Consider the following 141,532-nt stretch of genomic DNA (forward strand, 5'->3'; position numbering starts at 1 on the left):
ACTGTCTTCAGTGTGTTCAGTGTCTTCACTGTCTTCAGTGTGTTCACTGTCTTCAGTGTCTTCACTGTCTTCAGTGTCTTCAGTGTGTTCACTGTCTTCACTGTCTTCACTGTCTTCAGTGTGTTCAGCGTCTTCACTGTCTTCACTGTCTTCAGTGTCTTCAGCGTCTTCAGCGTCTTCACTGTCTTCAGTGTGTTCAGTGTCTTCACTGTCTTCAGTGTCTTCAGTGTGTTCACTGTCTTCAGCGTCTTCACTGTCTTCAGTGTCTTCAGTGTGTTCAGCGTCTTCACTGTCTTCACTGTCTTCAGTGTCTTCACTGTCTTCAGTGTCTTCAGTGTGTTCAGCGTCTTCACTGTCTTCACTGTCTTCAGTGTCTTCAGCGTCTTCACTGTCTTCAGTGTCTTCAGTGTCTTCACTGTCTTCAGTGTCTTCAGTGTGTTCACTGTCTTCAGCGTCTTCACTGTCTTCAGTGTCTTCAGTGTGTTCAGCGTCTTCACTGTCTTCACTGTCTTCAGTGTCTTCAGTGTCTTCAGTGTGTTCAGTGTCCTCACTGTCTTCACTGTCTTCGCTATCTTCAGTGTCTTCAGTGTGTTCAGTGTCGGGATCCAAGTGAAACTTAGAAGAAGAAATCTGAGGCACTCGAGGGTAAAATTTTAAAAAGTCTTTATTGATGCTCGGCTCGTCTAATAAAAACATGCCGGCACGTTTTACAGCCTGAAAGGACTTCGTCAGGGCAACTTTACCAAGTTCCAACAAAGGCTTTTTTAAATTTTTTATTTATTTTTTTACTTTCTTTTTATTTAAATTTTTAAACAATAATGAACAAAAATACGGCGGGGCATCTCCAGTCTGTGTGTTCCTCTCTCAGTCCGTTTAGTTGTTGGTGTCATGTTCTTTGTAGGCGCTCCATTTCTTCCAGTTCCTCTCAAATATGTGTCTCTTGAGTCTCAAGTCATGGTTCATCTGTTCCACTGAATAGATCTCCCTGACGATCTGGAACCATTGTTCCACGCCCGGCGCCTCCACTCTGGGCCACTTCCTAGTGATAGCCTTGTCTAGCCAAGTTTATTGCACTATAAACTTGATAGTAATCAGGTTTACCGAGGTACATGACAACACAGCTGTTTGGTGTGTCGTAGACCAATATGTTGTTAACAGTTGTATTTACAATATTCCAAAACGGTCTTGTTTTAGAACAGCACCAAAAAACATGTGAAGGACGTCCCTCTTGATCACCACAGAGTCTCCAGCATGGTTGTTGGGTTTTTAATTGTCTACTCTTAATTTGGGGTGTTATAAAGAATCGAGTGAGATTCTTCCAAGCAAACTCCCCCCATGTTGGTGAGCTGGTGGTAGAACATTGAGTCAAACACATTTTGTCCCAATCGTCATCTGAAATGTCAAATCTTTAGCTCTGATTCCCGTTTATTTTTAAGGTCAAGTGTTGAGCTTTCTCTATTCTCTTCAAATGCTTCATAAAAAGCTGAGATACCTCCAGATTTGGCTTTTTTAATTTTTACCTTCTTGAGTGCCTCAGATTGTTTTTCTTATAAGTTTCTCACATGATCGTCTGCATGAACCCAAACCTCTCATCCTGGAAACCCTGGAAACCCTGGAAACCCAAACACCACCGAGACTGATTTACTGAGAGAACCGAAGATGATAGATAGATAGATAGATAGATAGATAGATAGATAGATAGATAGATAGATAGCACTTTTTAGCACTAGTTGGTTTAAAATCTACATAAAATGACAGTTGAGATGGGAAATGGAAAAAGTGATAAAAATGCTGATTATGATTGCAGTGAGTGAGTTCAGGAGGTGTTCAACAGTCTTATTGCAGCGGGACGAAGGACTTCCTGAATCTCTGTTCTACAGCGCAGTGACAGGAGGCGACCACTAGGGCTGCTTCTGTCTGTAGCAGGGGACGGCAACCTTCAACACTCAAAGAGACATTTGGACCCATTTCCCACTGAACACAACACACTTCTGAAATCTCATCCGTGGACGAGTCGTCCGCTGATGGTGCTGTCTGTGGACGAGTCGTCCTACAATCGTGAGCATCAGCATGAAGCATCGTTCCTCCACACGTCTGCTGACTCGTAGTGACGATCGTCACTCTCAACAAGTCCACAATACTGATATTATCTCATCGGCCCTAAACCCTCCTGTTACTGTTGACATACGCCGCTTTGCACACACTGGTTGTTCTGTTGACTGGGTTTATTGAAACGTCGTTGCTCCACAGCACCGCGGTCTTCTGACGATGTTCAGACGCTCCTCTCTGTAACAGGAGATGGACGCTGCAGTCCGGATTGAAAAGGGTTTTCACTGTGTCCCAGACAAAGGAAGCGCACAGCTTCGGATGACCGCGGAGCTGCAGAGCCGCTATTCCACGTTCTTCGCGCCACTATTGTTGCGTAATGACGTTCCATCCCTGCGTCCCTCATAACCCCGCCTACATTTTACTGCACTCTCTGTAGTGGGACCGCACAACACAGTTGGGTCTGGATGCGCTTTGCCTTACCGTACCGTACCGTCCGGCCCACGGCGCTCAGGGATGAACTGCAGTGGGACCGAGGCTCAAGGACCCCTGGTCTATAGAGAGTCTGTATCGTCCAGTCGAGCTCTGAGTTCGTTCAGTTTGTTCTCCACCACAGTTCTCAGAGGGTCCAGTCCCCTACCGAGGACTGAGCCCACTCATCAGCCGATCATCAGCAGAGTGCAGTGGCCACCACAGTGTGGTAGAACATGGCCATCATCTCCACACACACATTAAAGAACCTCAGAGTCCAGGAAGAACAAATGCTCCGGCCCTTCCTGTAGAGGGCGTCTGTGTTCAGGGACTAGTCCAGTTTGTCATCAATAGAGACGCCACGGAATTCGTAGGTGTGCACCATGGCAATGTCCCTTCCCTGTCCACCATCTCCTTAGTTTTGGTTCTATTCAGGTGGAGACACTCAGAGCTCCAGTCCTGGAAGGTTCCTGTACTCCTGCTCGTGATACAAGCCACTACGGCCGTATCATCAGAGTATTTCTGCACGTGGCAGGACTCCATGTTGTTTTATAAGTCTGCTGTGTAGAGCATGAACAGAAAAGGTCCTAGACCAGTCTGTTGTGGAGCTCCAGTGCTGCTCCTGGATCCACCTAGGAGACCATCCAGGAGTCCATCCAGGAGTCCATCCAGACCTCCAGGAGGAAGAGGAGGAAGAGGAGGAGCTGGCTAAGCCAGTGTTACAGAAGCATCAGTCTTGTTGAAATCCCCTGATATTGCAGTAAAGCACGAGGGCGCTTCACCTCCTGCAGCGTCTCTGGTTCCTCACCTCCTGTAGAGTCTCTGGTTCTTCCCTGTAGAGTCTGGTTCCACCTCCTCGTCTTTACCTTCCAGCTCTGCAGCCCCTGAACCGCTTCCCACAGCTCAGTCGGGATCGGATATCATACTTCATTACCCATCTTTGATCGGGTGTCATATTCCATTATCGGTACTTGATCGAGTATCGTACTCCATTATCGGTACTTGATCGAGTATCGTACTCCATTATCGGTACTTGATCGAGTATCGTACTCCATTATCGGTACTTGATCGAGTATCGTACTCCATTATCGGTACTTGATTGAGTGTCGTATTCCATTATCCGTCTTTTTCAGAGTCAGAAGATCACTCCTTGAGCTTCTTTACCCTAAACTGTGTCCATAGGGGAAAATATTAATGATAATGATTCCAAACACTTGGTAACAAAACAAAACAAAACAAAACAAAACAAGCAGGGCTCAGCTGCTCGGACTTGCGGCCACTGTCGTGTGAATAATGATGATGACGATGTTAATGATGATGATGGTAATGATGAAGATGATGATGAAGGTGGTCTCTCTCCTGCAGTCATCCTCACAGTAAAACGGCCACTGACCGGTCAAACTTGTGGATCTCCAGTTCGGCGAAACCAGATGGCATGGAGGTGTGACATCACAGTGACATCACATGGATCGTCCAATCATCTCCCTGTTATCTGTCTCGTGAGCTCCCATGTTGCATCATGTTCGACTGACACCTGAGATCCAGCCGCTGTGCCGCCACCATGCCGCCTGTCCTCTGATTGGCTCCTGAACGCTGCTGGTTACACACTGATACGACTCAGAGAGCTGCTGTTAGCTTTAGCATTAGCATGGAGCAATAGCTCTGTTGCTATCTCACTAAAATGTTTACTGGAGGAGGAGCCTCGTTAATCTGAACTAACATCAGATAATAGAGCATCTTCCTCTTCTAACATCAGATTGTAGAGCATCTTCCTCTTCTAACATCAGGTTGTAGAGCATCTTCCTCCTCTGACATCCAGATTATAGAGCATCTTCCTCCTCTGGCATGAGATTATAGAGCATCTTCTAACATCCAGATTATGGAGCATCTTCCTCCTCCGACTTCAGATTATAGAGCATCTCCCTCTGCTAACATCAGATTATAGAGCATTTTCCTTCTCTAAAATCAGATTATACAGCATCTTTCTCTTCTAACATCCATGTTATAGAGCATTTTCCTCCTCTAACATCAGATTATAGAGCATCTTCCTCAGTGCTAACAGCTAATGCTAATTACTAACAATGGGCAATTGTGAGTTACTAGTTAAGTTATTTGAAGTAACGAGTCAAGATTGACGAATCAGCTAACAGCAGCTCTCCAATAATCCAGCTTCATCAAGGACACACACACACACACACACACACACACACACACACACACACACACACACACACACACACACACACACACACACACACACACACACACACACACACACACACACACACACACACACACACAGTCACAGTCCTCTGTCACCACACAGTGGCATTGTGGCTGCATATTCATCAGAGAACAGTGTGACTGGTAATCTCTAATTGTTTACCTGTAAGTGATAACTTGTACCTGGTAATGTCTAAATGGTGACCTGTACCAGGTAGCCTGTAACTGGTAATTACTAACTTGTAACTGGTAACTTGTGAGTTATAAATGAATGAGAAGATGATGGATGACAATAAAGTGTCTGAAGAGAGTGTTCCAGTGTCAGGTCTGTGAGTCAGTCAGTCAGTCAGTCAGCCAGCCAGTCAGTCAGTCAGTCAGTCAGTCAGTCAGTCAGTCAGTCAGTCAGTCAGTCAGTCAGTCAGTCAGTCAGTCAGCCAGCCAGCCAGCCAGCCAGCCAGCCAGCCAGCCAGCCAGCCAGCCAGTCAGTCAGTCAGTCAGTCAGTCAGTCAGTCAGTCAGTCAGTCAGTCAGTCAGTCAGTCAGTCAGTCAGTCAGTCAGTCAGCCAGCCAGCCAGCCAGCCAGCCAGTCAAACTTCCTCCTCCCTCATGTGTTCAGATCCAGATCGTTCAGTTCACCTGCAGACATCGTTGCCACGTTGTCACCTGGATTCTTGCGATGTCACATGGAAAATTGTGACGTCACCTGGAACATTGTCACCTGGATTGTGATGTCATATGGAACACTGTCACCTGGACATTGTCACCTGAAATGGTGTCACCTGGAATGTTGTCACCTGGGCTGTAGTGATGTCACATAGAAAATTTGTGCCGTCACCTGGAACGTTGTCACCTGGAATGTCTTTTATCGAGTCAGCTGGATCTATTTTCTTGGTGTCCTGGTCCGATCAGACCTCAGTTAAAGAGAGAAACGGAACCAGATAGTAAAATGTCCCAGTCGTCTCCTCGGTGAGTCACTTCCTGTTCACTAAACAGCTACATAGCTTAATAGTGACTCCCTTCCTCCACCAGGCCAATTCAAGCCAACACCAATAATACATTTTGTATTATATTATGAACCATTAACCAACATACAACACGGTCTCATTTGTTTTTTAGAATGTGTAAATATTATAGTGTAACTTCAAATTAACTCTACTGAATCTCAGTACATTTGTAGCCTCACATTTATAATTATTATTTAGTTTTTAATGTGTATTTTCCTCTCCTGAAATGTGTTTTTTTTTAATGTGACTGAACTCTGAGGACGAAGATGGTGGGCGAGTTCAAAAGTCCGTCAGCCTGAAGGGGGCAGCAACGCGATGCGCCGTTCTTTACTCTCCCGTCAAACGAAGAAGAGACTCGACTTCCGGGTTTTCCAGCAAAACAAACTTGAAATAAAGAATTACGGTCGCATTTTATTTCCCGCTTTTTGTTTAAGAAACGCATGACAGGAAACGACCCGATTCTCGTTTTTCGATTTTCAATTTCCAAACGAAAAAAGGTGGACGAACCGTCTCCCGTTTTTTGTCTCCCAATATCAAATCGGAAAACAAAAATTGGATTGTTTTCCATTTTCCATTTTCCGTTTTCCGTTTTCCGACATGAAAAGGAAAATCAAACGGCCGGACCCAGACCATTTATTGTATTTATTCATTTTTAGCTCCATTTATTATCGTGACTCCTCATGTTGTTATGCTCTACCTGGAAACCTGCTCCACCTGGAAACCAAAACATGCTCCACCTGGTCACAGACGTTCCTCTGATGCTGACGGAGGTGGAGGTGGTACTGCTTATCAAGGTCCCTCCTGATACTCAATGTGAAGAGCCGTGACCTTCAGACGTGACCTTCAGACGTGACCTCAGCTTTTCTGTCCCTGAGTTGGTTTGAAAAATCAACTGTCCTTCACGTCTACGAGACAGCTGAGGGACAAAGGTCACAATCACTCGGGTACAGTCCTCTTCCCCAGGGTCAGATGGTACAGTCCAGTCCCTCCCTGGGTCAGATGGTAGGATCCGGCCTACTACCAGAGACAATGGGCGGAGCTGAATGGAAGCAGACAGTTAAAGAAGAAAGTCCTGCTGTTTTAGAGGTTAACTCTTTTCATCCTGCCGTGTGGCTGGATGTTACAGGACTGGACGGAATGGGATAGGATGGGGATGGACTGTATGGGACTGGACTGGACTGGACTGGACGTTACGACGGGACGGGCCTGGACTGTACAGTGGTGGACTGGACTGGGCGAGGCTGGACGTTACAGGACTGGACGTTATGGGATGGGGCTGGACTGACTGGGGCTGGACTGGATGGGGCAGGGCTGGACAGGACGGGACTGGTCGAGACGGGGCTGGACGGGACAGGGCTGGACGTGGCGTGGCGTGACGTGACGTGACGTGACGTGACGTGACGTGACGTGACGTGACGTGACGTGACGTGACGTGACGTGACGTGACGTGACCGGACGGGGCTGGATGGGACGGGGCTGGATGGGACGGGGCTGGATGGGATGGTCTCTGGTCCATCACATCGTCACACAGACGAGCTGCAGCTTCGTCCCACCAAGTGCTGACGAGTTAAAAGGCTTCAGCCGTGGTGAGCTGCACCAGGTCAGACACTGACACTTTACAACTTTCAACATGAGACAACCATCTGGGAAGAGTGACACTCACATAGGGGACCCCCTCACCCAGCTCAGATGGTTTACCCTAACCCCCCAGCTCAGACAGTACACCCCCATCACCCTGCTCAGATGGTTTACCCCAACCCCCCAGCTCAGACAGTACACCCCCATCACCCAGCTCAGATGGTTTACCCCAACCCCCCAGCTCAGACAGTACACCTCCGTCACCCAGCTCAGATGGTTTACCCCAACCCCCCAGCTCAGACAGTACACCCCCATCACCCAGCTCAGATGGTTTACCCCAACCCCCCAGCTCAGACAGTACACCTCCGTCACCCAGCTCACATGGTTTACCCTAACCCCCCCAGGTCAGACAGTACACCCCCCTCTCCCAGCTCAGATGGTTTACCCCAACCCCCCCAATCTGCCCCATTGTTGAGCTGAATGAATGGGAGGCGGAGGAGGTTCACTGGAGTTCTACACACTTTACATTCCTGCAGCCTCTTGATGCTGCTGCAGCTTCACTGTTACTGCTAAGTACTGCTGGGTTCTGCTAGTTATTGCTGGGTACTGCTAGTTACTGTTAGTTACTGCTGGGTACTGCTAGTTATTGCTGGGTGCTGCTAGTTACTGTTAGTTACTGCTGGGTACTGCTAGTTATTGCTGGGTGCTGCTAGTTACTGGTAGTTACTGCTGGGTTCTGCTAGTTATTGCTGGGTACTGCTAGTTACTGTTAGTTACTGCTGGGTACTGCTAGTTATTGCTGGGTGCTGCTAGTTACTGGTAGTTACTGCTGGATACTGCTAGTTATTGCTGGGTGCTGCTAGTTACTGTTAGTTACTGCTGGGTACTGCTAGTTATTGCTGGGTGCTGCTAGTTACTGGTAGTTACTGTGGGTTACTGCTAGTTATTGCTGGGTGCTGCTAGTTACTGCGGGGTACTGCTAGTTACTGCTAGTTTTTGCTGGGTGCTGCTAGTTACTGGTAGTTACTGTGGAGTATTGCTAGTTATTGCTGGGTACTGCTAGTTATTGCTGGGTGCTGCTTGTTACTGCTGGGTACTGCTAGTTACTCTCAGGTGAGCAGGAAGCAGTCCATTGTGCAGGTGTACAGTGTGTGTGCAGACATGAAGCTGCTGTGGTTGGTGCTGCTGATGGAGGTGGTGACGGAGGTGGTGACGGAGCGAGCTGCAGCTCAGCAGAAAGGTGAGAACTTCATATCTTCACTCCGTCGTTTCAACAAGTGTTACTGTCGGGGAGAATTAAAGTCAGTGCATTCCTGTGTGTGTGTGTGTGTGTGTGTGTGTGTGTGTGTGTGTGTGTGTGTGTTTTGTCACGGTGATGCCACCTCCCTCCTGCAGCTGATCACACTTTGCATTTTGTTAATTGCTGTTTGTGTCTTTGATGTTTGTGTTGTTGACCTTTGACCTCTGAGTGAACGTCTGTTTCTCTCAAGTCTGTTAAACAATGAAAAGTCTCAGTAAGATGCAGCTGAGTCAACGGAGTGTGTGTGTGTGTGTGTGTGTGTGTGTGTGTGTATGTGTGTGTGTGTGTGTGTGTGTGTGTGTGTGTGTGTGTGTGTAAATGAGGAGTACTGTTAAAGAGACACCGTTTCCATGACAATGGTGCTCAGGGAGGGCTTTTCCACCAAACAGAACCAGGTTCTACTTCAGTTCTTAAATGAGCAGCTCCAGAGAACCGGTTGTGTTTCCATCGTCAGGGAGCCACGTCATTGCGTCACTCCAAAACGTGGTACGTCACTCCAGACACAGCCTCAAGCACTTCTGTTGGAAACCTCCGAGGCAGCAATGTGCCCAAAGTCATGAAGAACACAAAGAAGAAACATAGTGTTATCTGTGTGTGTGTGTGTGTGTGTGTGTGTGTGTGTGTGTGTGTGTGTGTGTGTGTGTGTGTGTGTGTGTGTGTGTGTGTGTGTGTGTGTGTGTGTGTGTGGCCCCTTTAACAGTGGTTTGCTGTGCTGCTCATTTGATCAGTGTGCGTGAGAGAGCAAGGTGTGTATGCAGAGCGGGTCTATCAAAAAGCTCTTCCTGTAGTTCAGGTGTTTCCCTCTCGGTGTAGTTCAGGTATCTTCCTCTCGGTGTAGTTCAGGAGTGTTCCTCTTGGTTTAGTTCAGATGTCATCCTCTCGTTGTAGTTCAGGTGTTTTCCTTTCAGGGTAGTTCAGGTGTTTTCCTCTCGGTGTGTTGCAGGTGTCTTCTTCTCCTCTCGGTGTAGTTCAGGTGTCTTCCTCTTGGTGGAGTTCAGGTGTCTTCCTCTCAGTGTATTACAGGTGTCTTCCTCTTGGTGTAGTTCAGGTGTCTTCCTCTCAGTGTATTACAGGTGTCTTCCACTCGGTGTAGTTCAGGTGTCTTCCTCTCGGTGTGTTGCAGGTCTCTTCCCTGCCATCCTGAACCTGGCCAGTAACGCAGTGATCAGCAGTAACGCCTCCTGTGGCGACCCGGAGCCTGAGATTTACTGCAAACTGGTTGAACACGTCCCTGGAAGAAGAATCAAGAACCCACACTGTCCCCGCTGTGACGCCAACTCTGTCCTGCCCAAAGGTACCACATCACAACTACAACCACGGCAGACCGTCAGTCTGTGAAGGTCTGGTTGCAGGTCCGGTCGAGATCTGAATTGAATGTTGGCTGCTCCATATGCAGTGACGTAGTGACGCTTCACAGTGACACAGTGACGCTTCACGGTGAAACAGTGACACTTCACAGTGACACAGTGACACTTCACAGTGAAACAGTATAGTGGCACTTCACGTGACACAATGACGTTTCATGGTGACACAGTGATGCTTCACGGTGATGTAGTGACGCTTTATGGTGACACAGTGACGCTTCACAGTGACGTAGTGAGGCTTTACGGTGACACACTGACTTCACAGTGACGTAGTGATGCTTCACAATATCAGTGATGCTTCACAGTGACATAACAATGATGTAGTGACGCTTCACGATGACACAGTGACGCTTCGCAGTCACGTAGTGATGCTTCACAGTGACACAGTGACACTTCATGGTGACACAGTGATGCTTCACTGGGACGTAGTGATGCTTTACGATGACGCTTTAGGGTGACACAGTGATGCTTTATGGTGACACGATGATGCTTTATGGGGACTTAGTGAGGCTTTACGGTGACGCTTCACTGTGACACAGTGATGCTTCATGGTGACACAGTGATGCTTTACGGTGATGAAGTGATGCTTTACGGTGACTTAGTGAGGCTTTACGATGACGCTTCACTGTGACACAGTGATGCTTCATGGTGACACAGTGATGCATCATGGTGACATGGTGACACGGTGATGTAGTGAAGCTTTACTGTGACACAGTGATGCTTTATGTTGACATGGTGAAGCTTTACAGTGACTAAGTGAGTCTTTACGGTGCCGTAGTGAGGCTTTACGGTGACACAGTGACGCTTCGCGGTCACATAGAGATGTTTCACGGTGACACAGTGACACTTCACGGGGACGTAGTGAGTCTTTACGGTGCCATAGTGAGGCTTTACAGTGACGAAATGATGCTTTACAGTGACTTAGTGAGGCTTTACGATGACGCTTCACGGTGACACGGTGACACAGTGACGCTTCACGGTGACAGTGACACTTCACGGTGACACAGTGACGCTTTACGGTGACGTAGTAATGCTTCACGGTGACACAGTGACGTTTCATGTTGACAGTGAAGCTTCACACTGATGCTTTACGGTGACACAGTGATGCTTTATGGTGATGTCGTAATGCTTTACAGTGACATAGTGAGGCTTCACGGTGACGTAGTGAGGCTTTACAGTGACGTAGTGAAGCTTTACGGTGACACTTTATGGTGACATAGTGACGCTTTACGATGACACAGTGATGCTTTACGGTGATGTAGTAATGCTTTACCATGACATAGTGACGCTTTAAGGTGATGTAGTGAGGCTTTACCACGACATAGTGAGTCTTTACAGTGACATAGTGAAGCTGTATGGTGACACTTTATGGTGACATAGTGACGCTTTACGATGACACAGGGATGCTTTACGGTGACGTAGTGATGCTTTACAGTGACGTACTGAGGCTTTATGGTGACGTAGTGAGGGTTGGGGTTAGAGTTACTCGTTTCTCCAGTGAATGATCAAACTAACCCAGGCCAACCCGTTTCACCTCCTCAGGTCTGTAGTAACTGGGTCGTAGTCATACGCAGTAGTTGCAGTAATGATATTCTTCACAGTAACGTTACGTCTCTGTGCAGAACGACATCCGATAACGAACGCCATCGACGGAACAAACCAGTGGTGGCAGAGCCCGAGCATCAAGAACGGCCGTCAGTTTCACTGGATCACCGTCACACTGGATCTCAAACAGGTAACTTCTCCACTGCAGGCCTCTAAAGGTGAGCTAGTACAGATGGGATAGTACAGGTGAGATCAGTACAGGTGACCTAGTACAGGTGAGATGGTATAGGTGACACAGTACAGGTTAACTAATTGATAATTTCTCTTCAGATTTTTCAGGTTGCCTATATAATCATCAAAGCAGCCAACTCTCCCAGACCAGGTGAGATGATCCATGTTTACCTGTTTACCTGTGACTCACATCTTCACCTGTCAATGAGATGTCTACTTGTCAGTGAGACATTCACCTCTCAGTGAGACATCTACCTGTATATAACCTGGTCCTTCTGTCTCGTAGGAAACTGGATCCTGGAGCGCTCTGTGGATGGTGTGACCTTTGACCCCTGGCAGTTTTACGCAATCAGTGACTCGGAGTGTTTAACCCGTTACAACATCCCGCCGAGACGTGGACCGCCGACCTACCGGAGAGACACTGAGGTCATCTGTACATCCTACTACTCTAGACTGAACCCCCTGGAGCACGGAGAGGTGAGACAGCTGTCTGTCTGCCTGCCTATAGAAAGCAGGAGTCCAGGTGGTGAGACAGGTGAAGACGAGGGTCGGTCTGATCAGAACCGACAGGATCTTGTTGCTTCTGATGTGAAACATGAATCAGTGAATTTTGACCTCTGACCTCTGTAAGATGTCATTCAGGACTGTTGATGTTCTCTCGTGTTGGTTCTCTCTCAGATCCACACCTCCCTGATCAATGGCCGACCCGGAGCAGACGACCTGACCTCTGACCTCCTGAACTTCACATCAGCCCGTTACATCAGACTGAGGCTTCAGCGAATCAGAACGCTCAACGCCGACCTGATGACCCTCAGCACTCGAGACCCGCGAGACATCGACCCCATCGTGACCCGGCGGGTGAGACAGTTGCAGTGGGACAAGATGCATTGAGACAGGCTGCAGTGAGACAAGTTGCAGTGACACAGTTTGCAGTGAGACAGCCTACAGCAAGACAGCTGTAGTAAGACAGGTTGCAGTAATTTTACTGTGAGACAGTTTGCAGTGAGACAGTTTGCAGTGAGACAGTTTGCAGTGAGACAGGTTGCAATGAGGCAGGCTGATGATGTTTGTCCTGGTGTCTCCCAGTATTATTACTCCATCAAAGACATCTCAGTGGGCGGGATGTGTATCTGCTATGGCCACGCCCAGAGCTGCCCGCTGGACCCCGTTACCAAGGTAACCACACACACACACACACACACACACACACACACACACACACACACACACACACACACACACACACACACACACACACAATGACTACTGTTACCACGGTAACCATACACACCAACACTATGGTTACATGACCCCGCCCACCTTCTGGTTAATTTGTGTGTGTGTGTGTGTGTGTGTGTGTGTGTGTGTGTGTGTGTGTGTGTGTGTGTGTGTGTGTGTGTGTGTGTTATAGAAATTGCAATGTGTCTGTGAACACAACACCTGTGGGGAGAGCTGCAATGAGTGTTGCCCTGGTTACCACCAGCTGCCATGGCAACCAGGAACAGTCTCCCAGGGAAACACCTGTGAAAGTAAGACAAGGCCAGACCAGATAAAAACACCTGTCTGTCTGTCTGTCTCACTGGTCTGTCCCACCTGTCTGTCTGTGTCATCTAACTGTCTGTCTTACTGTCTGTCTCTCACCTGTCTGCCTGTCTCACTGTCTATCTCTCACCTGAGTGTGTTTGTCTCACTTGTCTGTCTCTCACCTGTCTGTCACCCAACTCTCTGTCTCACTCTGTCTCACCTGTCTATCCCTCAGGGTGTAACTGTCACAACAAAGCGTTGGATTGTTTCTACAATCACACTGTCTCTGAACTCTCGTTGAGTTTAAACTCTCGTGGCGTCCGGCGAGGGGGTGGAGTCTGTATCGACTGTCAGCAGAACACAGCAGGAATCAACTGTGAGACCTGCCGGGACGGGTACTACAGGCCGACTGAGGTACTGCACAGAATACTACAGATCAGCTGAGAACCGGCAACACCACACACAGTACATGATGTTTGGTGTGTGTGTGTGTGTGTGTGTGTGTGTGTGTGTGAGCAGGTATCTCCACTCTCAGACTCTCCGTGTGTCGACTGTCACTGTGACTCCAGAGGATCAAAGTCTTCAGTTTGTTCAAGAGACGAGTCACAGCCTGGTGAGTGATGAGGATGAAGATGATGATGAAGATAATAATGATGATGATTAAGATGATTGCCTCTAAACCTGTGTGTGTGTGTGTGTGTGTGTGTGTGTGTGTGTGTGTGTGTGTGTGTGTGTGTGTGTGTGTGTGTGTGTGTGTGTGTGTGTGTGTGTGTGTGTGTGTGTGCAGGACAGTGTGTGTGTCTCCAGGGTTTTGCAGGGCGACGTTGTGATCGTTGTGCGTTCGGATTCCAGAACTTTCCTCAGTGTGTTCGATGTGACTGCAACCTGGCAGGAAGCACCAACATAGACCCCTGCCAGCCCTGTACCTGCAAGGTGAGTCTGTACCTGCAAGATGAGTCTGTACCTGCAAGGTGAGTCTGTAACTGCCAGGTGGGTCTGTACCTGCAAGGCGAGTCTCTACCTGCAAGGTGAGTCTGTACCTGCCAGCCCTATACCTGCCAGGTGGGTCTGTACCTGCAAGGTGAGTCTCTACCTGCAGGGTGGGTCTGTACCTGATAAGTGAATCTGTACCTGCAAGGTGAGTCTGTACCTGCAGGGTGAGCCCTGTGACAGCATGTTGGTGGTTGGCACGTAGATCTTGACCTCTCCTGACCTCTCCAGACCTGTCTGACCTCTCCTCTTCAGGACAATGTGATGGGAGCTCACTGTGACCTGTGTAAACCAGGTTTCTACAACCTGCAGCACAACAACCCGCAAGGCTGCACCGACTGTTTCTGCTTTGGTGTTTCTGATGTCTGTGAGAGCTCCACCTGCTGCACACGACAGGTAACACACACCTGGTGCACACGACAGGTAACACACACCTGGTGCACACGACAGGTAACACACACCTGCTGCACACGACAGGTAACACACACCTGGTGCACACGACAGGTAACACACACTTGCTGCACACGACAGGTAACACACACCTGGTGCACACGACAGGTAACACACACCTGGTGCACACGACAGGTAACACACACTTGCTGCACACGACAGGTAACACACACCTGTCCTCAGGTGACAGATGATTTCTAAAAATGTGTACTTGTGTTTCTGTTCTGTGTTGCTCTCAGGTGAGTCATGCAGACGCTTGGCTCCGTCCCCCTCAATCCATCCACGACCACTTTGTTGTCCATGGCAACCACCTCCCCGAGCCCGGCAACATGTCTTCTGGGCACATGTTACAATGGGCGGCGCCTAAGGGTTTCCTTGGCAACAAGGTCAGAGCTCACTTCCTGTCTGTCTGTCTGTCTGTCTGTCGGTCTGCCTGTCTGTCTGTCTGCATGCCTGTCTGTCCGTGTACCTGTCTCACTCTCGGTTTCTCTCTCCAGCTGGTGTCTTACGGAGGTTTCCTGAACTTCTCAGTGTTGTACGACGTCCTGGCAGACAATGAGGACCAGTCATTTCCTGTCCACTGTGACGTTATTGTCGAGGTAAAGTCTCCTGGTTTGGGCCTGACGTTTGTCAACGTTACGTTTGTCACCGTGGCATCCATGACTTTTGTCAACAGGACGTTTGTCATCCGTGACGTTTGTCATCCGTGACGTTTGTCAACGTGGCGTCCGTGACGTTTGTCAGCGTGACGTTTGTCAACGTGGCGTCCGTGACGTTTGTCAGCGTGACGTTTGTTAGAGTGGTGTCTGTGATGTTTGTCAACGTGACGTTTGTCAATGTTGGAACTAAAGGAAGCTGAACTTCATCTCCTCGTTTCCAGGGTTACGGTCAGACTCTTCGTCTGGCGCCAGCTCTCCTCCTCTTCCTCACTCCGCTGGCTGAGCAGTTGGTTTCTGTCCAGCTGCTTCCTGAACAATTCGTGATCAGTGGAACAGGAAGTCCTGTAACTCGTGACGACCTGCTATTGGTTCTTGCTGGTGTGATGTCATTGAGGGTTAGAGTTCATGCCAACGCCTCAGCAGATGGTCCAGTACGGTGAGTAAAGTAATCAGATTACATTTACAACCTGACGTCTTGTCTTCTACCTTGTCATATCGTGGTCATCAAGTCACTTTCTGATCGTTAATCGGAGCTTGTTCAGCATTAGCTTCACCTGTCCTGACCGTCCTCACCTGTTCTGGTTATTCTAACCTGTCCTCACCTGTCCTGATCATCCTAACCTGTCCTCACCAGTCCTGATCATCCTAACCTGTCCTCACTTGTCCTCACCTGTCCTGACCATCCTATCCTGTCCTGACCAAACCCGCTTTTCACTGCACTAGCTTAGCTTAGCTTAGCTTAGCTTAGCATTAGCAATGTCCTATCGGCCCTCCGACCTGCTCAGCTGACATTGTGCATCGGGTGTCTGATGTTATGAATCGGGTGTCTGATGTTGTGAATCGGGTTTCTATCAAGGAATTCTGATCTTCTCTGACTGTGTCAAACCACGAGCGCATCAGCTGTACGTTCACAATATTAGTGGAAATCGGCTCTGGTTCACCTGGTCCTGGTTCCTGTGGTTCAAACGGGTTCCTCTGGTCCTCACTCTGTCTGTTCCTTCAGGCTCAGCTCGGTGTCTCTGGACGTGGCGGACTCAGACCTGGACTCCACGTCCTCGTCTCCTCTGGTTGACGTGGAAACCTGCGAGTGTCCGTGGGGCTACAGCGGCACTTCCTGTGAGGTCAGCGGCACTTCCTGTACTTCAACAAGTTACTCTGAGTAATCCTGTTTGTGATGGAGCCTAACACCCTTTGTGTGTGTGTGTGTGTGTGTGTGTGTGTGTGTGTGTGTGTGTGTGTGTGTGTGTGTGTGTGTGTGTCAGACATGTATCCCAGGGTTCTACAGAGTAGGTGGAGTCCTGTTTGGAGGAAACTGTCTTCCGTGTGACTGTAATGGACATTCGACACAATGTGACGTCAACGGAGTCTGTTTGGTGAGTTCAGCCTGTCTCCCTGACCTGTCTCTCTCTCTGACCTGTCTGTCTCTGTCTAACCTGTACCTCTCTCAGGATTGTCTCCACAACACCTCTGGATCACACTGTGAGCATTGTCTTCCTGGTTTCTATGGCGACGCTGGCAAGGGGACGGCTGTGGACTGTCAGATGTGTGCATGTCCTCTGACGGATCCATCCAACAGGTGAGACAGACAGACAGAAAGAAGGTTTGAGGGCAGCAGTGACCTCAGGTTTGTCTCTCAGGTTCAGTCCCACCTGCCTGCTGGATGCCACGGGACGCCTGTCATGTGACCAGTGTCAGGACGGGTACACCGGGAACACCTGTGAGAGGTGAGGACCCTGTGTGTGTGTGTGTGTGGTGGTGGTGGTGGGGGGGGGGGGGGGGTGCAGATTGTAACGCTCTGTACTCTGGGCCTTCACCAGGTGTGCCAGTGGTTTCTATGGAAACCCACAGGTAGTGGGCGGGGCTTGTGTCCGCTGTGAGTGTAACAGAAACGTGAACGTCGAGGATCCAGAACACTGTGACACCGTCACTGGCGACTGTCTGCGTTGCCGGGGAAACACAACCGGGCGACACTGTGAGCTCTGTCAGCCTGGTTACTATGGCGACGCCGTGACCGCCAAGAACTGTCAGGGTGAGACACACACACACACACACACACACACACACACACACACACACACACACACACACACACACACACACACACACACAGATGTGTGTAGCAGCAGGAATGTTGAGCTTCAAAATCCAGATTAAGATTATAACCCCTCACATGATGATTGTGTGTGTGTGTGAGTTGTGAATTTTTTCTCTCTACAAACACAACACTCACATTCACAGAAGTAAAAGCCTCTCCTACACGTCTCAGATTAAAACACTCACATGTTTGACCTTTGACCTTGTTGCAGTTTATTTGGTGAAAAACATTTTGCTCCTAAATCAAACAAGTTGTGAATTAAATGTTCAATGAAGGTCAAATCATTTCTGGGTGGAGGGTGGAGGAGGCTTGGTAGAGGGTGGATGTTATCCCTTCCTGTCTGTCCTCAGAGTGCAGCTGTGATGTCAGTGGCGCCCTCTCCAGTCAGTGTGATGGAACTACAGGTCAGTGTATCTGCAGAGACCATGTGACCGGACGCACCTGTGACCGCTGTCAGGTGAGTCCACATCCAGGTGGAGCAGTGACCTCCACCAACTTCTGACCTCCACCTTGACGACATCCACCTCTGACATCTCTGATCTCCCCCCCTCCACCAGACGGGTTTCTTCGGGATGTCCAGTGGGCGGGGCTGTCTCCCCTGCGGCTGCAGCCAATCAGGATCAGTATCTGGGTCATGTGATGAAACAGGGCGGTGTCAGTGTGTTGAGGGTGTGGCTGGAGACAAGTGCACCCACTGTAGCCATGGTTACTATGGTTTCCATGACAACGGCTGCACAGGTAAACACCGAAAACACCTTGAACATGTGACACAGTGTGTGAGAGCATTGAAGACATTCAGCCAGAGCTATGTCAGTAGAATCGATAAGATATTATATTTAGAATCATAGAGATTCTATTGGGAAAACTATCGAGGTACATCGGTAAAATAAAAAGGTTTCGAGATTTAGAGGTTGAGTCATAGATATATTTTAGGTAGATTCATAGATGCATTGGTAGAATCATAGTTATAGGTCGAATCACAGATATAAGTAGAATCATAGATATATGTACAATCAGAGCTCTACCTGCAATACCTCTGTGATTCTACCTGATTCATGGGGTGCATCCTAATAGTTCCTCCTATCTCCTAATAGTTCCTCCTATCTCCTAATAGTTCCTCCTATCTCCTGATAGTTCCTCCTATCTCCTAATAGTTCCTCCTATCTCCTAATAGTTCCTCCTATCTCCTAATAGTTCCTCCTATTTCCTAATAGTTCCTCCTATCTCCTAATAGTTCCTCCTATCTCCTAATAGTTCCTCCTATCTCCTAATAGTTCCTCCTATCTCCTAATAGTTCCTCCTATCTCCTAATAGTTCCTCCTATCTCCTAATAGTTCCTCCTATTTCCTAATAGTTCCTCCTATCTCCTAATAGTTCCTCCTATCTCCTAATAGTTCCTCCTATCTCCTAATAGTTCCTCCTATCTCCTAATATCCCCTCCTATCCACTTCTCCTTCACCCTGGAAGTGGCGGCCATAATAAGGAGCGTTGGAATTCTCAATAAGCTAAGGAAAGGAGGCTCGTTGCTTCCTTTAGAACCTCCTTTAGCTTAGGAACCACTGATGCTTCCTTTAGAACCTCCTTTAGCCTAGGAAGCACTGATGCATCCTTTACCAAAGGAGAACAGCTCATGTTCCCCCACAATTCCTTGCGGCGACAACATTTAAAGGAACCCTCTCATCAGAGCGTTCAGGGAAACTCAGGATGACTGAAAAGGAGCAGATCATGTAAGTTACCAAAGTAATAATCTGCCTTGAACAACTTGAAATCATCTAGAACCCAGATCCCAACTAGGAATGTTCTGGATGTTGTAGAACCAACACAGTAAAGTCCAGTTTTTGTGCAGCCTATTCTCACTCTGATTGGTTCTTTCTTCACCTGGCAGCCGTTTACCTTTGGTTCCTCTTTTCCTTTGATTTACATTCAAACCTTGAGATATTTGACTTTATATCAGAGGTTAGAGCCTCAAAGGAAAGTGAGAGAAATCACTTTTTTATACGACTTTTTCACTCATTTGGAGTTTTTTTCACCACGACTGACGTCACTAACCTTCACCGCCATCGGATTATTATTACGCCACCTAATGGAAGTGTGGTCTGATTGTCACAACAATGTGATCTCCTTTCCTTAACTCCTTTAGGGAAGCCTCCTAACAACTTTCCTTAACTCCTTTAGGAAGCCTCCTAACAACTTTCCTTAACTCCTTTAGGAAGCCTCCTAACACCTTTCACTAACTCCTTTAGGAAGCGTCCTAACACCTTTCCTTAACTCCTTTAGGAAGCCTCCTAACACCTTTCCTTAACTCCTTTAGGAAGCCTCCTAACACCTTTCCTTAACTCCTTTAGGAAGCCTCCTAACACCTTTCCTTAACTCCTTTAGGAAGCGTCCTAACTCCTTTCCTTAACTCCTTTAGGAAGCCTCCTAACACCTTTCCTTAACTCCTTTAGGAAGCCTCCTAACAACTTTCCTTAACTCCTTTAGGAAGCCTCCTAACACCTTTCCTTAACTCCTTTAGGAAGCCTCCTAACACCTTTCACTAACTCCTTTAGGAAGCCTCCTAACACCTTTCCTTAACCCTGTGACGTCATCTGCCGGTTTCAGGAAAAGTGGTTAGGAAAGGAGATAGGAGGGACTAATAGGATGCACCCATTGACTCTGGCTTCACTCTCCTCCCAGAATGCACCTGTGCTCACACTGGTGGTTACTGTGACCCTGAGAGCGGAGGATGTGTCTGCCCCGCCCACACTGAAGGAGATACCTGCGACATGTGTGAGCCGGGTTACTGGGGTCATGACCCCATGGCTGGCTGCAAGGTACACACACACACACACACACACACACACACACACACACACACACACACACACACACACACTGACCTGTCTCACCTCTCTCCAGCTATGTGGCTGCATTGCCACAGGAAGCTCCGCCCCTCAGTGTGATCTGACCAATGGGCAGTGCCAGTGCATGACAGGCTTCAGTGGAAGGTCATGTGACCAGTGTGCCCTTGGTTACTATGGTTACCCACAATGCACAGAGTGCGGCTGTGATGTGGCGGGAACAGACGAGACGTTCTGCAACGTGACCCAGGGAGTGTGTGACTGTCGACACACCGGAGAGTGTGTGTGCAAGGTGAAGTAGTAGGTGAAGGACGACTGCACCGTCAGCTGCTACATCATGTTCCTGTGGATCTTAACGTGTGTGTGTGTGTGTGTGTGTGTGTAGGTGGGCGTGTCCGGCCGACGCTGTGAGGAGTGTGCTGCTGGGCTCTTCGGTCTGTCGGTGGAGAATCCGGGTGGATGTTCTCGGTGTTTCTGTTCAGGTGTGAGCAGCAACTGTGAGGAGCAGGGAGGCCTGACCCCACTTCCTGTGAGTTCAACCACACCTCCCATTAGTTCAACCCCACTTCCTGTGAGTTCAACCACACTTCCCATTAGTTCAACCCCACTTCCTGTGAGTTCAACCACACTTCCCATTAGTTCAACCACACTTCCCATTAGTTCAACCCCACTTCCTGTGAGTTCAGCCCCACTTCCTGTGAGTTCAGCCCCACTTCCCATTATTTCAACCACACTTCCTGTGAGTTAGCTGTGGGTGCTGCTTTATTATAATAGTGTGAGATTAAAAGAAACAAAAAAGTACATGTTGTGAGTAATTGCATATTATATTAATATTGGTAGACTTTTACTAATTTTCCTCCAAAAATAAAAGGAAAGAATGAGAGAGAGAAAGAAAGAGAGATGAGTGGATGTCACTACACCATCCTGAATAAGTTCAGATATACTTTTATTGTCCCTGTGGGGATTTTTTTAATCAGCCTGTACTGCAGTACATGTATTGGGTGTAATCTAAGGGTGTATTTGTGAAAAAAGCTGCAGTGAATCCATTTGGAAATTGACACAGAGGAACCCGGGGTCATGTAGAACAAGAATGTGGTGCAGTTTACTGAAAACAATGATATTTTTTAGGGAGTTTAAAAAAATCTGCCTTGACAGCAATATTTCAATTAGGTGAGATTTTAGTGTGTGATTGTGAAAAAATGCTGCAGTGAATCGACTTGAAAACTGATAAAGAGGAACCTGGAAAATACACAAACACTGAGGGTTTAATCTCTGTTGATAAAGTATTTACTGATTGTGATTCTGAGGAGAGATTTTCCTCTGAGGACGATTGGTCGGCCCCGGAGGGCAGAGTTACGTGATGCACCTGAACGCATCACCCATGGATTGTCGGCATGAATCTCGTTTACCAGTAAAAATCTATAAATCAGCCTCATTGTTTAAGTCGCTGGGTTCAAAGTGTGTGAAAAAAGTAGCGGCTGACAGTCCGGACATTACGAAAAGTTCCGGTACGCGGCGTATGGTAGAAAAAAGTCCCAGTACGCTGAGGGGTAGAATTTAAAAGTGCTGGTACTGTGTACCGGTGCATACCGGCCCACTTAAAGCACTTACATCGGGTGACGTCACGAATGACGGAAGCCCCTATGGTCCAAAAGTGCCGCTTCATAACACAGAAAAGGCGAATTTATTAACGGGAGAGTGAAAGTTATGTCACAAAACCATGCTGATACGTATCTTTGTGCATTTTTCGGTGGGTATAAGGAAATTCTGGACCTTTTCTAGTGGGTATACGGCGTATACCTGCATATCACGTACACTGCACTACTGGATGTTAGCGGGTGGAGGTTAGATGGTGGATGTTAGAGGTTGGACGGTAGAGGGTGGAGGGCAGAGGGTGGAGATTAGAGGGTAGAGGGTGGAGGTTAGAGGGTGGAAGTTAATAAAAACCAGAGTGAGTTGTGTTGACTGTTCCAGGAGGGCCTGGACCCTGCAGCTCGGCTCTCCCTGGTCCATCAGTCCGATCTGCAGTCTACAGTGTCTGCAGTCTACCAGCAGGGCGGCGACACAGTGCTGGACGCACCACAGCTTCGCTCCAACCAGCTGACGGGTCCTTTGTACTGGAAGCTGCCGGAGCAGTTCCAGGGACGCAAGGTACCACAGAGTGTGTGTGTTTATTGTGTGTGTGTGTGTGTGTGTGTGTGTGTGTTCACTATGTGTGTTTCTTTGACTGTGCAGTTGTTGTCGTATGGCGGGCTGCTGTCGTACGTTGTAACTTTCTACGCTGAGGACGGTTCCGGGCCGTCCAATCAGGAGCCTCAGGTGCTGCTCAGGGGCGGTACTTTGAGAAAACTCCTCATCTACACCGACGTGACTCCCCCCGCTAACGGCGTGACGACTCAGCACAACATCCGCCTGACAGAGGTAACACCACGTCGCCATGACGATGACAACACTTCCAACGGTCTTAACAACGGTGTGTGTGTGTGTGTGTGTGTGCAGTACCAGTGGAGGTACTTTAACTCCGTTCTAGAATCATCGGTGAGTCGAGACGATTTCATGTTCGTCCTCAGTGACGTCCAATACGTGATGATCAAAGCTTCGTACGGCAGCAGACTGATGCAGAGCAGGTGAGTTACAGACCGGCTGTTACAGACCGTTACAGACCATTAATTCAATTAAATTCAATTAAACTTTCTTTATATAGCACCAAATACAACACAGCCATTTCTACGTGCTTTTAACAGAGAAAGGAGAAAAACTCAACAAATCTACATGAGCAAGCAGGTTTGTTTGCAACTGTAGAAAGGAAGAACTCCCTCTAACAGGAAGAAACTTTTGTAGAAACCAGAGTCAGGGGTGGATGCTTTCTGCTGACCGGTTGGGGTGAGGGGATAGAGAAGAGGAAAAGATAGAATAGACAGAAAGATAGATTGAAGAGGAGATACAAACCTTGGAAACCCACCCTGGTTCGGGTAGGGGAGGTCGAGAGAGAGGTGGGGGGGTTTGACGCAGCCCTAACTGTAGCTTTAGTAAATAGAAAAGTCTTGAGTCTCGCCTTTAAAGTAGAGCCTGTTTCAGCCTCCCGAACTGAAACTGGGATCTGGTTCCACATAAGAGGAGCCTGAAAGCTGAGAGCTCTGCCTCCCGTTCTACTTTTAGAAAACCTAGGAACCTCCAGTCAGCCAGCACTCTGAGAACGAAGTGTTCTTCTGGGGACATATGGGAGTAACAGTTCCTTAAGATACGATCCTGGTTGTTCAGAGCTTTCTAAGTTAAAAGAAGGATTTTAAATTCTATTCTAAATTGAACAGGGAGCCAATGAAGAGAGGTTAGTATCGGAGTGACGTGATCTCTGATGCTGGTTCTTGTCAGGACTCTCGCTGCCGCATTTTGAATCAATTGAAGACTTTTTAAGCAGTTATTTGGACACCCTGATAATAGGGAGGAGTTACAATAATCTACTCTCGAAGTAACAAATTATGGATTCGTTTTTGAGCATCACTCTGATTCAGCATGTTTCTAATTTTGGAAATATTACGGAGGTGAAAAAAGGAAGTCTTGCAGATTTGTTTAATGTGGGAGTTGAAGGATAAATCCTGTTCAAAAGTAACTCCCAGGTTCCTCACAGTGGTACTGGAGGACAAAGTAATACCATCTAGTGTTACTCGATCTTTAGATAGTTTCTCTCTGAGATGTTTTGGGCCAGATGTAATAACTACGGCTCATCCAACCTTTATGTCTTCAAGACAAGCTTCCAGTTTAGAACGTTGGTTACTATCGTCTGGTTTCAGACATAAATAGATTTGTGTGTCATCTGCATAACAATAGAAGTTCATGGAGTGTTTTTTAATTATATTCCCTACAGCAAGCATGTATAAAGTGAAAAGTGTAGGACCTAAGACAGAACCCTGTGGAACTCCATGTTTAACTTCAGTCTGAACTGAAGAGTTATCGTGAACATGAACGAAGTGGAACCTCTCTGAGAAATATGATCGGAACCAATTTAGTGCTGTACCTTTAAGCCCGATGATGAGTTCTAGTCTCTGTAATAGGATGTTATGATCAATAGTACCAATGTTCTGATCAATAGCATCAAATGCAGCACTGAGATCTAACAGGACCAGAACAGAGACCAGTCCTTTGTCTGAGGCTACGAGAAGATCATTAGCAACTTTGACCAGAGTCTCTGTACTATGATGAATCTAAAACCCGACTGGAAAGACTCAAATAGGTCATTTTTGCTTAAATGGTCGCATAACTGACTTGCAACCACTTTGTCTAGGATTTTATAAATAAAAGGAAGGTTGGATATTGGCCTGTAACTTGCTAAGACACCTGGGTCAAGGTTAGGTTTTTTAAGAAGAGGTTTAACAACAGCAACCTTAAAGGCTTGTGGTACATAACCTGTTATTAAAGATATCTTGATCTGATCTGATATTGATGTACTAATCACAGGGACAATATCTTTAAACAGTTTAGTGTTGATTGGATCTAGTAGGCAAGGTTTTGGTTTAGATGAAGCCACCATTGAGGAGAACTCAAGGACTTCTACAGGATGGAAGCTGGATAACTGGAAATCCAGCTCCACTAACAAGTCTGAAGATGTAGTTGATCGATCTGCGACTGCACTGGGCAGTGAGTCTTTAATTTGATCCCTAATAGTTAGAATTTTGTCATTAAAGAAGTTTACGAAGTCATTACTGCTCAAAGTTGAAGGGATATGAGGTTCTACAGAGCTGTGACATTTTGTCAGCCTGGCTATAGTACCGAAGAGAAATCTAGGATTGTTCTTGTTTTCTTCTGTTAAGGAGGAATAGGAGGTATTTCGGGTTTTACGAAGGGATTTTTTGTAGATTAACAAACTATCTCTCTAAGCTGTTCGAAATACTTCTAACTGAGTTAAGTACCATTTCTTCTCTAATTTTCGTGCTGATTTCTTTAAAGTTCGCAAATTATCATTGTACCATGGAGCTGTCCTCCACTGAGTTGTTGCTTTTATCTTCAAGGGAGCAATGGAATTAAGTGTGGAACAAAGTAAGGCTGCTGTTCCATCTACAACCAAGTCAGCCCGAGTAGGCCCAATGGTGTGACAGCTGTTTACTGCTGGATCCATGGATGGAACTGAAGTCAGTATTGATGAGAGTACTTCCCTGAATTTGGCTACAGCATTGTCGGATAGATATCTCTTATATTCCCATATTTTTTTCCGGGGCTATAAATCCAGTTAATGTAAATTCAAATGATATCAGGAAGTGATCTGACAACAGAGGGTTGTGAGGAAGAACCATTAATTGATCAATGTCAATTCCATAAGTGAGGACAAGATGAAGCATGTGATTAAGATAATGAGTGGGTTCATTCACCTTCTGTGAAAATCCAATTGTGTCCAGTAATGAGCTAAATGCAATGTTAAGGCTCATTGTCAACATCTACATGAATGTTAAAGTCTCCCACTATAATGACTTTATCTGAGCTCAGTACTAAAGTAGAGAGAAAGTCTGAAAGTGAGTATGGTCCAGGAGGACGGTACAGTACAACAAGTAGAACTGGCTGCTGTGTTTTCTGGTCAGAGTCATGAGATTCAGAGTGAGACTTTCAAAGGATTTCTGGTTAGTTTTCGGTCTGGGATCAATAAGAAGACTAGAGTTCTAGATAGATGTTCCTCCTCCTCCTCCTCCTATGATGGTTAACATGAGTTTTGGGAGTTGCTTCCTTTAGGCTGAGATATTCATCTTTTTAACCAGGTTTCAGTGAGAGTAAATAAATGAACTATTATCAAATCACTTACAAGTAAAGATTTTGACGATAAAGAATGAATATTTATCAGTCCACATCTGATTGTTGTGGGATTTTTTTTACCTATGGAGGTAATTTAGATTTTTATAAAATTCCTATGATTTACTCCTCTCCTGTGGGATTCATCTTGTCTTAGATAAAATGGTGGTGGAACAGACAGTCTCCACATTAAAGACCGCTACGGACCATTACAGATTCTTACAGACTGTAAGAGATTGTTACAGACTGTTACAGACCATTACAGATTCTTACAGACTGTAAGAGATTGTTACAGACTGTTACAGACCATTACAGATTGTGACAGACCGTTATTGACTGTTACAGACAGACATTACAGATTGGTACAGACCGTTACAGACTGTAAGAGATTGTTACAGACTATTACAGACCATTATAGACAGACTGTTAGACTGTTACAGACCATTACAGACATTACAGATTGTTACAGATTGTTAAAGATCATGACAGATTGTTCGACCGTTACAGACATTACAGATTGTTACAAACCGTTACAGACTGTCACAAACCATTACAGCTTGTTACAGACCATTACAGATTGTTACAGATTGTTAAAGATCATGACAGATTGTTCGACCATTACAGACCGTTACAGACTTTACAGATTGTTACAGACCATTGCAGACTGTTACAGACAGACTGTTAGAGATTGTTACAGACCGTTACAGACTGTTACAGACAGACTGTTAGAGGTTGTTACAGATCGTTACAGGTCGTTACAGACCGTTACAGATTGTTACCGACAGACTGTTACAGACATTTACAGACTGGCTTGTCCTTCAGGATCTCCAACATCACCATGGAGACGGCAGCTGAGGTGGCTCAGGAGTCGGAGGTCAGAGGGGGCGGAGCCACACTGATTGAATCTTGTGTCTGTCCACCGGGGTACAGCGGACTGTCCTGTGAGGTAACGTCAAACCGTGGTTACCATGGCAACCTGTTTAACGTCACATTATGGTTACCACGGCAACCTGTTCAACCATCAAGTTGAACTTGACAAATTAATCAAATCAACCAATACACTCATCAGTCTCTCTCTCCCTCTCTCTCTCCATCTATCTTTCTCTCTCTCGCTCCAGGACTGTGCAGCTGGTTATTTCCGTCAGCCTCTGTCTGAGTTGTCGTCTCGCTCTCAGAAGTCCATGTTTGTTCATCCGTGTGTCCGATGTCGCTGCAACAACCACAGTGAGAGCTGTGACACCCAGAGTGGAGACTGTCAGGTGAGAGCTTTGACGTTAAGAGTGGAGACTGTCAGGTGAGAGCTGTGTTAACCAGAGTGGAGACTGTCAGGTGAGAGCTGTGTTAACCAGAGTGGAGATTGTCAAGTGAGAGCTGTGTTGCGCAGAGTGAAGTCTGTCAGGTGAGAGCTGTGTTAACCAGAGTGGAGACTGTCAGGTGAGAGCTGTGTCTCTCAGAGTGAAGTCTGTCAGGTGAGAGCTGTCATCCCCAGAGTGGAGACCGTTAGGGGAGAACTGTGCTACCCAGAGTAAAGACTGTCAGGTGAGACCTGTCACACCCAGAGTGGAGACTGTCAGGTGAGAGCTATAACGTCCAGAGTGGAGACTGTCAGGTGAGCGCTATGTTGCCCAGAGTGGAGATTGTCAGGTGAGAGCTGTGTTAACTAGAGTGGAGATTGTCAAGTGAGAACTGTGTTTCCCAGAGTAAAGACTGTCAGGTGAGACCTGTCATGCCCAGAGTTGAGACTGTCAGACGGGTCCATGGGTTGACAGATCAAGAGGTCTACACACTCTGAATTGGGGTTTTGTCAGCAAACTTTACGTCAGATTGTATTATTGTTATATTTTCTTTCAAAGGACTGTCGACATCACACTGGTGGGCGGAGCTGTGAGCTCTGTTCTCCAGGTTACCATGGAAACGTTAATGGCTCCATCAGTGATTGTTCACCATGTGCCTGCCCCCTACAGGACAACAGGTATCATTGCACCCCCTGTTCTCATGGCCCTGTGACGTTTACAGTCACCTGATGTGTGTGTGTGTGTGTGTGTGTGTGTGTGTGTGTGTGTGTGTGTGTGTGTGTGTGTGTGTGTGTGTGTGTGTGTGTGTGTGTGTGTGTAGTTTCAGTCCCACCTGTGTGTCTGACGGGACTGCCGGTGATTTCCGCTGCACTTCCTGTCAGACCGGCTACGAGGGTCGATACTGTGAGAGGTGAGTCGTTCTGGAGCGTTCAGAGTCTGTTACAACTCGTCCTTAAAACAAGTTGTGATTGAAATGAGTCGGAGTTACAGCAAGTCGCCGTTACAACGGGTCGACGTTACAACGAATCAACGTAACAAGTCGACGTTACAATGAGCTGGAGTTACAACGAGCCGGGGTTACAGCGAGTCAGCGTTACAATGACCCGGGGTTACGACGAGTCCACGTTACTATGAGTCGACGTTACAATGAGCCAGGGTTACGATGAGTCAGGGTTACAATGGGTCGACGTTACAACGAATCGACGTAACAAGTCGACGTTACAATGAGCTGGAGTTACAACAAGCCGGGGTTACAGCGAGTCAGCGTTACAGCGAGTCAGCGTTACAGTGAGTCAGCGTTACAGTGAGTCAGCGTTACAACGAGTCGGCGTTGCAAGTTGCCGAGGTTACAACGAGTCGACGTTTCAACAAGCCGGGGTTACAACGAGTCAACGTTACAATGAGTTGGGGTTACAACGAGCCGGCATTACAACGAGCCGGCATTACAACGAGCCGGGGTTACAATGAGCAATTGTTACAACAAGTCAGCATTACAACTAGCCAGGGTTACAACAAGTCAGCGCTACGAGTCGGTGTTAAAACTTGCCAGGGTTACGAGTTGACGTTACAACGAGTTGACGTTACAACGAGTTGACGTTACAACGAGTTGACGTTACAACAAGCCGGAGTTACAACTTTCAGTTTCTCTCCTCTCTTGTGCTGTAGGTGTGCAGTTGGTTACTATGGAAACCCCTCGGTTGTGGGCGGGACCTGTGCACCTTGTGACTGCAGTGGGTGGGGCTCCCTTCACTCGCTTTGTGACCACCTGACTGGACAATGTGAGTGTCGAGCAGGGGTCAAAGGTCAATCATGTGACCAGTGTGAACATCGACATGCAAAGCAGGGAGCCAAGTGTGTGTGTGAGTACAGCACAACAAACAAACAAATACACACACACACACACACACACACACACACACACACACACACACACACACACACACACGATGTGTGATGTGTTGGTTTCTCCCCCAGCGTGTGATGCCCGCTGCTCCGGCGTCCTGCTGGACGACCTGGACCGACTCCACGATGTCCTGCGCTCCGTCAACATCAGTGCCATTTCCTCTGCGCCGTTCTGGCAGCTGCTGCAGCTGGAGAACCAGAGTAGTGACCTGCAGGTGCAGACCCCCGTTAGGTTCAGTGTTTGTGGTTCAGTATGTGTGTGTGTGTGTGTGTGTGTGTGTGTGTTTGTGTGTGTGTGTGTGTCTGGTTCAGTGTTTGTGGTTCAGTGTGTGTGATGTTCCCATACAGGCGTTGTTCTCCAACTCGTGGGCGGAGCTTCTTCCCGGACTGGAAGACGATTTGGATCAAGTGAAGTCCGACCTTAATGATCTGCTGACGCAGGTGGGGTTCTGTTGGTCTGGTTCTGTTGGTGTCACATTACAGGCTGTTCAGTCTGATTGGCCAGCTCACTGACTGACTGTTCTCTGCTCTGATTGGCCAGCTCACTCACCTGACAGGTGACCTGGAGGTCGTCAGCTTGTCGACCAGCAGCAGCTTCAGCAGGACGACGCTTCTTCTGGAGAAGATCAGGACGCTTCAGGAGACTGTGGAAAGTAAGAAGGACATTACAGGGATGTTACAGGGACAGACATTACAGAGACATAGAGGACAGAGACATTACAGGGATAGAGACGTTACAGAGATGTTAGAGGGACCTTACAGGGACAGTGAAGTTACAGAGACATTGCAGGGACAGAGATGTTAGAGGGACGTTACAGGGACAGTGAAGTTACAGAGACGTTATAGGGACGTTACAGGGACAGAGACCTTAGAGGGACATTAGAGGGACCTTACAAGGACAGAGAGGTTACAGAGATGTTAGAGGGACCTTACAGGGACAGTGAAGTTACAGAGATGTTACAGAGACATTACAGAGACGTTGCAGGGACAGAGATGTTAGAGGGACGTTACAGGGATGGGAAAGTGACAGAGACGTTACAACACTGAACCAAGCCTAACAACGGCCTCCTGTGATTGGTCAGAGCTGCAGAGGGAGGCGGAGCAGCTGGACCCTGACTCGGCCAAGGAGCTGGATTCAGCCAATCAAACGCGTCTGATGAAGGAAGCACAGCTTCTAGTGGAGGACATCAGATCTGTCAACCAAACAGCAGCAGAAAAAGCAGCCAATCAGGAGCTGAGGTGACTTTAGCAAGAGTGAATGAATGAATGAATGAATGAATGAAACACTAACTGCTCTCTCTCTCCAGCTTCTCAGAGTCTCTTGTTCGCTCGCTCCAGTTGGACTTCTTGTCCAAAAGTCTTCATGACGGACTCGGTCCACTTCGTACCAGTTTGACTGTCGCCATGGAAACGCTGCAACTCGCACACACACACCTCAGAGAGGCTTCACACAGAAACACAGAAACGCACACTCTGCTGGAGACCTCACACACACTGCTGCAGCAACACCAGGTACACACACACACACACACACACACACACACACACACACACACACACACACACACACACACACACACACACACACACACACACACACACACACACACACACACACAGAAGAGGACGGAGGATCTCGGTTGACGTGTGAAAAGTTTAGAAACGTCTTTTCTGGCAGAACATGAATTCTTCTTGATTCATTAAGTTTTGGTTAAAAACGTCCCACATGACACCGACCAGCAGGGGGCAGCATGCAGGACCAGGCTGTTGATGGTCTCTGTCTCTGTCAGTCTGTCCTGCAGAACCAGGCTGCAGGCCATCGTTCTGCTGAGAGAAACATTGAGGAAAGTCGTTCGTCTCTTGGATCTGCAGTCGTTCTCACCGAGGATCTGATCAGCAGCAGCTCAGTGAGTCGCTGCAATACTGCACCTGTCCAGCAGGGGAGGTGTTGTGTTCTCTCACCTGTCCAACAGGGGAGGTGTTGTAACAGTTGTGTTCTCTCTCCTGTCCAGCAGGTGGAGGTGTTGTCCAGTCAGCTGGAGCAGTGGCGCCCCCTGCTGAGGAAACAAGTCGACAATCTGGTGGTTGGACTGAAGATGACAGACGCTCTGGAGAATGTTTATCGAGCAGAAAGCCACGCCCACCTGCTGCAGAGCCACACCCACCACGTGCAAAGGTGTGTGTGCGTGTGCGTGCGTGCGTGCGTGTGCGTGTGCGTGTGTCATTAACACACTGTTCTTGCAGCTCTGTGTCCTCGGTGAGGAATGTGTCAGGAAACGCCGTCCGATTGGCTGAGACAAGAAATGACATCACAGAGGGAGTTGACTCCGCCCACCAGGCTGCTTCCACTGCGTTCCAGTCTGCAGCCGCCACGGTGGCCATGGTGAGACCTGGTCCTGGACCTAGTCCTAGTCCTGGTCTTGGTCCTCTCCTAGACCTGGACCTGGAACTGACCAGGGCCTCATTTATAAAACATTCCTAGGATTCCTACTAAAGATATACACGCACCCAAAAGCAGAAAATGGCGTGTGCCCAAAAAAATTTGGATCAATAAAACCGTGCGTATGTACATCTCCACCAGTTTCCTTTTATAGATCCAGTCCACCTGGAAGGTTCAGTTCAGACCCCGCCCTCAACACGCCCACTTTTTACCATAAATGGTCAAGGCAAAGTGCCTCGTCAATATTATTGTTGATCGCTGGGATTTGATGCTAAATCTTGACAGAAAAGACGAAGAAAATTTATTTTACGGAGAGAGAACTAGTGATGGAGGAGGTGGAGGTCAGGAGAGGATATTATTTGGTCACGGTAGTGGAATCAGCATCACGTTGTCACTGCTGGAAATACTGTGAGAGTCTCAGAGAGATCAGTGACTGCAGAGGTGGAGGAGAAGAGTCTGATCTGAAGGGGGAGGCCAGTGGAGAGTGACATCATGGAGGTCAGAAGAGAGGAGAGTGACATCATGGAGGTCAGAAGAGAGGAGAGTGACATCACGGAGGTCAGAAGAGAGGAGAGTGACATCACGGAGGTCAGTGGAGAGTGACATCATGGAGGTCAGAAGAGAGGAGAGTGACATCACGGAGGTCAGAGGAGAGTGACATCATGGAGGTCAGAAGAGAGTGACATCATGGAGGTCAGAAGAGAGGAGCGTGACATCACGGAGGTCAGAAGAGAGGAGAGTGACATCACGGAGGTCAGTGGAGAGTGACATCATGGAGGTCAGAAGAGAGGAGAGTGACATCACGGAGGTCAGAGGAGAGTGACATCATGGAGGTCAGAAGAGAGTGACATCATGGAGGTCAGAAGAGAGGAGAGTGACATCATGGAGGTCAGAAGAGAGTGACATCATGGAGGTCAGAAGAGAGTGACATCATGGAGGTCAGAAGAGAGGAGAGTGACATCGTGGGGGTAAGAGGAGAGTGACATCACACACTGCTGGACCCCAAAACAGCCTCATGGTTGTGACGCCAGCGTGTGTCAGAGTGTCGGAGAGGAAGGAGACATTTTGTTGGAGACAGAAGAACGATAAAGTTTTATCTGTTTATTAAAGTTATAAATTAAATGTTTGAAGTTGGACGGTGAAAAGGCTCAGTGGACTTTGTGTTTTATCCTCAGTCACTCCAGAGGTGGAGGAGGAGGGTGGAGGAGGTCGTCTGTCTGCAGCAGTGTCCTTTATCAGGATTTACAGCCATAACGTAGAAATATACTAACCTGTATCACATATCAGGTTTGTAAGATAAGAAGCAATATAAACTCTATAATCTCTTTATTTTACTTGTACCTCTTTGGTAAATCATCTCAGTTGCAGTTAGTTTTTGCATGAGACTTTCCCAGAGACTCACTTTAGTTGTACCGTGTTCATACAGTTTAGTATATTTGTACCTTGTAGCTGTAAATCCTCATAAAAACAAGTGGAACAGAACCGACGTCCCCAGAGACGGAGACAGACAGTCAGTGAGCGCTCCAGACACTGCAGCTTTACTCACGACTGTGAGTAAACACACTATTTATGTGTTTACTCTGACATTAGACGGATTGTTACTCACTTTGTCACAACTGATAATCAGTCAGTTCTTTCCGCTCTGGATCATTTGAAGATGAAACTATGACATATGAAGATAGAACTGCTGATTCAGTATTAATGTTCCACTACAGAAACATCTAGAACTCTGCAGCTTGGCTGTTTATGATTATGTGGATCTGTAAGTCTGATATTTGAAGATATTAAATGTATGAGATGAATCTGGCTTCAATTCTCCACCTCACAATCAGCGCTGCAGGTTCCCCGTCTCCAAAATGTGTTGCTCAAGGTTCAAAGTTCTCCCCCAAGTTTATTTTTATAGATCACAAACTTTGTGTGGCGTACGCATCTTTCAGGACCTGTTTTGTGCCTAAGCAAGTTTTATGAATGAGGCTCCTGGACCCTAACCCATCCCACCACTGTCTGTACACCTGAACACACTCGTGTGTGTGTGTGTGTGTGTGTGTGTGTGTGTGTGTGTGTGTGTGTGTGTGTGTGTGTGTGTGTGTGTGTGTGTGTGTGTGTGTGTTTCAGACCAGCCAATCAGGGAAGCCGATGTCAGATTCATGTGAAGCCAAAAGAAACATCAGTGTGAAGGTTTCCGAAGAGAGTCGAGAAATCAGAGAAACATCTGAAGGTTAGAAGACATGAAACATTGAGATGAATCCAGAAATCTCTCAGATTATGACATGGATGAAATGTTCATGTGTTCATCTGTGTTTACCCTCCAGAGCTTCAGAGAAACGTCTCCATGGTAACCAGTAGACTGCGACTGGTAAGACAAGACGTCGCCAACGTCACCGTCCTCCTCAACCAGCCAATCAGGGAGCTGCAGCTCCTCTCCAACGGTATTACCTGTTCATGTGTCCATCCCTGTGCTTCATGTGTTCACCCTTTGGTCCATGTCATCACCCTTTGGTCCATGTGTTCACCCTTTGGTCCATGTGTTCACCCTGTGCTTCATATGTTCACCCTGTGCTTCATGTGTTCACCCTTTGGTCCATGTGTTCACCCTGTGCTCCAGCTTCATGTGTTCACCCTGTGCTTCATATGTTCACCCTGTGCTTCATGTGTTCACCCTGTGCTTCATGTGTTCACCCTTTGGTCCATGTGTTCACCCTGTGCTTCATGTGTTCACCCTTTGGTCCATGTGTTCACCCTGTGCTCCAGCTTCATGTGTTCACCCTGTGCTTCATATGTTCACCCTGTGCTTCATGTGTTCACCCTGTGCTTCATGTGTTCACTCTTTGGTCCATGTGTTCACCCTGTGCTTCATGTGTTCACCCTTTGGTCCATGTGTTCACCCTGTGCTCCAGCTTCATGTGTTCACCCTGTGCTTCATGTGTTCACCCTGTGCTTCATATGTTCACCCTGTGCTTCATGTGTTCACCCTGTGCTTCATGTGTTCACCCTGTGGTCCATGTGTTCACCCTGTGCTTCATGTGTTCACCCTTTGGTCCATGTGTTCACCCTGTGCTCCAGCTTCATGTGTTCACCCTGTGCTTCATATGTTCACCCTGTGCTTCATGTGTTCACCCTTTGGTCCATGTGTTCACCCTGTGCTCCAGCTTCATGTGTTCACCCTGTGCTTCATATGTTCACCCTGTGCTTCATGTGTTCACCCTTTGGTCCATGTGTTCACCCTGTGCTCCAGCTTCATGTGTTCACCCTGTGCTTCATATGTTCACCCTGTGCTTCATGTGTTCACCCTGTGCTTCATGTGTTCACTCTTTGGTCCATGTGTTCACCCTGTGCTTCATATGTTCATCCTGTGCTTCATGTGTTCACCCTGTGCTTCATATGTTCACCCTGTGCTTCATGTGTTCACCCTGTGCTTCATATGTTCACCCTGTGCTTCATGTGTTCACCCTGTGCTTCATGTGTTCACTCTTTGGTCCATGTGTTCACCCTGTGCTTCATGTGTTCACCCTGTGCTTCATGTGTTCACCCTGTGCTTCATATGTTCACCCTGTGCTTCATGTGTTCACCCTGTGGTCCATGTGTTCACCCTCCAGGTGCATCGCAGCTGCAGCAGGCTCAGCAGCAGGCTGCAGTAGCAGGCTCCGGCCTGCGAGCGGCGCTGCAGCGGCTGCAGGGCGTCAGGGAGCGACTGCAGGAGTCCCGGACGGCGCTGGACAATGCCCAGCTGACCAACACGCTCATGAGCCAGACGCAGGCTGCAGGTTGGATTCCTCCACCAGACACTACCGGCAGCTGCCGAGCACCTCTCACCCTCTCACTCTCCCCTCTCAGCCAATGAGGCGCAGCGCAGGCTGGAGGAGGCGGAGCTTCGCACACAGCGCCTGATGGACAGGAGCAAACCACTGAGCATGCTGGGAGATCGGCTGGGGAGGAACCTGTCTGACATCAGAGACCTGATCAACCAGGCCCGGAGACAGGCGGCCTCGGTACACACACATTAACACACTTTAATACACACATTAACACACATTAACACACTTTAATACACACATTAACACACATTAACACACTTTAATACACACATTAACACACATTAACACACACAATAACACACTTTAATACACACATTAACACACATTAACACACACAATAACACACTTTAACACACACATTAACACACATTAACACACACAATAACACACACACATTAACACACACACATTAACACACTTTAACACACACATTAACACACACACACATTAACACACACAAACACACTTTAACACATTAACACACTTTAACACACACATTAACACACACACACATTAACACACACAAACACACTTTAACACATTAACACACATTAACACACACACATTAACACACTTTAACACACACATTAACACACATTAACACACATTAACACACACACATTAACACACATTAACACACACTAACACACATTAACACACACACATTAACACACATTAACACACATTAACACACACAAAGGATCATTTCTGTTGTTCAAGCTTCCTTTTATGTCAAAGATTGTAGAGAAGGTTGTCCACTCACAGCTCAAGGACGACCTAGAGGAGCACAATATTTGAGAAGTTTTCCAGTCTGGATTTAAACCACTGCACAGCACAGAGTCAGCATTGCTCAGGGTTTTTAACGATGGTGGTGGTCATGTGGTTCTGGTTCTGGTTCTGGTTCTGCTGGACGTGACTGCTGCATTCCACACAGTGGACCATGTGGCTCCTGTGAAGCCCCTCTGTTCCACTTGGGTCCCCTGATGGTTTTAAAGCTGGGTTTTAGAATGGACAGTGATTTTAAACTGGACTCAGATGAGGACAGTGGTTCTGTCCAGCTTCTTCCGCCTCAGAAGGTACCGGTGAAGACCATTCTGCCACAGCAGCACTTTGAGACAGTAGTCCAGCTTTTATTCCGTCCCAGCTGGATTACTGTAACGCTCTTTATGTTGGAGTCAGCCAGTCGTCCCTCGCTCGTCTCCAGTTAGTCCAGAACGCTGCAGCCCGGAGCAGGTAAGACGGAGCACAGAACTCCATCCTGGCGTCTCTCCACTGGCTGCCTGGTCATTTTAGAATTAATTTGAAGATTCTTTTATTCGTTTTTAAATCTCTGAATGGTCTGGCCCCGCCCTCCCTCTCTGAGCTGCTCCACCCCTCCACCCCTGCTCCGTGCCTCCGGTCAGCTGATCAGCTGCTTCTGGAGGTACCGAGGTCCAGACCAAAGCTCAGAGGGGGCGGAGCTTGTTCTGTTGTGGAATGAGCTCCACTGCCCGTCAGACAATCCCCTCACTGTCCACTTTTAAAACTAATCTTAAGACCCAATTTCAGTCTCTGGCTTTTAACCATGTTTGAGACTCTGTGGCTGCTTTTATTGTTGTTTTACTGTTTTTACTGATTTTACTCTTCTATTGTAATTTTATTTGGTCTATTATGTGAAGCACTTTGGCTTCAGCCACAACTGTTTTAAAGTGTTCTATAAATAAAGCTGACTTGACCTGACATTAACACACACACACACTCACTGTTGTTTTCAGATCAAGGTTGCCGTGGCAGCAGACAGGAAGTGTGTGCGGACGTACAAACCAGACGTCCATTCCAGTAACTTCAACCAGCTGAGTCTGACTGTGAAGACCAGGACCAGGGACCAGCTACTGTTCTACCTGGGCAGCAGCTCCACGGTCAGCGCACGCACGCACGCACGCACGCACGCACGCACGCACGCACGCACGCACGCACGCACGCACGCACGCACGCACGCACAGAGTTTTTAGTGTGTCTTTGTCGCTCTGTGTTTCAGGAGGACTTCCTGGCTGTAGAGGTGCATGATGGGAAAGTGTCTCTGCGCTGGGATTTGGGTTCCGGTGGAACCAAGCTGGACTTGAACGGCATCGACATCACCAACAACCGGTGGACCCGAATCAACGCCACACGGTGCAAACACACATCTGCACACCCGGTATACCCGGCACACCTGCTACACCCGGTACACCTGCTACACCCGGTACACCTTCTACACCCGGCACACCTTCTACACCCAGCAAACCTGCTACACCTGCTACACCCGGTACACCTTCTACACCCGGCACACCTGCTACACCCGGTACACCTTCTACACCCAGCAAACCTGCTACACCTGCTACACCCGGTACACCTGCCACACCCGGTACACCCGGTACACCTGATACACCCTGTAAACCCGGTACACCTGGACCACAGCAGCTGTGGTCCAGACGTGGTCCAGCTGTTTGACAGTCACACGATCGACCCTCCAGGTTTGGCGCCAGCGGTTCTCTGTCGGTCCACCAGCTGGACTCGGACTCGACGCCACTTCCTGCAGTGACGGCAAGATCTCCCGGATCGTCTCGGGTTCTGGATGTCGACGCAAACACCGTTCTTCACATTGGAGGGCTGCCGGCCGGCACACAGGTAACTGACCAGGTGAATGATCATGTGACTGACTAGGTAACTGGCCATGTGACTGACCAGATGACTGACGAGGTAACTGACTAGGTGACTGAGCAGGTGAATGACCATGTAACTGACCATGTCACTGACCAGGTGACTGACCAGGTGACTGAACAGGTGGCTGATCATGTGACTGACCAGGTGACTGACATACCGAGCGTCTATGACGGTGACACAACTAGTGTCTGTGACGGAGACACATTAACACACTGTGGCAGGTGAATGACCATGTGACTGACCATGTGACTGAACAGGTGACACACTGAGTGTCTGTGACGGTGACACACTGATACACAGAGTGTCTGTGACGGTGACACACCTAGTGTCTGTGACGGTGACACGCTGACATACAAAGTACTGTATCTGTGACGGTGACACACCTCGTGTCTGTGACGGTGACGCACAGACACGCCGAGTGTCTGTGACAGTGACACACTGACACACCGAGTGTCTGTAACGGTGACACACCTAGTGTCTGTGATGGTGACACACCGACAAACCTAATGTCTGTGACGGTGGTACACTGACAAACCAAGTGTCTGTGACGGTGACACACCCAGTGTCTGTGACGGTGACACGGTCACACTCTCCCCTCAGGCAATGTTCAGTATGTTACCGTGGTGATTTACCAGGTCACCACAAAGACTAAGTGGTCCAGATGGTCACAGGTTCTGGTCCCACCTAGGGTCCTGCTCACAGGTCTGTCCCCCCAGGGTCCTGGTCTACAGTCGTCCCCCTTCCTGGGCTGTCTTGGTGAGGCGACGCTGAACCAGAAGAACGTCGGACTCTGGAACTACGAGCAGCAGGATGGAGACTGTGGTGCCTGTTTCAGCAGGTAAGACCTCCGCCTGTCTCTCCACCTGTCTTTCCGCCTGTCTCACCACTTGTCTCACCACCTGTCTCCACCTGTCTTCCTGTCAGCCCCCAGGCGGAGGAGACGTCATTCCACTTCGATGGTTCTGGCTTCTCATTGGTCCACAAGTCTCTTCGCTCCACGTCAACGTCAGTCGTCTTTCTGTTCAAGACTCGTTCTCCTGCAGGGCTGTTGTTGTTCCTGTCGTCCAACAACACCGTGAGTAACACTGACACACACTGTTTCTGTGGTCCAACACTGAGAGACAGACACAGAAACACGAACACTGAGATACACGCGTGCCCACGCACGCACGCACGCCCACGCACGCCCACACACGCCCACACACGCCCACACACACACACACACACACACACACACACACACACACACACACACACACACACACACACACACACACACACACACACACACACACACACACACACACACACACACACACACACACACACACACACACACACACACACGTCCTCACTTCCTGTGTTCCACAGAGGGACTTCCTGTCCATAGAGCTGGTGAAGGGGCGTGTCCGGCTGACCTTTGACCTCGGCTCTGGTGCTCTGGTCTTGACCTCCAGGAAGTTTTACAACACCGGACGTTGGTTCAAGGTCACACTGCAAAGGAACAAACGCAAAGGTCCCACTGCTAATGCTAATCCAGCTGCTAATGCTACAGTAATCTTGCTAATGCTAATCTTGTTCCCAATGCTACAATATTACTGCTAATGCTACAATAATAATACTGATGCTACAGTAACCCTGGACATTGATGTGCTCCAGGTTACCTGTCCATCATGGCAGCTGACCAATCATCAGAGAAGGAGGTTTTGGAGGCGGAGTCTCCTGGAACGGCGTCGGACCTGAACCGCTCAGACTTGGACCCGATCTACATCGGAGGACTTCCTGCTTCTCGACCAATCAGGTGAGAGTGTTGTGAGTGAGACACCGTGATGTCCTGGCGCGTCTGCTCACCTGCTGCTCTGTGGTTGCTAGGCGACAGCTGGCGTCCCGGTCGTACATCGGCTGTATCAAGAATGTGGAGATCGCTCGCTCCAACTTTGACCTGTTGAGAGACGCGTACGGAGTCCGGAAGGGCTGCGTGCTGCAGGTACAGAAACCTTACCTAAACTTTACCAAACATTACTAACCTCTACCAAACTCTACCAAACATTACTAACATCTACCAAACTTTACCTAAACTCTACCAAACATTACTAACATCTACCAAACTTTACCAAACATTACTAACCTCTACCAAACTCTACCAAACATTACTAACCTCTACCAAACTCTACCAAACATTACTAACCTCTACCAAACTCTACCAAACATTACTAACCTCTACCAAACTTTACCTAAACTCTACCAAACATTACTAACCTCTACCTAACTTTACCTAAACTCTACCAAACATTACTAACCTCTACCAAACTCTACCAAACATTACTAACATCTACCAAACTTTATCAAACATTACTAACCTCTACCAAACATTACTGACCTCTACCAAACATTACTGACCTCTACCAAACTTTATCAAACATTACTAACCTCTACCAAACATTACTGACCTCTACCAAACATTACTGACCTCTACCAAACTTTATCAAACATTACTAACCTCTATCAAACTCTACCAAACATTACTAACATCTACCAAACTTTATCAAACATTACTAACCTCTACCAAACATTATTAACCTCTACCAAATTCTACCCAAACTCTACCAAACATTACTGACCTCTACCAAACTTCAACAAAACTTTACTACCAAAACTTTATCTGACTTTACCAAAAATTTTCTTCTTGTCCTCAATCAAACAATCAGGAGACAGAGACACTGACACACCCAGACATCAAGGCGTCATGTCTCATTGTGTCCTCAGGCGGTGGAGTCTCACTGTCGTTGTGTCCTCAGGCAGTGGAGAGTCTCACTGTGTCGTTGTGTCCTCAGGACGTGGAGTCTCACTATGTCGTTTTGTTCTCAGGCAGTGGAGTCTTACTGTGTCGTTGTGTCCTCAGGTGGTAGACAGTCTCACTGTGTTGTTGTGTCTTCAGGCGGTGGAGAGTCTTACTGTCTCCTTGTGTCCTCAGGCCGTGGAGAGTGTGTCCATGCTGACTGCAGGATTCCTTCAGATCGTCGCTCAGTCGTTCTCTCAGGAAGCTCAGATACTTTTCACCTTTTCTTCCAACAACCAATCAGGAGTCCTGCTGGCTGCGCTCAGTGAAACCCGAGCTCACAGACAGGTGAGGTCACATGACACATCTGAACTCACCTGAACTCACCTGAACTCACCTGTGTGTGTGTGTGTGTGTGTGTGTGTGTGTGTGTGTGTGTGTGTGTGTGTGTGTGTGTGTGTGTGTGTGTGTGTGTGTGTGTGTGTGTGTGTGTGTGCGTGTGCGTGTGCGTGTGCGCGTACAGCATTTCTTGTCTGTTCACCTGCTGTCAGGTGCCCTGGGGGTGGAGCTTGGTGAGGTGGGCGGAGCCTCTCGCAGTGTGACCGTGATGAAACCTGACGGAGGTTCATTCAGTGACGGAGTCCATCACTCTGTGATCCTGACTGTCAACAGGAAGTATGTCTCACCACTTGTTACCCTGTCTTACCTCTCCCCCTGTCTCACCTATCCCTCTGTCTCACCACCTGTTCTCTGTCTCACCTGTCTGTCTCTCAGGTCCCTGTCTGTGCAGGTGGATGAACAGCAGGAAAAATCTGTCTCTCTGTTTCCGGGCGGATTTTCTCGTCTGTCTCCAGCCTCTTTCTTCATTGGTGGACTGCCGACTGGAGCCGGCTTGCATCTTCCTATCAGATTGCAGGATTTATCTGCAACATTCAGAGGCTGTATCCAACACGTTGTGATTGGAGGAGAGTAAGTCACACACAGTGTTGTGCCTTAACGAGTTCAGTGAACGCTCGTTCGTGAACTCGTTCATATTTTGGGCGAACGTGAACAGAACGTTCTGTATTTCTGCCTGATGAACGTCACTGTGAGCGGCGCTCATTCTGGTGTTTGTGAGCGGCGCTCACAGTTCAGCGTTGTTTAAGAGGGTTGCCAGATTTCCATAGAGCCCTCCAGTTGAACACCCGATAAAGCTCACCGTAAACGGGCCTTAACATGTAGGAGGAAAACAGCCAATCTGGCAACCACAGAGTCGCACCGCCGCAAACGTCATTAAAATGTGAAGCATCGCGGCAAAAACAAATAGAAGACAGCAGCTCTACCTCAGACTCTGCCTCCACGATTAATACTTCATCTTCGTACGATTACCGTACTTACCGCTACTCTTTCTTTTCTACGTGCTTTGAACCCTGCGGCAGACGAACTCGGCTTTTTAAGGGTTAACGAGCTTCATGTCGCTGATACTGGGTGATGCGTTCAGGTGCATCACGTAACTCCGACATTTCAAATTTGGTGGGTGCAGCTCATATTCAATAGTCCAGAAATCACGGTACTTCAAGTGTAGGGGTGGGAAGCTGCAGCTGCTACTAGTGTGGACTGAATGGGTGGCAACAATGGAAAAATACCAGTATTCTGAGGGTAATAGCTCGCAGCAACATATTGAAAAAAAAAAGAACTATGAACTAGTTCATTATTGTAACTGTGAATTTAGAACTATGAACTGAACTAGTTCACTTTAAAATTTGTAAACTGAACTTTGAACTAGTTCATGTAGAAACTGAACTGGTCTCACACACACAAACACACACACACACACACACACACACACACACACACACACACACACACACACACACACACACACACACACACACACACACACACACACACACACACACACACACACACACACTTGTTTGATGACCTGTTTTGATTGGCAGACTGGTGGACCTATCAGGAGCCATGATGTATGAGGGGGTGGAGTTAGACAGCTGTCTATTGGAGGAGAGGACAGTGGGCGTGGTCTTACCTGATGATCAGGATATTGATCCGACACCGGACCCCTCCCACCTGCCTGTGGCTCCGCCCACACACCTGAGTGCCCTGACACCTGGAGCGCTGACGGTAATCCCTCTGCTTGAGAGTAATCCCAGGAGTTACAGGTACTCTGTTGCTGATAATTCATGTGTGTTGATGTAGTGTGCGTCAGGAATCAAACCGGAGTTCCTTCAGTCAGCCGCTCACTTCGGTTCATCGAGACACAGTCACATGACCTTCATCATTGACCCCAGCGCCGTTCGCAAGAGGTGACCGTCCACGCCCTGTCTCTGTTTCTGTCTGTCTTCGTTTCTGTCTGTCTCTGTTTCTGTCTTTCTCTGTCTGTCTGTGTCTGTGGCTATCTCTGTATCTGTCTGTCTCTGTGTCTATCTGTCTCTGTTTCTGTCTGTCTCTGTCTTTCTCTGTCTGTGGCTATCTCTGTATCTGTCTGTCTCTGTGTCTATCTTTCTCTGTGTCTGTCTGTCTCTGTGTCTGTCTGTCTCTGTGTCTGTCTGTCTCTGTTTCTGTCTGTCTCTGTTTCTGTCTGTCTCTGTCTGTCTGTGTCTGTGGCTATCTCTGTATCTGTCTGTCTCTGTGTCTATCTGTCTCTGTGTCTGTCTGTCTCTGTCTGTCTGTTTCTGTCTGTTAATCGGCGTGTCTCTGTGTTGTCTGACTGGTTGCCGTTGCCTGACTGGTTGCCATTGCCCAAAGTGTCTCTGAGTTGCCTTGCTGATTGTCGTTTCCCAGCGTGTCTCTGAGTTGTCTTTACTGGTGGCCGTTGCCCAGGGTGTCTCTGTGTTAACTGACTGGTTGCCGTTGTCTAGCGTGTCTCTGAGTTGCTTGACTGGTTTCCGTTGCCCAGTGTGTCTCTCAGGTTGTCAGTGCGGAGCCGGGCGGAGGCCGGGTTGCTGGCGCTGCTGACGGACTCGCAGCAGACGGACTTCCTGGCGGTGGTGCTGCGGGGGGGGCGGGTCGTGATGTCAGCTGACCTTGGCAAAGGCTCCGCCTCTGTCTCCTCTGCGGTCCTGGTGAACGACGGACGCTGGCACACAGTAGGTGGAGTGACGAGCCATGTGGCGCTCTCGGGGGCGGAGACTCAACCTATGTGTCTCCCAGGTGACCGCTGTGCTGAGCCGCCGCGCCGCCACGATCACGGTCGACAGTCTGAGTCCCGACGTCGTCTCAGTCCGAGGAAACCAGCTGGACGTGGACGGACGACTTTACCTGGGGGGCACTGCCGCCGCCGCCGGCCGGAGGGTCAACGTATAACACACACTCGCACATGCACATTCACATGCACACTGTCTCACACACACACACACACACACACACACACACACACACACACACACACACACACACACACACACACACACACACACACACACACACACTTGCTCACTCTATGATGTAGACAGAATGATGTGTCTGCCTGACTGTTTTCACCTGTCTGTCTACCTGTCTCTCTCCCTCTCTACCTGTCTGTCTCTTTACCTGTCTGTCTGCCTGTCTACCTGTCTCTCTCTCTCTACCTGTCTGTCTGCCAGGTCAGCACCAGCCTCGCTGGCTGCATTCGTTCCGTCAGTCTGAACGGTGCCGTGTTGGATCTGTCGGCTCCGGCTTCAAGGCATGATGTCACTTCCTGTTTCAACACGGACCAGACAGGAAGTTACTTTGATGGTAGTGGCTTCGTTGAGCTCAGTGAGTGATCATGTGATGTCACCAACAAACCGTGTGACCTGCGTTTAGAAACCACTTCCTGTCGTCAAACTGCAGGAATGAGACCTGAAGTCTGGACCTGAACCGGTTCCTCTGTCCTTTCCTGTCCTCCGTCCTTCCCTTTACCCTGTCCTTTCCTTTTCTCTGTCCTTTCCTGTCCTCCGTCCTTCCCTTTCCTCTGCCCTTTCCTTTCTTCTGTCTTTACTTTTCCTCTGTCCTTTCCTTTCCTCTGTTCTTACTTTTCCTCTGTCCTTTCCTTTCCTCTGTCCTTACTTTTCCTCTGTCCTTTCCTTTCCTTTGTCTTTTCCTATCTTCTTTCCTATTGTCCATCTCTTCATTTCATCTGTCCTTTCCTGTCCTCTCTCCTTCCCTTTCCTGTATTTCCCTTTCTTTTCCTCTGTCCTTCCCTTTTCTCTGTTCATCCTTTTCCTCTGTCCTTATCTTTTCTTCTTTTCCTTCCTTTCCTCTGTCCTTTCCTTTTCGCCGTCCTTTTCCTTCATTTGTTGTTTTTGTTGTTGTGATATTACATCATTTAAATCTGTGTGTGTGTGTGTGTGTGTGTGTGTGTGTGTGTGTGTGTAGTGCATCATGGGTACAAGGTGGGCTCAGACCTCACAGTGTCTCTGGAGTTCCGAACCAGCCAATCAGAAGCCGTGTTAGTGGGGATCAGCAGTGCAAAAGTGGATGCGATTGGTCTGGAGGTGATAGACGGACAGGTGAGTGACTCGTCACTGGAGACTCTGGACTCGTCACGTCAGACTCATCACCGGAGACTCGTCACTGGAGACTCTAGATTCGTCATGGGAGACTACAGGAGATTCTAGACTCATGAAGGGAGATTCTCGACTTGTCACCGGGTACTCTAGACTCGTCACGGGAGACTCTAGATTCGTCATGAGGGTCTCATCACGGGAGACTCTAGACTCGTCACCGGGGACTCTAGGCGCGTCAAGGGAGCCTCTAGCCTTATCACGGGGAATTCGTCAAGGGAGACTCGAGACTCGTCAAGGGAGAGTCATCACGGGAGACCCGCCACAGGAGATTCTAGACTCGTCAAAGGAAACTCTAGACTCGTCACAGAGGACTCTAGACTCATCACCAGGGACTTTAGACTCACTGGAGACTCGTCATCACTGGTGACCCGTCAAGGGAGAGTCTAGACTCGTCATGAGCGACTCTAGACTCATCACAGGAGATTCTAGACTCGACCCGTCACAGGAGACTCGAGACTCATCATTGGAGACTCGTCAAGGGAGACTCGACCCGTCACAGAGGACTCTAGACTCATCACTGGAGACTCGTCAAGGGAGACTCTAGACTCGTCACAGGACACTCATCAGGGCTTCTAAGGCTCCGACTGTTTCCAGACTGAAGTTTTTGTCTTCTTCGCCACCAGGTGATCTTTAACGTCAACAACGGCGCTGGGCGAGTATCGGTGCGTTCCACTGGTCACCTGCTGTGTGATGGACGCTGGCACCACCTGCTGGCCAGAAAAACTAAACACACCCTGAGTCTGACGGTGGATGGGCGGAGCTTCTCCACCCAGAACCCCTACCCACAATCCACCTCTGCTGAGACTAACAACCCTGTTTATGTGGGAGGCTTTCCTGGTGAGATCTGTCTTTCTCTCTACCTGTCTGTCTCTGTCGCTCTCTCGGGGGGAGTCAAACTGACCTGTCTCTCTCTCGCTCCCTGTCTCTTTCTCAGGGGGAGTCAAACAGAACTGTCTGTCTGTCAGCTCAAAGTTCCGAGGATGTTTGAAGAACCTGGAGTTCTTCAAGTCTCACCTGCGTGAGGTGTTGGATCTTAGCTCCGCCCACTTCTTGTCAGGGGTCATGCTCCTCTCCTGTCCTGCTGCCTGATTAGTTATTCAGTGTTTAACCTGTTGACTGACTCTGATTGGCTCTGATAATCCAGGTTAATAAAGATTGAGAGACACAGACAGGCTGCTGGTGTTTCATTGATCTGATTGGTCCACGTTGTCGTTCTGCTCTTCACCTAAAATCAGCAACATGTCGACAAATTAATCCTTTCATTTGTTCCTTGTTATTGTGAGTGAGAACATGAGAGAACCACACGTCACTTTGTCACCTTTGATTTTATTGTTGAGAAAAAACAAACATTCAGTGTTTTCAAAACAGAAAAAGGAAAATCTCCAGCAGGAGGCGTGGCCTATATTCAAGCTGACTATGGGGCTTGGCCTATATGCAGGCTGACTGAAGGAGGTGTGGTCTATATGCAAGCTGACTGGAGGGGGCACGTTCTTCCTGAACCTGACACCAGGGGGCGGAGTTTTCCTGGAACAAGACAGGAAATGGTTTTCTAATTTTACAAACACTGATTAGGTTCAAACATAAATACTAAATACTCGTTGGAAGTTACTCATTTGGGGTTTCCATGGCAAGATGAGAGAATGGCACATTACTGTTGCATTGTGGGTAATATAGTGTTTACAGTGTCAGCGTCATGCTATGAGGCCGTCATGGAGGTCCAGAGGGTCCAGATGGGGGTCCAGGTCCTTGTGGGGCCACAGGGTCCAGATGTGACATCACAGAGTCAGCAGCCAATCAGAAGTCTACCGGGACCTCTGCCAAGTGTGCGTGTCCGTGAGTGTGTGTGTGTCCGTGTGTGTGTGTGTGAGTGTGTGTGTGTGTGTGTGTGAGTGAGAGTCGACTCGATGTTGCTGCAGACAGTTTCAGTTGGTTCTTCAGTCTGGCTCTGGATCAGTCCTGAAAGTAACAGAGCCAGAAAGAACAGACTGTAAAACCACCAGGGGGAGCCACGACCAGCAGTAACAGACTGTAACCACCAGGGGGAGCCACGACCAGCAGTAACAGACTGTAACCACCAGGGGGAGCCACGACCAGCAGTAACAGACTGTAACCACCAGGGGGAGCCATGGCCAGCAGTAACAGGCTGTAACCACCAGGGGGAGCCATGACCAGCAGGAACAGACTGTAACCACCAGGGGGAGCCATGGCCAGCAGTAACAGACTGTAACCACAGCCCGTCTGACCTGTCAAATGGCTGTAATGGCTGCTGGATGATCTGGGGCGGGACTAGGACCTGGACAGTCCGGAGTGGCACCAGGATATGGTACCATTTGACAGGACAGTTGCCCCACTAGCGTAGCACCATGTTAGCAGAGCTCAGCAGAGCAGCAGCATCACAGAATGGACAATGGATGGATGATGAGTGGAGGATGGATGGAGGGTGGGTGGAGGGTGGATGGATGATGGGTGGAGGATGAATGGATGGAAGTTGGATAGAGGATGGGTGGAGGGTGGCTGGAGGATGGATGGAGGGTGGATGGAGGGTAATCAACAGATCTGAGGATGTGGACATCCTTGATCCAACCTTAATGGTTGCTGCCACACCCCAATCAACCAATCAGCAGCCAGCAAGAGGCTGAACATAAGGGGCGGGCTTGTTACCTGCGATGTCATCTATTAATCATGTTATCAGAAGAAACTTAAATTTCTTTCTGGACGATGTTTCTGCTGCTGCTGGATTTCACCCAGTGCCACGGCCCGGGTCTCCAGAGAGACCGGACCAGGCCTGACCAGGTCTGACAAGGTCTGGACTAGGTCTGGACTAGGTCTGGGCTCATGTGATCAGTGTGTTTGATGTCAGGTGATGTTACCTGGTCGTGGTCGATCTCGGTGTCTCCTGAAATCACGATTCTCTTCTCGATCCTGGTCTCTGAGACTCCGCCCTTCACCGTCTGACAAAGAGAAGTGTCTCCAGATTCTGATCCATCATAGTGGTTGACTGACAAGCTATTAGCAGCTAATAGGTGCTGCCACCTACAGGCTGCTCTCAAGTTCAGGTTGTTTCCACAACATTTAAAGTCAAAGCGTTTGAGCATTTTTGCTTCGGAAAAGTTTTCAGTGACTTTGAACATCGTTGTTGTCTCCTTTGTGGTGCTGCTGTTACCATGGTGATGTGGGTGCTGTTACCTTGGTGACATGGGTGGTGCTGCTGGTGGTGGAGGTCTCTGTGGTGGAGCTCTGGAAACTCAGCAGCAGACCTGCAGGACGATCCGACTCCACCCGACTCTGAAACAAAAACATTTCATCACCAACATCATGAGTGACATCACAACCAATCACAGCCAATCACAGCTAATAAATAAAAAATAAATAAATACACGGTATTATATTTATATTAACATATTCATATAATATATAACATTAATATATATAGAATATAATGTAATAATATGTAATTAAATATAAATTATTTACAAAAATATACCTAAAATACAAAGTCATCACCTGAACCTGAACCTGACCCCAACAAACCTGAAAATGAGCCTAACAGACTTGAACCCCAACTGGGTCAGTCTGACTGTCGGTTGGACGGACCGTCTGACGGTCAGGTGGTCGGTCGGTCGATTGGCCGGTCGGATGGTGTGTCTGATGGACGGACGGTTGGTCGGACTGACAGTCGGTCGGTCAGACTGACAGTCGGTCGGTCACACGGTCAGTGGGTCTGTCACACGCTCGGACGGTCGGTCAGTCGGACGGACAATCAGTTAATCGTTGAATAGTCGGACGGTGGGACAGTCAGACAGTCGGTTGGCCGGTCTGTCACATGGTCGGTCAGTCGGTCGGTCTGACGGTCGGTCGTTCTGACAGACGGTAGGTTGGTCGGTCGGACGGACTGTCTGTCGGTTGGTCGGTCAAACGATCGGACAATCAGTCGATCGTCGGATGGTCGGACAGTGGGACAGTCAGACAGTCAGTCGGTTGGCCGGTGTGTCACATGGTCAATTGGTCGGTCTGATGGTCTGTCAGTCAGACGGTCGGTCAGACAGTCGATCTGACCCCAACAAACCTAAACCTGACTACAACAGACCTGAACCTGAACCTGACTCCAACAGACCTGAACCTGAACCTGAACCTGACTCCAACAGACCTGAACTAACCTGAACATGACCCCTGACCCCAGTTCTAACCAGAGACACATGAGAACCCGATCCTGAGGGTGTAGCAGGGGCAGAGGTCACAGGGTGTAACAGGGGTAGAGGTCACAGGGTGGATCAGGGGCAGAGGTCACTGGGTGTTGCAGGGGCAGAGGTCACAGAGTGGAACAGGGGCAGAGGTCACAGAGTGGAACAGGGGCAGAGGTCACAGGGTGTCGCAAGGGCAGAGATCACTGGGTGTAGCATGGGCAGAGGTCACAGGTTGTAACAGGCCTGTGTGGCCAGACGGGGTTACCTCGGGCAGAGGTTTGCCTCCAGCATCGTCTCCCTGCTCACATGGTGGCCTCTGATTGGCTGGATTCGTGGATGAGGGGTGGGGCACAGTGTGACCAGGAGAGTCATCTTCAGACCTCCACCCGCTTCCGTCCTCCGCTGAGTCGTCAGACACTTCGTCGTCATGACAACGCTCCAGCAGCTCGGCGCTAGAGGGGCTGTTAGCTCGTTCACTGGCATTGATGCTAGCATTAGCTTTGATGCTATCCTGGGTGGCACTGTTCGCTTGTCTGACAGCTAGCATCACAGCTTCCTCTACTACTGACGGTGCTAGCATGCTGATAGCATCTTCTACTACTGATGGTGCTCCCATGCTGATAGCATCCTCTACTACTGATGGTGCTAGCATGCTGATAGCATCCTCTACCGCTGACTGTGCTAGAACGCTGATAGCATCTTCGCTAGTATCGCTAGCAATGCTGGAATCATCACCGCTAGCTCGGCTGCTTCGCTCCTCATCGCTGAAATCATCACAGCCTCCGTCACCTGGTGGAGTCTCAGCCTCTTTAGCATTGTTAGCAACCACATTGGGCCATTTCTCAGTCATGTCGCACCCTGGTGAAGCGGGTGGAGGTGTGATGTCGCCCCATTGTGGAGCAGGTTGAGGTGGACCCACGAGCCCTCCGGTAGCTACCTTGGACGGAGCCTCCATTGGCTGGTTCTGATCCAGAGCCTCCGTCAGCAGGAGCGCCTCCACCTTATCTGAAGTCTGAAACACAACGAGGACGTGAAGATGATGACTTCAGTTTCAACTGTTTATGTTTTTACTGACAAACAAACAAACAAACAAACAAACAAACAAACAAACAAACAAGCAAACAAAAATCAGTGTGTTTCATGGCTTCAGTCCTCACGGTGTCTCTGGTTTCCCCCTTAGGCTCCGCCCACACGAGCCAAAACGATTTTCTCACACGAGGCTTCCGGGCCTGTAGTACATATGCCAGCTCTTTAGGGGCGCTGTGACTCAGCAAATCAGGGGTGGGGTTATAACATCAAAACACTGCCTCGTGTGGATGATCGGCCAAAAACGGCTCGTTTACACGAAGCGGCGTTCTGGTGTGGGCGGCCCCTCAGTCTCACTCACCTGAGACCTGCAGGCCACAGGCCCCGCCCCCCAGAAAATCCTGACACCTCAGTTTGAGATCTTGGAGAATCACTGATCATCATAGGTGTCTTTTTTTTTGCATTTCAGAGACCATCGTCAGCCTTCCTGAATGTCAAAGGTCACACTGTATCACTGCAGACAGACAGGCACACAGGCAGACAGGCAGACAGACAGGTAGGTAGGCAGACAGACAGACAGGCAGGTAGACAGACAAGTAGACAGACAGGTACCTTCAGCAGGTGGGGTCCTCTGAATGTCTCTTGTTCTCTGGCCGACCTCAGAAGAGCCGTCAGCTCAGGAGACATTTCATCCAATGTGGGTTTAGGCTGCAACAAAACACAAAGGTCAAAGGTCAAAGGTCAAAGGTCAAGACACAAACAAACACACAGTTGAATCAAACTGCCCCAATTACCACAGTAATGCAAACAGCAGGTGTAGTTAACAGGCAGACTCCACCTGTCAGAGGTAACTCTACCTGTCAGAGGTAACCACCTGTCAGAGGTACATAACTCCACCTGTCGGAGGTAACTCCACCTGTCGGAGGTACATAACTCCACCTGTCAGAGGTAATTTACCTCCTGTCAGAGGAGATCATGTGAGCTGAGCACCTGTCTCACCTCGTCGAGCTCCAGCGGTTCGATCATCGGCGAATCATCATGTCGTCGCAGAGGCGACGCGGCTAAACGTTTCTCCCACTCTGTCAGCCGCCGTCCTCCTCCTCCGTCCCCTCCTCCGTCGCCTCCGTCACCTCCCTCTAAGAAGGAGTGGCGCAGAGCGCTGATGAAGCTCCGAGGGTTCTGCACCTCCTCTGGACTCCCCAGTGTCTCCTGGACAGGCAGGAGAGAGGAAGTGTGAGACAAGAGGTGTGAGTCAGGGGACAGGAGGTGTGAGACACGAGGCAGGAGGTGTGAGACATGAGACAGGACGTGTGAGACAGAAATTAGAAGTAGGCTTACCTGAGTTTTCAAATCATCATCCTGATCAGACTGCGAGAGAGAAAGAGTGAGAGAGTGAGAGAGAGAGAGAGAGAGAGAGACATTACCTGTCTGTTGGTGTTTCCAGACTAAAACATCCTGTCTTACCTCCGTGTTCGTGAACTCGCCGTCCAACGCTGTGTCAGTCAGCTCAGTCTGCACAAACAGGATAGAGAGGTGAGACAAGTGAGAGAGGTGAGACAGACCATACAGGTGAGCAGGACGACTGGTACTTAGGGGTTAGCACCACCTGGTGTCACCAGAAAGGCAAAGTATTAAAAGTATTAAAGTTATTAATTCTTCTGGTCTGTGAATAAAACTTTCTCCTGATTCTCAAATAATTAGCGTGACCAGTTGATTCAGGTGATAGAGGTGAGACAGGTGGAAGAGGTGAGACAGGTGATAGAGGTGAGACAGGTGGTAGAGGTGAGACAGGTGATAGAGGTGAGACAGGTGAAAGAGGTGATTCAGGTGATAGAGGTGAGACAGGTGGAAGAGGTGAGACAGGTGATAGAGGTGAGACAGGTGGTAGAGGTGAGACAGGTGGAAGAGGTGAGACAGGTGGTAGAGGTGAGACAGGTAGTCATTACTTTGGTGTCATGTCTTTGTGGAGTTGGAGGACTCTGCTCGGTTCTGGCCTCCTCCTCCTCTTCCTCCTCCTCCTCCTCCCCTTCCACCTCCTTCTGCTGGACCTCCTCCTCCACCTCCTTTTGCTGGACCTCCTCCTCCTCCTCCTCCACCCGCAGCACCTCCTCCACCCGCAACACCTCCTCTACTGTTGGAGACCAGACAGGAAGTTACTGCTGAGTCACACAAGTTAAAGCTGTCAGGTTGGTTCTGGTTCTTACGTGGGTCCGGTTCCATCCGTCTGTGAGGCGTTACCATGGCGACGGCTCTGGATGCTCCATACAGCCCAGACCCCATATCTGTAGAAAGACCACAACCATCAGAACCATCACAACCATCAGAACCATCAGGACCAGCAAGACCATCAGAACCATCAGAACCATCAGGACCATCAGGGCCATCAGGACCATCAGGTACAGCAGGACCATCAGAACCATCAGAACTATCAGGACCAGCAGGACCAGCAGACCATGGCGGCTGATGGTTGGGGATGGAGCAGGAGGAAGAGCATGGCGGCTGATGGCTGGGGATGGAGCAGGAGGAAGAGCGAGGACAAGTGGCAAGATCCCACCAACTGTGTCCTGAATGTCCTGAATGGTAGCATTGAGCGAGGCCGGATGTTTAGACTTGTCCGCGGCTACCTCCATGAAGCTGGACAACGTGGCGTAGTTCTTGTCCAGTTCTCAGGAGAGCCGTCATATGTCATCTTAAAGGTCAGTGATCGTCTTATTAGCCTTTTGGGGTAAGATATAATCCCCAGAAGGCACAGGTTTGTTGGCTGGTGCCACAGTAGGTTGACAGAGTTCAGGCTACAGGGGAGCAACTCCAGATGTTTCTGTTAGCGTTAGCAAAACTAATACGTTAGCTCCAGCTTGCTTAAGACAACAACTCTCAAAACTTCAGGGTTCAGATATCTGAGATATCTTTTTCGGAGGAATCCATCAGGTGGAAAGCCTGAATATTGTGGCGTGGCAGAGGCAGCGTGGCGTGGCAGAGTCTGGCAGAGCGTGGCATGGCAGAGTCTGGCAGAGCGAGCGTTACAAAGCATGGCAGAGCCAGTGTGGCATGGCATGGTGTGGCATGGCAGAGCGAGTGTGCCGTAGTGTGGCAGAGCATGGCAGAGCGAGTGTGGCGTAGTGTGGCAGAGCATGGCAGAGTGAGTGTGGCGTGGCTTGGCAGAGCGAGTATGGCGTGGTGTGGCGTGGCAGAACGAGTGTGGCGTGGCGTGGCAGAGCGAGTATGGCGTGGCGTGGCAGAGCATGGCAGAGCGAGTGTGGCGTGGCGTGGCATGGTGTGGCGTGGCGTGGCAGAGCGAGTATGGCGTGGTGTGGCGTGGCGTGGCAGAACGAGTGTGGCGTGGCATGGCGTGGCGTGACGTGGCAGAGCGAGTGTGGTGTGGCGTGGCGTGGCGTGGCAGAGCGAGTGTGGTGTGGCGTTGCGTGGCGTGGCAGAAGTGGAAGTAACGAGAGGATCAGACCTGGACTTGGTGGACCTGGACGTAAAAGGAGCACTAGTCCAGGATCCTGGAGCAAGCTGTCTGTGAAAGACAAGAACGGCTTGAATAATCTCATCACACTGATCCAAAACGATTGGACCTCCTCAGTCTGGACGAACACGGAGCTGAGAAAGCAAAACGGCCCAGCAGCCATCCAGACCACGTCCTGTCTGAGGAATTGTCCCTCAGGCCTTCAGGCAGACGTTACTATGTGCCCCAAAGAAAAACCAGGTACTCAACAGGTACTCGAAGTCCTTCATTCCCTCTGCCATGAAGCTTTTAAACACAGACTACACCCATTTCAAATTGTTTTAATTTCAATTACCATAAATATCTTGAATGATATTACTCTTGTTTTATTTATTGGTTTTTATTACTGTTCCTACCATTTCACTGTCTTGTGCTGTCTTGCTAAATACTTCTGGTTTTATCGATGTCTTATGTTCTGATGTCTTATGTCCCTACGTCACCTGCTACTTCCTGACAGATTGAAAGAGTCATGACCACATGCATGCATGTGAATGTACAACTGGGAAGTACAAATGAACTGCCCCTTGTGGGATAAATAAAGGTGTCTGAATCTGAATCTGAATCTGAATCTGAATCTGAATTAAAAAGAGGACAGAAAACTGACTGGGCGTTCAGCAGGAACAATTCCAGCAATTGAAGACCACAGGAGCAGCAGCGAACTCTGCAGCTGCTGATGAAGTAATGATCCGACGACGAGATGTGGAACAGGAAGCTGGATAACAGGTGGAGGAGAAGAACCTTCAAAATAATAGTGAAATGATCTGAGATGGACTCTCAGATATTTCACAAAGTGACCGAGCAAGGCCATGAGACATAATGAGGTCTAGTGTGGCCCAGCATTGTGTGTTGGTCTGTCCACAGAGTTCAACCCAAACATGACAGAAGACATTCAGTGACCAGGAGATCAGACGGACATCAGGATGTGGAAATCCCCACAGTTTTTCATATTTAGAGGCCACCTCTGCTATGAACTCACTGAACTCCTGAATAAAGTTCTTGTTCTATTTAGGAGGACAATTGACCACTGCACATCAGGTAGGAGGAGCCAATTCCACTGCACATCAGGTAGGAGGAGCCAATTCCACTGCACATCAGGTAGGAGGAGCCAATCCCACTGTGACCAGCTGAATTTGAAAAGAGGAATCTGTTTAAATGTAAAATTGTCCTTGAAGACAGTTGATGATGCCGCCGTGCTGCCGCCATGAAGCCGCCATGAAACCGCCATGAAGCCACCGTGGTGCCGCCGTGCTGCCGCCATAAAGCCGCCGTGGTGCCGCCGTGCTGCCGCCATGAAGCCGCCATGAAACCGCCATGAAGCCACCGTGGTGCCGCCGTGCTGCCGCCATAAAGCCGCCGTGGTGCCGCCGTGGTGCCGCCGTGCTGCCGCCATGAAGCCGCCATGAAGTCGCCGTGCTGCCGTGGAGCATCAGGCTGGAGGAGCACCGAGGACCGCCAGGTAGACTCTGTCTGACAGGTGCACCGCTTCTTTTACCCGCTTTCTGTGATGTCGTTCGCAGGGGAGGGGACAGGTAGACACCGCAGGTAGTGGATCAGACTCCAGGAACGATGTGAGCGTCTCTGTTTGTCCACTATAGCCACAGATTGCAGGCTTGATCAGTGAGTCGCCAACATCCAGTAGGATCTGGTGATCAGACATCAGAATCTGGTGGTCAGACATCAGGAGGATCTAGTGATCACACATCAGGATCTGGCGATCAGACATCAGGAGGATCTAGTGATCAGACATCAGGATCTGGTGATCAGACATCAGGATCTGGTGATCAAACATCCCGTAGCACAAACTGAAAGTAACAAAAGCAGCAGTAAGATACGGAGCAGAGGGAGATGACCAGTCAGGCACAGCGGCCATCTTGGACCTTGTTACTTTGACGTAACAGGGAAGTAGAGCCAATCGCAACGCATCATTCCTGAACTGGATGAATGACAGCCAATCAGAGAGCAGCTTCCAGAAGCTACGAACCCATTAGAACAAGAATGAAAGAATGAGTCTGGATCACCAAACTGGTACAACTGTACCTGAACCACAAGAACTGGACCTGAACCACAAGAACTGGACCTGGACCACCAGAACTGGAACTGAACCACAAGAACTGGACCAGGACCACAAGAAATTGACCTGGACCTAAACAAGAACAGTGAGAACTCCCAAACTGTAGAGCCCAGGACAAGAACTTGGACTGGGACCAAGAAGACAAGGACCCGAAGCAAGACCAGGACTGGGACCAGAACCAGGACCAATAGGACCAGCAGTACCAGATGGGCCAAGACCTGGACCAGGACCGGGAACAGCAGGACCAGTACCTCCGTCCAGGCTGCGGCTTAGCAGGTTCCTCTTGCTGATGCATCTTGGGAAATGTGGTGCTGGTCTGGAGATCTGGGCGCTGGCCCGGCGGCTCTGGATCTGAGTCCGACCGCTGTACCGGAACTTTGACCCCAAATTCAGGAACTTCCTGGGAGGGTCCTCTGGAGACCTCAGCCTGAGAGACAGACAGGTGAGAGAGACAGACAGGCGGAAGAGACAAACAGATGAGAGAGACAGACAAGTGAGAGACAGACAGGTGGGAGAGACAGGTGAAAGAGAGACAGACAGGTGGAAGAGAAAGACAGGTGACAGAGACTGGTGAGAGAGACAGGTGTGAGAGACACAGGTGTGAGACAGACAGATTGGAGACAGACAGGTGAAAGAGAGACAGGTGGGAGAGACAGGTGAGAGAGACAGATGAGAGACAGACAGGTGAGGGAGACACAGGTGGGAGACAGACAGGTGAGAACAAACACAGAGACTGACCTGAAGAAGCAGTGATGCTCCACACAAACCTTCCACAGCCTCTTTGCAGCTCGATGGTTCAACAGCTTGAAACCGATGGTCGACTCAAACTGTTCAAACTGGAGAGACAGACAGGTAGAGAGAGAGACAGGTAGAGAGACAGACAGGTAGAGAGACAGACAGGTAGAGAGAGAGACCGGTCAGGGTGGGCACGCTGCTATATTCAGTTGGCCTGATGGGGGCACCGTATCCTGTACATTATGTGCTGTAATGAATTGACTGAAAGAGAATGGCTGAGTGTGTGTGTGTGTGTGCGTGCGTGTGTGTGTGTGTGTGTGTGTGTGTGTGTGTGTGTGTGCGTGCGTGTGTGTGTGTGTGTGTGTGCGTGCGTGCGTGCGTGCGTGTGTTCTCACCTCTCCTGGACGGACTTTGATGTAGAAATTGTTTCTTTTGTAGGAAAGTTTCAGGATTTTTGGCCACGAGAATCGATTGATCCTCAGTCTGTCTCTGTAGACCAACAATCCACTGCTGCACACGCCCAGCATGATGGCCACGCCCTCCGAGTCCTGCACACACACACACACATGCCCAGCATGATGGCCACGCCCTCCGAGTCCTGCACACACACACACACATGCCCAGCATGATGGCCACGCCCTCCGAGTCCTGCACACACACACACACATGCCCAGCATGATGGCCACGCCCTCCGAGTCCTGCACACACACACACACACACACACACACACACACACACACACACACACACACACACACACACACGCACGCCCAGCATGATGGCCACGCCCTCCGAGTCCTGCACACACACACACACACACACACACACACACACACACACACACACACACACACACACACACACACACACACACACACACACACACACATACACACGCCCAGAATGATGGCCACGCCCTCCGAGTCCTGCACACACACACACACACACGCACACGCCCAGCATGATGGCCACGCCCTCCGAGTCCTGCACACACACACACACACACACACACACACACACACACACACACACACACACACACACACACACACACACACACACACACACACACACACACACACACACGCCCAGCATGATGGCCACGCCCTCCGAGTCCTGCACACACACACACACACACGCACACGCCCAGCATGATGGCCACGCCCTCCGAGTCCTGCACACACACACACACACACACACACACACACACACACACACACACACACACACACACACACACACACACACACACACACACGCCCAGCATGATGGCCACGCCCTCCGAGTCCTGCACACACACACACACACACACACACACACACACACACACACACACACACACACACACACACACACACACACACACACACACACACACACACACACACACACACACACGCCCAGCATGATGGCCACGCCCTCCGAGTCCTGCACACACACACACACACACACACACACACACACACACACACACACACACACACACACACACACACACACACACACACACACACACACACACACACACACACACACACACACACACACAGGAGGAGCTGATGGAAGGTGAAGCTAATGGAGTTACCTTGGCATGATGGAGGTCGACACCATACATTGAAAGTTTCTTCACGTTTTCCAAGAAGTTGAACTCTGCTTCAGCTGGAGTCATTCCTCTGCACACACACACACACACACACACACACACACACACACACACACACACACACACACACACACACACACACACACACACACACACACACACACACACACACACACACACACACACACTTGAAGATGAACTGTTGGAACACAGTTTCAATAAAGTTGACATTGAATGTTTTACTCACCTGTAGCTTCTGTGCAGCTCCAGGATTTTTGCCTCCATTTCTTGACTTTGATTTGGAGCAAAGTTCACTTGACTGATGTAACCTGGAGGACATTCATCTGAGAGACAGACAGGTAGAGACAGACAGGTGAGAAGGACACAGGTAGAGACAGAGAGGTGAGAGGGAGACAGATGAGAGAGAGTCAGGTTGAGACAGACAGGTAGAGACAGATAGGTGAGAGGGAGTGTTACCTGGGTCATAATCTCCGAGTTCTGATTGGACGGTGTACGAGCCCAGAACTGTTTGAGTCGCAAACGAACAAGGAAGTCGTCCGGAGACGATGTCCTGTCTGAGCTGGAGACACAGGAAGTACCTGCAGACAGACAGGAAGTGAGACAGCTGGAGACACAGGAAGTACCTGCAGACAGACAGGAAGTGAGACAGGACCTACCTGCTGATGTCCTCCGTCAGCTGGGCGGGGTCCGGAGGATAAAACTTGACGTTGAAGGAGAAGTTCCAGGGAACGCCTGAAAACCCAGGAGGACGTCAGCACCTGAACGCATCATCACCACAACTGACCAATCAAACGATGGCTCACCTCGGACCTGCTTCTTCATCTCCTTCACCGGATCCAACCAGTTCTACAGACAGACAGGTGAGAGAAAGAGACAGACAGACAGACAGGCAGGTGAGAGACAGAGACAGGCAGAGAAACCGACAGACAGGTGAGAGACAGACAGGTACATGTGAGAGACAGACAGATAGAGAGACAGGCAGGTGAGAGACAGACCGAAAGACAGACAGAGAGACAGGTACCTTGTTGTTGTCTGCGTCTCTGAAGCTCAGGGAGAAGTAGTCTCTCTCCAGCAGGTTCAGATGTTCACACACTTTGTCAAACAGCTGAAGACCTCGAGCTCGTTTCTGTTAGGAGACGTGAATAATCCAGATGATGAATACAGACAATAATCCCCCACAGTCTCTACTACCCCGCACTGTCTCTTCTGCCCCCCACTGTCTCTACTGCCCCCTCACTGTCTCTACTACCCCCACTATCTCCACAACCCCCCACTGTATCCACAACCCCCCACTGTATCCACTACCCACCACTGTATCCACAACCCCCCACTATCTCCACAACCCCCCACTGTATCCACAACCCCCCACTGTATCCACAACCCCCCACTATCTCCACTACCCACCACTGTATCCACAACCCCCCACTATCTCCACAACCCCCCACTGTATCCACAACCCCCCACAGTATCCACTACCCACCACTGTATCCACAACCCCCCACTATCTCCACAACCCCCCACTGTATCCACTACCCACCACTGTATCCACAACCCCCCACTATCTCCACAACCCACCACTGTATCCACTACCCACCACTGTCTCCACTACCCCACTGTATCTATTGCACCCCACTGTGTCTACTACCTTGCCATTGTCTCCACTACCCCTCCAGTCTCTACTGCCCCTCCACTGTCTGTACTGCCCCCCACAGTCTCTACTACCCTCCAAAGTCTCAACTATCCCCCCACTGTCTCGAGTATCCCCACACTGTCTCCATACCCCCCCACTGTCTCCACTACCCCCCCCACTGTCTCTATTGCACCCCACTATATCTAGTGCCCCCCTCACAGTCTCTCCTGCCTCCCCAACTGTCTCTACTGGCCCCCATTGTGTCTACTACCCCCCCCACAGCCTCTACTATCCCCGCACTGTCTATACTACCCCCCCACTGTCTCTACTACCCCCCACTATCTCTACTGCCCCCCTCACATTCTCTCCTTCCCCCCACTGACCTCCAGGGTGCAGCAGAACTGCGACCCGTCCAGCAGGTTGACCTTGACCTGCATGGTCCTGAAGGCCAGCGGGTGTCTGGCCGGGGAGCATGCAAGGCGACTGATGGACGACAGGTGACTGTTGGAGTCCTCAGCCAATGAGCTGCGTGGCTGGCTGCAGGAGGACCCGCCCCGTCCGCCCTCCCCACCCTGAGGACAAACAGGTAGTGAGGTGGTGGTGCAATCACTGACCATGGGAAAGTCTCTCCGCCTTACCTGCTTCGGCGTGGAATGGGAGGCGGCTTCAGGGAGAAACTCCGCCTCTGTGGGCGTGGCCTCAGCAGCCTCTGTCGTCATGGTGATGATCCTGCCACACAGGTGAAACACGTGAGAACAACGTCCTGCAGGTCAACCGTTACTACGGTAACCATGATGGTGAAGAAGACAAGAATGGTGAAGAGGAAGATGAGGATGAAGAGGAAGATGAAGAGAATGAAGAGGAGGATAAAGAGGATGAAGGGTAAGATGAAGAGGAAGAGGATGAAGTGGAAGATAAAGAGGGAGATGATGAAGAGGAAGATGAAGAGGACAAAGAGGATGAAGGGTAAGATGAAGAGGAAGAGGATGAAGAGGAGGATAAAGAGGATGAAGGGTAAGATGAAGAGGATGAAGATGAAGAGGAGGATGAAGGGGATGAAGTGGAAGATAAAGAGGGAGATGATGAAGAGGAAGATCAAGAGGACAAAGAGAATGAAGGGGAAGATGAAGAGGAAGATGAAGAGGATGAAGATGAAGAGGAGGATGAAGGGGAAGAGGAAGAGGATTAAGAGGATGAAGTGGAAGATAAAGAGGGAGATGATGAAGAGGAAGATGAAGAGGACAAAGAGGATGAAGGGGAAGATGAAGAGGAAGAGGATGAAGATGAAGAGGATGAAGAGGAGGATGAAGGGGAAGAGGAAGAGGATGAAGAGGAAGATGAAGGATATTGATGTAATAAACATTGTAACTAATAGTTATTTCAAATGAACCCACTGTATGTTTAACTGTTGTAACAATAATCTGTAATATAGTAACTAATGTGGCAGTAACTTCTGTAAAATAATCTGCTGGAACCGAACCATCAACCACCGGACCTGAGATATAATTCTACAGTAACTGTAACTAATGTAACTGTACTGTAACTGTGTATCGCCCCTCAGTGTGTCGTCAGAGCTCCTTCACTGTTTGTGCTGCAGTAAGTTACTGACACACACACACACACACACACACACACACACACACACACACACACACACACACACACACACACACACACACACACACACACACACACACTGTAATGAAGCAGAACTATTGTCTTTCTGAACAGAATTCTCCTCCTGCTACACCCCCCACCCCCCACCCCGGTGCTCCTCCTCCTCCTGCTGCACCCCCCCCCCCCGCCGCAGATCCTTCTCCTCCTGATGGAACACCCCACCCCTCACTCCTACCCGCTCCCCGCTGCTCCTCCTCTTCCAGCTGCACCTCTGTAAATAGGACATCTTTACCTCCTCCTCCTTCTCTTCCTCCTCCTGCTGCTGCACCTCCTCCTCCTCCTCCTCTTCCTCCTCTTCCTCCTCCTGCTGCTGCAACTCCTCCTATCAGTTTCTCCTCCCGGTGCTGCACCTCCTGTCCTCGTGCAGGACGTTCGCCCTTTCACCGCGCTGACGAAAGCTCTTTCTAACAATGACGTACCTGTGACGTCATGACGCACGGTCCGTAGACGCTGCGTTTGATTCAGTTGATTCAAATATATTCAACCTCCGTATTGATTAATCCGATCTGGTGTGTGTGTGTGTGTGTGTGTGTGTGTGTGTGTGTGTGTGTGTGTGTGTGTGTGTGTGTGTGTGTGTGTGTGTGTGTGATACTCACCATGATCCAGGTCAGCAGAGAAAAAAGAAAAAAGCAGATCGATAAATAGAAAACCATGTTTTATTTATTTACTAACAAAGAGGAAATTATCCTGATGAAGATGTTGAAGATGATGATGGTGGGGCAGCATGTCGGAAGCCACTGCAGGAGGGCCTGTTACTGCAGAAGGGTCTGCTACTGCAGCTTGGAGTTTCTGTGGAGGTTTTCCACTGCGTTCTTGTCATCATGTGACTCTTTATTGACCTTAGTGATCAATGACCTGGATGAATGCTGACCTGTTTCCTCCGATTCTGGCCTGTTTCCTCCGGTTCTGGCCTGTTTCCTCCGATTCTGGCCTGTTTTCTCTGGTTCTGGCCTGTTTCCTCCGGTTCTGGCCTGTTTCCTCCGGTTCTGGCCTGTTTTCTCTGGTTCTGGCCTGTTTCCTCCGGTTCCGACCTGTTTCCTCTGGTTCTGAACTTTTTCCTCTGGTTCTGGCCTGTTGCCTCCGGTTCTGGCCTGTTTTCTCTTGTTCTGACCTGTTTACTCCAGTTCTGGCCTGTTTCCTCTGGTTTCGGCCTGTTTCCTCCGGTTCTGGCCTGTTGCCTCCAGTTCTGGCCTGTTTTCTCTAGTTCTGACCTGTTTCCTCCGGTTCTGGCCTGTTTCTTCTGGTTCCGACCTGTTTCCTCTGGTTCTGGCCTGTTTCTTCTGGTTCTGACCTGTTTCCTCAGGTTCTGGTCTGTTTCCTCCGGTTCTGGCCTGTTTCCTCTGGTTCTGGCCTGTTTCCCCTGGTTCTGGCCTGTTGCCTCCGGTTCTGGCCTGTTTTCTCTAGTTCTGACCTGTTTTCTCTTGTTCTGACCTGTTTCCTCCGGTTCTGGCCTGTTTCTTCTGGTTCCAACCTGTTTCCTCCGGTTCTGGCCTGTTTCCTCTGGTTCTGACCTGTTTCCTCTGGTTTCGGCCTGTTTCCTCTTGTTCCAACCTGTTTTCTCTGGATTTGGCCTGTTTCCTCTGGTTGGGGCCTGTTTCCTCTGGTTGTGCTGCTGATGGAGAGAAGACGAAGGTCTTACCTGGACGTTCAGTGGGACGACGAAGCTCCTCGGTGGCTGTTTGTGTCAGTCGGCTCATCCGCCTGCTGTCCTGATGGATTATTGGTTTTCACTCAAACATCAGGCTCCACCCACATGGATTACAGATTAACCCCTCCCCCACCCATCCAGCTGTCACTCATCAACTGCTGCAGCTGCAGGATTGACCGTCCAGGAGGATTGTGGGAAATGTAGTCATCAGCTGCTGCAGCTGGACTGCCGCCTCCACCCAGGACTGCCTCCCCATGCTGATCCCCCTCCACCTAGGACCTCTCCCCTCCACCCAAGACTGCCCCCCCTCCCCATGGTGAGCCCCCTGGGAAATTGTCGTGATTATTAATTAGATTGCAGTAACTGCTTAGGAGGAAATTACATTTATTTTGAAGGGACAGTGTTCAGGCAGGACCAATTCAATTCAACTTTATTTATAAAGCAGCAAACAGAACACAGTCATTTCTAGGAGCTTTTAACAGAGAAACTCAACAATCAAATCCACATGAGCAGCAGAGCGACTGGGGAGAAAAACCTCCCTCTAACTGGAAGAAACCTGCAGAACCAGACTCAGAGGAGAGAAACCTGCAGAACCAGACTCAGAGGAGAGAAACCTGCAGAACCAGAATCAGAGGAGGGGAAACCTGTAGAACCAGACTCAGAGGAGAAACCTGCAGAACCAGACTCAGAGGAGGAGAAACCTGTAGAACCAGACTCAGAGGAGAAACCTGCAGAACCAGAATCAGAGGAAAAACCTGCAGAACCAGACTCAGAGGAGAAACCTGTAGAACCAGACTCAGATGAGAACCTGCAGAACCAGAGTGAGAGGAGGAAGAATCAAAGGGGGGCAAAAAGACAGGTTGGGGTAGAGAGAGAGAGGTGTGTGTGTGTGGGGGGGGGGGGGGGGGGGGGGGGGGGGGGGGTCTTGAAACGGCCCTAACTGTAAGCTTTAGTAAATAGAAAAGTCTTGAGTCTGACCTTAAAAGTAGAGATTGTTCAGCTTCCCTAACTGAAACTAGAAGCTGGTTCCACATGAGAAAGCTAAACGCTCCACCTCCATTCTACTTTTAGAAAACCTAGGAACCTCCAGGGGGCAGCACTGAGAGCCAAGTGTTCTGTAAAAAACCTCGGAACCTCCAGGGGGCAGCAACGGGGCTTTAGAGAAATCTTCTTTTGTCTCATAAAGAATCATGTCTGATTCTGCAGTCAGTTTCCATGACGACCAGTTTTACTGTTGGAACCTCTGAGTTTCCATGACGACCAGTTTCACTGTTGAAACCTCTGAGTTTCCATGACGACCAGAGTCACTGTTAGAACCTCCCGTCTACTGTGCAGGAAGCAGGAGGACATTTCTCAGAACACATCAGCCTCTAGGAGGCGCTGTCTGACTTCATCGAGACAAACTCCTGGACGGTCAATCGAAGGTTGGACTGTGACTTTGTCTCTTCCACCACTCACTCTCACACTCCATCAACACCCACTCTCACCCCGCACTCCCCCCACTGTTACACTCCATCAACACCCACTCTCACACTGCATCAACCCCCACTCTCACACTCCATCCCCCGCTTTCACCCTTCACCCTTCACCCGCACACTCAATCACCCCGCACTCTCACACTTATCCCCCCCCACTCTCACACCTCCCTCCCCCACTCTCACACTCCACCCCCCCACTCTTACACTCCAACCCCCACTCTCACACTTCACCTCCCCTCACACTCACACTCCACCCCGCACTCTCACACTTATCCCCCCCCCACTCTCACACCTCCCTCCCCCACTCTCACACTCCAACCCCCACTCTCACACTTCACCTCCCCTCACACTCACACTCCACCCCGCACTCTCACACTTATCCCCCCCCCACTCTCACACCTCCCTCCCCCACTCTCACACTCCATCCCCCACTCTCACATTCCATCACCCCTCACTCTCACCCACCACCACCACCACCCTACTTTCACACTCCATTAACCCCCCCATCTCCCCTCCACCCACCCTCACAGTTTTTACACTAATTTTTAACTTTTTCCTCTTCATCTGTTCCAAGAACTCTGATTGTAGCCCTGAACGTTTCTTTGTTTTATGGCAAATGAAACTGATTCTGATTTCTAAACATCAGAGGAACATCAGAGGAACAGCATAGGAACATTAGAGGAACATCAGAGGAACATTAGAGGAACAGCAGAGGAACATTAGAGGAACATCAGAGGAACATTAGAAGAACATCAGAGGAACAGTAGAGGAACGGCATAGGAACATTAGAAGAACATCAGAGGAACATTAGAGGAACAGCATAGGAACATTAGAGGAACAGCAGAGGAACATCACAGGAACATTAGAAGAACATCAGAGGAACAGTAGAGGAACGGCATAGGAACATTAGAGGGACACCAGAGGAACATTAGAGGAACATTAGAAGAACATCAGAGGAACAGTAGAGGAACGGCATAGGAACATTAGAGGGACACCAGAGGAACATTAGAGGGACACCAGAGGAACATTAGAAGAACATCAGAAGAACATTAGAGGAACAGCAGAGGAACATTAGAAGAACATCAGAGGAACAGAAGAGGAACAGCAGAGGAACAGCAGAGGAACATCTCAGAGTTGTTTGGCTTTGTGTCATTCCAGAGTCTCCTGCTGACCTGCTGGCCTCCCTCGTCTTCTTTCAACCCACATAGCTTCTCCTCTGCTCATCCTCTGCTCTTCCTGTGCTCCTCTGACACTCCTCAGGAGAAAAGCTCTTCTGCTCCTCCTCTGCTCCTCAGGAGAAAAGCTCCTCTGTGAAGCGTCCAGCCGATGTTCTGATGTCACTGCTCGGTGATCCTTGTCCTCGGCCTGCATCAGCTGTGAGATTGGTAGTTGGCAAGCTCCGCCTCCTGAGGGGCGGGGCCAGTGAGGAGGAGGACAGGAGGTGCGAGAAGGAGGAGAGCGAGGGGTGGGAGGGGCTGAGGGTGGACCAGGAGAGGAGCAACATGGCGTCACTGCAGAGAGCTCCTCGGGGGAGAGTGGAGGACCTCAGAAGAAGAGGAAGACATTCCTCCTTCTCCTCCTCCCTTCCTCCCCCATCGACGCCTTGCTCCTCCCCCAGTCTGACACTAGAGGTCACTGTGGAGCCACGGCCGGTCCCAGCCCGAGCCGAGCAGCTACGGCGAGCAGCCGGCGGGCGTGGCTGGCACAGTGGTAAGGTGAAGGAGGTCCAAGCGGCAGAGCTCAACGTCGGGATGGTGGCGGGAGGAGTGTCGGGCTGCTGCTCCTGCTCCACACTGAACACTTCGTCCCCTCCTCCGCCGCCCGGCGGACGCCGCCACAGCGACGCCGAGTACGGCCGCGGCTTTGCTTCCAGGCTCCGGGACTGGACGTAGTTCACCAGGCCATTGAGGGGATTGGTTGCTGTGTGGTGGGCGGAGCCTGAGCCGGCACGGTGGGTGGAGCCGTGGAGGTCGATGACGGTGGAGTAAATGTCCCGCAGGCTGATGACCTTGGTCTTCCGGTCACGGTTCTCGTGAAGGACGGCGTTGGCACAGATGAAGAGGAAGATCCCAACGCCCATGACGAGAGGCCCCAACACCTTCAGCCAATCAGAGCTCAGATACCTGCAGACAAAATTTGTGACTGCAACATCATGAAATAACTGAACGGAAACCAAGGTCTGAAGGACCAGTAGAACCTCCTGAAGAACCAGCAGAACCTCCAGAGGAACCAGTAGGACTTCCTGAAGGACCAGTAGAACCTCCTGAAGGACCAGCAGAACCTCCAGAGGAACCAGTAGGACCTCCTGAAAGACCAGCAGAACCTCCTGAAGGACCAGCAGAACTTCCTGAACGGGCAGTAGAGCCTCCAAAAGAACCAGTCAGACCTCCTGAAGGACCGGCAGAACCTCCTTCAGACGGGCCAGTAGAACCTCCAGAGGAACCAGTAGAACCTCCTGGAGGACCAGTAGAACCTCCAGAGGCATCAGCAGAACCTCCAGAGGAACCAGTAGAACCTCCTGAGGAACCAGTAGAACCTCCTGAGGAACCAGTAGAACCCAAGTGAACAGATGTCTTTACCTGTCCAGAAAGTTTTCCAGGAAGCTTCGTGAAGGAGCTTGCATTGTCTCATTGATACTGTTGGTTTGGTTAAAATCATCATCTCCTCCTCTTCCTCCTCCTCTTTCTTTTCCTCCTCCTCTCAGGTCCTCCTCCACCTCGGCTTCCTGGAAAGATTCAGAGGAACAAAAAAATAGTCAGAACCTGAAAGACTCAAAAGCTGCGGTCCCACCGCAGTACGTGCTGGAGCGGGCCAGTACGGTACAGTACTGTATAGTGCTGTATGTACTATAGTGGTGGTCTGGTGGTCTAGTGGGCTGGTGGGCTGGTGGTCTTGTGGGGGTCTGATGGGGGTCTAGCGGTCTCGGGGTTTAGTGGTCTGGTTGAGGTCTTGTGGTCTGGTGGGGTCTGGGGGTCTAGTGGTCTGATGGGGGTCTGGTGGTCTGGTGGGGGTCTGGGGGTCTAGTGGTCTGGGGGTCTATTGGTCCTGTGGGGGTCTGGGTATCTGGTGGGGGTCTAGTGGTCTGGTGGGGATCTGGTGGTCTAGTGGTCTGGTTGGGGTCTATTGGTCTGGTTGGGGTCTAGTGGGCGGAGCCTACCGCTGCAGGTGCAGTCTCTGGGACGGTAGGATCAGGTGCAGTCTCTGGGCCGGTGGGATCAGGTGCAGTCTCTGGGCCGGTAGGTTCCACCCACGCCGTGGCCTGAGTCGTGGTTTTGATGGACTGGTTTTGAGGACTATCGCCCTCCTGTGACGGGATATTGAAGAACAGTCCATGACGAGGCCAGTAGCCCAGAGACGCCATGACTCCGCCCACCAGCAGAACCAGGATGCCAAGCCCCGCCCCCAGACCCGACAGCGAGCAGAGCTTTAGTTCCGCCTTTACCACCACCATCTCGCTCCGCCTGCAAGGCGGAGTCACAGGACAATGTGACTTCACTGTGACATCACTTAGACAGACACCTGGTGACATCACTGAGACAGACAGCTTGTGACATTACTGGTGACATCACTGAGACAGACACCTGGTGACATCACTGAGACAGACAGCTTGTGACATTACTGGTGACATCACTGAGACAAACACCTGAGTGTGTGTGTGTGTGTGTGTGTGTGTGTGTGTGTGTGTGTGTGTGTGTGTGTGTGTGTGTGTGTGTACCTCCTCCTCCTCCTCTGTGTGTGTGTGTGTACCTCCTCCTCCTCCTCTTCCTCCTCTTCCTCTCTCCAGGTGTGGGAGTCTTCCCCCTCTCCTCTTTTCTCCGAGCGTTGATCCTCAGCAGTCCTCCGGTAGCGATCATCTTCCACCAATCACGAGCTGCTCAGAGTGTTAGGCCACGCCCACTGCCTGTTAACTGAGATGTACAGGTGGAGTTTCACTTTGAGTGCCGAAAAAACCTCAGTCTAACCCTCTCACCCTTTAATCTTCTCACCCTTTAATCCTCTCACCCTTTCATCTTCTCACCCTTTCATCTTCTCACCCTTTAACCTTCTCACCGTTTAATCCTCTCACACTTTAACCCTCTCACCCTTTAATCTTCTCACCCTTTCATCCCCTCACCCTTTAATCCTCTCAGTTTAACCCGCTCACCCTTTAACCTTCTCACCCTTTAATCCTCTCACCCTTTAATCCTCTCACCGTTTAATACTCCCACCCGTTAACCCTCTCACCCTTTAATCTTCTCACCCTTTAACCCTCTCACCCTTTAATCTTCTCACTCTTTAATTCTCTCACCCTTTAACCTTCTCACCCTTTAATCCTCTCACCCATTAACCCTCTCACCCTTGAATCTTCTCATCCTTTAACCCTCTCACCCTTTAACCCTCTCACCCTTTAACCTTCTCACCGTTTAACCCTCTCACCCTTTAACCCTCTCACCCTATAATCTTCTCACCTTTTGATCCTATCACCCTTTAATCATCTCACTCTATAATCTTCTCACCCTTTAATCTTCTCACTGTTTAACCCTCTCACCGTTTAACCCTCTCATCCTTTAACCTCCTCACCCTTTATAATCTTCTCACCCTTTAACCCTCTCACCCTTTAATCTTCTCACTCTTTATCCCGCTCACCCTTTAACCTTCTCACCCTTTAACCCTCTCACCCTACAATCTTCTCACTCTATATCCCGCTCACCCTTTAATCCTCTCACCCTCATGAACCTGGAATTGGTGAAACACCAACAGTTTCAAATCAGATTGATTAGACCTGATGGAGACGAAGGGGATGAGGAAACTCCTCCTCCTCCTCTTCCTCCTAGATGAACACTACAACTCCCACAATGCACTTCTCACTGGACTCCAGACTGCAGCAAGATTGCAAGCAAGCCGAGTGTCCTCACGTCCCCCCCCCCCCCCCCCCCCTACACACACACACACACACACACACACACACACACACACACACACACACACACACACACACACACAGAGTAATAAGAGATGTCTCACAGATGGTGTCGTTTCTGCTTCTTGTTTCTGTGTCTCCTCGTTCTTCTGTTACTGCAGCAAAGACAGAGGGGGAGAGAGGGGGAGCGAGGGAGAGAGATTGAGGGAGAGGGAGGGGGAGGGAGAGAAGAGGGAGAGAAAGAGAGAGAGGCAGGGAGGCAGGGAGAGAGGAAGGAGGGAGGGAGAGAAGAGAGGGAGGGAGTGATGAGAAGGGAGGGAGGGAAGAGGGAGAGAGAGGGGTAGATAGACAGGTAGTTTTCACTCGTTCAGGCTCGCAGTTTGTTCCTGAAGAGAAGATAAACATCACAACTCGGATCGAAAACTTTATTCAGCAAAACAGGAACAATCAGACTGTTACCATGGAAACCTGATGACAGTCCAGCAGGAAGTACAAATAAATATAGAACTGCATAAAACTTACAAATATAAACATCCTGAGAGGGGCGGAGCTACAGTCTCCACCATCCGGAGAGTGGGAGGAGTGAGTCTCCACTGTCCTGAGAGGGGGCGGAGCTACAGTCTCCACCATCCAGAGTCCTGAGAGGGGGCGGAGCTACGGTCTCCACTGACCAGAGTCCTGAGAGGGTTGTGGAGCTAGTCTCCACTGTCCAGAGTCCTGAGTGGAGTGGAGCTACAGTGTCCACTGTCCAATCGGAGTTCTGAGAGGGGGCGGAGCCACAGTCTCCACCAATGGTCACCAAGCCATTTGTCTCTAGTTCTTCTCCACATGCTCAGAAGAGCCAATCAGAACAAAGTTTCCTCCGTGGTGTCATGACTCCCTATCCATATTCTCCTGAACTGGTACTTTTATTTTGACAGTCCCCATAATAATGATCCAAGTTGGTAGTTTTATTTTGACAGTCACCATAATAACAATCCAACTTGGTAGTTTTATTTTGACAATCACCATAATAACAATCAAACTTGGTGGTCTGTCCACGAGCATGTCTGTGTTCTACCGTGTCTGTTTAGAGCTCGTTGTTCTCTGCTCTGTGTGTGTGTGTGTGTGTGTGTGTGTGTGTGTGTGTGTGTGTGTGTGTGTGTGTGTGTGTGTGCTTTCAGTACTAAAACTAACAGCACCAACTATTGGACAAACATGGAAACTACATTGTTTCCTGTGATTCTGCCTTTTCCATGGAAACGGATATCATTTTCTGATCCGAACACACAAACAATGTTTCCACTGTCCCATGGCATTAATGAGGTGTCGTGAACGTTACCAAAAGTGAACGTTAACGAGCTGCAGCTCACTTTCAAACTGTTCTAACTTTTTGTCTTTAAATTACTTTTTGAGCTGGTTTACGTCAGCGACTCACGTCAGGAACAGGGTTGGACACTGGGAGCCAATCATGACGTCAAAATGGAAATTAAGATTTGAAGGAGATAGCTCCGCCCACTTCAGAGCAAACACCCCCACAATTAGCGGTTGTCGACCCATCCTCGCCGTGTGATTGTCCCCCGTCCTCGCCGTGTGATTGGCCGCCGTCCTCGCCGTGTGATTGGCCCTCGTCCTCGCCGTGTGATTGGCCCCCGTCCTCGCCGTGTGATTGGCCCCCGTCCTCGCCGTGTGATTGGCCCCCGTCCTCGCTGTGTTTGAACATCAGGATAGCGTTGTAGATCTTGAGGGCAGGACCAAGCTTGATTGACATGAGCCTGACGATGTCGCGCTGAGTCAGCAGCAGGAAGGCCCGCCCATCTATTTCCTTAACAAACAGAATGGACCAATGAGACCCTGAGAACAGGCCGTGATGTCACTGACTGCACAGCAGCTGATTGGTTGACTCACCTCGTCTCTGAAGAGCTTTGCCTGATCGTCACAACCGATGAGAGACTCCACAAAGTCTGACACCTGGAGAGAGAGACAGGTCAGAGAGAGACAAGTCAGAGAGAGAGACGGGTCAGATGGAGAGACACGGGTTACACTGGAGAGGCAGACATGGCTTTTTTAAATATTATCGGAACCTGATACTGGATCGAAACTAACCTGACCCGTCTGTCTCTATCTCTCCTGTCTTTCTGTCTCTCCTGTTGGACGTGCCAGTGTGGGCCTGTCTCACCTGTTGGACGCTCCAGTGTTGGACAAGCCGACTCTCCAGCGCAGCAACGGCCGGCAACAGTTTGCGGTGTTGCTCCCAGCAGAGTGACAGGTCACGGCCCGGGTCAGGAGACAGGGCGGAAAGAAAGACAGACTGATGGAGGGCGGTCTGTAGACTGGACTCAGCTGTGTTAGAGAGACAGGTAAGGACAGACCAGGACAGACAGACAGACAGACAGACAGACGATCTGATCAGTGATGCATCAAGAAGTTTGAACAAGACGGGTTTCATCTGGATCAGACCAGAACCAGAACCTGCAGGATGTACCTGAGACGAGCGCTGTGAGGGGAAGCTCCTCCTCTTCCTGCTTCACATGGAAGGATTGGGTTAGCTGAGAAAATCTGAAGGCGGAGCCAAAAGAAAACAAGAACAAGGTAATGTCAGGTGGGTGAGGTGGGTGAGCCGTAAACATATTAACGTCAGGTGTAAACATATTAACGTCAGATGTAAACATGTAAATGCCAGGTGGGTGAGGTGTAAATATGTTAATGTCAGGTGTAAAACACCCTGTCAGCCAATCAGAGAGCAGCACCTGTCTGTCTGTCTCCTTCGTTTCATTACAGGACCAAACATCTGGTCTCCAGAGTCCGAGTATACCTGAACGCCTCGTCTGTTTAGAGAGAGAGAGAGAGGTGAGTCTTATTCTGTGGCGACAGGTAGGTATGCTCCTGTCGTCTCCGTGGTTACCCGTCTGACCGGTTGCCGTAGTGATGTGTGGTGACAGGAACGAGTGTGACACTCTTCTCTTCTTCAAGACGATCCGGAAGAACTGAACCTTTACGGAGGTTCATGTCGGAGTACGGACAGCCGAAGGCACTGAGAGAGTGAGACAGGTGGCTGAGAGAGTGAGACAGGTAGCTTAGGTGCAGATAGAGAGAGAGACAGGTAGCTGAGAGTGAGACAGGTAGCTTAGGTGCAGATAGAGTAAGACAAGTAGGTCAGAGAGTGAGACAGATAGCTGAGGCACAGATAGAGTGAGGCAGGTAGCTGGGAGAGTGAGACAGGTAGCCGAGGTGCAGATAGAGAGTGAGACAGGTAGGTTAGGTGCAGATAGAGAGTGAGACAGGTAGCCGAGAGAGTGAGACAGGTAGCTTTGGTGCAGACAGAGCGTGACACAGGTAACTGGGAGAGTGAGACAGGTAGCTGGGAGAGTGAGACAGGTAGCATAGGTGCAGATAGAGCATGAAACAGGTAGCTGAGAGAGTGAGACAGGTAGCTTTGGTGCAGACAGTGCATGACACAGGTAACTGGGAGAGTGAGACAGGTAGCTGGGAGAGTGAGACAGGTAGCTTAGGTGCAGATAGAGCATGAGACAGGTAGCCAAGAGAGTGAGACAGGTAGCTTTGGTGCAGACAGAGCGTGACACAGGTAGCTGGGAGAGTGAGACAGGTAGATTAGGTGCAGATAGAGCATGAGACAGGTAGCTTGGAGAGTGACACAGGTAGCTGAGGTGCAGATTGAGAGAGAGACAGGAAGCTGGGAGAGAGACAGATAACTGAGAGAGTGAGATAAGTCGCTGGGAGACTGAGACAGGTAGCACAGGTGCAGACAGAGAGTGAGACAAGTAGCTGAGAGAGTGAGACAGGGAGCTGAGAGAGGGAAACAGGTAGCTTAGGTGCAGATAGAGTGAGGCAGGTAGCTGGGAGAGTGAGACATGTAGCTGAGAGAGAGACAAATAACTGGGAGCGTGAGACAGGTAGATGAGGTGCAGATAGTGAGACAGGTAGCAGAGAGAGTGAGACAGGTAGCTGGGAGAGTGAGACAGGTACCTGTGGTGTCCACTGTACTTGGCTCCTCTGACGTGTCCCACTCCTCTGCAGCCTGCAGTCGGACAAACTCCCTGAGATGGCAACGACCAACCTGTCTCACACACAGACAGTGAGAGATCTCTCTCTCTCACACACACACACACACACACACACACACACACACACACACACACACACACACACACACACACACACACACACACCTGGCGGTGGTTCCAGTGGGTGTCCGGTGCGCTGGCACCAGGCAACAGGATGAAGGTCACAGAGGTCGTGGTCACACCAGAAGTCACAGGTCGTGGGCCAGCCGTCGTAGTGAATCTGCAGCACACACCTGGTTACATCATCATCATCATCAGCTGATGACATCACTACCTGCCAGTGACATCACACCTTCAGCCGGTGGTCTTGGGTGTCAGTAACCGTGGCGACACGGATCAGCATGGGGTTCCTGCAGTCCACCGCCTCCAGCCGCTGGCCGACCTGGAAGTCATGCGGTGCTCTCTGATTGGACAGAGACAGCTGTCAATCATCAGGCTGCGATGACTGACAGCTGTCAATCGCTCTGCCCCGCCCCCTCACCACTGTGAAGGCGGACGACGGAGCCGCGCTGGACTCTGCCTCCCGCAGATACTCCGCCCACAAAAACAGCTCAGGGTTTGGATGACCTGCAACACAGCAGCTGTTCTAGTGCTGCAGAGTACCACTGCATGGTACCACTACAAATACTATTGCATGGTACCACTGCAAGCACTATTGCATGGTACCATTGCCAGAGGATAAAGTGAGGAGGAGTGTACCCTGAGGGGCAGTCAGTGGTCGTCCTTGTTCTTCACACCAGCCGACAGGATGGATGTACGGACTGCTGCCGTCACACCTGGTGGTCAGACAACAGTTCCATTACCAGAGGTCAGTTCAGGTCTTAAGTAGCCATACAAGTAGTCGTATGAGTCTCCTCCCCCTCACCAGTAGTCGTACGAGTCGCCCGTCATCCCCCCTTCAGCAGTAGTTGTACGAGTCGCCCAAGTCCTCCCCCCTTCAGCAGTAGTCGTACGAGTTGCCCCCCTCTTCACCAGTAGTAGTGCGACTCTACTCCCCCTCACCAATCGTTGTACGAGTCTCCTCCCCCTCACCAGTAGTCGTACGAGTCGCCCCAGTCGTCCTACCCTCAGCAGTAGTCATACGAGTCGCCCCCCCCTTCACCAGTAGTCGTCCGAGTCTCCTCCCTCTAACCAATAGTCGTACGAGTGGCCCCCCCCTTCACCAGTAGTAGTACGAGTGCCCTCCCACCCGTAGTCGTACGAGTCGCTCCTCCTCACCAGTAGTCGTACGAGTAGACCCTCACCAGTAGTCATACGAGTCTCCTCCTCCTCACCAGTAGTCGTCTAAGTCGCCCCCCCTGCACCAGTAGCAGTACGAGCCTCCTCCCCCTAACCAGTAGTTGTACGAGTGCCCTCCCACCAGTAGTCGTACGAATCGCCCCAGTCGACCCACCATCAGCAGTAGTCGTACGAGTCGCCCCCTCTTCACCAGTAGTTTAACGACTCTCTTCCCCCTTACCAGTCGTCGTACAAGTCTCGTCCTCCCCACCAGTAGTCGTACGAGTCGACACCCCCTCACCAGTAGTCGTACGAGTCTTCTCCCCCTCACCAGTAGTCGTACAAGTCGCCCTAGTCATCGCCCACCTCAGCAGTAGTCGTACGATCCCCCCACCCTTCACCAGTAGTAGAACGAGTCTCCTCCCTCTCAGCAGTAGTCGTACGAGTCGCCCCAGTCGTCGCCCCCCTCAGCAGTCGTCCCCCCCTTTCACCAGTAGTAGTACGAGTCTCCTTCCCCTTACCAGTAGTAGTACGAGTCGTCACCCCCCTCAGTAGTAGTACGAGTCTCCTTCCCCTTACCAGTAGTCGTACGAGTCATACGAGTCGTCACCCCCCTCAGCAGTAGTATGAGTCTCCTCCCCCTCACCAGTAGTCGTACGAGTCGTCCCAGTTGTCGAAGTGGACCAGAATCTGATCGTCCATCATGGCAGCGACTGAAGCCACACAGACAAGTCCTGGATTCTTCTTGTCCACCGCCTCCAACCTCATCCCCACTCTGAACCCACTGCTCTGAGAGACCGACAGGTCAGAAAGAGAGAGAGACGGGTCAGAGAGACAGATGGGTCAGGGAGAGAAAGACGGGTCAGAGAGAGAGAGAGAGAGACAGGTCAGGGAGAGAGAGAGAGAGAGAGACGGGACAGGGAGAGAGAGAGAGACGGGTCAGGGATAGAGAGAGAGAGACGGGTCAGGGAGAGAGAGAGATGGGTCATAGAGAGAGAGAGACGGGTCAGGGAGAGAGAGAGACGGGTCAGGGAGAGAGAGAGAGATGGGTCAGGGAGAGAGAGAGAGAGACGGGTCAGGGAGAGAGAGAGATGGGTCATAGAGAGAGAGAGACGGGTCAGGGAGAGAGAGAGACGGGTCAGGGAGAGAGAGAGAGACGGGTCAGGGAGAGAGAGAGAGACAGGTAGCCTACTGACCCAGGCTGAGACCATTTAAAAGCTCAGGAAACCCTTGCAGGTGTTTGAGTTCATTAGCTGATGAGGCTGTGACACCAGGACTTTACAAAACTGAACTTTTCCATATTTCCAATATTCAAATTTTCTGAGGCCACGTTTACACGTATCTGGTATCCGAAAAAACTGTGATATTTCTCTGCACATTTACACACAAACGCAGCTCCGACTCACCACAAAGGAGGATTCCTGAAAACTGCGGCCAGGGTGGAGGTCTGGATAAGATCTGTGTCTCTGTTTGCATCTAAAGGCGGGGAGGCGGATTTTTTACCTCACAATTCGTGACGTCCCGTTTATTTCCCAGGATTCTGATTGGCTATCACGGCTTCATGCTTCTTGCTCCACTGCCCCCTACAGGTTTGGCTGCTCATAGCAGCTCTGACCCGGCTGGATATGTGGGTACATGAAAATGAAGATTTATCTTCTTTAAACGTAGAGAGGGAAATATCAGAGTACATGTAAACGTGGCCTCAGGCTGAATTTGGGTTTTTGTTATCTGTAAGCCATAATCATCAACATTTGAAGAAATAAAGGCTTGAAATATTTCACTGCGTGTCATGACCTCATATCATATATGAGTTTGACTTTCTGAAATGAGGGACAAAAAATATTCACGATATTCTAATCTTGTACCTGTGGATGTTGACAAAGCAGGAGACAGAGTCCTCTGTCCTGGCCTGAACAATCAGCAGACGACCCTGAACCACCTCAGTACGGGTCAGAACAGCAGCTTTGGTGCTGGTTCTGAAAAGTACAGCTCCCCCTGCACTAAGGTTTGTCCATGGCTGAGGGACGAAGACCGTCCCCACCAGGAACCCCAGTCCCTTTCATCTGATGGGACTGTGTGTGTTTCCTGGACAAGCAGAACCTCAAAGATTTATTGGGTTGATATTTCTGAGATGAGGACTTCTTCTGCATGTCCGTCCCTCCATTCATGTTAAGAGACGCTATGTTGAGGCTCCTCGTGGACAAAGACTAGAAGAGAGACAGGAAGACCAGAAAGCAGTTGAAAGAGAGACGCACCCTGTGAGACATGATCATTTACTTCTTCTTTAATCATTTTGCAGTCTAACCACTGCTTTTCCTCAGAGCTGTAACCTCCACCTCCTCCACCTCCTCCTCCATGTCCTCTTGGACTGGAACCTGGCTGCTCTTCAGCTCTGTCCTTCACTGACTCTCACCTCTTTACAGGAGTGACTGCAGGAGGCTGCTTCATCCTCCTCCTCCTCCTCCTCATCTCCTGTCACTATGATGAAGCTGCTTCATCCTTCTGCTCCTCCTCCTCATCCCCTGTCATTATGATGAAGCTGCTTCATCCTCCTCCTCCTCCTCCTCATCTCCTGTCATTATGATGAAGCTGTCAACGGTGTCTGTGTCATGAGAAGATCTCAGTTTAATGAGGTCACAACACTTTTCCTTCCTGTACATTTATTCCTTTTACCTTCACTGAAACCTTGATCCAGCTCTGAGCAGCAGCTCCCCAATCACAATCTGAAAACCCGGCACTGCCGCAGCGGTGGCAGCAGCAGCAGGAGAAGCAGCAGGGGCAGCAGGAGAAGCAGCGGCAGGAGAAGCAGCAGGGGCAGCAGGAGAAGCAGCGGCAGGAGAAGCAGGAGCAGCAGGAGAAGCAGCGGCAGGAGAAGCAGGGGCAGCAGGAGAAGCAGCGGCAGGAGAAGCAGGAGCAGCAGGAGAAGCAGCGGCAGGAGAAGCAGGGGCAGCAGGAGAAGCAGCGGCAGGAGAAGCAGGAGCAGCCGCAGGAGAAGCAGGAGAAGCAGGAGCAGCCGCAGGAGAAGCAGGAGAAGCAGGAGCAGCAGGAGCAGCGGCAGGAGAAGCAGGAGCAGCAGGAGAAGCAGGAGAAGCAGGAGCAGCGGCAGGAGAAGCAGGAGCAGCAGGAGAAGCAGGAGCAGCGGCAGGAGAAGCAGGAGCAGCAGGAGAAGCAGGAGCAGCAGGAGCAGGAGCAGGAGAAGCAGGAGCAGCGGCAGGAGCAGCAGCAGGAGCAGAAGCAGACACCAGCGGTAGAACCCGCGGCAGCAGTAGGAGAACCCGCGGGAGCCATACCAGACCCTGCAGCTGTCTCTGTGGACACGCCACATGTTCATGTCCCACATCACCACACTCAAAACATGCAGGCTGACCTGCTGGCTTACACCGTGTAGTACACCATGTAGTACACCGTGTAGTACACCATGTAGTACACCATGTAGTACACCATGTAGTACACCGTGTAGTACACCGTGTAGTACACCGTGTAGTACACCGTGTTTCACCCTGAAGGGAACCTCCAGAGTCTGGGTTGAGACTCCAGGAACATGAACTCCCGTCTCCTCAGAGACCCATATGTCTCAGTTTGGGGTCTCTGGACCCTGATTCACCTTTTTAAAACAACTCGCCACTTTACCAAACCTGCGCAGCTCGTTTTCTAACAGCTGGTTCCTGATGAACGGAGGAACCGTGCGGACGGAACCGACAGCGGGGAACAAAGTATGAATCCTGATCACCACTCCGCTTTCTATCAGCTGGAACACCAGAGGCTCGTCCTCCAGGAACACCACCACAGCTTTATTCCTCCTGGACGCAGACAGGACCTGATCAAACCCACCGCCAGCAGAACTTCCTCCACACTGACAGCACCATCAACCCCCTGACGGAGGGGCGGAGCGGAGCCGGCGTCTCGGGGGACGCCATGTCTCCTGGAGAAAGACTCCCACAGAGCTCACAGCAACACTCAGGGAAAGAAACTAACTGACCTGATCATGTAGTGAAAGAAGATCAGTAGAAAAACCAGATAAATCAGAAGCTCACACAACCTCCACCACCTCACTCACACTGGAAACGAGAGACAGAGACAGACAGAGACAGAGAGAGAAGGGTCAGGGACACAGGTAGGTAGAGAGAGAAGTACAGAGAGAGAGAGACAGGTGAGTACTGACTGCAGTGCGACAGGTGAACAAGGAGGGCGGAGCAGCACAAGAGCCTGTGGACTGAAGGTAAGCCGGCCAATCGAAGTCCGTCTCACTGTGACCTTAAGACAGGACAGACAGGTGAGGGAGAGAAACAGGTGATGGAGACAAGTGTGACTGAGACATGTCTGTGAGCCTCATCAGTTGGGCTAAAAGAGCTCACCTCTGGGTGGGTGGAGCTTATGGTGGTGTTCTTGACACCAGCCGGCCGGCCGGATTCCTGCTGAGTCAGCGTTTACCCAGAAGTCATAGCTCTCCGAGTAGCCGTCGATGTGGAGACGTAGCCGACAGCCAATCACCTGCCAGAGAGAGATTACATTAATATCTAATTTAGTAGTCCACAATGTAGTATTTAGTAGTCCACAATCCAGTATTTAGTAGTTCACAATGTAGTACTTAAAATGTATTTTTTCAAAATATTTCGGTGTTTCTCTTTTTATATTTACTTGATTTTATTTTATGATTCTATAGTAAGAAAACATATATATTTGACAAGCACTGGTTGCTGCTTCAAGTACTAAGGAGTAATACAGTGTTATAAGGAAATATAAATAAATACTAAATATAAATCCTAGAGGACACACTGCACATTCACTCCTCTTGTAATCTGATTACTTACCTGTGTGCTTTTCATTTGTCTATTAGAACTCTCAGCAACATTCATGAGAAAACATGATCCTCTGTGAGTGTGTGTGTGTGTGTGTGTGTGTGTGTGTGTGTGTGTGTGTGTGTGTGTGTGTGTGTGTGTGTGTGTTACCTCAGCTACACTCAGAACACAGAACATGGACGGGTGCATCGGGTCGACTCCTTCCAGCTTCATTCCAACTTTAAAGCCTGATTTCATTCTGGGAAAAGCCTGAGACTGAGAGACAGGCAGAGAGACAGACAGGCAGTTAGACAGACAGACAGAGAGACAGACAGGCAGAGAGACAGACAGGCAGAGAGACAGACAGGCAGAGAGACAAACAGACAAGCAGAGCGACAGACAGACAGGCAGAGAGACAGACAGACAGGCAGAGAGACAGACAGACAGGCAGAGAGACAGACAGGCAGAGAAAGAGATACAGTTCTATAGAACCAAACATCTATAGAACTAGAACTATGTTAAGATCACAGACACTGCTTCAGAACCACAAACGACTGGAAAAAGTTCCTGTCGTCTTCCAGAAGGTGAAACCCGTCATCACCATCTTCAGCATTATCTTCATCACCATTATCATCAACATCATCTTCATAGTGTGTGTGTGTGTGTGTGTGTGTGTGTGTGTGTGTGTGTGTGTGTGTGTGTGTGTGTGTGTGTGTGTGTGTGTGTGTGTGTGCGTGCGTTACCGGAGTGAAGACGGAGGCGGGAGCAGCTTCAGCGTTCTGTTGTTTCAGGTACTGCTGCCACGACCACGACCGCCGCCGCACACTCACTGAGGACAACATGTCGGCCAATCAGAGCAGCTATCTGAGCCGTTGGCCAATCAGAGCCGCTCTCTGAGCTGTTGGCCAATGAGAAAGCAGGACAGGCAGCCGGTGTGCGTTACCTGTAGTGAATCTGTTGTTCATCTCCAGGATTTTCACCTGTTGAGAAACAAAAAGTAGTTTGGGAAATGATCACTAACTAACTGACACACCTGATGGTCACGTCACTGCGGTTACCATGGAAACCAAGTCCAAGCTCTTTTATTAAAGGGTTGTGGGCCGCAAGCTAGGTGTCTGACTGCTGGATGACTGACTGCTGGGTGTCTGACTGCTGGGTGGGTGACTGATGGGTGACGTAGTGTTGACGGTGTGACGTAGGGTTGACGGCGTGACTTAGGGTTGGCAGAGTGACGTAGTGTTGATGTCATGTAGTGCTGGCGGTGTGACGTAGTGTTGGCGGTGTGACGTAGCGTGGACGTTGTGATTTAGTGTTGACGGTGTGATGTAGGGTTGACGGTGTGACGCAGTGCCAACGGTCTGAAGTAGTGTTGGCGGTGTGACGTTGTGACGTAGAGTGGACGGTGTGACGTAGTGTTGGCGATGTGACGTAGTGTTGGCGGTGTGACGTAGGGTTGACGGTGTGACGTAGGGTTGACGGTGTGAGGTAGAGTTGACGGTGTGACGTAGGGTTGGCGGAGTGACGTACTGTTGACGGTGACATAGGGTTAGCGGTGTGATGTAGAATTGGCAGTGTGACGTAGAATTGGTGGCGTCACCTAGCGTTGACGGTGTGACGTAGGGTTGGCGGTGTGACATAGCGTTGACGGTGACGTATGGTTGACGGTGTGACGAAGGGTTGACGGTGTGACGCAGGGTTGGCGGGTTTGCCGTAGTGTTGACGTTGACGTAGGGTTGACGGTGTGACGTGGTGTTGGCGGTGTGACGTAGAATTGGTGGCGTCACCTAGCGTTGACGGTGTGACGTAGGGTTGGCGGTGTGACATAGCGTTGACGGTGACGTACGGTTGACGGTGTGACGTAGGGTTGACGGTGTGACGTAGGGTTGGCGGAGTGACGTACTGTTGACGGTGACATAGGGTTGGCGGTGTGATGTAGAATTGGCGGTGTGACGTAGAATTGGTGGCGTCACCTAGCGATGATGGTGTGACGTAGGGTTGGCGGTGTGACATAGCGTTGACGGTGACGTAGGGTTGACGGTGTGACGTAGGGTTGACGGTGACGTAGGGTTGGCGGTGTGACGTAGTGTTGGCGGAGTGACTTAATGTGGAAGGTGTGAGGTAGTGTTGGTGGTGTGACGTAGGGTTGACGGCGTGACTTAGGGTTGGCGGAGTGACGTAGTGTTGATGTCATGTAGTGCTGGCGGTGTGACGTAGTGTTGGCGGTGTGACGTATTGTGGACGGTGTGAGGTAGTGTTGGTGGTGTGACGTAGGGTTGGTGGTGACGTAGGGTTGGCTGTGTGACGTAGTGTTGACGGTGACATAGGGTTGACGGTGTGACGTAGGGTTGACGGTGACGTAGGGTTGGCGGAGTGACGTACTGTTGACGGTGACATAGGGTTAGCGGTGTGATGTAGAATTGGCAGTGTGACGTAGAATTGGTGGCGTCACCTAGCGTTGACGGTGTGACGTAGTCAACGTAGTCAACGTGTGTCAACGTAGTGTTGACGGTGACATAGGGTTGACGGTGTGACGTAGTGTGTGTGACGTAGTGTCAACGTAGTGTTGACGGTGACATAGGGTTGACGGTGTGACGTAGTGTTGACGGTGACGTAGGGTTGACGGTGTGATGTCGTGTTGACGGTGTGACGTAGTGTGGACGGTGACATAGGGTTGGCGGTGCGACGTAGGGTTGGTGGTGACGTAAGGTTGGTGGTGTGACGTAGTGTTGACGGTGACATAGGGTTGACGGTGTGACGTAGTGTTGACGGTGACGTAGGGTTGATGGTGACTTAGGGTTGGCGGTGTGACGTAGTGTTGACGATGACATAGGATTGACGGTGTGACGTAGGGTTGGCGGTGTGGCGTAGTGTTGACGGTGTGATATAGGGTTGGCGGTGTGATGTAGTGTGGACGGTGACATAGGGTTGGTGGTGTGACGTAGGGTTGGTGGTGACGTAAGGTTGGCGGTGTGACGTAGTGTTGACGGTGACATAGGGTTGACGGTGTGACGTAGGGTTGGCGGAGTGATGTAGTGTTGACGGTGAGATGTAGGGTTGGCGGTGTGACGTAGTGTTGACGGTGAGATGTAGGGTTGGCGGTGTGACGTAGTGTGGACGATGAAGTACGGTTGGCGGTGTGACGTAGTGTTGACGGTGAGATGTAGGGTTGGCGGTGTGACGTAGTGTTGACGGTGAGATGTTGGGTTGGCGGTGTGACGTAGTGTTGACGGTGAGATGTTGGGTTGGCGGTGTGACGTAGGGTTGGCGGTGTGACGTAGTGTTGACGGTGAGATGTTGGGTTGACGGTGTGACGTAGGGTTGGCGGTGTGACGTAGTGTTGACGGTGAGATGTTGGGTTGGCGGTGTGACGTAGTGTTGACGGTGAGATGTTGGGTTGACGGTGTGACGTAGGGTTGGCGGTGTGACGTAGTGTTGACGGTGAGATGTTGGGTTGGCGGTGTGACGTAGTGTTGACGGTAAGATGTTGGGTTGGCGGTGTGACGTAGGGTTGGCGGTGTGACGTAGTGTTGACGGTGAGATGTTGGGTTGGCGGTGTGACGTAGTGTTGACGGTGAGATGTAGGGTTGGCGGTTTGACGTAGTGTTGGCGGTGTGACGTAGTGTTGACGGTGAGATGTTGGGTTGGCGGTGTGACGTAGTGTTGGTGGTGTGATGTAGTGTGGGCGGTGTGATGTAGTGTTTTAATCCGGGTATTAATGCTCTAACGTACCGTCAGTCAGGAAACAGACGCAGGCGCGCGCCGCGGCTCGTCCCAAAGTGGAACCTCCGAGACCTGCAGGACGGGAGAACCGACACCGGAACGATCCGGACTCTGACGGAGTTCACACACCGAGAAACACGGAAATACACACCGACAGTAGTGCGCATGCGCTCGCAGGTCCGAGCCGGCCTCCACATAGATCAATAACATTAGAACATTAAGAGACTTATAACAGTAGATCACAGCACAGTCTTACAACAAAAATATTATATCACATACTTTTTAAATGTAGCTCCTATCACAGACTTATATCGGTAGATCAGATCACTGTCTTATAACAAATCACATCACCTACTTTTAACAGTAGATCGGACTTATAACACTAGATCACACCACAGGTACAACAATATAACACATAACATACTTTTTTTTAAAAATCTTTATCGTTTTTAAATTTAAAGACAAAGACAACAAGCAAGAGACATTTACATCAATTACCATCTTTTAAACATATAATTACAATAACAAGAGATTACAAATAGAATTACAAATACAATGGCGATGAATCCAAGACTTCAGGCAGTAAAGAGTAACAGCTTCAACGCTTGAAAACAAGTTTAGTACCAGCCTCTTTAGGAGTATCTAAATAAATGTCTAAATAAGACCAGGAGTTCCTCCTGGCGAGGTCTGGGCTTTCTGTAGTCCAACATAGGAGAAGAAGGGGTCCCGTATTTTATACAATGAAGAGGCTTTGTCCTTGAGCCAGTCGGTCATTGTCTCCAGGGGGAAGAGTTCTATTATATTCTGTATCTACATTGAGGGCTGAGGAGGTTTGTCTCAGATCCACTGAGTAAGATGCGTCTTCAAGCACCAAACAAAAGGACATCAAGGAGTTTCATCATGTCGGGATTGAGATTAAGAGCAAACCAAGAATACGAGACACAGGCTTAAGATCTTTGTACCAAATATTACAGAAATTTCTTTACATACATTTTCCCAAAACATTTTGATGAAAGGACAGTCGAAGACACGGTGGGAGTATGTCCCCTCAGTGAAAGTACATTTATTACAATACTTTGAAAAAGAAGGGTTGAACTACAGTGGTGTAGTTTGAAGCCTGTAAATAATTTTGAATTGCATTTCCTTAACCTCGTTAGTGGACAGACAACCAGGTGGGTCGAGACAGACATGTCTCCACTCATCATCCGAGATTATTGGAGCAAAGTCAGCGTCCCAAAGTGACGTCAGAGGGACGCGCGTAGACATCAGGTAGATTTCAGGTCCTTTCTAACCCGTTCCCAAAGATCCCTGCCCAGGCACGCCAGACCCCCCCTCTTCAAGTCGGAGCTGTAACTTCTGGAGTTTTAATCTGGCTCGTTGCTTTTTCCCTCAAAAGGAAGACGATGAGCTGTTTAAAATAGAGACTGATTTTCAAGTTAAAAGAACTGGAATCATTTGAAAAAACACATAAAGCAGCCGAGGGAGTATGTTCATTTTAAAAAGATTGATTCTACCCAAAAAAAGATAAAGGGAGGGAAGTCCAGCGGGCCAAATCTTTAATTCTGCAGATTACAGGCAGAGAGTTGGTTTTCTACCGACCAGAGAGGGATGGAGGGATGAATGTACCCAGATAGACAAACCCAGCAGGGGACCATCGGAAAACATCACATACTTTTAAGAGTAGATCAAATCACAGACTTATAGCGGTAGAACATATCACGGTTGCAACAATATAACACATCACATACTTTTAAGAGTAGATCAAATCACAGACTTATAATGGTAGAGGAAATCACAGACTTATAGCAGTAGATCACATCACAGTTGCAACAATATAGCACATCACATATTTTTAACAGTAGAACAAATCACAGACTTACAACGGTAGTTCAAATCACAGACTTATAACAATAAATCACAAACACTTTTAACAGTAGAACAAATCACAGACTTATTGCAGTAGATCACATCACAGTTGCAACAATATAACACATCACATATTTTTAACAGTAGAACAAATCACAGACTTACAACGGTAGTGGAAATCACAGACTTATAACTGTAGATTACATCACAGTCTTTTAACAATATATCACATCACACAATTTTAAAAGTAGATCATATCAGATTTATAACTGTAGGCCATGTCAATGTCATGCAATGTATAACAGTAGATCACATCGCAGATAGTAACTCACAACACTAGTTCACATCACGTACTTATAGCAGTAGATCTAACAAACTTATAACAGTAGATCACACACCCAAGTCGTATAACAATAAATCACATTACATACTTTTAACAGTAGATTATATTACAGACTTATAACAGTAGATCACATTGCGATTATAACAGTAGATCACAACAGTAGATCACATAATAAACTTATAGCAGTAGATGACAAACTACTAACAGTAGATCACTTCACAGACATTTGTCATTTATTTGGCGGTTGGTAGAGCGGTCGTCTCCCAATCGGAAGGTTGCAGGTTTCATTCCCATCTCTGCCTGCCGACATGCCAAAGTGTCCTTGGGCAAGACGCTGAACCCCAAATGGGTGCAGCCTCCATTGGTGTGTGAATGTGTGTGTGAATGGGTGAATGTGATGAGCTATGTAAAGCGCTTTGGGGCTGTTGTCAGCGAAAAGGTTCTATATGAGTGAGTCCATTTATCATTATTTCATTTATTTGAAAAGGAAATAATGAGAAACTGTAGATCACAACAGGAGATCAACAGACTTGTAACAGTAGATTACATCAGTCTTATAAATAAAAGTAGATCACAACACAGATGTATAATAGTAGATCACTAGTAGACTTATAATAGAAGATCACAACTGGAGATCACATTACGTACTTATAAGGGTAGATCAGAACACATAATTATAACAGTAGATCACATTACAGACTTATAACAGTAGATCACATAATGGATAATATCACAGACTTATAACACTAGCACACAACCCAGATTTATAACAGTAGAGCAGACCTCTGTTATTGGATCTCCTCCCCCTCGTCTTCCACCACCTTCTCCTCTTCCTCCTCCACCTCCACCTCCTCCCCCACCCCCACCTCCTCCTCATCCTGCTCTTCCCCCTCCCCCTCTGGTCCCCGTCCCCCCCCCCCCACCACTCCTCTGCCTCCCCTCCTCATCCTGCTCTTCCTCCTCCTCCACCTCCTTCCCCTCCCCTCTTCCTCCTCCTCCCCCCCCTCATCCTGCTCTCCCTCTTCCTCCTCCTACTCCTCCTCAGCAGTCAGTCAGCAGGAGACGCAGCGATCAGAGGAGGTGAGTTTCTTTTTTCTTTTCAGAGCTTAAAGTTCCTGCAAATAGAAACATGACAGGATGTGAATTTATTTGTTGTTGTCGTTACAAGAACAACAACAAAACAACAATAATAACAATAATAATATTCAGCAGGTGTCTGATCGCCATCATATTCAGGACTTTGTTGTGGTCCAGGTTCTGGTAGTTGAGCCTCTGACAGTTTGACTCTGAGCAGCTGACCAACTGGACCAAACCAGACCAGACCAGACCGGACCAGACCAGACCCGACCAGACCGGACCAGACCAGACCCGACCAGGCCAAACCTAACCGGACCAGACTGGATCAGACCAGAGCAGACCAGACTAAACCAGGCTAGACCAGACCGGACCAGACCAAATCAGATTAGACCATACCAACCGTAGCAGACCAGACCAGACCAGACCAGACTGGACCAGACCGGACCGGACCAGATCAGACCAGATTAGACTGGATCAGACCAAACCAGACAAGACCAGACCAGACCAGAGGGGGGGTTCCTTCAGCAGGAAGCAGCAGCTCAAGTTACAATCTGAGGACCTGAGTGAAAGCACTTAGCCGGCTGCCTCTGATTGGTCGACAGGATCCACATGGTGCTAATGGAAGCAGAGCAGCAGCCGGTGCGACATTACCAACACAACAACTACACAACTTCCAGTGGCGGCTGGTGAAAACTTTCTTAGGTGGGGCTCTTCATTACCCCCCCCCCCCCATGAAACATTTAAACGGCTCCTGGACAGAGACGCTTATTAAGACTCTTTTATTAACTTGGTTGTAAACAAATAGAAGCAGAAGCTTCATTTGTCCCTTTTAGAAAATGAAAGTGTTTTGGATCTGGTTTACTGGAAATGAGTTAGTCTGTCTGTCTGAGTTTAGGGAAAACAAAAAGGTATACCAGGTATATTTTCCTCTCTCTCGGACATAAACCTCAGTAATTAACTCTACTGGAGAAAGTTGAACCTGTCCTGCAACTTTTCAGCCAAATTTCTTCTTTTAAACGGTAAATTAGTAGAGATGTGACAGAGTTAATAATCAGAGACTCACTGCTTGTTGTCTTCATCTCAACATCTCATAGAAACATGAGAGCAAACCAGAACGGACTTTAAGCCAATCACTGAGCAGCTGGGCCATTTAAAAAGCGCTCCAATGAGCTGATTGGTTTAATTCTCTGTCAGTCGCTCTGGTGTTGACCTGTAGCTGGTGAGATCGCTACTAAGCCCCGCCTCCACTTTCCTCATCGCCCCAGGCTGCACGCACGCACACACACACACACACACACACACACACACACCAGCGCCCTCTATGTACCAGCCGCCACTGACAACTACACAACGACACAACATCACAACACAACTACACAACAACAATAACACAACTACACACCACTACACTACAACTACACAACACAACTAAACAACTACACAACAACAACAACACAACTACACATCACTACAACACAACTACACAACAACACAACTCAACTACACCACAGCAAAACACAACAACACAAAAACAACCAGCCAGAATAATCTGGTCTTGAAAAACAGACAAAATCTTCCTGCTGCTCAGTGAGGCTGTGATTGGTTGACAGGTCCTTCTGTGTCTGCAGGATGTTGTCGTCTTCTCCGGCCCTGTCTGTCCCCCCTTCAGCTCACACTGTGACCTCTGACCTCCGACATCTCAGCTTTGAGACGTACTGGAGGGAGGTGCAGAGCATCGATGAGGAGGAGGAGGAGGAGGAAGAGGAGGAGAGGAAAAGTATGGACGGTAAGTGAAGGACCCGTCACACCAGGACCGGGTCTTCCTGTCTCACTTCCATCTTGTCCCCAGAGGTGGAGCTGGAGGAGGCGTGGCTAAAAGAGGCGGGGCTCAGCTCCCTGCTGACCGGCGCCTCCTGCTGCTCAGAAGAGGAGGAGGCGCTGCTCTCCACGTTGTCACGGAAACAAACCGCCACAGTGAGAATGAGGCTGGACAACTACACACAAACCCTGAGGAGGAGCCACCGTCAGCCAATTAGAGATGTCCGAGACGTCTTCACTGAGGTCACACACGCACGCACACACACACACGTACACACACGTACACACACGCACACACGCGCACACACGTACACACACGCACACACGCGCACACACGTACACACGTACACAAACAGTGTAACTTTTCTTATCAAATGTTTTCAGTCTTGTGATGACTCAGCAGAAAAAGATCTGATTCATCGCTCTGAATCGTCTACGAGTCGATTTCACCCCAAGACCATTCGCCGAAACAGACACACAGGTACCTGTCTGCCCGCTTCCTGTCTGCCTGCTTCCTGTCTGTCTGCCTCCTGTCTTTCTGCTTCCTGTCTGTCTGCTTCCTGTCTGCCTGCTTCCTGTCTGTCTGCCTCCTGTCTTTCTGCTTCCTGTCTGTCTGCCTCCTGTCTTTCTGCTTCCTGTCTGTCTGCTTCCTGTCTGTCTGCCTCCTGTCGTCTGCCTCCTGTCTTTCTGCTTCCTGTCTGTCTGCTTCCTGTCTGCCTGCTTCCTGTCTGTCTGCCTCCTGTCTTTCTGCTTCCTGTCTGTCTGCTTCCTGTCTGTCTGCCTCCTGTCTGTCTGCCTCCTGTCTTTCTGCTTCCTGTCTGTCTGCTTCCTGTCTGCCTGCTTCCTGTCTTTCTGCTTCCTGTCTGCCTGCTTCCTGTCTGTCTGCCTCCTGTCTTTCTGCTTCCTGTCTGTCTGCTTCCTGTCTTTCTACCCCCTGTCTTTCTGCCTTCTGTCTGTCTGCCTCCTGTCTGTCTGCTTCCTGTCTGTCTGCCTCCTGTCTGTTGGTTCTGGTCCAGCTTGGAGACGTCTGTCTCTCTCTGTGTCACAGTGCGACCAACTCTGCCCCTGATTGCTCTAGAAGAGCCTGTAACAGAACATAACCTGTCAGAGCAGAACCTCCCAGAACAGAACTGTCCAGAACAGAACTGTCCAGAACAGAACCTCCCAGAACAGAACCACGCACACCTGGGCCGAGCTGGTTGGCTGCTGAGAGCCACTCCCTACTCAGAGAGCATGACAGAGCACCGAAGGGGCGGGGCTTGTGTGGACTGTCTGCGTTTCTACTCAGGTGACGTCACCGAGCTGCAGGTGGGTCTGTTCTAATTGGTTCATTGGCAGAGGCTGCTGATTGGCTGTCGTGACAGGTGTGTGTGTGTGTGTGTGTGTGTGTGTGTGTGTGTGTGTGTGTGTGTGTGTGTGTGTGTGTGTGTGTGTGTGTAGCTGTTACCTGTCTCACTCCTCCAGGGACTCACCTGTGCAGACGACCTCTCATCATGTGACCTCACCCGGCTCGGCTTCATCTCTCACATTGAGCTGTCCACCTTCCTGCCTGCTCTGGGTGTTCACATCAAACGCACCCGCCCCCCTCGCAGCAGGACCCGGGGTGCGTTCCATTTCTGTCAGTGAATTCAATCCATCCATTAGCACCCATCCATCATCATCATCATCATCATCATCATCCATCATCCATCCATTATCCATCAGCATTATCTATAATCTATCATCATCCATCATCACCATCCTCATTCTAATCCTCATCCATTATCATCATCATCATCATCATCATCATCATCATCATCATCATCATCATCATCATCATCCATCATCCATCCATTATCCATCAGCATTATCTATAATCTATCATCATCCATCATCACCATCCTCATTCTAATCCTCATCCATTATCATCATCATCATCATCATCATCATCATCATCATCATCATCATCATCATCATCATCCATCCTCCAAAGTGACTCTCTTTCTCTCTCAGACTCTGGCGTTTTTGGTGTTTCTCTAAATTCTTTGCTGGAACACGACAGAAAAAAGATTCCAGGAATCAAAGTTCCTGTCGTCTTCCAGAAGGTAAAACCTCATCACCATCTTCAACATTATCTTCATCACCATTATCATCACCATCATCTTCCTGATGTGCGTGTGTGTGTGTGTGTGTGTGTGTGTGTGTGTAGTTGTTGTGTATCTTACAGCAGTCAGGACTACACACTGAGGGGATCCTCAGAGTTTCAGGTTCAGCAGCGCGACTGAAGGTGAAATATGCTTCTTTCTTCTGCTGCTTTACTGGATAAACAACAATTCACTGCCCCCCCATCGCCCCCCCACCCCCCACCGCCCCCCCGACCCCCCCGCAGTTGCTGCGCCGAGAGCTCGACAGGTGTTGTGGGACTTTCGATTGGTCTGCTGTGAGACAGGTGGACGCTTCAGGTCTGCTAAAGCTCTTCATCCGAGAACTTCCTGTTCCTCTGCTGACACACACACACCTGTCTACCTACCTGTCCCTGCAAGGTAACACACACACACACACGCACACACACACACACACGCACACACGCACACACGCACACACACACACACACACACACACACACACACACACACACACACACACACACACGCACACGCACACGCACACACGCACACACGCACACACGCACACACACACACACACACACACACACGCACACACAGACACACACGCACACGCACACGCACACACAGACACACACGCACACGCACACACACTCTGTGTTTCTCCTGCAGGACTCTCATCTGAACTTCATCAGATTCAAGCTTTGCAGCTTCTGACGCTTCTGCTGCCTGAAAGTCACCGAGATACTCTGAGGGTGAGAATCTCTGAAGGTGAGAATCTCTGAGGGTGAGAATCTCTCAGGGTGAGAATCTCCGAGAGTGAGAATCTCCGAGAGTGAGAATCTCTGAAGGTGAGAATCTCTGAGGGTGAGACATACAGTAGAGTCATACACGGTAGAGTCAGACACAGTAGAGTGAGACATACAGTAGTGAGACACAGCTGAGTGAGACACAGCTGAGTGAGAGACACAGTAGTGTTAGACACAGTAGAGTGAGACATACAGTAGTTAGACACAGCAGAGTGAGACACAGCTGAGTGAGAGACACAGTAGTGTTAGACACAGTAGAGTGAGACATACAGCAGAGTGAGATAGTAGAGTGAGACACAGTAGAGTGAGAAACAACAGAGTGAGACCTGTTTCCATGGTTATAGGACCTGCTGGTGTTCCTACGTCAGGTAGTCAATCATCAGGACCACAACCGAATGTCACTGTGGAACGTTTCCATGGTGATGGCCCCCAACATGTTCGTCTCCCGTCACCACGGCAACAGAAAGTCTGTCCTGAAACCCATGGAGCAGATGGAGGAGGCTATGGGCGGCGCTAACCTCCTGCGTCTCATGATCGCCTACCAGGACCTCCTGTGGACGGTTAGTGACATCATCACACTCTCCTACACCACTTCCTGTCCCCTGTGATGTCACTTCCTGTTGTGTTCCAGGTGCCTTCCTTCTTGCTGGCCCAGGTGAGACAAATGAACCAGGTGTCCAATCAGAAGCAACTCAGCCTGAAAGCAAAGAGACTGCTGAGGAGGTGGACCGACAAAGACCAAGACCAGGTGAGACCAGGACCAGGTGCAACCAGGAGCAGGTGAGGCCAGGACAAGGTGAGACCAGGACCAGGTGAAATCAGGATCACTAGCCCAGAGTGCTGCAGATTCCTCCGCCGTGGTGTGTGTGTGTCTAACTGTAAAGTGTGTGTGATTGTGTGTGTGACTGTGTGTGTCTAATGGTGAGTGTGACTGTGTGTCTGACTGTGAGTGTGTGTGATTGTGTCTAACTGTGAGTGTGTGCATGACTAAGTGTGTGTGTGTGATTGTGAGTGTGTCTGACTGTGAGTTTGTGCATGACTAAGTGTGTGTGTGATTGTGAGTGTGTCTGACTGTGAGTGTGTGTGATTGTGAGTGTGTCTAACTGTGAGTGTGTGTGTGTGATTGTGAGTGTGTGTATGACTAAGTGTGTGTCTGTGAATATGTGCCTGACTGTGAGTGTGTGTGATTGTGAGTGTGTCTAACTGTAAAGTGTGTGTGATTGTGTGTGTAACTGTGTGTGTCTAATGGTGAGTGTGACTGTGAGTGTGTCTGACTGTGAGTGTTTGTCTTACTGTGAGTGTGTCTTACTGTGTGTGTGACTGTGAATGTGTGTGTCTGACTGTGTCTGAGTGTATGACTAAGTGTGTGACTGTGAATGTGTGCCTGATTGTGAGTGTGTCTAACTGTGAGTGTGTGCATGACTAAGTGTGTGTGTAATTGTGAGTGTGTCTGACTGTGAGTGTGTGTGATTGTGAGTGTGTCTAACTGTGAGTGTGTGCATGACTAAGTGTGTGTGTGATTGTGAGTGTGTCTAACTGTGAGTGTGTCTGACTGTGTGTGATTGTGAGTGTGTGTATGACTAAGTGTGTGTCTGACTGTGAGTGTGTGTATGACTAAGTGTGTGTGACTGTAAGTGTGTGTCTGACTGGGAGTGTGTCTGACTGTGAGTGTGTGTGAATGTGAGTGTGTGACTGTGATTGTGTGTGACTTTGAATGTGTATGACTGTGAGTCTCACTGTGAGTTTGGTTGACTGTGAGTGTGTGTCTGACTGTGAGTGTGTGTCTGACTGTACAGAAACACAGATGATGGCACACCAGGCAGAGACAAAAACAAACACCCCTTGAAAATATATATTATTTTCACACCTTCAAAGAAATTGTACGCACAGGATTCCGGCTGACCGTGCCACTGTGTGTGTGTGTCTGACAGTGTGTGTGTGTGTGTGTGTGTAGGTCACAGAGTTGTGTGAAGGAGTGATCAGAGTACATGCTCCCCGGCACAATAAGGTTTCCATGGCGATACAACTCCACGACCGGATGACGGCTAAAGACGTGACGTCACGCTTCCAGTGCCAGGACAGGTACACACACACACACACACACACACACACACACACACACACACACACACACACACACACAAAAATGTACACAGCTGCTGTGGGGTCTAATGTGTGTGTGTTTGTGTGTCAGTGTGGTCCAGCATCTGTACGAAGTCGGAGGAAACATATGTGAGTATCTCTCTCACCCATCTGTCTCTCTCTCACTGACACCTGTCTGTCTCTCACCTGTCTCTCTCACTGACAACTGTCTCAGGTGAGCGTCGGCTGCGTCCAGACTGCGTCTTATTGGACGTTTATAGAGTCAATCCTCACTGTGATTGGCTGGTGAAGCCCTGACTCGTCTACACGCGTGTGTGTACGTGTGTGATCGCACCCCCAGCGTGTTGATGCAGGTTCAGTGAACTGTCTCCCTCTACTGGCAGCTGCCTGGAACTGAACTGAGGATATATAAACAGAAACGGCCTTTTGAAGAAATTGCATAATGATAATCATAATCAATAATGGAGTAGAATGTGAATGTATGAGTTAGAATTCAATCATAATATGATAATATATCATTATATAATATTTTGCATTGATGATTGGAGAAATTGATCTGATGCTTTTTGAAACTGAAGGTTAATAAAGATGTTTGAACCTGAAGACGTTTCTGATCGAACTGATTAAAGTGATTGAACTGATAAAGAGGTAAATAAAAGGTCAGTGGTAAATAAAGTGGTAGAAGCGGTGCAGTGTAGAACATCCTCAGGATGTGTAAATAAATCCATTTTATTCTGATAGATTGAAGTTTCTGCTCATGAAACTGAACATAAACATTTTACAGAAACACCACTTCATGTTCACCCATTTAATCTGTTGAGGTTAGGGTGGAGTCCAGATGTTCTCCTCAGCTGATGGAGTCCAGACGGAGTTTTTCAGCAGGTGAGTCCAGATGTTTCTCAGCTGATGGAGTCCAGGTGTTGTTCCTCAGCTGATGGAGTCCAGATGTTTCTCAGCTGATGAAGTCCAGATGTTGTTCCTCAGCTGATGGAGTCCAGATGTTTCTCAGCTGATGAAGTCCAGATGTTGTTCCTCAGCTGACGGAGTCCAGATGTTTCACAGCTGATGGAGTCCAGATGTTTCACAGCTGATGGAGTCCAGATGTTTCTCAGCTGATGGAGTCCAGATGTTTCTCAGCTGATGGAGTCCAGATGTTTCACAGCTGATGGAGTCCAGATGTTTCTCAGCTGATGGAGTCCAGATGTTTCACAGCTGATGGAGTCCAGATGTTTCACAGCTGATGGAGTCCAGATGTTTCTCAGCTGATGGAGTCCAGATGTTTCACAGCTGATGGAGTCCAGATGTTTCACAGCTGATGGAGTCCAGATGTTTCTCAGCTGATGGAGTCCAGATGTTTCACAGCTGATGGAGTCCAGATGTTTCACAGCTGATGGAGTCCAGATGTTTCTCAGCTGATGGAGTCCAGATGTTTCACAGCTGATGGAGTCCAGATGTTTCTCAGCTGATGGAGTCCAGATGTTGCTCCTCAGCAGCCATGGCAGCGGCCTGCAGTGTCTCTGTGTCACTCTGCAGTGGATTCAGCTGCTTCCTCTCACTGTGCATGTTGTTCTCATGTCGCTTCAGATCCGACGCCTGGAAGTACAGAGTGACAGTGAACGCGCCGCAGACCCATCATATAGCATGTAGGAGACTGAAAGCCACTGTCTGTGAACACTAAACCACTGTCTGTGAACGCTGTACACACCACTGTCTGTGGACACTGTAAACCACTGCTGTGAACACTTATCTACTGTCTGTGGACACTGTAAACCACTGTCTGTGAACAGATATCCACTGTCCGTGGACACTGTGAACACCAATCCACTGTCTGTGAACACTATAAACCACCGTCTGTGAACACTGTAAACCACTGTCTCTAAACACTAATCTACTGTCTGTGAACACTGTAAACCACTGTCTGTGGACACTAAGGATGTTACCTTGGCGAACGCCTTCGTACATGACGGACAGACGAACGGTTTCTCTCCTCGATGTCGCCGCTCGTGATCCTTAAGGTGAGACTTGTGTTTGAAGGCCTGCAGAGAGACAGACAGGTGAGAGAGAGACAGGTGAGAGAGACAGACAAGTGAGAGAGACAGACAAGTGAGAGAGACAGACAAGTGAGAGAGACAGAGACAGGTGAGACAGAGATCCACACAAGTGTGTGCATCTCAAATTCTGTGTTTCAGTGTGTGTGTGTCAGTGTCTCAGTGTGTGTGTGTTTGTCAGTGTGTATCAGAGTGTGTGTGTGTGTGTGTGTGTGTCAGAGACTCACCTTGTCACACATCTGGCAGGAGAACGGTCTCTCGTTGCTGTGAACTCGTTCATGTTTCTTCAGGTCCGGCGCTCGAATGAACGATTTCCCACAAACGTCACACCTGTAAGGTTTAAAGCCTGTGTGGATCTTCAGGTGTTCTGGAGCAGACAGACAGGTAGAGAGAGACAGACAGGTAGAGAGAGACAGACAGGTGAGACAAACACGTGACACTGACAGGTGCGTTACCTGGTTACTCAAAACGGGGTTATCATTTAACCAGCCGTTAAATACATTCAACCGACCGTTAACTTTAACAGCACTGTTATCTTGTAGTTCAAAACTGGGTTAACTTTAACCAGGTGTTATCTTGACGTTAAAGTTAACGCACCTCCGAACCGCCGCTAACTTTTACCAGTGGTTAACTCTCACCATGGCGTTCACTGGCAGCGCTGCATTCATGATACCAGTTCAACAAAGGAAGGACAGGGTGGAGCGAGGACTGAACTCTGATAGAAGTTAATACTCTAATGAAGAGCTAAAAATTTTTTTTTTAAATACATATATATATATGTATACATATATAAATAAAAGGCGTAGAAATTAGATAATTAACCTCAGATTAATAACTGGAGACACGGAGTTACTATCTCCTTCCCTCGTATTATATTTTTTCACCAATGTCGCCTCCATCCCGTCATATTTGCTGTTCTGGAGCTTTGAGATCAAAAACTGTGGAGCACATTAGATGTTGGTGTTTTCTAACTAAAGCAGTGAAATACAGACGTGTTAAACTCACCTTGGTCCAAAAAGAGAAGATCGAATTCTCAGCAGCTCCGAATCATGTTTCCCCTCTTTATCATAAATAAATGAGCTCGGGGTTTATTTACCAACATTTCAGCTTTACGTAGTGAATTTCTGCTCCTTTCACTTTATTTCTGGATCAAAAGCTTCAACATGGAGGAATGGAGGTGTAGAATGATAGAACGCTGCTCTACAACCGTTTCCATGGCAACCTATGTAAACACTGATTAAAGTTCTCTTTCACATGAAGCCATTAAAAGGCTCATTTTATGTCTAAAGAAATCCAAGCTTTCATTTCCAGTAGTTTGTAGTTTGTTTAGTAGTTCCTGATGAACCAAACAGTTTGTTCATTATAAAGAAGTTCTGTGGAGCGTCTCATAGCGGAGCGCCCCCTGCTGCCCAATACAGACCTCTCCCTTCGTGAATCTCGCGGCCAGAGATTAAATGATCTCGTTCCCTCGCTTTATTAATTTGAGGGAACGACTTATTCTCTCGTTCCCACATGTTGTTATTATTTGTCTCTATGGCCACTCAGTCCACTTTCTAGATCGTCCTCTCTGGTCAAATTAAAAAAAGAAGAGGCAACATGATGCGTCATCCGATCATCTCAGCTCAGTTTTCATCTTCTACTTTAATATCCTGGCAGCAGCGTAGTTTGTCATGTTTTATGGGAGTTTAATAGAGCAGATAAAAACACTGCGCTGCCTCCGCCACAATGCTTAAGACAAAACACGGAAGCACGGAGACTTGAAAGTGGGCGGAGCCTTGGGCGGAGGGGGACGCTAACCACTATTGTTAACCTCACTGTTAACTTTGACGGTGACGTTAACTAACGGGATGACTGACCATGTTTTAAACAACGCATATTTAACGGTCGGTTAGCTAACAGCGGGTTAAGGATTTAACCGTCAGTTCGGGCTTAACCAGTGGTTAAAATAACCCAGTTTTGGACAACTGGGCCCAGTGCGTTACCCTTCAGGGATGCTACCCTTCAAATGCGTTACCCTTCTGGTGCGTTCTCTTTCAGGTGCGTTACCTTTCAGGTGAGCGTGTGTGGTGAAAGCTTTGGTGCAGATCTCACAGGCGAACGGTCGTTCTGCTGAGTGAAGCTTCTCGTGTTTCCTGCAGAGACGAACAACAACCAGTATTGAGTTCAGAGTCCTGAACCACGACCCTGATATACATACCAGGGAGACATTACGTCATCTTTTTCCACAGATGATCGTCTTTGCCGTCCACTCCCTGGGGGGGTTGGACGGCACAAGCTGGGGTTTTAGAATTTCCCCACTCTGGGACCCGTGTTCAAAATAAAAACATTTTCACGCTTCTAAACCACCGCCTCGTCTGGATGATAGGTCAAAACCAGCTCGTTTAGGTTAACCAGCTTGCTCGTGTGGACGGCCTCTTAAACATTGAATATACCGAAATGGGCAAAATGACGTTGGTAATTTTTGGTGCCGGTAAATTTTCGGTTTATCACCCAGGCCTAATTCAGAGGCAGTTACCATGGTGATTTGTTCTCGGAAGAAGTCAACCAGCGTTGTAGTACAGAAAACCAGAGTTAATCCTGAAGTTACCTGGATAAGAGAAAACCAGAGTTAACCCTGAAGTTACCTAGATAACAGAAATCCAGGCACAGCATAACGCTGTTTTGGGTTTACTCAGTATGTTAACCCTGAACTGAGGAAACTCGAGTTCTGTTATAATTCACTTCACCTTTCACACAATGACCACCTCCTCCTCCTCCTCCTCCTCCTCAGTGTCACCGTCCAGCCTGGTTGAGGACGGCTCTGTGTCAGGCTCAAAGAGCCTTAGGTTTGCTCGAATGGCCACCAGTTTTTCCACTCTCACGTTTGTGAGTCTGTTGTGAACCTTGTGTGTGTGTTCCCGAACAGTGACCAGTTGCGCTCAAAGGCAGCTGATGATGGAGGGATTTGGAAGATGATGGAGGTTACAGGTGCAATGGCCTAAGATCCACAAAGTCCCTTCCACCAGGTGGATGCAGATTTGTGCTGGCATGACTGCCAGATTCCATTCCCTTCCCAAACGCCTTGCTTGGTTCGGAAATTCGCCAAACTGCACAGAACTTTGCCTTTATCAAGGAGCAAGTGGCCAAACATGGCTGTAATGACAGCATAAGCACCGTCAATCTCCTCTCCAGGCAGTATGCCCCTGTCATGTTTTGGGTCCAGCATGTACGCTGCTGCATGCACTGGCTTCATGCAGAATTCCTGGCGCTTGTCCAATGACTTGACCACAGCAGTTTCCTCTGCTTTGAGTAGTAGGGAAGTGGGCAGGACCATCTGGATTTCTTCTTTGAGGTCGGCAAAGAGACAGTGGACATCTGATAAGATGACATCATCGCCCTCTATGCTGGCAATTGCTGCTGCAATTGGTTTGAGGATTCTCAGGCTGCTCGTCACTCTTTCCCAGAACACTTCATCTGACAGGATTCTCTTGATGTCACTTTTAATGCCTGCAGTCTGGGATATGGCCGTCTCTTGGAGAGACTCCTTTCCCCCCAGTAGACTGTTATACATGATGACAACGCCACACCATCGTGTGATGCTGGGGAGCTTCAGTGTGGTACTGAAGCTACGTGTTTGCCCTTGACATACTTCACAACTTGCTTAGCTCTCTTGTGTAGTGCGTCCATTGTCTTCAGTGCAATAACGTCTTTCAGAAGAAGACTAAGAGTAGCGTTGTTCGGTATACCGGTACTGTATTGGTATCGCGGTACTGATGCCTTTAAAACGATACTATACTGGGCCCGGCATCTTTTTTTTTTTAACGCCGCAGCGTTAATGTGTTAATGTGTAATTTGCACCGAGGAGAGTCGTCAGTCTCTCTGTGGGGGAAGCGTCTGCCGGCTGCTCCGCTTTCTGACATGTTTTGGACAATCTAAAGTGCTGCAAACAGCGCTACGGTTTATTTTCTTTCTTTTTTTTTGCACTCCAGTTTCTCTGAGACGGGGTACGGAGTGCGTGAGCGCTCTGACCTGAGATCCGCAACTGAATAAGCGCTTACTCGACTTCAAAATAAAAGTCAAAACAACATATTTTCAAAACAATCTTCTCCCAACCGAGCTTGTACTTTGAAAAGAATACGGGATGCATAAATGACTGGAAACTCCGTAAGAAGAAATAGAGTGCATCACTAATGGAGCAGAAAAGAGCAAGAGTCTGGAAAGAGAAAGAGAGAGAGAGAGAGAAACAATGGCTGCTGCTCTACATCCACAAAGACGCAACTTGTAGAAAAAACAGGTGGTAGAAGTGCTATATGAAAGTACTTTGGCTTCAAAACAAATGAGCACGTTGTCTCCATCAACACCGAAGCTTCACTGTGCAAACGGTGTTTGAGAACAAGTCTGGCCAAGAGTGGAAACACTAACCTGGCTAAACACCTGAAGGACAAGCACCCAGCAGGACCGCAGGCTGCAGGACCACAGACAGTTTGTCCAAACAGCAGGACCACAGTTTGATCACAGACAGTTTGTCCAGACAGCAGGACCACAGTTTGATCACAGACAGTTTGTCCAGACAGCAGGACCACAGACAGGTTGTCCACAGACAGTTTGTCCACAGACAGTTTGTCCAGACAGCAGGACCACAGAAAGCAGGACCACAGACAGTTTGTCCAAACAGCAGGACCACAGTTTGATCACAGACAGTTTGTCCAGACAGCACTACCACAGACAGGTTGTCCACAGACAGGTTGTCCACAGACAGTTTGTCCACAGACAGTTTGTCCAGACAGCAGGACCACAGAAAGCAGGATCGCAGACAGTTTGTCCAGGCAGCAGCATCACAGACAGTTTGACCACAGAGACAGCAGGGACACTCACCGCAGTCGGCTCTCATCCAGGAAGCTCTTGCCACACACCTGGCAGGCCAGCTGCTCACGATGTCCATACAGAAGGTACTCAAACTTCATGTCGGCGGCGGCCGTGGACCAGCCGGGCGGCTGCTCATCCTTCACCTCCCCCATACTGTCTGCAAACGTCAGCGTCTGAGTGCTGTGATGCTCCGCCCCCAGCTCTTTAGGCTCCGCCTCCATCTCCGCCACCACATCCTGGTCGTAGCAGGTCACCTGGAACAGAAGATGCACACACACAGGTGGAGGAGTGCACACAGACAGACAGACAGACAGACAGACAGACAGACAGACAGACAGACAGACAGACCGACCTACCTTGTGTACATCCTCATTGGTCAGTTCTTTCAATATGGCCTCCTGCACACGCAGCGCAGCGCTCGGAGATTTATCCATTTCCTGATTGGCTGACGTCTCCACCAGGTCGTCTGGGCAGGGCGTATCATCATGCTCGCCGAGCACCTGCATACAGGTGAGGACACCATGGCCCGAAGGCTCAGAGTGAACAAGTGAGTGGACAGATGGGTGAACAGTGGACAGGTGAGTGGACAGTGAACAGTGAAGAGGTGAGATGACAGGGAACAGGTCAGTGAAGAGGGAACAGGTGAGTGGATAGGTGGGTGAACAGTGGGCAGGTGAGTGAAAAGGTGGGTGAACAGGTAACAGGTAACAGGTGAGTGAACAGGTGAGTGGACAGTTAACAGGTGAATGAAGAGGTGGGTGGACAGGTGAGTGGACAGGTGTACCTCAGAGCAGCTCTGTGATTGGCTGATGAGTTAACAGGTGTACCTCAGAGTCGGCAGCTAGCTGAGCTTCAGGTGGCAGCGCCATTTTTACGATGTCATAAGGAAACTTCTCTTTGTCTTCTGATGATACGTCTCGTTTCTGAAGAAACACCAACACATCGTCACACAGGAGGAGCTGTGTGTGTCTCTGTGTGTGTGTGTGTGTCTGTGTCTCCGTGTGTGTGTGTCTCTGTGTCTCCGTGTGTGTGTTTCCATGCATGTGTCCATGTGTGTGTGTCTCCGTGTGCGTTTGTGACCTGAGAGCAGAGCTTGTCCAGGAAGCGGATGCCGAGGATCTGTCCTGATGACATCATGAGGTTGACGTCTCTCTTCTTGACGGAGATCTTGGCGGTGTACATGTAGTTCAGAACCTCCTCGAAGATGTCCGATCGGATGAAGTCGATCTCGATCACTGAGGAGTTGTCCACCTGAGGACACAGTGTGTGTGTGATATTCCAGATCAAATGGATCTTTTTGAATTCTCAAACAGTGGGTCAGTGTGTCTACTGGAAATGTTTCCAAGGTTCATCCAGGGTTCTTCCTTGGTTCTTCCAGGATTCATCCAGGGCCAGTGGATTCAGGATTCAGGTGGAGCCACTTCCTGCTGATAGCTTTGTTACTAGCAGCAGCTTGGTCCCTCTTCTGTGTCAAGCACAGAATATGGCCAGGAGAGATTTTCAAAGTTCAGCGGTATTTGAGTCTGGAAAACTGCATCCATTGTTATCCAGACACTCCAGAAACTATTCAGTCTGAGACCAACAGAATGTGTGGAAGTGGTTCGCCTTTGTTGAGTCACACTGTCCCCAGCTACTAGAAGTTGTTTTCCAGTATTTCTCTTGCCGTGAAGTTTTTTAAAAAATCCTCACATCTTTCCACTAGTGTCTCTCCATGACGCTGGTTGATGCTAAAGGCTAAGGAGCTAGCGAGGAAGTGGCGATACAAGCCTACTGCACCATCGATGATCATGGGAAACGTGAACTCCCTGCCGAACAAGATCGATAAACTGGCTGCGCTGGTGAAGAATGTGAAGATCTACAAGGAGTGTAGTTTGTTGTGCTTCATTGAAACCTGGCTCACTGCCAGCATCCCTGATGCAAAAGTTGAACGACCCGGCTACGCCACAGTCCGAGCCGACAGAGACAGTAAAGCCTACGGGACGCGGAAGGGAGGAGGACACGCTCTCTACGTGAACAAGAGGTGGTGTAACCTTGGGAATGTACAAATTAAAATGACCTCGAGCTGTAGGGATGTAGAACTCTTGGCTGCGAGTCTGCGCCCCTATTATCTCCCACGGGAGTTTGGACACGCCATCGCCCTGTGTGCCTACATTCCATCTCAAGCAGCATGTGACATCATCCACTCCACAATTGCGAGACTACAATCGCAACACCTCAAGGCCGTTATGCTAATATCCGGGGACTTTAATCATGTCAATTTGGACTTGACACTCCCTGCTTTCACCCAGTATGTGGACTGCAACACCAGGGGGAGCAAAAATATTGACATGCTGTATGCAAATGTTAAAGATGCATACAGCTCCTCCCCACTGCCTGCTCTGGGTAAATCAGAAACCTGCACAGAGGGAAGCGCTGCCCTGCTGTTTAAAGCAGCTCAGGTGTGCAGAGAGCTGAGGAGGTTACGGTGTGTCCCCGCGACTGCTGAAGGCCTGTGGGGCGGAGCTGGGAGACCCTCTACAGTGCATCTTCAACCGGAGCCTGGAGCAGGCCAGGATCTCCCGCCTGTGGAAAACCTCCAGCATCATCCCAGTCCCAAAGAAACCATGACCTGAAGAGCTGAACGACTACAGCCCGGTTGCCCTGACATCACACGTGATGAAGACGATGGAGCGACTGCTGCTACACCATCTGAGACGCTGACCCTATGCAGTTTGCATACCAGGAGAAGATGGGAGTGGAGGACGCCATGTCTACATGTTGCATCGATCCCTCTCCCACTTCGACAGGGGCAGTGGTGATGTGAGAATCACATTCCTGGACTTCTCCAGCGCCTTCAACACCATTCAGCCCCCGCTTCTGGGACACAAACTAAACGGAGATGAAGGTGGACAAACATCCGGTGGCATGGATAATGGATTATCTGACAGGCAGACCCCAGTATATTTGACTCTGGGACTGCAGGTCCAACACTGTGGTCAGCAGCACCGGAGCGCCACGGGGGACCGTGCTTTCTCCAGTACTGTTCAACCTTTTCACATCTGACTTCAAATACAACTCGGAGTCCTGATATGTGCAGAAGTTCACCAACAACACTGCGATTGTGGGGTGTATAAGTGATGGACAGGAGAGGACAGGAAAGTGATCCAGGACTTTGTCATATGGAGTGACTCCAACCCCCTGCACCTCAACACCACCAAGACCAAAGAAATGGTGGGGGGGGGGGGGGGGGCATCAAGAACAACGCCACACGTCTGGACAAAATAGTGAGGAAGGCAGGCTCTGTCGTGGACACAGAACTGGAAAGTCTGACATCTGTGTCTGAACGAGAGGCGCTGGACAGGCTCCTCAATCCGTCAATCATGGACAACCCACTGCATCCACTGTACAGCACCATCTCCAGGCAAAGGAGCAGCTTCAGTGACAGTTTGCGGTCTCTGTCCTGCTCCACTGACAGAATGAGGAAATCTTTCCTCCCTCATGCCATGAGGCTGTTTAACTCCTAACCCTCAGAGCTGAGTAGTGTGAGTGTGTGTGTTCGTTCCACCTACCCCCTCTCAACAGTAGCCCCTCATTAAAAGCACAAGACCTGCAACTACGTGTTGATGTAATTTTATCAACATTTGAGCGTGTTCAGTGGGTGAAATTCGGGCTCAAAGCTGCACGAAGGGGGCGGGATTCGGCATTCGGAACTTTGACGGCTAAAAAAAACAAAACCGCTCAACTAATCAAAAAAGTGAAGAGAATTATTGAGCAGGAGAGTCTCCTCTGTCATTTAATAGTGTTTTGAAGCCGATACAATATTCGCGCTCAGAGGAAATAGTGTTGCCAATCTTATTTTGAAAGGCAAATTGCGGACTTCCTGTTGGATTTAGGTCAGGGGTATTGCGTGTGATTTTTAGGTCTTGATGAGACGAACAATTGAGTTTTGGTTTGATCTCCCTACGACATTTCTATGGGCCCTGGTGGCCGTTTTGTTTTTTCTAGGTGGCGCCAGAGAGACATTTTAGCACGGTGGGGGTTCATTTTTACATTTTCTTAATTTTAGCGCCAGTCTTGATTAGCGTGCCAAATTTGATCAACATTTGAGCGTGTTTAGTGGTGAAATTTGGGCTCAAAGCCACCCCCAGGAGTGCAGAAAAGAAAGAAAGACGGAAGACAATAGTGTCCTGGCGTCCCTTTCTGCTCGGACCCTAATGATTCACTGGTTTTATAGTGTTTTTCTTGACACTCAAAGAGACGATTGCATTAGTCATTCACTCATACTGGATGGTGGTAAAATACGTATGTAGCCACAGCTGTTCTGGAGTAGACTGATGGAGGAGAGGCTGCTTATCTTGCACCATCGGCCCCTCTGACCACCAACAACCACTCACTCTCTTACAGCATACACACAGGCAGTTGGGGTTCAGTGTCTTGCTCAAAGACACTTCGGCAATTTAGCAGGCAGAGATGGGAATCGAACCTGCAACCTTCCAACTGGGAGATGACCGCTCTACCAACCGAGCCATGCCACCCCTAGGACTGGTACCACTCAGTGGTTCTCGGACTGGTACCACTCAGTGGGTTCTAGTCTCCCCGAACTTGCCAGTCTGACCTGACCCGACCCGTCCCGTCTGTCTGACCCACCTCGTGCTTCTTGAACAGTTTCTTGAAGTAGTTGGAGCAGGCGGCCAGGACACAGCGGTGAGCGCGGAACTTGACGTCCTCCACGACCACGGCGATGTCGCAGTGCTCGCCCTCCAGGCGCTGCTCGTTCAGCAGCTTCAGGAAGATGCTCTTATGGTCGTCATCCACGTACTTCACCGTCTCCGACATCTGACACATACACACACACACACACAGGGGGACAGACACACACACAGGGGGACAGACACACACACACACACACAATCACACGGACAGACACACACACAGGGGGACAGACACACACACACACACACACACACACAGAAGAACAGACACACACAATCACACGGACAGACACACACAGGGGCAAACAGGGAAACACAGCCACAGAGACACACACACAGACACAGGGACAGACAGGGAGACACAGAGACACAGGGAGACCCACACACACAGACAAGGACACACACACACAGGGACAGACCCACACACACTCTGTAGTTATAAACTAATTGATAGTAAACTGATCATAGTGATCGATCTGGTTCATGTTCTCCTCCCGGTGGAGCTAACAGCTAACAGTTAGCACCAGGTCCAGAAAAGGCCCGGTCCGGTTCTTAGTCCGGGTCCAGGCACGTTGAGCTACTATGCTAACTGAATGTAAACAGTGGGACCGGACCCTGGACCGGACCCGGTGCCTGGACCGTGTCTCGGTGTTAAATGGCGGACGGTCCGGCCTCCGCTCTCAAAATGGCGTTTCTCCGGGCGGCGCGGCTCCTCCAGGCGGCTCCGACCACCGGGCTGCGGCCCGGCGCAGGGCTCCGGCGGCGCGCGGCTCCGGCGGGTTGCCGGTCCGCCGCGCGCCGCCGACCCTCCGCCGTCCACGGCACCGACACGCAGGCACGCGAGCCTCGGCGACAAGAACGAGACGGAGCTCGAGAGCGCGCAGACTCGCGGTAACGGGCGGCCGAGGCGCGGGACCGAGGACCGGGCTCTTACCGTGTCACGGCCCGTGAGGGGGGGTCCTGGGGAGGGGGGTGGGGGGGGAAACGGTGTCTGCTCTGCTGCTGTGGTTACTGTTGTTGTTGTTGTTTTTGTTTTTGTTGTTATGCCGAGGACGAGCAGAGCCGAGGCCGCGCTTTGCGCCTGCACGCACACACTGCGGAGGCACGCAGGATGCGCGCCAACTAACGGGAACGCGCATGCGCACTGCGGCCTGAACGGTACCCCGTTCAATCCTGGAAAACCTGGAAACACCCCCCCCCCCCCCCCCCCACACACACACACACACTAATCAATAATTGCTCCAGGGGGCGCTGTGCTAGAGGGGGTAGTATTTATTAGTCCACAATGTAGTATTTAGTAGTTCACATTGTCGTATTTAGTAGTCCACATTGTCGTATTTAGTAGTCCAGAATGTAGTATTTAGTAGTCCACATTGTCGTATTTAGTAGTCCACATTGTAGTATTTAGTAGTCCAGAATGTAGTATTTAGTAGTTCACATTGTCGTATTTATTAGTCCACATTGTTGTATTTAGTAGTCCACATTGTAGTATTTAGTAGTCCACATTGTCGTATTTAGTAGTCCACATTGTAGTATTTAGTAGTCCAGAATGTAGTATTTAGTAGTTCACATTGTCGTATTTAGTAGTCCACATTGTGGTATTCAGTTGTCCAGAATGTAGTATTTAGTAGTTCACATTGTCGTATTTAGTAGTCCACATTGTCGTATTTAGTAGTCCAGAATGTAGTATTTAGTAGTCCACATTGTAGTATTTAGTAGTCCAGAATGTAGTATTAAGTAGTTCACATTGTCGTATTTAGTAGTCCACATTGTAGTATTTAGTAGTCCAGAATGTAGTATTTAGTAGTTCACATTGTCATATTTAGTAGTCCACATTGTTGTATTTAGTAGTCCACATTGTCGTATTTAGTAGTCCAGAATGTAGTATTTAGTCGTCCACATTGTAGTATTTAGTAGTCCAGAATGTAGTATTAAGTAGTTCACATTGTCGTATTTAGTAGTCCACATTGTGGTATTCATTTGTCCACAATGTAGTATTTAGTAGTCCACATTGTAGTATTTAGTAGTCCACAATGTAGTATTTGGTAGTCCACATTGTAGTATTTAGTAGTCCACATTGTGGTATTTAGTACTCCATATTGTAGTATTTAGTGGTCCACAATGTAGTATTTGGTAGTCCACATTGTAGTATTTAGTAGTCCACATTGTGGTATTTAGTACTCCACATTGTAGTATTTAGTGGTCCACAATGTAGTTTACCACCAACGAGTATGGAGTGAATGAATAATGCAATGTAAAGCATCTTTGAGTGCCAAGAAAAGCGCTATATAAAACCAATGCATTATTATTATTATTTATTTAGTAATCCACATTGAAGTATTTAGGAGTCCACAATGGATTAGAATGCACCATTAAGGTCCTTTTTTTTTCATGTTACTACATTATGATACAAGTAAATAAACAAACAAACAAATGTAAATAAATATGGTTTATAAATGTAAACAATAAAAAACGTAAAGCGAAAACAAATCTTTGGGTGGGGGTTGTTTTGTTTCTGCATACCACTCAGAAAATAGGTAGTTGCGCCAAGGAGTGGAAAATAGTGTAATAGTGTGTAACAGTGTGAACAGAACCGAGTGTAACAGTGTGTAACAGAGCTGAGTGTAACAGAGTGTAGCAGTGTGTAACAGCGTGTAACAGAGCAAAGTGCAACAGTGTGTGACAAAGCCAAGTGTAACAGAGTATAACACAGCTGAGTGTAACAGTGTGTAACAGCTGAGTGTACCAGTGTGTAACAGAATGTAACAGAGCCTAATGTCACAGAACCGAGTGTAACAGTCTAACAGTGTGTAACAGTGTATGACAGAGCTGAGTGTAACTGTGTGTAACAGAGCAGAGTGTAACAGAGCCAAGTGGAACAGACTGTAAAAGAGCTGAGTCTAACAGAGCCGCGTGTAACAGTGTGTAACAGTGTAACAGAATGTAACAAAGTGTAAAAGAGCCAACTGTAACAATGTGTAATAGTGTGTAACAGTGTGTAACAGAGCCGACTGTAAAAGAGCAGAGCGTAATAGTTTGCAACAGAGTGTAAACAAGCCAAGTGTAACAATGTGTAATTCAGTGTAACAGTGTGTAACAGAGCCAATTGTAACAATGTGTAACAGAATGTAACAGTGCGTAACAGAGTGTAACAGTGTGTAACAGAGCCGTGTGTAACAGTGCGTAACAGAGTGTAACAGTGTGTAACAGAGCCGAGTGCAAAAGTGTGTAACAGCCGAGTGTAACAGTGTGTAACAGAGCCAATTGTAACAATATGTAACAGAGTGTAACAGAGCCGAGTGCAACAGTGTGTAACAGCCGAGTGTAACAGTGTGTAACAGAGCCAATTGTAACAATGTGTAACAGAATGTAACAGTGCGTAACAGAGTGTAACAGAGCCGTGTGTAACAGTGCGTAACAGAGTGTAACAGTGTGTAACAGAGCCAAGTGTAACAATGTGTAACAGAGCCAATTATAACAATGTGTAACAGAGTCTAAAAGTGCAAACTGTAACAGAGTCGAGTGTAACAGTTTGTAACAGAATGCAACAGTGTGTAAAAGTGTGTAACAGAGTGTAACAATGGACACAATCTTCAGTCGTCTCACTGCAGGGATGTAGTCAGACCACAAGATGGAGCCACTGAACTGAACGTCAATGATCTGCAGTACCAGGGTCACACTGGATGAAGAGCTGAAAATAGAAGAAACGACTTTAAACATCTACGACTTTGTGAAGTTTCCAGAGGGTGGAGGCTCCAGTAAATGTCCCAGAGGGTGGAGGCTCCTGTGATGGAGGGTGAGCTGGTTGGAGGAGTTGGGTGGAGGAGGTGATGGAGTAGTTGTTTGAAGCCTGGACATTCAAACCAACGAGACAACGCTTAAGACAAATTTACATTTTGAAAAATATTTTTAAACATTTTCAACAAAATGACGTCACCAGAACCAGAACTTTACTACAACAACCAGAACTTTCTACCAGAACCCTAACCATTTACTACCAGAACCAGAACTTTACTACCAGAACCCTAACCCTTTCTACCAGAACCAGAACTTAACTACAAGAACCCCAACCCTTTACTACCAGAACCAGAACTTTACTACCAGAACCCTAACCCTTTCTACCAGAACCAGAACTTAACTACAAGAACCCTAACCCTTTACTACCAGAACCAGAACTTTACTACAAGAACCCTAACCCTAACCCTTTACAACCAGAATCAGAACTTTCAACCAGAACCCTAACCCTAACGTTTTACTACCAGAACCAGAATTTTACTGCCAGAACCCTAACCCTGACCTTTTACTACCAGAACAAGAACTTTCTGCCAGAACCCTAACCCTGACCTTTTACTACCAGAACCAGAATTTTACTGCCAGAACCCTAACCCTAACCCTTTACTACCAGAACTAGAACTTTACTACCAGAACCCTAACCCTTTACTACCAGAACCAGAACTTAACTACAAGAACTAGAACTGCTGTGTGTCACAGATCTCTAATTGATGACTAATGAGTTTGTTTGTTTTGGGAGAAACATGCGAATGTTTACACACACACACACACACACACACACACACACACACACACACACACACACACACACACACACACACACACACACACACACACACACACACACTCACACACACACACACACACACATCCTGCTCTCCTCCTCTCAGTCTTACCTGTCCCTCCCTCCTCCCTCCCTCCTCCCTCCTCCTCCTCCTCCTCCCTCCCTCCTCCCTCCTCCTCCTCCTCCTTCTAGTCTTACCTGTCCCTCCCTCCTCCCTCCTCCCACTCCTTCTCCTTCCTCCTCCCACTCCTCCTCCTCCTCTCAGTCTGACCGGTCTCTCCTTGGAGCTTCACGTGCTCTGGAGGCTCCGCATCACTAAAACTATTTAAAACAATTTTGTTTTCATTTTTTCAAACTTCCAGTTGAAACTTTGCTGCTTCAGTCCGGCGGAGAACCTACTTTCATTAGAGGAGCAGGAGGAGAACCTACTTTCATTAGAGGAGCAGGAGGAGAAACTATTTTCATTAGAGGAGCAGGAGGAGAAACTATTTTCATTAGAGGAGCAGGAGGAGAAACTACTTTCATTAGAGGAAGTTCTTTACTGTTCGATCACTGAAAGGAGAGACTGAGGTCCAGTAGGAGCATCAGCAGGAGGCGCAGGAGCAGAAGCAGGAGCAGGAGCAGCAGGAGGAGCAGGAGGCGCAGGAGGAGAAGCAGCAGAAGCAGGAGCAGGAGCAGGAGCAGCAGGAGGAGCAGGAGGCGCAGGAGGAGAAGCAGCAGAAGCAGGAGCAGCAGGAGGAGCAGCATGTCCCGGGCGGAGGATCGTGGAGACCTGGACTGTGTTTGTTCTGTCGGAATGAAGCTCAACTGGGACATCAACGACCCCAAACTACCACAGGTACTAACCCGGACCAGACCGGACCGGACCGGACTGGACCAAAAATCCAACTATAGAAATGTAGAAACTAATAAACTATAAAAAATAAACTATTAACTAATAATCTATTAGGAAAAACTATTACAAAATTAACCATAAAAAACAAAAAAACTAACAAATTAAAAACAGTTTTCTTTTATCAATCAATCAATCAATCAATCAATCAATCAATCAATCAATCAATCAATCAATCAATCAATCAATCAATCAATCAATCAATCAATCAACCAATCAATCAACAATAAATCAATCAATCAATCAGTAAAAACAAATCACTCTGACGGTTCTTTCAAGTTCTGATTAAAAACACCAATTTGTTTTTATTGTTTTTAAAACTAGAAAATGAAAAAAAAAAATCTTTCTTCAATTTTAAAGAAAATTTTTTTAAATCTTTAAATCCTTTAATAGTCGAGTATTTCTGCTGAAATCCTTTATAATCAAATTAAATCAAATCAATCTTCATTGCAGACTCTTGGGTCCATAAAAAAAACATAAAAAGAGTGAAGACTTATAAAAACAGTCAACAATAAAATAGAATATTAAAACCCATATAAGCTCCGCCCCCGGCACCTCCAAAGTGCAGATGTGTACTGGACACTACATTCTGTTCAGACATTAAATACATATTTCTGACAGCAGCACAAGCAACTGACTGGCTCTGCTCCACCTTCACCTCCACCTTCAGTAGTAACTGACTGGCTCTGCTCCACCTTCAGTAGTAACTGACTGGCTCTGCTCCACCATGACACCTTCAGTAGTAAACGTAGTATTTCCTAAGTTAATACTCCAGTATTTTGAATGCTTACAATTCATCTAAGTTTATGTGTTTGCACTTTCTGCCTTTTTTTTTTTTGCCTTTTCTTTTATCGGCAGGGTGTGTGTGTGTGTGTGTGTGTGTGTGTGTGTGTGTGTGTGTGTGTGTGTGTGTGTGTGTGTGTGTGTGTGTGTGTGTGTGTGTGTGTGTGTGTGTGTGTGTGTGTGTGTGTGTGTGTGTGTGTGCATGTTCTGGGTTTGAGTTCCTAAGACTCTCTATTAGTCAGCAACCACACTGCAGAGCTCAAACTCAGAGGTCAGGTGGAGGTCAGGTGGAGGTCAGGTGGAGGTCAAGTGGAGATCAGGTGGTAAACAGGTGTGGGATGTGCTCACTCAGCATTCTGCTGTTGCGCCAACAGAAAACAGGTTTGGATGTTTTTGTTTCGGGTGGAAACAGAGACGATGTGTAATGAGATGAGCAGCGCAAGTCTCACTCCATCAATACCTGTGATCTCACTCCATCAATACCTGTGATCTCACTCCATCAATACCTGACTTCACTCCATCAATACCTGTGATCTCACTCCATCAATACCTGACTTCACTCCATCAATACCTGTGATCTCACTCCATCAATACCTGACTTCACTCCATCAATACCTGTGATCTCACTCCATCAATACCTGACTTCACTCCATCAATACCTGTGATCTCACTCCATCAATACCTGACTTCACTCCATCAATACCTGTGATCTCACTCCATCAATACCTGACTTCACTCCATCAATACCTGTGATCTCACTCCATCAATACCTGACTTCACTCCATCAATACCTGTGATCTCACTCCATCAATACCTGTGACCTCACTCCATCAATACCTGTGATCTCACTCCATCAATACCTGTGACCTCACTCCATCAATACCTGTGATCTCACTCCATCAATACCTGACTTCACTCCATCAATACCTGTGATCTCACTCCATCAATACCTGTGATCTCACTCCATTAATACCTGTGATCTCACTCCATCAATACCTGTGATCCAGCTCTCATATGAGGTGAATTGAATTGAAAGGTTTAAGTCAGACATGTGGGCACAAACTAAATTATTCAGAACAAAAATAAATACAAACAAACAGCAAAGAAAAATATAAGTGAATAAATAAACAAATAATGACCAACATATCTGAAAAGGACAAAGCAAAATGTATTGACTCCTCCCCCTTCTCCACCCCCGCCATAAGTCACTCTACACCCCATAGTTGTTTATGTTCATATTTAGAAACAAATATCTACAAATCCAAACCATCATCATCATCATCATCATCATCATCATCATCATCATCATCATCATCATCATCATCATCATCATCATCATCATCATCATCATCATCATCACAGAATGAGTGAACCAAACTGTTCTACAGTCTCACTCCACATAACGACAACATTAATCAGTGTTGTTCTACAGTCTCACTCCACATAAAGACAACCTGACCCAGTGTTGTTCTACAATCTCACTCCACATAAAGACAACATGACCCAGTGTTGTTCTACAATCTCACTCCACATAAAGACAACATGACCCAGTGTTGTTCTACAGTCTCACTCCACATAAAGACAATATGACCCAGTGTTGTTCTACAGTCTCACTCCACATAAAGACAACCTGACCCAGTGTTGTTCTACAATCTCACTCCACATAAAGACAACATGACCCAGTGTTGTTCTACAGTCTCACTCCACATAAAGACAACATGACCCAGTGTTGTTCTACAGTCTCACTCCACATAAAGACAACCTGACCCAGTGTTGTTCTACAATCTCACTCCACATAAAGACAACCTGACCCAGTGTTGTTCTACAATCTCACTCCACATAAAGACAACATGACCCAGTGTTGTTCTACAGTCTCACTCCACATAAAGACAACATGACCCAGTGTTGTTCTACAGTCTCACTCCACATAAAGACAACCTGACCCAGTGTTGTTCTACAATCTCACTCCACATAAAGACAACATGACCCAGTGTTGTTCTACAGTCTCACTCCACATAAAGACAACCTGACCCAGTGTTGTTCTACAGTCTCACTCCACATAAAGACAACCTGACCCAGTGTTGTTTTACAGTCTCACTCCACATAAAGACAACATGACCCAGTGTTGTTCTACAGTCTCACTCCACATAAAGACAACCTGACCCAGTGTTGTTCTACAATCTCACTCCACATAAAGACAACCTGACCCAGTGTTGTTCTACAATCTCACTCCACATAAAGACAACCTGACCCAGTGTTGTTCTACAGTCTCACTCCACATAAAGACAACCTGACCCAGTGTTGTTCTACAGTCTCACTCCACATAAAGACAACCTGACCCAGTGTTGTTCTACAATCTCACTCCACATAAAGACAACCTGACCCAGTGTTGTTCTACAGTCTCACTCCACATAAAGACAACCTGACCCAGTGTTGTTCTACAATCTCACTCCACATAAAGACAACATGACCCAGTGTTGTTCTACAGTCTCACTCCACATAAAGACAACCTGACCCAGTGTTGTTCTACATTCTCACTCCACATAAAGACAACCTGACCCAGTGTTGTTCTACAGTCTCACTCCACATAAAGACAACCTGACCCAGTGTTGTTCTACAATCTCACTCCACATAAAGACAACCTGACCCAGTGTTGTTCTACAGTCTCACTCCACATAAAGACAACATGACCCAGTGTTGTTCTACAGTCTCACTCCACATAAAGACAACCTGACCCAGTGTTGTTCTACAGTCTCACTCCACATAAAGACAACCTGACCCAGTGTTGTTCTACAATCTCACTCCACATAAAGACAACCTGACCCAGTGTTGTTCTACAGTCTCACTCCACATAAAGACAACCTGACCCAGTGTTGTTCTACAGTCTCACTCCACATAAAGACAACCTGATCCAGTGTTGTTCTACAGTCTCACTCCACATAAAGACAACCTGACCCAGTGTTGTTCTACAGTCTCACTCCACATAAAGACAACCTGACCCAGTGTTGTTCTACAATCTCACTCCACATAAAGACAACCTGACCCAGTGTTGTTCTACAATCTCATTCCACCTAAAGACAACCTGACCCAGTGTTGTTCTACAATCTCACTCCACATAAAGACAACCTGACCCAGTGTTGTTCTACAGTCTCACTCCACATAAAGACAACCTGACCCAGTGTTGTTCTACAGTCTCACTCCACATATTGACAAACGACATGACCCAGTGTTGTTCTACAGTCTCACTCCACATGTAGAAAGACAACCTGACCCAGTGTTGTTCTACAGCACATGTGTCAAACTCAAGGCCTGCGTGCTAGATGTGACCCGCCACGTTATTTTATGTGGCCCGCGAGGGCTTAAAGGTCTGATTGTCTTAAAATAAATACCGTACTGTTTTCTATAGACGCACAGTGCACGTCTTGGGGTGTGTGTCTATTGGAAACAATACGGTAATTGCATGTGCCTTTTTTGACACGGAAGTAGCTCTACACTTGTACATATCCAGATTAAGATGTTCCCCACACCGACCCATGTTCCACCCGGCGGCGGACAATCCCCCGTGAGAAACCGCACATAATACAATATAATATAATATAATATAATATAATATAATATAATATAATATAATATAATATAATATAATATTATATAATATTATATTATATTATATTATATTATATAATTAGTTCTGTCAATCGATAAAAATACATTATCTAATTAATTGCACAATTTTCTGTAATTAATTGCGATTAATCACATTGTTTTTCTACTGAAGACTGAAGCTTGTAATGGATATTTATTGAGGGAAAAACACAGAATTAATGTCGACACAACACACAGGGACTATATTCAAATTAAAAGACTAGTTTTATAATGTCATTTTAGCTTTGGTGAGACTGTTTCTCTCCAAGGTCAGCAAAATAATAAAAAAACATTAAAAAAATATTTAATAAACTTCTAACATATGTCCGGGTTTTGTTAGAGTGCAGGTCCTCCACTTTGAGGATTTGAATATTTCTACAAACAAAGTTGTAAACTTATTACATGAACAAAGTGGCAATAATATACTGTAATACACACATGAGAGAGAGAGAGAGAGAGAGAGAGCACACACACCGGATCAAACACACACACACACACACACACACACACACACACACACACACACACACACACACACACACACACACACACACACACACACACACACACACACACACACACAGTATACAGGAGAGCCAGGGAAAGAGGAGAAATGTATATTTTACCTGCAAGTATTTCCTCCAGCTGTAGTAGTTTTGTGGCTGCTGGTCAGCCAACATGGCAACCTGCTGTTTTGCTGCAGAATTACTTCTGTGGTCGTTAATTGGGCTTTACAAAGTAAAGCTAATGACTGTCACTTTCTCAATCCACCATCGGGGAACTTTTTAAAGTGAAGCTTTCTGCATTAATATTAATCCACTCATATTATGCTGCTCTCTACAGAAGAGTTTTATCGCCACTGAAGAAAAAAAAAAATTCGGAGGCTGAAAAAAAAAAACCTTAATGCGCTTCAGAAAAAGTTGAAAATGAAAGTCGAGATTTTTTTTTCACTGTGGAATAAAAAGTCCGTCCATCCACATGCCAGCGGTGTGACTGTTTCCTCAAAATGCATCAGGCGGTTTAATGAAGTGGTGAAAAGAAGCTTCAGGACAGAATGGAGCTCATAAACACGGTCAGTTATCATCAGTATCAGGACTAGAAGAGACAGAGCAGACTGCTGCCTGGTTCTGTAGAGGAACAGTTATCATCAGTATCAGGACTAGAAGAGACAGAGCAGCCTGCTGCCTGGTTCTGTAGAGGAACAGTTATCATCAGTATCAGGACTAGAAGAGACAGAGCAGCTGCTGCCTGGTTCTGTAGAGGAACAGTTATCATCAGTATCAGGACTAGAAGAGACAGAGCAGCTGCTGCCTGGTTCTGTAGAGGAACAGTTATCATCAGTATCAGGACCAGAAGAGACAGAGCAGCCTGCTGCCTGGTTCTGTAGAGGAACAGTTATCATCAGTATCAGGACTAGAAGAGACGGAGCAGCCTGCTGCCTGGTTCTGTCGAATAAGAAGGACAAAGACACGGATCCCGGGCTGCTTATTTAAATGTTCTTATTAATCAAGGAAATCCTGTGTAAAATCACATGTCGATAAGCAGTAAGTAACTCTATATAGTCACAATTAAGTGATTTTATGTGAATTCACATCTCCGTCTCTCCGTGAGAAAAGAAATCTCGACTTTGATTTTCGACTTTTTCTGAAGCGATCTTTTTTAGCCTCCAATTTATTTATTTTTCTTCAGTGGCCCTAAAACTCTGGAGTCACTCCCACAAGGGAGTAAAAAAACCCCCAAACAAACGAAAGTACAAATAACTGCGTTAATTACGTTATTTTTTTTTTTTAACGAATTAATCCTTTCAAATCAATTACTTAAATGAACGATGATGTGATGTGATGTGATGTGATGTGATACAATAGTCCTTGTTGCTGTTAGTAGAACTGATAGTGGCTGTAGTTAACATGTATAAGTGTTGTACCAAACCTCTGCAGTAGTATAAATGGTAAAAGGATTTAACCTATATAGCGTTTTTCCCCAAAGCGCTTTCCATAGCTCATCACATTCACCCGTTCACACACACATTCACACACCATTGGAGGCTGCAGCCATGCAAAGTGCTGTCACTCCAATGGGGGCAGTTTGGGTTCAGTGTCTTGCCCAAGGACACTTTGGCATGTAGACAGGCAGAGATGGGAATCAAACCTGCAACCTTCTGATTGGGAGCCATGCCGTCCACACACACAGTTTAGATCTGGTAAGAGCAACAGTCCAATATGTGGAGTCATTTGTGGTCCAGGACGTGTCTTATTCATTTATTAATGAAATACTTCTTGGTATTTAGTTTTGATCGTGTTTTATGTCACATATTCAGGTTTTTTTTATCATAAGAATTTAGTACTAGATGAAACTTACTTTCATGAACTCTTTCTAATGCCAACCCCACCACCCCCCCCTCCACCCCCAACCAGGATACCAAACAGTTGGACTCGTTCCAGGAGTGGACGGACGGCTACGTCCGCTACATCTACAATGGTGAGGATGACTGCACCGTCAGCTGCTACATCATGTTCCTGTGGATCTTAACATGTGTGTGTGTGTGTGTGTGTGTGTGTATGTGTGTGTAGCTGATGATAAGAATGCACAGCGCCACCTGTCTGGCTGGGCGATGAGAAACACGAACAACCACAACTGCCAGATCCTGAAGAAGTCGTGTTTGGGAGTCGTGGTTTGTTCCAGAAGCTGTTCGTTAGCTGACGGCTCCCGACTGCAGCTTCGCCCGGCCATCTGCGACAAGGCCCGCCACAAGCAGCAGAGTGAGAGCCGCCTCCACCGCTGCTACAGCCACCATCACAGCCACCACCACCACCACCACCACAGTCACCACCATCACCATCACAGCCACCACCACCACCATCACCACCACCATCACCACAGCCACCACAACCCCCACCATCACCATCACAGCCACCACCACTACCATCACCACCACCATCACCCGGGGGGACCGGTCCTTTCAGGCTGTCACCCCCAGACTATGGAACGAGTTGCCCCTGTCCCTCCGCACGCTCGATTCCACGAACTCTTTTAAAAAGGATTTGAAAACGTTTTTTAAGAAATATTTCTCTCACTTTTACTGCGTTTTCATGTAATTAGTTGATTCTGTCTTATTGCACTCATTCCATGTACAGCACTTTGTGATTGTTATCTATGAAAAGCGCTTTATAAATAAACTACTTATTTTCTTAGTTTACGCCACCGTCACTACTGCCTCCGCCACCACCACCACAGCCACCACCACAGCCACCACCACCACCACCACCACAGCCACCACCACCACCACCACAGTCACCACAGTCACCACAGTCACCACAGCCACCACAGCCACCACAGCCACAGCCACCACCACTGCTATCGCCACCACAACAGCCACCACCAACACCACCACCACCGTCACCATCACCGTCACCGGCACCACCACAGCCACAGCCACAGCCACAGCCACAGCCACAGCCACAGCCACAGCCACCCACGCCACTACCACCGCCACCGTGACCATAGCCCCTGTGAACTGCCCCTGCTAACTGTCCCCGTGTTTCAGAGAAGGTGTGTCCGAGCTGCGGCTCCGCCCTGGAGCTGCTGCCGTGTCGCGGTCACAGCGGTTACCCCGTCACAAACTTCTGGAGGGTGGAGGGCAAGGCCATCTTCTTCCAGGTGCACAACTACAACTACACAACAGCTACACAACAACACAACAACTACACAACAGCTACCCAGCTACACAACAACACAACTACAGCTACACAACTAAACAACAACTGCAGAACTGCACAACAGCTACATAACTACAGCTGCACAACAACTACACAACTAAACAACAACTGCAGAACTGCACAACTACAGCTACAGAACAACTACAGAACTACACAACAACTGCAGGACTATACAACAGCTACATAACTACAGCTGCACAACAACTACACAACTAAACAACAACTGCAGAACTGCACAACTACAGCTACAGAACAACTACAGAACTACACAACAACTGCAGGACTATACAACAGCTACACAACTACAGCTACACAACAACTACAGAACTACACAACAACTGCAGAACTATACAACAGCTACACAACTACAGGTACACAACAACTACACTACTACACAACAACTAAACAACCACAAGTATAAAAAATGCTAATACATATTTAGGGTTAGGGTAACTCTGACCCTAAATGTGTGAGGAGATACTGAAGTTGTTGTTGTTGTTGTTGTCCACTCGGGCCTATACAACAATCTGTGATTAACATATCAGGATCCCTCTGCTTGTGAGGCTCCGCCCCTTGTGTTGGAGTATTAATTCATCACCATGATGACAGAGCAGATGTGACTCTCCAAAAATTCATGTTGGTGCAGTTCTGTCAGCGTGACATTATTGTTATTGATCAGCTGATTATTCCAGATGAAGCATCGTGGAGAGAAACAGACTTGGAACAAGTCAAGGGGGAATTCAAGAAATCAGGTTCACTAAACTCTGACCTCTGAACTCTGAGTCGACTCACTCTGAGATGAAACTCTGAGCTTCAGGATCTAGAACAGCTGATCTCAATTAGTTCAATCACCTCTGAGTATGTGGACCTCCAGTTACACTCCTGAACATCCACAATGAAAAGCTTCATCATTGGAGCCTCCAACCACCAATCGCTATGGCAACAGACTGAAAACACAGTTCTTTCACAGTAAAGTACCAGAGTGAAAACCCAGTTATTTCACAGTAAAGTGCCAAACTGAAACTTAGTTCTTTCACAGTAAAAAGTACCAAATTAAAAGCCAGTTCTTTCACAGTAAAGTACCAGAGTGAAATCACAGTTCCTTCATAGTAAAGTACCAGACTAAAAGCCAGTTCTTTCACAATAAAGTACCGGAGTGAAAACCCAGTTCTTTCACAGTAAAGTATAAGAGCAAACCCACTACTTTCACAGTAAAGTACCAAACTTAAACCTAGTTCTTTAACAGTAAAGTACCAAACTAAAACCCAGTTCTTTCACAGTAAAGTACCAGAGTGAAAACCCAGTTCTTTAACAGTAAAGTACCAAACTAAAACCCAGTTCTTTCACAGTAAAGTACCAGAGTGAAAACCCAGTTCTTTAACAGTAAAGTACCAAACTAAAACCCAGTTCTTTAACAGTAAAGTACCAAACTAAAACCCAGTTCTTTCACAGTAAAGTTCCTGCGCTGCGGCAGCAGAGGAGAAAGATGGACTGACAGGAAGTTTCTGCCAGAGTCAACACATCAGTTTGAACGCTCTCCTCCAATGACTTAACATTTAACGTAAGATGGCAGCAGAAATAGTAAATAGCGCAAAATGTAAATTTCATTGAGGAGCAATCCACCAGGAGGAAGGGAGCAGCTAAACATATAATATAAAAACATAAATCAGAATGAAAAGGCTTCTATACATATATGCTGTGATTGCACCTCACTTTGATATGGTTTTACTATTTAAATTGACAGAGGCTAATAAATAAAAGGAATATTAATTCAGTCGCCACTTCAAATACTAATTTAAACCCAGAACATGATGTAGTTTGAACTGGTCCTCTGTTAATATCCTACTGAGTAGATTCACTCAATGTTTACACATTTTATTAAAGTCGAGTCATTTAGAATGTGACAATGTGTACGTCGACACTCAATAAAATACTACAATTACCACACACACGCACGCACGCACGCACGCACGCACGCACGCACGCACGCACGCACGCACGCACGCACGCACGCACGCACGCACGCACACACACACACACACACTTTTTTAGTAATTTACTCCCAGTATTTAAAAGAAAACTACCATTTCACAAAACAACGTTATGCTTATCCAGAGGCCTGTACTACAAAGCTGGATTTTCTCTTATCGAGATAACTTCAGGATTAACTCTGGTTTTCCGTACTACGACACTCGCTCACTTCTCACCGGGATAAATCACCCGCCCATTCTTAAATGATGGTGATTGGTGGGCGGGTTCAGCGCTGAGCTGCAGCGGAGAGGAGAGGAGAGGAGAGGAGAGGAGAGGAGAAAGTTTTTAGAACAATCTTTTTGACAGAATCCAGTAAATCCTGGTCACTGAGCTTTGAAGGATGTTTTTGTTCTTGTTCTGAGTCTGTTTGGCTCCACGAGGGTTGATCTGGAATAATGAGCTTAATAATAATGCTCACGCTGATTCTTCATAATCTCAGAGAATAACTGCTCCTCTATGGTAAAGTCAGCTGCTCTGCAGGGTTTCTCCCTCTGTGATTGGTCACACGCTACAAGCTCCGCCCCTTTCAGGTGAACTCTGGGTTGAACTAGTGAGTTGATAACCTGCTTGGTGGTAACGGTGATCAGGATCGAGGATGTTTGGATCAGTCAACCCAGGAAACAGAGAGATCCTGGTATGTTAATCAGGGTCGTAGTACAGGCCTCAGGCCTCAGGCCTCAGGCCTCAGGCGAAGGGGAACCATAATGCTGTTGTTGATGTTGATGTTATTATTGTTGCTTTTGTTGTGGCCCACCAGTCGAAGGGGGTCCATGATCATCCAAGACCAGAATCAAAGTCTGAGACTGAAGCCAGAAGAAGTTCTGTGAAGCGACGAGTCGGTTCACCGCCGTTTCCCCAGAAGAGACGACTGATTGAGACGCAGGTGGATCCAACATACAAACAAACAAACAGACAGACAGACAGACAGACAGACAACAAAGAAACAAACTATGTTGTTGACAGTGTTATTGTTTACAGGCCCTTGGCCCCGCCCTGCTGTCCTGTGTGGAACCGTCGGACCGGATCTCCTTCATGGAACCCGGCTTCCCGCAGCACTACCAGGCCTTCGCTCCAGAGTCCTACTACAACCCCCACAATGCACTGGGAGAAGCCCCGCCCACCCTCCAGAAACCAGCCAATCCCAGGCTGTACATGGGCCGGCCCAGCTATGAGTTCCAGGGGTACCTGGGCTCACCTTCCTACCCCGTGACCTCCGACCTCTGTGACCCCAGGTCAGCTCCAGACCAGGTCTGACCTTGGACCTGGATGTAGCCCAGGTCCTAGGTCTAAACCTGGTCCTGCATCCCCAAGTGCTCATGCATCCAAATCAGGTCCTGGATTTTAACCAGGCCTTGGCTTTAGACTTGATCCCTGCTTTAGATTCCAGACCTTGTTTCGATCCAAGACCTGGTCTGGATCCCAGGAATTGTTTGGATTTGGGACGGGAATCAGAGATTGGGGGGTGGGGGTGGGGGGTCATTGAAAACACTCAGCACCAATATTATTATTGGGTTTTGGCAGTTTGTCGATTGACAGTCCAGAGGAATGTAGAGTCCAGAAGAAGGCAGAGTCCAGAGGAGGGTGGAGTCCAGAGGAAGGTAGAGTCCAGAGGAAACTACAGTCCAGATGGAGGGTAGAGTCCAGATGAAGGTAGAGTCCAGAGGAAACTAGAGTCCAGAGGAAACTAGAGTCCAGAGGAAGGTGTAGTCCAGAGGAGGGTAGAGTCCAAAGGAAGGTAGAGTCCCGAGGAAGGTAGTTCCAGGGGGGTGACGTCCGGCAGCAACAGGGTTTCTAAATATAAATGAATAGTTTTTCAAGCCTTACAAAGTGTTCTGTGGTCTGCTCTAAACTAGGCCCTGTACCGGTGTTGTGTGTGCAGGGTGGGTCAGGTCCTGGGTCCGTCCTCCTCCTCTTCCTCCTCATCGGCTCCCCTTTGCTCCTCCTCCTCCTCCTCCTCCTTCGAGCCCCAGACAAAGCCTCCACCTGGCTGGAAGGAGCTGCTGAAGAGCTCCGCCCCCTACAGCGACAACCACCACTACTACAGCACAGAGTACCCCTGCCGTTACCCGGGCAACGCCCCGGGGTCCCCCGCTGCCCTGCAGACCATCATCACCACCACCACCAAGGTCAGTCGCCTCCACCTTAATGAGGAGCAAGCGCTCCACCCACCCATCACTAACCTTGTGTGGCTCCTTCTCCTCAGGTCTCCTACCAGCCCTGCGCTCCACCCAAACCTCCTGCCGGCCTCCCGTCCTACCAGCCCTGCGCTCCACCCAAACCTCCTGCCGGCCTCCCGTCCTACCAGCCCTGCGCGCCACCCAAACCCTCTGGCCTCCCAGGCTGCTCCTCCCTGCTGGAGGATGCCTCTTCCTCCACCTCCTCTTACTCCACTGAGGTGAAGGTGACGGAGGATTCTGGAGGTGTAATCAAGTCTCTGTCATTCCAACCAGAACCTCTAAGCACCAAAATGGAGCGAGCCGACGGCTATGACTACCGCTACACCTACCCAAACTGCTACCGCTATGAGGACTACTGATGTTGCTCCATCTCCATCACTTTGGCAGAAGCTTCTGCTGCCTACGAACCCAGCTGGACCCAGCTAGACCCAGCTAGACCAAGCTGGACCCAGCTGGACCCAGATGGACCCAGCAGGACCCAACAGGACCCAACAAGACCCAGCTAGACAAAGTTGGACCCAGCGGGACCAATGGGGCCCAACAGGGCCCAACAGGGCCCAGCTGGACCCAGCAGAGACCTCCAGACCATCAGGTCACAGATCTGTCAGGTTGTTTTATCAGATTAAAGATCAATAAACTTTCTGTGATCAAAATATTCTTTTCTCTTTGATTTTGTTGAACAACCATAAGCAACAAAACATCCCAACGTCTTCCATGATGTTGAGCGACTTCAAGTTGACGTCGTAGTGTGGCATGGCATAGCGTGGCATAGCGTGGCAAAGTGTGGTGTAGCGTGGCTTGACGTGGTGTAGCGTAACGTGGCATAGCGTAGTACATCGCGTGGCGTCATAGCGTGGCGTGGTGTGGCATGACGTAGCGTGGTGTGACGTAGCGTGGTGTGACGTAGCGTGGCGTGGTGTGACATCATTGCGTGACGTAGCGTGGCATAGCATTGCATAGCGTGGCATAGCATGGCACAGCATGGCGTCATAGCGTGGCATAGCATGACGTTATAGCGTGGCGTAGCGTGGCATAGCATTATGTAGCGTGGCGTAGCATGACATCATAGCGTGGCTTAGCATGGCGTAGCATGACATCATAACGTGGTGTAGCGTGGTGTAGCATGGCATAGCGTGATGTAGCATGGCGTAGCGTGATGTCATAGCGTGGCGTAGGGTGGTGTAGCATGGCGTCATAGTGTGGAGTAGTTTGACGTAGCGTGGCGTAGCATGCCGACATGGCATGGCGTAGCATCACGTTGTAGTGTGAGGTCGTAGCATGACATCAAAGCATGACATCATAGCATGACGTCGTAGCGTGACATAGAGTGATGTCATAGCATGATGTTGTAGCGTGACATGTAGCGTGACATGTAGCGTGACATGTGACGTCGTAGTGTGATGTCATACCCCAATGTAGTGTGACATTGTAGCGTGATGTAGTGTGACGTAGCATGGCGTGACATCATAGTGTGGCATAGCGTGGCGTAAAATGGTGTAATAGCGTGGCGGAGCGTGGTGTTGTAGTGTGAGGTCGTAGCATGACATCATAGCATGACATCATAGCATGACATCATAGCATGACATCATAACATGACATCATAGCATGACATAGCGTGACGTCATAGCATGATGCCGTAGCGTGATGTCGTAGCATGACAGCATTGAGTGAGATTAAAGTGTGTCATAGCGTGACATAGCGTGGCGTGGCGTTGCATAGCGGGACATCATTGCATGGTGTAGCGTGGTGTAGCGTGACGTAGCGTGGCGTGGCGTAGCATAGTGGGACATCATATCATGTAGCGTGGCATAGCGCGACGTTGTACGCCGATGTAGCGCGACGTAGCGTGACATAGCGTGACATCGTACCGCAACGTAGCGTGACGACATAGCGTGACGACATAGCATGACAACATAGCGTGACGACATAGCGTGACGACATAGCGTGATGTTGTAGCATGACAGCATTGAGTGAGATTGTAGTGTGACGTAGCTTGATGGCATTGCGTGACATCATAGTGTGCCGTAACGTGACATAGCAGTCCCCCGGCTAGCTCAATTGGTAGAGCATGAGACTCACAATCTCAGGGGTAGTGGTAGTGGGTTCGTGTCCCATGCCGGGCGTCACCTTCCCGTGGGCTCACCACCTACAGGAAGGTTCTTAATCGGTGTCATGTGATCTGGGTGACGGTGCTCAGACTGTCACCCCCGTGACCCGGAAACAGATAAGCGGAAGAAAATGAATGAATGAATGAATGAACGTGACATAGCGTAACATATCGTGACATAGTGTGATGTCGTACCGCGTCGTAGCGTGACGGCATTGTGTGATGTTGTAGCGTGAAGTTGTAGGGTGATGTCAGGGATGGGACGGGACAAAACGCCCCCCACCCCCACAGGAGCCCTAAGTAAGTAAGTCCCATCGGCCATAGTGCCACCTACTGGATACAGGAAGTAAGGCGATGTGCACAAGCCCTCGACATGAAACACATTCCGACGTGCATGGGTGTGCTGCTGCTCTGCTGCTTGTCTACTGCTCTGCAGCTGCTCTGCTGCTGCTCTACTGCTGCTCTGTTGCTCTGCTGCTGCTCTACTGCTCTACTGTTCTACTGCTGTTCTACTGCTCTGCTGCTGTTCTACTGCTGCTCTACTGCTCTGCTGCTGTTCTACTGCTCTGCTGCTGCTCTACTGCTGCTCTACTGCTCTGCTGCTGTTCTACTGCTCTGCTGCTCTACTGTTCTACTGCTGCTCTGCTGCTGCTCTACTGCTCTGCTGCTCTACTGTTCTACTGCTGCTCTGCTGCTGCTCTACTGCTCCTCTGCTGTTGCTGATGTTGTGTCTTGGTTTGGCTGAAATCTGGTTGAAGAATTTTTGTAGTTTTTTGTTGGAATTGAAGCCGTTAGATTAGATTGGCTCATTACAGCAGCGCCACATTGAACAATTAGTTAAAGATAAATTAATGATGGAACACAAGTACATAACATATAGATCTATATCTATAAGTCTATATCTATATACAGTAAACATATATCTATATCTATATTTATATTTATATATTTATATTGAGAGAGAGAGAGAGAGAGAGAGAGAGAGAGAGAGAGAGAGAGAGAGAGGAGGTGTGGAGGAGTTCAGGAGGAGAAGATCATGAGATGTGAAGCTTCGTGTTCCAACATGTTTCTGTCAAAACATCATCAGTTACTGAAAGCAGCTTTTTTTTTACAAAACACTTTGAAGCTGAAGTTTGCCAGGAGGAGGAGGAAACACCCCCCAATATAATAGTATAATAATATACTTATATACTAATATATATATATATAGCATGAAGATGAATAGATGAATATGTATTGTTAAGACTCAAGTTTGATTAATTATTTCAAATAAATACCTAAATAAAATCAGCTTTTATGAGAAGTTCCTTGTTTCCTTTTTGTATTTCAGCTCCTTTGATTGAAGACATAAAATGTGTTTATGTGTAAACTACATTTACTGATGGAGGTTTAGACTGATGAAGGTTTATTGATGGAGGTTTACTGATGGAGGTTTAGACTGATGGAGGTTTATTGATGGAGGTTTACTGATGGAGGTTTAGACTGATGGAGGTTTATTGATGGAGGTTTACTGATGGAGGTTTACTGATTGAGGTTTATAGTGATGGAGGTTTAGTGTTGGAGGTTTAAACTGATAGTTTACTGAAGGAGGTTTACTGATGGAGGTTTACTGATGGAGCTTTACTGAGGGAGGTTTACTGTTGGAGGTTTAGACTGATGGAAGTTTACTGATGGAGGTTTAGACTGATGGAGGTTTACTGATGGATGTTTACTGATGAAGGTTTAGACTGGTGGATGTTTACTGATGAAGGTTTAGACTGGTGGAGGTTTAGACTTGTGGAAGTTTACTGATGGCATTTTACTGACGGAGGTTGTTTGATGGCGGTTTAGACTGAAGGAGGTTTACTGATGGAGGTTTACTGACGGAGGTGTAAACTGATGAAGGTTTACTGGTGGATGTTTACTGATGGAGTTTTACTAACGGAGATTTAGACTTACGGAGGTTTAGACTGGTGGAGGTTTACTGACGGAGGTTGACTGATGGAGGTTTAGACTGATGGAGGTTTAAACTGATGTTTACTGATGGAGGTTTAGACTGATGGAAGTTTAGATTGATGGAGGTTTACTGATGGCTGTTTAGATTGATGGAGATTTATACTGATGGAGGTTTGCTGATGGATGTTTAAACTGATGGAGGTTTACACTGATCAAGGTTTAGACTGATGGAGGTTTACTGGTGAAGGTTCAGACTGATGGAGGTTTAATGATGGAGGTTTAATGATGGAGGTTTTATGATGGAGGTTTAGACTGATGGAGGTTTACTGATGGAGGTTTACTGATGGAGGTTTTATGATGGAGGTTTAGACTGATTGAGGTTTACTGATGGAGGTTTACTGATGGAGGTTTACTGATGGTTTACTGATGTCCTTTAGACCGACTGTCTCTCTCTCTGCAGCCTTGTCCTTCAGGTTTTGACTTGTCTCTTCAAAGATAAACTTTACATAAACATTTCATTCTTCTGCAGTCGACCGGAAACTTCCTGCTGCTTCACCCAGAGAACAGCTGCACCTCCTCCTCCTCCCCTCCTCCTCTTCCTTCCCTCCTCTTCCTCCTGTTGCATGCCCTCCTCCTCCTCATCCTGCTGCTGTATCCCTTTCTCCTCCTGCTGCATGCCCTCCTCCCCCTCTTCCTCCTCTTGGATCCCCCCTCCTCCTCTTCCTCCTCCTCCTCTTGTTGCATCCCCTACTCCTCCTCCTTCCAGTCTTCCTCCTGCACCTTCTCCTCTTGCATCTCCTCCTCCAGCACCTCCTCCTCCTTTTGTTGAATCGCGTCCTCCTCCTTCACCCCCTCCTCCTCCTGCACCTCCTCCTCTGACACCTACAGTGAGAGACAGTGAGACAGAAGGACAACAAAGTTTCCTTCCTGTTTTATTTGGTTGGTAATGAAAACATTCACTCATTCATTCATTCACCAGCATGTTTTCATCTCATTCTTGCTTTCATTGCTCCCGTCTCTACTGTTCCCCCATTAATCATCCTTGCTGCCCCTCCTTGCCCCTCCCTCCTTGCTGCCCCCCCTTGTTGCCCCAGTCCCTGTCCAGTTTAGGTTAGCGTAGCAGCGTAGCGTCTCATCTTTCCGCTGAGTGTTTTGTTTTTGAAGACACTTCAAAGCTACCCTCATGTTGCCCTTATGTTGCCCTCATGTTGCCCCCACGTTGCCCTCATGTTGCTGGCTGGTTGCTGGCCCGTTGCCACGGCGGCCTGCGTGCCTACGTGATGTTTGTGTGAGTCGTGACGGTGCAGCGATGAGAAGATAAACCGCAGACGGATGGAGGAGAGATTAGAGCAACAGGTAAGACTGGTTCCTACCCCTCCGTGGTGGTGGTGGTGGTGGTGGTGGTGGGTGGGGGTGGGGCGGGAGGAGGCAACAGGAGATGGCAGGGGGCAGCAGGGGGCAGGAGGAGATGGCAGGGTGCAGGAGGAGGCAGGAGGCAGGAGGGGCACGAGGGGCAGGAGGGGCAGGAGGAGGCAGCAGTATGCAAAGGGCACTGCATACTGAGGATGCTTCATGGGGGGGTCGGGGGGGTCATGGGGTGAGGAAACACTCAGACGTCCACCGGTTTGATTCCCGGGCGACAGAAGGAAAAAAGCTTATACCCCCCCCACACACACACACACCACCACCACCACCAGCAGCACTACCACCACCACCAACCCCCCCGCCCCACTTCAGCTGTCTATTGAAAGTCACGACCATGTATCATCAAAGTAAAAACATCCATTAGTGAGAAGCTCCTTCAGTGTGTGTGTGTGTGTGTGTGTGTGTGTGTGTGTGTGTGTGTGTGTGTGTGTGTGTGTGTGTGTGTGTGTGTGTGTGTCTTCATGTTGCTGAAGTGTCACTGGACAGATGCTTTACTGCAGCAGCAGAGATTGACGAATGAAATGCAAAGATGGTGATTGGAGGAGGAGGAGGAGGAGGAAGAGGAGAAGAAGGAGGAGGAAACAGGAGGAGGATACAGGTGGAGGATAAAGGTGGAGGAGAATACAGGTGGAGAGGATACAGGAGGAGGAGGATACAGGTGATGGAGGATTCAGATGGGGGAGGATACAGGTGGAGGAGAATACAGGTGGAGAGGATACAGGAGGAGGAGGATACAGGTGATGGAGGATACAGATGGAGGATGATACATGTGGAGGATACAGGTGGATAGGATACAAGAGGAGAAGGATACAGGTGGAGGAGGATACAGGTGATGGAGGATACCAGTGGTGGAGGATACAGGTGGAGGAAGATACAAGTGGATGATACAGGAGGAGGATACAGGTGGAGGAGGACATAGGAGCTGGTTACAGGTGATGGAGGATACAGGTGGAGGAGGATACGGGAGGGCGATGCAGGAGGTAGATGATGCAGGTGGAGGAGGATACGGGAGGGCGATGCAGGAGGTAGATGATGCAGGTGGAGGAGGATACGGGAGGGCGATACAGGAGGTAGAGGATGCAGGTGGAGGAGGATACAGGACGGGGATACAGGAGGGGGATTGCAGGTGGTGGAGGATACTGATAGAGGATACAGGTGGCGGAGGATATAAAATCTGGCCACAGCAGCCAATCAGCACGCAGCTTCACACCTGCAGAAAGTCCTTCACACACACAAGTCAAGGGGTACGTCCGAAAAGTCCCTCCTATCTCCTTCTCTATCCACTTCTCCTAAACCCCGGAAGAGTTCTGTGTGGCGGCCATGATAAGAACTGTCTGAATTCTCAATAAGCAAAGGAAAGGAGGCTCATTGCTTCCTTTAGAACCTCCTTTAGCCTAGGAACCACTGATGCTTCCTTTATCAAAGGAGACCAGCTCATGTTCCCCCACAATTCCTTGAGGCGACAACATTTAAAGGGACCTACTAATCCGAGCGTTCAGGGAAACTCAGGATGTTGGAAAAAGGAGCAGATCATGTAAGTTACTAAAGTAATAATCTGTCTTGAACAACTTTAAATCATATAAAACCCAAATGCGCTTCACTAACATGATCGCCTTTCACTAACTCCTTTAGGAAGCCTCCTAACACCTTTCCTTAACTCCTTTAGGAAGCCTCCTAACTCCTTTCACTAACTCCTTTAGGAAGCCTCCTAACACCTTTCCTTAACTCCTTTAGGAAGCCTCCTAACACCTTTCCTTAACCCTGTGACGTCCTCCACAGGGTTGAGGTAAAGTCCATAGTTAAGGAGATAAGAGGGACTTTTCGGACGTACCCCAGGTCCTACCGGGGTCAGACTAGAAGAGTCAGGACCAGACCTCCCGGGAATCCTTACACCCCCTAGAGGACCCCCTCCTCCTCCTGCACCTTCCTCCTCCTCGTCCTGTACCCCCCCCTCCTCCCGCACCTTCCTCCTCCTCCTCAAGTACCTTCATCCTGTTCCTGCACTTTCCTCCTCCTCCTCTTGTACCTTCATCCTCTTCCTCCACCCCCCCCCCCCCTCCCCTCCTGTAGCCCCCCCTCCTCCTGTAGCCCTCCTCCTCCTCAGGAGAAGATGAAAGCTGATGGAGCAGAAGATAGAGGTCACCAGCTGCTGCTTCCATTTAACTTCTATCAAATCACTGAGAGGCTCTTGAGCTTTACTCTTCCTCTTCTGTGATGTAGCTTGTTAGATCCTTAGTTACAATGTTTCTCCATCATGTTGCTGACGTAGCTTGTTAGAACCTTAATTACAATGTTTCACCATCATGTTGCTGACGTAGCTTTTTAGAACCTTAATTACAATGTTTCTCCATCATGTTGCTGATGTAGCTTGTTAGAACCTTAATTATGTTTCTCCATCATGTTGCTGATGTAGCTTGTTAGAACCTTAATTACAATGTTTCTCCATCATGTTGCTGATCTAGCTTGTTAGAACCTTAATTATGTTTCTCCATCATGTTGCTGATGTAGCTTGTTAGAACCTTAATTACAATGTTTCTCCATCATGTTGCTGATGTAGCTTGTTAGAACCTTAATTACAATGTTTCTCCATCATGTTGCTGACGTAGCTTGTTAGAACCTTACTTACAATGTTTCTCCATCATGTTGCTGACGTAGCTTGTTAGAACCTTACTTACAATGTTTCTCCAGATGACTATATGACCACTAGATGTGTAGAAGCAGGTCGACGGTCATGAGGTCATGGTGTCATGTTACAGACAAGTGAGACACTTGTTACCATCAAGTTTTTAATGAGTTCCACATCAAAGAGTCTTTCAAGTGATTCAATCACCTGGTTATCATCCCAATCAGCTTCTCCTCCTTCACAGTCCCTCAGGTTGTCATGGAGACCAGCCGAGCCGATCGTCATAGAGACCAGTCCGGCAGATTGTCATGGAGACCGGCCGAGTACAAGTCAGACCTCCAGCACATCGGCGGTGAACTTGGGAGCATCACCATGACAACCAAGAGAAGGCCAGATGACCAATCACACGCTCCAAGCACCCACGAGTTGGTATAGGTCGTGTCGGTGGTCGCCACACAAGGGCTGCCCTCAGGTGGCGTTCACCGAAACCACCGTTTCTTCCTGCTTGTAAGTCAACGCTGCTACCATGTCGTCATCAAACAGGATGGGAGCCACCTCGTCATCGGGTGGCTCGCTCACGCCGTGCATGCGCCTTCGGTGCTGCTGCAGGTTACCGCGGCGGTTGAAGCGGGCGGTGCAGAGGTCACAGGCGTACGGGCGCTCCCCGGTGTGAATGATGATGTGCCGTGCCAGCTGCGAGCGGCACTTCTTGTCTTTGCCACAGATGTGGCAGATGAAGCTCTGCGGCAGGCGCGCTCCGTCGGCGTGCACCACCTGGCGGTGCCTCTTCAGGTGGCTGTGGCGGCGGAAGCTGCGGCTGCAGAAGTCACAAGCGAACGGTCGCGTTTCGCTGTGGATGAGCGAGTGACTCGCCAGCAGCGAGCGGAACCTGAAGACTTTTCCACAGATGGAACATGGGAACACCTTGTCCTCGTCCGTCCTGCGCCCGGCTCGGCGCCGAGCCTCGTGACCTTTGACCTTGAGGTGAACGCGGACGTGGTGCTGCTTCAGGCAGGTGGCGCGTTGGAAGCTGCGCAGGCAGAGGGCACAGCGGTGTGGCCGCTCGGCCGTGTGCGTGCGGGCGTGCGCAGCAAGGAGCTCCTCCGAGTACAGTCGCTTTCCGCAGACTCTGCAGGGGAACGGCAGGTCCAGCAGCTCGCTCCCCGGGCCGCTGGCGCCATTGGCGTGGACCAGGAGCTTATGGCGTTTGAGCTGATACTGACGGGCGAATTTGCGGCCGCAGATGTCACAGAGGTGTGGCCGCTCGCCCGTGTGTGTCTGGAGGTGGACGGCGAGCTGCGAGCGACACTTAAACTCTTTGCCACAGAAATCGCAGAGCAGCGAGCTTGGCTGCGGCGACTCAGCGGCGCCGTTTTGGTGCACCACCTTCTTGTGGTGCTCCAGGTCGTTGGTCCTCATGTAGGCTTTGGGGCAGAGGTCGCAGCAGTGCGGCTTCACGCCGGAGTGGATGACCTCGTGGGTTTTGAGGCGTGACCTGCAGCTGAAGGTCTTTCCGCAGGTGGCGCAGAGCCACGGCTGCACGTGGCGCTGCTTCTCCAGCTTGGCTATGCCGTTAGGGTGCAACCGGCTGAGGTGGTGCTGCAGGTTGTCGCGGCGGTTGAAGCGCAGGTTGCACAGGTGGCAGGCGAACGGCTTCTTTCCCGTGTGGATGAAGGAGTGACGCGCCAGGCTGGACTTGTTCTTCATCACTTTGCCGCAGATGTCACACATGGTGCTGTCGGGCTCCAGCTTCACCGACACAGGTGCATGCTGGGACTGGGAGTCCGTCTGTACTTCCCCGGGAGCGGTGGGCGGCGGCTCCACGTCTGAGGGGACAAAGTCCAGACTGAGCTCAAACACATCCAAAACAACAGCCACAACCTGAAGCCTGCAACCACACTCCTCACCCTCGCCTCCATCAGGAGGAGTCCAGGTCGGATCCCCGCAGTCCTCCACCATCACCTCCTCCTGCTCCTCCTCCTGCTGCTCCTCCACGGTAGCAGCAATGGCTGTTGCCTGGCGACACCGGCGTGGCGTTGGGCTCTGCTGGGTTGCGTCGCTGCTCTGTGGAGGGAGTCTCCTCCTGGTTCTGGTCCTGCTCCTGGTACTGGCAGCTGGTGGGGCTGTGGTTCTGGTTCTGGTTCTGGTGGAGGTGCAGTGCTGCAGCAGAGCGCCCCCGTCTGGTCCATCAGGTCTAACAGTGAAGCACCGCAGCAGGTCAGAGGAGGAACCTGCAGACAGAACCCAGCGATCGTTACTGAGGCAGAGACCTGTGGCGACCTATGACCTATTCAGGTGAGCCGCTGTGATGTCACACCGACCATCATACCAGCCAGATGGCGCTCTCACCTGAGTGTCTCCAGCTGAACTGCTGAGTCAGCAGGTCCACCTGCACGCTGGCGTCCCGCCGCTCAGCTGCGTCGCTCTGACAGCCCACCTCCCTCCTCTCCTCAGGGCTTTTCCACTGACAGCCCACCTCCCTCCTCTCCTCAGGGCTCTTCCACTGACAGCCCACCTCCCTCCTCTCCTCAGGGCTCTTCCACTGACAGCCCACCTCCCTCCTCTCCTCAGGGTTCTTCCACTGACAGCCCACCTCCCTCCTCTCCTCAGGGCTCTGCCACTGACAGCCCACCTCCCTCCTCTTCACCTCCTCATCCTCCTCTGCTGCAGACCTCAGTAGGAAGACACAGAGCTGCTCTCCTGCTGCTGCTGCATCTCCTGCTGCTGCATCTCCTGCTGCTGCATCTCCTCCTGCTGCATCTCCTCCTCCTGCTGAATGTCCTCCTCCTGCTGAATGTCCTCCTCCTGCTTCACCTCCTCCTCCAGAAGGTTCCAGGAGTCCAGGCGACATCTCTGAAACAACTAAACAACACATCTCATGTTAGCCACACGGACACAACAGCTCACGAGCAGAACAGAAACTGTAACAATGTTACAGGTTATTACAGGTCACACTACAGGTCACTACAGGTTATTACAGGTCACACTACAGGTCACTACAGGTTATTACAGGTCACACTACAGGTCTCTACAGGTTATTACAGGTCACTACAGCCGCACCCAGACCCAACTCCGTCAGACGGTCCCACCGCAGGATGTGTTGGGGAAAGAAACGTGGACGGTGTCCAAGTAAAGCCTTGAACCTTATTCTCTGTGCCACAGCTTAAATTTCTCAATGTGAACAGCAGCGTCTAGCTCCTGCTGAAGCTCCGCCTCCTGTCACTGAGAGGAGCGTCTGCACCTCATCGGAGGACCACAATGTTGTGTCGCTCACCGACGATTCAATAAACCAGTAAACAAAACAACCCGTGAGCGCACAGAGGCGTATGTAAACGACAACGGGAGGGTTTACAACCGATGAAACATTTAAATATTGCGGCCAAGTCGAGAGTGATGATTGCAGTTCCTCCTCACAGACCCCTTCCTCAGTGTTAGGTACCTCAACGGAGGGGTGACGAAAAACTGTAACCGGTGGTTGCGTTTTTTTCCCGTACCATCCAAAACTTTATTAAGTGGGGCAGCACGGAAACCTGTCACACCCTGTCCCGTCACGGCACAAACAGCCTGGTGGGTCCGAGGCTTACAGGTCACTCTGTGGTCATATCTTAGCACGTTAGCTCTGTGGTCATATCTTAGCACGTTAGCTCCGTGCTCCAGTGGTTTGACGGCGCGGCGGCTCAGAGAGCAGACTCACCTGACAGCCGCACGGACCCGGAAGGAGGCTCCGAGCTGGCTGAACTTAAACTATTTAACTTAAAGCAGAAACGTGTAAAAGTTTTGGATAAGCAAGGCCGCGCGCCTCCTCTTGCTCGGTCTTCTTCTGCTTACAATGCGCTTCGCCCCACAGCTTCACTTCTCTGGCAGTGCTACCACCCAGCGGCCACAACAGGAAATGCAGCTCCACTCAATAACCGCTGCAGCTTCTTCTTCGTACTGGATTTGACAGTCGCTGCAATGGCGTATTGCTGCCCTCTGCAGTTTGTTATTGACATTCCTTTTGACAGGCGTTCATATTTTCCGGTGCAATTCAATATGATGTAAGTAGTCCAACAGTTTCTTCCTTATCTCCCGTTATCCAAGTTGAGCAATGTGCACAAATTAAAACCAGTTTCTCCAGCAGCTCCCAGGTTTCTGAACAGCTTTCTTCTTGGAGTACTTCTTGCACTGGATGAGAACGTGTCCTACTGTCTCTGAGGCTCCACACTCACATTTACCAACTTGGTGTTTGCCGATCAGAGCCAGCCCACTTCTAAGCCCTCAGTGTCCAAGCCTCAACCTGGTAATTACAACTGAGTCCCTCCTTTTACAGTTAAAATTCAGTCTTCTTTTTTCCACTTATTTCTGTATGTCAAAACATTACCTCTCCCCTTTCTCCATTCTGCAACATCTTCTTTAGTGACTTATTGATTATTGCGGCGGTGTAATTTCTATTTCCTCTTCCTGGGTAGCTTTCTTTGCCAGATAATCTGCCTCCACATTTCCTTCGACACCCACGTGTGCTGGAACCCAAATAAAACCCACCTCACATCCTGCCGTGTTTGGAATCTCTCTGTCAGTATATCAGGTCTGGACTTGGATTTGATTTCACTTCTGCTGAATCGCTGCATATAACTGAGTTGTCTGGTTTATTGTCTTCTATCCGCCAAAGTGCCCATAAAATCGCCATCAACTCTGCAGTGAAAACTGACATCTGGTCGGAAATTCTACATTCTTTTTTAATAGTTAAGTCAGGAATTGAAACTCTAAAAGTCACTTTCTCATTCTCTGGATCTTTGGATCCATCTGTATAAATCTATAACTATGTTCCCTGTTCTTGTTGTATATGTTCATAGACTTCTTCTAGTGTACCTGCTGAGCTCTTTTCCTTATAATTCAGAATGCATAGATCAACCCTGGGTTCTAGGATAAGCCATGGCGGTACAACTGACCAACAGACTGGAGGACACATTTCATTCCTACTAATGCCGATCTCCTCCGCCATACATTTGACTTTATTTCCAAAGTTTGTTTTTACTCTTCTTTCACTTCCCAGGAATTCCCAGTGTTGATCTAGTCGGCATTTTGTTGGAAATGTTCCATCATATCCTTTTATTTTCATTAAGTATTTTAATCCGAGCTTCTACCTTCTAAGTTCCAAGGGCATCTCTCCTTTTTCTATCAATAAAGCAGGTATTGGAGAAATGCCCCACCACATATCCGCAGGACTTTAGCCTGTAAAACATCCAGTTACTGCCGGAGCTGCTGATCCATAAGCCTTTCATGTATAATCAATAACAGACTACATTGTTCCTCTGTATATCATCATCATTGACTCTCTATCATCCCCCCCCAGTCAGATCTGGCCACACACCCAAAACATTAATTATTTCTTTACATTTTACTAAAACCTTTTCAATATGTACCTTTCACATTCTGAGAATATGATTCTATCCATAGTAGAGGTTCCTTCCTCGCTTCCAGATAGCCCCATCTTCTTCAAACAATGAAAACCCAGAATCTGATCCCACTCTGCTAAGTTTTCCATATAAATGACTGACGACAGAGCTGTCCGTGGTGCTGAAACCACTCCTGTGGTGTTGAAACCACTCCTGCAGAGCGTCTGTAGTGCTGAAACCACTCCTGTGGCGCTGAAACCACTCCTGTGGCGCTGAAACCACTCCTGCAGAGCGTCCGTGGTGCTGAAACCACTCCTGTGGCGCTGAAACCACTCCTGCAGAGCGTCCGTGGTGCTGAAACCACTCCTGTGGCGCTGAAACCACTCCTGCAGAGCGTCCGTGGTGCTGAAACCACTCCTGTGGCGCTGAAACCACTCCTGCAGAGCGTCCGTGGTGCTGAAACCACTCCTGTGGCGCTGAAACCACTCCTGCAGAGCGTCCGTGGTGCTGAAACCACTCCTGCAGAGCGTCTGCTCCCCAGATTGACATGAAAGTAGTAGTTTTCTGATCTTTGCTGTGCTGTAGGTCTGTAGCTCAGGTGTTTGTCTCACATCTTTTAAAAGCTGCTGTTTGTCCTCTAAAGAAAGTTGTGAAAATGTCTTTATCGTCTCTCGTGCTGTCATCCCGCCTGTTAACCCGCCAACTAGCTAGAGAGCGTAGCAGCGCGCTATCAATTCACTAATGCACTGTGAACGTACCTATAGCATTTAGCATAGCACGGTTAGGTCTAAAGGCAGCGTAACGATCTGCCTTTTTACCTAAATGAGTTTCATATTGGGGAACCGACTGCGCATGAACCAACACACCGATGTAACGGCAGTGATGCTTGTGGTTTGGACTTCAATCACGACGAGTTGATTGAGTGTTCTCCAGGTTTTTTTTTGTTAGCTGCACAAGAGATTAAAATAAATTAAGCTTCTCCTCATTTGCCTTCGTGCACTCTGGTCTCTCAGGCACTTTTAACATTTCAAAAGTAAACTTTGAACATTAAATCTGAACAATGGAATCAAATTAAATACATAATTTAGAATACTGCCATCTGGTGGACACATAAATAAAGTGCATGAGGGTGGAACGGATGAACAGAAATAAAGTAAAAACTTAAAATAAAACATACCTGCAGACTAGATTAAAATAAATTAATCTTCTCTTCATTTTCCTTTGTGCACTCTGGTCCTAAACATAAAACAAGGACAGTGTTGACGTCACAGGATGAGCCTTTACTGGTAAATCTCGCCAAAATCAATGAAACTATATATGTCTGTAAAAGTTATAATAAAGGTCAAAACAGCTCAGTAACATGACACCATACAACAATAAACAATATGCACTAAAAACTTTGACATAAGTTACTACATCCCACAACTTACCCTCAGCCATAAAAACTAACACTGAGGAGTATGCGGGAGGCGCTACGGAAGCCTGGGAGAGACAACTGAGACAGAGTGCAAAAAGGTGATTCAAAAATAAAGCAAAATTCAAATAAAACATTGGCAATAAAAATAATACATTGAGATAAAATTCACAAATACTCAATATAACAATAACAAACCTGAATTGAAAATAATAATGAATAAAAGGCATTTTTAACTTAAACATACACTGGATATGACCAGCAAAGGCAGAGCAGCAGTGTGCTTTCAGGAGAGGGCGTGGCTTTCAGGAGAGGGCGTGGCCTACCGGAGAGGGCGTGGTCATCGGGAGAGGGTGGCCGTTTTCCAATTCTTAGAGGTCCAGTGTGTACTCGCCTACGTCACGAGTAACTACTTGCAAGACGTCCTCGGAAGGGTGGAAATGCAAATTTACAAGGACGCATCGGCGTTCATGGAGAATTGGAACACGAGTACTTGATGACGCGGTGGCTGTCATGGCTGGATGATGGACCCTGAAGCTGAGGAGGAGGAGGAGGAGGAGGGGGAGGGGGAAGAGGAAGAGGAGGAGGAGGAACCTGTTTCCTCTCTGGTTCAGCAGGAAGGTGATTTGTACATGATATTTTATATGATCTAAATTTTAGAACATTATTGTAAAATAGTACCTTTTCTGTCACATACATGCTGTCTATTACAGTGTATTGTACAATGTATAGTACTGTGTATAGTACCATATAGTACAATGTACAGTACTGTATATAATACAGTGTATAGTACCATGTATAGTACAGTGTTAATATTACTTCTACCTCCTATTCAGCCTTTATTTTACTCTTCATCTCCTTGGAGTTCAGTAATAATAAAAGCAGCTGATCAGAAATGTTCTACGAATACAAACTAGTATTTTACTGTTTTACTGAAGATCCCTGATGTTTATTAAATTAATTAACCAGCTTTTCACATTCCTGCTGCTTGTTGTCATCCTTCTGGTCATGTCATTAATATGTACTGTATTACATTTGTCTAATATATACATCCTACAGTGAAGCACTCCAATCATTAGCTCTAATAATTTCTCTTTAGAATAAATACATAAATGGCTTATACTGTGTGAGAGTAAATACATAAATACACACATGGCTTACACTGTCGAGCAAAGAAAGATATCAAGCAGAAGATAAAGGAAACTTTAATTAATAAACTTCAGCAGAACCTACAACAGTAAAAACACAAGTTAGAAACATGTTTTTAAAAATTCTAAAGTTCCTTCTTTTATTTCCCAGGAACCCCTGCAGTGATACGCAGGTCAATAATGTTCCTACCCTGGAACCTTTCTCTCCTGGAGGTGTCGTGACTCCAGCTTCAGGGTTTCCAGGAGCATCGTTATGTTGATACTGATGCTCCTGCTGGTCATCAGGAATTCTGCTGTACTGCTGGTTGATGGTGTCACCTTCTAATTCTTCCTCCTGCTGGGGCCGTTGATGGTGCCGCGTCCTAATTCTTCCTCCTGCAGAGCCACAACACATTACCTAAACAGAAAACCTTTCCCCTCTATCATAGTGGAGTTATTTGTGATGCCAAAGGAGGTTTATTGATCGTTGAATTGTTCATTTTATCCTTCTAAACATGTATATTATAGAGTCTTTTTTAACGACAGGTAGATGCAGGAACGATTCTACCTTGCTGACATGTTTCAGCTGCATCTGTAGTCTTCCTCAGAGCTTCATCTGGTCGGTCACCTGATAAAGACGACATGTCATCACAACCAGATGAAGCTCTGAGGAAGACTACAGAGGGTTGAGGGCCCAACGCATGATCCTTTGGTTGTTATTCCTCATCTGATTGAGGAACACGAGAGGATTGTGGTCAGTATAAGCTAAAACCGGCACAAAAGTAGACCCAACATAGACTTCAAAATGTTTGAAAGCCATGATAAGAGCGAGTGCTTCCTTTTCGATGGTTGAGTTGCGACGCTGGCAGGAATTGAATTTCTTTGAGAAATACGAGACAGGGTGCTCCACCCAATCATCTCCGTCCTGGAGGAGGACAGCACCTGCCCCTACATCACTCGCATCCACAGCCACTTTAAACCGGCCATCAAAAACAGGCGCTGCCAGAACTGGAGCGTGGGTAAGTAAGACTTTGATGTTGTCAAACGCCCCCTGACAACTATCAGACCATAGAAGTTTTTGGACTTAGTAAGTCAGTGAGCGGAGCCGCTACGGCAGAGAAGGTTTTGCAAAAACTTCTACAGTACCCCGCCATCCCCAAAAAGCGGCGCAGCTCGCATCTTGACCCAGGAGCAGGAAACGAAAGAATTGCCTCAACTTTCGAATCAAACGGCTTCACCTGCCCCTGCCCCACAAATCTTGCCCAAGCAAGTTACTGTACCCTTACCAAACTCGCATTTAGACAAATTGAGTGTAAGGTTAGTGTAGCCCAGCTATTCCTATTCTCTATTGGAAAGGGCTCTGAGTTCTGTGACACATAACGCAGGCCTGCTTCGTTGCCCGGGATTCCACACAGCAAAATAAGGAATATCCTCAGTCCTCTCCTCACTGAGGAGGAGAAAAAACAAACAAAGTGGTACCTGGTCCCACGGAACTGGAAGGATTCCCTCCTACCCGTCTGACAGGCTCAGTCCGGGAACAGCTGATCGACAACAGCCGGGAACAGCTGATCGGCGCCACTGCAGCACCAGCGGAGCGTCCTTCCCGTTGCCAGAGGAACTCTGAGTTTTCCGGTCACTCAGAGCTATCTGGTTGCGTCTCGCTGTCTCCAGGTGGGAAACAGCAGGGTGAGCTACCTGCTCAGCTGTGGTGGCTGCCCCTGAAGCCGCTGGCCGGTGGTGAGGTGAATCAATCACTCACTGAACTAGTGAGTCATCTTCCAGCTGTCAAAGCCACAGATCGCGCATCTGTCGCGCATCCAGCTGTCCTTTTACCGTCCTCTCCCAGATCGTCTCACCGACAGATCTGTCCACCGCGACACGCAAAACACCCGCTTCGCTCCCTGTGTCCGGACCGGTGTGTCTCAATCACCAACGCGCCTCGAGTCTCCAGCTGACCTTCTAATTAAATCAACCACTCCCTTCACCTGATCTCTGACGCTCCTTTCCCCGTCACAGGTGAAGGTTCACACAACGAATCAAAACAGAACAACATGAAGCATTGCTGCGATTGAAATAAAAAGGAACTAAAAAATCACAGACTCGAAATTGACATTTTAACTTAAATCAAATACATGAAAAAAACAACATTCTTTTACACAATTTTCAACCTGGCTGCACACTCCCCCTTCTAAATGTCTGTTGTC

At 48.7% G+C, this 141,532-nt stretch overlaps 7 protein-coding genes across 11 annotated transcripts; 3 read left to right on the plus strand and 4 right to left on the minus strand.

Annotated features, from left to right (window-relative positions):
• The first annotated feature begins 12,550 nt into the window (after positions 1 to 12,550).
• Positions 12,551 to 46,702, plus strand: lama1 (laminin, alpha 1). Its single transcript, XM_080489986.1, has 58 exons — positions 12,551 to 12,619; positions 12,848 to 12,937; positions 13,173 to 13,290; positions 13,521 to 13,699; positions 13,805 to 13,898; positions 14,073 to 14,218; positions 14,531 to 14,671; positions 14,965 to 15,111; positions 15,223 to 15,324; positions 15,606 to 15,820; positions 16,388 to 16,505; positions 16,647 to 16,757; positions 16,833 to 16,960; positions 17,022 to 17,108; positions 17,202 to 17,413; positions 17,830 to 17,936; positions 18,037 to 18,217; positions 20,156 to 20,292; positions 20,378 to 20,611; positions 20,705 to 20,848; positions 22,294 to 22,470; positions 22,555 to 22,740; positions 22,819 to 22,946; positions 26,917 to 27,040; positions 27,213 to 27,353; positions 27,948 to 28,066; positions 28,210 to 28,299; positions 29,055 to 29,248; positions 29,364 to 29,506; positions 29,640 to 29,732; positions 29,833 to 29,944; positions 30,374 to 30,530; positions 30,630 to 30,681; positions 31,094 to 31,198; positions 31,307 to 31,467; positions 31,536 to 31,684; positions 34,044 to 34,160; positions 35,328 to 35,495; positions 35,566 to 35,720; positions 37,301 to 37,444; positions 37,564 to 37,697; positions 38,039 to 38,192; positions 38,945 to 39,066; positions 39,153 to 39,303; positions 39,600 to 39,744; positions 39,888 to 40,029; positions 40,101 to 40,215; positions 41,203 to 41,355; positions 41,531 to 41,682; positions 41,782 to 41,976; positions 42,948 to 43,131; positions 43,207 to 43,313; positions 43,907 to 44,096; positions 44,161 to 44,307; positions 44,592 to 44,745; positions 45,346 to 45,479; positions 46,160 to 46,373; positions 46,471 to 46,702. The coding sequence occupies exons 1-58, from the start codon at positions 12,566 to 12,568 to the stop codon at positions 46,623 to 46,625; spliced, it is 8,208 nt and encodes a 2,735-aa protein (XP_080346112.1). The 5' UTR covers positions 12,551 to 12,565; the 3' UTR covers positions 46,626 to 46,702.
• A 141-nt stretch (positions 46,703 to 46,843) lies between these two features.
• On the minus strand, positions 46,844 to 63,699 carry LOC308125393 (band 4.1-like protein 3). 3 transcript variants are annotated; one of them, XM_080489086.1, is made up of 22 exons: positions 63,631 to 63,699; positions 60,953 to 61,023; positions 60,698 to 60,886; positions 59,706 to 59,810; positions 59,488 to 59,530; positions 59,341 to 59,416; positions 59,141 to 59,262; positions 58,911 to 59,007; positions 58,646 to 58,733; positions 57,456 to 57,608; positions 57,064 to 57,161; positions 56,577 to 56,752; positions 52,951 to 53,028; positions 52,693 to 52,877; positions 52,211 to 52,258; positions 52,085 to 52,114; positions 51,746 to 51,955; positions 51,359 to 51,454; positions 49,986 to 50,732; positions 48,723 to 48,821; positions 48,407 to 48,487; positions 46,844 to 47,492 (listed from the first exon to the last, which is right to left on the minus strand). In XM_080489086.1, the coding sequence occupies exons 1-22, from the start codon at positions 63,686 to 63,688 to the stop codon at positions 47,487 to 47,489; spliced, it is 2,856 nt and encodes a 951-aa protein (XP_080345212.1). In that variant the 5' UTR covers positions 63,689 to 63,699; the 3' UTR covers positions 46,844 to 47,486. The 3 variants fall into 3 exon arrangements, with proteins under 3 accessions (XP_080345212.1, XP_080345213.1, XP_080345214.1); XM_080489087.1 differs by lacking the exon at positions 63,631 to 63,699 and adding an exon at positions 62,224 to 62,397 and having other exon boundaries at positions 60,953 to 61,043; XM_080489088.1 differs by lacking the exon at positions 63,631 to 63,699 and adding an exon at positions 62,224 to 62,372 and having other exon boundaries at positions 50,658 to 50,732; positions 60,953 to 61,043.
• A 6,729-nt stretch (positions 63,700 to 70,428) lies between these two features.
• l3mbtl4 (L3MBTL histone methyl-lysine binding protein 4) lies at positions 70,429 to 83,955 on the minus strand. 2 transcript variants are annotated; one of them, XM_080489700.1, is made up of 18 exons: positions 83,807 to 83,955; positions 81,021 to 81,057; positions 80,821 to 80,906; positions 80,249 to 80,353; positions 79,655 to 79,790; positions 79,462 to 79,553; positions 75,946 to 76,088; positions 74,781 to 74,857; positions 74,563 to 74,648; positions 74,374 to 74,484; positions 74,187 to 74,301; positions 73,984 to 74,074; positions 72,911 to 73,030; positions 72,747 to 72,824; positions 72,482 to 72,555; positions 72,176 to 72,339; positions 71,905 to 71,967; positions 70,429 to 71,821 (listed from the first exon to the last, which is right to left on the minus strand). In XM_080489700.1, the coding sequence occupies exons 2-18, from the start codon at positions 81,040 to 81,042 to the stop codon at positions 71,486 to 71,488; spliced, it is 1,899 nt and encodes a 632-aa protein (XP_080345826.1). In that variant the 5' UTR covers positions 81,043 to 81,057; positions 83,807 to 83,955; the 3' UTR covers positions 70,429 to 71,485. The 2 variants fall into 2 exon arrangements, with proteins under 2 accessions (XP_080345826.1, XP_080345825.1); XM_080489699.1 differs by having other exon boundaries at positions 72,902 to 73,030; positions 83,807 to 83,949.
• A 3,737-nt stretch (positions 83,956 to 87,692) lies between these two features.
• Positions 87,693 to 94,215, plus strand: arhgap28 (Rho GTPase activating protein 28; the record flags this gene model as incomplete). Its single annotated transcript, XM_080489987.1, has 15 exons — positions 87,693 to 87,769; positions 88,712 to 88,869; positions 88,933 to 89,144; positions 89,286 to 89,382; positions 89,950 to 90,209; positions 90,342 to 90,504; positions 90,894 to 90,985; positions 91,090 to 91,167; positions 91,270 to 91,423; positions 91,679 to 91,761; positions 92,160 to 92,375; positions 92,447 to 92,563; positions 93,770 to 93,897; positions 94,010 to 94,047; positions 94,133 to 94,215. The coding sequence occupies 15 exons, from the start codon at positions 87,693 to 87,695 to the stop codon at positions 94,213 to 94,215; spliced, it is 1,956 nt and encodes a 651-aa protein (XP_080346113.1).
• Positions 94,216 to 94,607: 392 nt separating this feature from the next.
• On the minus strand, positions 94,608 to 106,556 carry zbtb14 (zinc finger and BTB domain containing 14). Of its 2 annotated transcripts, XM_080489755.1 has the most exons (10): positions 106,437 to 106,556; positions 105,438 to 105,626; positions 101,892 to 102,062; positions 101,639 to 101,734; positions 101,168 to 101,311; positions 100,821 to 101,065; positions 98,013 to 98,098; positions 96,194 to 96,333; positions 95,859 to 95,954; positions 94,608 to 95,511 (listed from the first exon to the last, which is right to left on the minus strand). In XM_080489755.1, exons 2-10 carry the CDS (start codon positions 105,624 to 105,626, stop codon positions 95,377 to 95,379), a joined length of 1,302 nt encoding a protein of 433 aa, XP_080345881.1. In that variant the 5' UTR covers positions 106,437 to 106,556; the 3' UTR covers positions 94,608 to 95,376. The 2 variants fall into 2 exon arrangements, with proteins under 2 accessions (XP_080345881.1, XP_080345880.1); XM_080489754.1 differs by lacking the exon at positions 106,437 to 106,556 and having other exon boundaries at positions 105,438 to 106,395.
• A 3,783-nt stretch (positions 106,557 to 110,339) lies between these two features.
• gcm2 (glial cells missing transcription factor 2) lies at positions 110,340 to 123,971 on the plus strand. The gene is made up of 8 exons (XM_080489775.1): positions 110,340 to 110,916; positions 117,813 to 117,876; positions 117,969 to 118,157; positions 118,943 to 119,055; positions 121,903 to 122,028; positions 122,124 to 122,377; positions 123,025 to 123,271; positions 123,349 to 123,971. Exons 1-8 carry the CDS (start codon positions 110,824 to 110,826, stop codon positions 123,679 to 123,681), a joined length of 1,419 nt encoding a protein of 472 aa, XP_080345901.1. The 5' UTR covers positions 110,340 to 110,823; the 3' UTR covers positions 123,682 to 123,971.
• A 7,592-nt stretch (positions 123,972 to 131,563) lies between these two features.
• LOC308125656 (uncharacterized protein) lies at positions 131,564 to 135,255 on the minus strand. Its single transcript, XM_080489566.1, has 4 exons — positions 135,107 to 135,255; positions 133,762 to 134,274; positions 133,320 to 133,643; positions 131,564 to 133,238 (listed from the first exon to the last, which is right to left on the minus strand). Exons 2-4 carry the CDS (start codon positions 134,261 to 134,263, stop codon positions 131,881 to 131,883), a joined length of 2,184 nt encoding a protein of 727 aa, XP_080345692.1. The 5' UTR covers positions 134,264 to 134,274; positions 135,107 to 135,255; the 3' UTR covers positions 131,564 to 131,880.
• Between the last annotated feature and the right edge of the window lie 6,277 nt (positions 135,256 to 141,532).

The sequence above is a fragment of the Lipophrys pholis genome (genome assembly GCF_963383615.2).
Source record: "Lipophrys pholis genome assembly, chromosome: 20".
Lineage (NCBI taxonomy): Eukaryota > Metazoa > Chordata > Actinopteri > Blenniiformes > Blenniidae > Lipophrys > Lipophrys pholis.

Excerpts from the sequence above, each read along its gene's own strand:
- lama1 (XM_080489986.1), top strand. The coding sequence starts at position 12,566 with ATGACCCTCAGCACTCGAGACCCGCGAGACATCGACCCCATCGTGACC. Across the intron at positions 29,249-29,363 it reads GCAGGGAGCCAAGTGTGTGT|CGTGTGATGCCCGCTGCTCC; the intron begins GTGAGTACAGCA and ends TTTCTCCCCCAG. Across the intron at positions 29,945-30,373 it reads GCTTCAGGAGACTGTGGAAA|AGCTGCAGAGGGAGGCGGAG; the intron begins GTAAGAAGGACA and ends GTGATTGGTCAG.
- LOC308125393 (XM_080489086.1), bottom strand. The coding sequence starts at position 63,688 with ATGAGCCGACTGACACAAACAGCCACCGAGGAGCTTCGTCGTCCCACT. Across the intron at positions 59,417-59,487 it reads GATGAAGAAGCAGGTCCGAG|GCGTTCCCTGGAACTTCTCC; the intron begins GTGAGCCATCGT and ends CTGGGTTTTCAG. Across the intron at positions 56,753-57,063 it reads GAGCATCACTGCTTCTTCAG|GCTGAGGTCTCCAGAGGACC; the intron begins GTCAGTCTCTGT and ends TCTGTCTCTCAG.
- l3mbtl4 (XM_080489699.1), bottom strand. The coding sequence starts at position 81,042 with ATGAACAACAGATTCACTACAG. Across the intron at positions 74,485-74,562 it reads CGTCGTCCGCCTTCACAGTG|AGAGCACCGCATGACTTCCA; the intron begins GTGAGGGGGCGG and ends CTGTCCAATCAG. Across the intron at positions 74,075-74,186 it reads CCCACTGGAACCACCGCCAG|GTTGGTCGTTGCCATCTCAG; the intron begins GTGTGTGTGTGT and ends TGTGTGAGACAG.
- zbtb14 (XM_080489754.1), bottom strand. The coding sequence starts at position 105,635 with ATGTGTCAGATGTCGGAGACGGTGAAGTACGTGGATGACGACCATAAG. Across the intron at positions 101,735-101,891 it reads TGGACAAGCTCTGCTCTCAG|AAACGAGACGTATCATCAGA; the intron begins GTCACAAACGCA and ends GTGTTTCTTCAG. Across the intron at positions 101,066-101,167 it reads CCAATGAGGATGTACACAAG|GTGACCTGCTACGACCAGGA; the intron begins GTAGGTCGGTCT and ends CTTCTGTTCCAG.
- gcm2 (XM_080489775.1), top strand. The coding sequence starts at position 110,824 with ATGTCCCGGGCGGAGGATCGTGGAGACCTGGACTGTGTTTGTTCTGTC. Across the intron at positions 117,877-117,968 it reads CGTCCGCTACATCTACAATG|CTGATGATAAGAATGCACAG; the intron begins GTGAGGATGACT and ends ATGTGTGTGTAG. Across the intron at positions 123,272-123,348 it reads TCATCACCACCACCACCAAG|GTCTCCTACCAGCCCTGCGC; the intron begins GTCAGTCGCCTC and ends CCTTCTCCTCAG.
- LOC308125656 (XM_080489566.1), bottom strand. The coding sequence starts at position 134,263 with ATGTCGCCTGGACTCCTGGAACCTTCTGGAGGAGGAGGTGAAGCAGGA. Across the intron at positions 133,644-133,761 it reads GTTCAGCTGGAGACACTCAG|GTTCCTCCTCTGACCTGCTG; the intron begins GTGAGAGCGCCA and ends TTCTGTCTGCAG. Across the intron at positions 133,239-133,319 it reads TCCTCCTGATGGAGGCGAGG|ACGTGGAGCCGCCGCCCACC; the intron begins GTGAGGAGTGTG and ends TTGTCCCCTCAG.